Genomic DNA, 143,136 nt, shown 5'->3' on the forward strand with positions numbered 1-143,136 from the left:
TATCCTGATTTTGATGAAGTTCTTCTCTTAAGACTAAAAAAGGCTTTCTGAATGCAATTGCTTAAGTTTAGAAAGTGACGAAGCAGGAATCTTGAGTTACAGAACGGAAGCAGCAATAGCTGCCTTAGACACTTGTGTATTTGCTCCTTTAGGGAATTCTCCTTCCTCCCAGCACTTCTTGGGCTTAGTTCTGAGTAACACCTAGGTTTGAACTGTCCGCATGTACAGCAGCAAGGACTGGCAGCCACCTTTGGCAAGCTCCTCAGAAATGTACAAGAGTCAAGGAAAATTTCTGCAACTTTAGCAAACAATTAGCTTTTTAAACACAAACACAGATATTTCCAAACTCTATGTAGACTTCTTGTGTGGTGCGTGGAACTGGAGTGATAGCACACTGCAGTGGAAGGGCATTTGCTTTGCAGGCAGCTGACCAAAGATCAATCCCTGGCATCCCATATGGTCCCCCGAGCACCGCCAGGAGTAACCCCTGAGCATCACTGGGTATGACCAAAAAAGCCAAAAAACAAAACAAAAAAACCCAGTCAAAAATGGTGCACACATGGGGCCGGAACGACAGCACAGCGGGTAGGGCATTTGCCTTGCACGTGGCCGACCCTGGTTCGATCCCCAGCATCCCATATAGTCCCCTGAGCACTGCCAGGAGTAATTCCTGAGTACAAAGCCAGGAGTAACCCCTGAGCATTGCTGGGTGTGTCCCAAAAAGGAAAAAAAAAAAAGAAAAAGAATGATGCACACAAGGCAGTGATACTTTTTAATAATTTTTAAATTTTTTTAGTTTTTAAATTTTTATCAGTGGCAATTATTCCCCACCCACCCTGGTGGCAATTCAGAGTGTCACCTCCCCCTTTTGTACTTTGCAGATGGAATTTCCTGAATCTGGCCTGAATAGAAGCACTGATATGATATTCCTTTGTGCTCTTGGTTCTTCCGAGAAGAAAAGTGCTTTTCTCTTATTCAAATACAGACAATTAAACTTCTCTCTCATGGCTTTTGAGCTCATCGCGGGTTTGTTCATTTTCCAGGACACTCATCCAAAGCTGTGTCAGTTAAGATTCCAGCTGATGAGACATTAACAGCACAATGAAGTTTTCCAAACTTCATATTCAACCTTAAGGGCTCAAGCTCCGTTGTCTTTTCTCCGTTAGGAGAAAGGAGACAGAGCTGGAGATCTTCTGGGAGAGGGCCCGGAGCTAGCAATTGTTGAGTGGATCAGGAGAAAATCTACCTCCTAGCTCCAAACCTCCCTGCTACCTTCCCTGAGCTCATCTGGCCTAATGCTGTCAAGGGAAGGGCCCAAGGGTCTGGTCCGGTACTGGGTCCTGGCACTACTCCTGCTCCCACTTTCTACACTTAGTAGGGAAAGAAGAGTGGGAAGATGGCTCTTTTTTTCTTTTTGGGTCAGACTCAGCGATGCACAGGGGTTACTCCTGGCTCTGCACTCAGGAATTATGCCCGGCGGTACTGGGGGGGACCATACGGGATGCTGGGAATCAAACCCCGGTCGGCCGTGTGCAAAGCAAATGCCCTACCTGCTGTGCTATTGCTCCAGCCCAGAAGTGGGGAGAAGATGGGAGTTACAAGTGAATATACTAGGGCTGGAGATGAGGAACCTCGAGAAACCCGGCCCCACCATGGAAATCTTGATTCCTCTCGCAACTGGGAAATGACGCGATTTTGGCCCAGCATCCGTTAACAGTCAAAGAGGCTACATGCACGGGCAGCAGCGCATGAAACATCCTTTTTCTAGTGACTCCTGGAAAGAAACTGGCTTAGCTCCCGTCCTCTTCTGAACACACGCAAACGACTTAAAAATGCCATGTTTAAGATTTTTATCTCGTTTATTTTTCTTAAATAGTAATTTGCTACAATCCTGTCACAAATTAAAAAAAAAATTAACACAGTATTGACAAAGGCAGAATTCTTTAGGACAATCGAAGTCATGATGTACTTAGAATAAATTAACCTCAAATGTGTTTCTATTCAGACAGCCTGATCCTCTCCTTTGAAATGAAATGGAGACCATTGTAACTGGGGGTGAATGCACAAAAACACACATTTGTTCTCCTTTACAGAGACTCATTCTTTATATAAACTCTAGCTGTAATTTGAATCGAGTTAGGAATCCTGAGAAACACTCAGTCATGGGTGCGCGTGCACGCACACACACACACACACACACACACACATGCACACCCCACGCCAGCCTGTACACACATGCGTGCATTCACCCACCCACCCTCACACACACACACACACATACACGCACACACGCACGCGTGGAAAACCCTCGAGAAGCTGGGTTTCCCGTAGTTCAACCACTAGAGTAGATTTCTCCTAGGAAGGGTCAAAGAGTCAGAATATTTAGATGATATCCCATCTCCCCCTCAGGAAAAAAAAAATCAAAATGTTTCAAGTGTAAGAGCTTGAAGTAGCAGCAATAACATGTAGTAGACTCAGTAGTGGGTGATTCCAATCCCAGGTTTGGGCGTTCAGTCAGGGGGGGCGCAGAGGGCAAAGGAACTTGCTCTGGAGAGGGACGCACAGGTCGCCCCTGCGGGCCCCTGTTCAGTTCCTGGCAAGGCCCGCCCAGACCCACACTCCGACTCGGGTTCAGGTTCAAGCCCAGCCCTGAAGGGGGTCGCTAACGTGGGCTCGGGACACACCAGTATTTGGGACAAGATCCCCAGAAACACAAATATGGGAAGTGGCAAGGGGATGAGGCCAAGGAAGGGGAGACTGGCCCTTCGGCCGGCCGGCCCGCCACCTCGCCTTCTAGTACATTCTTTGGGGTTCCCTTAGCATTGGGGGTGGGGGGCAGGTGCGAATTGTGCCAACTCCACACAGGAGCACAGAGAGGTCGGCCTCGGGTGCTCTCCTCACAGCACATCCCAGCAACAACCCTCAGCGGCCACTCCGCCACGTCTCCAGAAGGCCAGCGACACTGCCGGTGTGCCCCTCACCCGCCCGGGGTGGGTCTGGAGGGATACGGGAACATCTAGGGAGCGAGGGGTTTGCATGGTCCCCAGGCTGAGATCCCCGCCGGAGCAGCAGACCTAAAGGAGACCGTCACGGCATGCGCTATCTACACGGTTCCTATGTACACGATGCCTCTCCGGGGAGAGTTAAAGTGCCTGAGCGCACACGCTCTCAGTCCTTTCCCGCGGCTTCCTGTCCAGGCCCCGCGCTGCTTCCAGAGAGAAGGTCTGTCCTGGGGAGCGACGCCCCCGGGAAGGAGGAACGGCGGCCCTCCCGGCTGCCTTAACTGGGATCCAGCACCTGGACTGAGCCTTCCTCGTAAACACGAAGGATCGCCTCGCACACGAACTTGTACTGGCTCTGGAAAAGAAGAGCTAGAGGTCAGGTGAGGGGCTGGAGAGACAGTACAGCGGGGAGGGCGTTTGCCTTGCATGTGGCCGGCCCAGGTTCGATTCCCAGCATCCCGTAGGGTCCCCTGAGCACCGCCAGGAATAACTCCTAGGCATGTGCCAGGTGTGACCCAAAAAGCGAAAAAAAAAAAAAAGAGGTCAGGTGAACCCGATGGTACCACAATGCTGACCCCATCCTAAGGAGACGAGCTCTTGATGTCCGCACACACCAACCCCCTTGGGGCAGGGGAGATCTGGTGCCATATGCTGGTAGAAAGGAGTGGGGACCTGCCAGCCCCCCCGCCAGCCCCCCCGACTCCCACACACTGCTAAAAGGAAAGGGTGTGCAAAGTGTCGTGGAAACCCAGCCTTCGGGGGTGGGCGTCAGGGAGAGGTGGGGGTCTCTGTGGGTGCTCGTGCTCCTGCACACACCAACGGTGGGGCCCTATTCTGAGGAGAGCAGAGCTGAGGTTCAGGGGTTGGAGGGGCTGGTCCAAACACCCGAACAATGGGGGGTGTAGGGGTGGTGCTGCTGAGGGGGGTAGGCTCAGCTTCCGTGGGCAGGAGGGAACGGAATTGTGATGTTTGTTCTAAAAATGAGAATCGGTTGCATATGAGTGTTAAGATCTGGGCCCGAGCGATAGCACAGCAGGTAGGGCGTTTGCCTTGCACTGGCTGGCCCAGGTTCGATCCCCAGCATCCCATATGGTCCACTGAGCACCGCCAGGAGTCATTCCCGAGCACAGAGCCAGAAGTAACCTCTGAGCATCGCCGGGTATGACCCAAGAAAAAAAAATATCTATGGGGAGGAAAAATAACAATTTAAGGGTGTCTTTCAGTTTTCTCTGCTCACTCCTGACAAGTTCTGTGACTTGGGGCTAGTGGCCAGGTAGGTGCCCCTCAGCATCCCCCTCTCCTGGGGCACCAGGTCACAGGGTACCGGCCCGTCCTGGTTTGACTCACTGATGTCTGCACCATCATCGCGCGCTGGTCTCGCATCCTCCGGACGATGTCCAGCGGGTACACGGGCAGGTTCCTCTCGATGAGGCACATGGCTGTCTCCATGGTCACCAGCACGCCTGTCCGCCCAATTCCAGCACTGGAGGAGAGAGGGAGCACAGTTGCGGGGTGAGCGCAAGTGACATTCCTGCCCGGCCCTCCCCTCCCCATGCCCACACTCAATGGGTCATGCACACAGATGCATGGACAGACACGCACAGACATGCGTGCAGGTCCTCAAACCCATGGCAGAGATTCTCCAACCCACAGCCAGAGCTGGGGCAGCCCGTGGGAAGCAGCCCAGCCTTCGGGGCTACCTTCCCGCCATGCCATCCCTTTCCACAGCTCCCGCTAAGGTCAGGGATGGGGACGAGGGGAAGAGGGAGAGGGGCGCTTCCTTCTCAGTCCCCAGCCATGGTCACAAGTTCACGGCCTGTAGATTTCTGACTCTTCTGATGTAGTGAGGAAAAGGCACATGACTTTGCCACGAGGGCCGAGAGCCTTGCGGAGCTCAGAGTGGGCTGATGCCTGCCTGCCTGCCCACCTGCTCCCGACCTCACCCCGCCAAGCACAGGGGGCAACCAAGATGAAGTCCAAGCAGTGGTACCTGCAGTGAACGAGGATGGGTTCACTGTCCACTCTCAGGGTCCGCATGCTTCTGACAAATTCCAGGAAGTCGGAGGAGTCGTCGGGCACGCCGTGGTCAGGCCAGGCCACGTACTGGAGGTGTATCACCTTGCGCTCCTCTCCAGTCTGGGGGGTGTGGGGGGGCAAACAGGGGGCACGGGAGTGAGCCTCAGTGGTGGGTGGGACTCTGCTGGCCGGCGGGTGCTGGGTGCCGAGGTGCTTCTGTCCTCTGTGGACACGCAGACACGCTCTGGGCCCGCCATAGGGCCCTCCTCAGCTGCCACCTCCCCGCCTCCTCAGCGCCCCCATGTCCCCCATCCTCCAGGGCCCAGCTCGGGCTGCCTCTGCCGCCTCTACCCCTACCCATGTCCTCCTGCTCTCTCCGACTGCATCTGCCTGCCCAGAGGGGTATTACTCGCTTTATTTTTTTTTTCTTTTTGGGTGTCACACCCGGCGATGGATAGGGGTTACTACTGGCCCATGCACTCAGGAATCACTCTTGGAGGTGCTCGGGGACCCTATGGGATGCTGGGAATCGAACACAGGTCGGCCATGTGCAAGGCAAATGCCCTACCCGCTATGCTATCACTCCAGCCCCGTGTTACTAGCTTTAACGGGCAAAGCGTACGTGACACCAAATGTGCAGATCGGTAGCCACCATCGCTCTTTTCTGAACAACCCGTTTCACTTCCCAACCTACAACTCTGCTTCCTCTGTGGCAGGAGGGAGGGCTGTGCCCGGCGCGGGGCTGGGGGGTGACGCTGGGGCTCCCGCACGGGCAAGCATGCTACACGCCAGCCCTGAGCATCCCCTGCCTGGCCCGAGCATGCCGTCCACACCGGCTCTCCCCTACGCCCACCACCTGCTGCTCTCCCGCGGGCACGCGGGCCAACAGGGCATATTCCAGGTTCTTCGTCCAAGGGAACCCAGGGGCGTTTCCACTCCGCTGTGTGTCAGGCTGAGCAACGCTCCACTGCCCGGACAGACTGTCTCTCGGGTCCCGGGTCAGTGAACGCAGGGGCTGCTCTCACCGAGGCAGCGAGAGAGTCTCTCCTGGCAGGGGAGAAGCCCGTGGGCACTCAAGAGAGACTCAGTTGTGGACACTGCCTAAAACGGCCCCCCAGCAAGGCACAGAGCAGGTCAGAAACACAGCACATGACCTCCTCGGCACCTCGCTATGACCACAGGGGACGTGCACCCATCCTTTGCCTGTTTTGGCCTATCTGCCAATTTCTGCTCGGATGCCTGGGCTACTCCTGAGGGTGCCCTGCGTAGCACTGTGGGCTTGAGGGTGCAGTGGCCGGTGCGGGGGAGGGGCGGGCGGAGGGTAAAGCGACACTGCTCAGCCACTCAGGAGCCACCAGCGTAATAGCTGGGGAGAGGCTGGGGACGTGTGTGACCAGGTGAGCTGTGCCTGGCCCCAGCACTTGCCTTTGAACTGTGCCCCGCTGGAAGCCACTCACTCACCCTCGCGGGCACACCCTCACCTCCGTGTTGGTGACCAGCATTTCTCGGAACACACAGGCGATGGTGCAGTCCTCGGACTGGCAGCGGATTTGAAAGCTCCCCTGCTGCAGGACGTCGGGGGGGTTGGGCCAGTACTGGTGACACTTGGTCTGGAAGGGAAGCACGTGTTGGTGGCCACCACTGATGCACGGCCACCCGTGGAGACAGCTGGGTGTAGGTCACATGCTTCTGCTTGTGCTCTGGGTCCCGCAGAGAGGGCTGTGGGGAGTGGCGGCACCCAGGCCAGGCAGATGGGCTCTGCCTCTCGTCCCCCGGGGGGAGGCAGCGGCACCTGCCGTCTTGGAGGGAGTGGGGTGGGTACTGCCCGGGCCAGGGTTGGAGTCTGAAGACAGATCAGCAGAGGCCTTGGAAGGGACCCCACTGCTGCCCACCTTCCCCTAGCTCCGCGCGGCTCTGCTCTCTGCATTCCGTTTCTTCCTGCGTCCCCTCCTCAATGCCCCACCTCAAACGGCCTGCAGGCATGGTGGGACGAGTATACGGGAGTCAGTACCAGAGAAGCCCAACCCTGCTACGCAACCTCTGACCAGCAAGGTCTGAGACGGGAGGATGAAAGCAGGGCCTACTTCCAGGATGGGGGGCCGAGATGGAGATGGTGGTGTACAGGCGTGGGGCGCTGTGGTGGCACAAGAGGCGGGAGCAGTGTCCCCCTCGAAGCTGGGGGTCCCACACCAGTGTGACTGAGGGTGATCAGAGAGGCCCGGCAATTCCATGAGACATGTCCCCGTGCCTCGGAGCCGACCCTCTTCCTCAAGGGCGGACGAGCTGCCCGGTGGCATGAAGCCACTTCACCGAGGTAGCTGGACTACTGAGTTGAGGGTCTTGGAGACATCCCCGCAGACTGGCTGATCCCACAGCCCTGCCCACCCCCTCCAGTACCCTGAGTCACTTCCACACCCATCCTCACATCTGTCTCTTGCTTTGAAGCAAGATCCAAGACCAAGATGTCCAGCCCTCCACAGCGGTGCTGGATTCTCAGTCATGAACACTTTTCCCCTCGTGGCATCAACTCAACGGGAAATCGTATTTGTTTAAAGCTAAAAAGATGACCGTGGTTTGTCTGGAGTCAGCTTTTCTATTCTTATTTTCAAATGTGAATGTTAATAACTGAAATTGAAATACACTGCTAGAAAGCAGGAGTAAAATGTGTGTGTGTGTGTGTGTGTGTGTGTGTGTGTGTGTGTGTGTGTGTGTGTATTGTGGGGGACGGGTTTCTCCCAAGCAGTACTGGGGTCACCGCAGTGGAGCTGGACGTTGAATCCGGTGCCTCTGTACGGGAAACGTACGCTCCAGCCCTTTGAACCACTACTCTGCTTCCTGCAGTTAAGAGCTGACATGCCAACCTTAACCATGAGTATTTCTGTTTGTGGCAAATCCCACCTTCACTTAAACTGCAGTATCTACCTACTTCTAACCGTTCTTCTGCAGACTAGTATTATTATTTGGGGTGTGGGGTTGTTGGGCCCTACCTGGCAGTGCTCAGCGCTTCCTCCTGGCTCTGAGCTCAGGGATCACTCCTGGAAGTGCTTGGGAGGACAACCTGGGATGCTGGGGATCGAACCCGGGTTGGCTGCAGGCAAGACAAGTGAGTGCCCTGCCTGCTATATTAGGGCTCTGGCCTCTCGCCTGAGTTTTTGGAGCCCCGGTTTCTGTGGGGAGTGGTGAGGCCTAGTATTACGCTAAGTGCCAGATGGCACTTTTCCTGCATCTTACTTCATCTTGGGTCTCAAAGCCACCCCGGAGGGAACACTGCAGCAGTCTCTGTAGGGAAGGCTGGTGAGGTCACGCCCAGGAGGAGTGGGCAGTTCTGGCAGTGCTGCCCCCGGACCAGGTGGGGGAGGGGAGGAACGGGACACTGAGCCCCAAATGATCTGTCCCTTCTAGCCCTGCGCCTCTCCACACCCAGGAAGGCCCTCCTGGCCTTCTGACCTCTCCCCTAAGCAGAAGCTGCAGGGGGCAGTGGCACCCACAGCATTTAAGTAGCTGATTCAAAAGGAATCCTTAGATGTGCTCTAGCCATGAATTTCTGAGTCAAGATTTCACAAGGCGGATCTCCAGCGGAAGGCAGACGGGAGGCAGCTCAGCGTGCGGCGAAGCCTTGCACACTGAGGGAGACGATGTGATCTGGATCACTGGGCAGAACGCACGCTTCCTGCTTGGCACGGTGTGCTGTCCACTGCTCGCCCACCGGCCGCCCTTTCTCCCCTCTCTGCAGTCTGCCATAATCAAAGGGGAGGGGGAGGGACGGGGCAATCACTGCTCCTCTGAGCTGGGCCCCCAGCACCTAACACCACCCACCTTGGGGCCAGCATCTGCTGGGGGGCGGGGGGCGGTGAGGTCAAGGGGCATTTGTTTCTGGAACTGTGATTATGGATCCTAGGGGTGGGGGGCGGGGGGGATGATGCCTTCTGTCCCCCTGCCAGCTTTCAGAAAGGGGAAGGGTGGGCTGGAGGGGTGCCAAGTTTCCTCCCTGGAGGTTTCACAGGACAGCACGGAGCTGGAGAGGCGACACCCGCAGACCCCGCCACACCAGGGCACTGCATACGTCACTGCCCATGACCAAACTGGGAATGGGGCCACGTACCCGCCCTCGCTCCGTGAGCGTTGTCAACATGATGATCAGGGACAACTTCTGATCCCAGACGACTTGCCAGAACTGAGCAGAGGTGTGAGGCAGGGGTCCCTGAGCGGCGATGTATCTGTTCACGAGGTGAGCGGCAGGGACTTCCATCTGGCGGGAGAGCGACAAGGCACCTGAGAGAGTGACTGCTGGAGAGCAACTAAGAACAATCAGTGAGGGGGGTGCGGAGTAACAGTGCAGCAGGTAAGAGGCTTGCTGTGCACACGGCCAACCCGAGTTCTCCCCCTGGCACCCTATATAGTCCCGCTGAGCCATATGCCAGGAGTGATCCTTGGGCACAGAGTCAGGAGTCCCGAGTACCACCTGGAGTAGACCCCAAATGAAAAACGAAATACTTTGGTTTCTAAAAGCCCTGCCTCAGGGTGCGGGGAGATAGCTCAGGAGAGTGTATGTCTCACGCCGCCAGTTCTGCCAACCCCAGCATTGTGGGGTGTAGCCCCAGAGGCCCCTGAAACCACCACCAGGGTGGCCCTGGTTGGACCCAGGTACTGCTGGGCTCAAGTACCCTGGTACTGCCAGGCCTGAGCATTGCACCCTGGTTCCAGCTGGTAAAGCATCTCCCAGCGTTGGTTCAGAACTTCCAGAGGGTTGTTTGGGAGTTTGTCCTCCTCTCCCCAGATATCGACTGAGAGCCTTGGGCATGAGCATTGTATGGCTTCCGGTCTCCGACGGTTGAGCTGAACAATCTCCGGGGTGAGCATGTTTTCAGCTCTCCCTCGTGTGCCTCTTCCCTTTGCTCTCCTCCCTCCCCTCCCCCCTGCCCCCCAGCCCTTGACAGGAAACAACGCTTGGGGCCTGCTGGGCTGGTGAGTGATTCTATGATCCATCCATTCTCAGGAGGGGAAGGGAAAGAGAGGGTCAAACTCAGTAGAGATAAGGGCCAGGAGGATCATGCCATGGTTAGGAAGCCAGCCTCACGTGCTGGAAGAAAAGGCAGTTGGGATGGAGAAGGAACCAAGAGGTAAATGATAATTGGAGGGACTGCCTGGGATGGGAGATGTGTGCTGAAAGTAGACCAGGGAACAAACATGGTGGCCTCTGAGTATCTGTATTGCAAATCATAATGCCCCAAATTAGAGAGAGAATAAGAAGGATTGTACCTGCCATAAAGGCAGGGAGTTGGGTGGGGTGGGTGTAGCGGGTGGCACGCTGGGAATAAATGGTGGTGGAAAATGTGCACTCGTGGAGGGAGCACTGTTTGACTGAAACATAATCATGCAAGTTTGTAACTGTATTTCACAGTGATCCAATAAAACTAGGGCGTTTGCCTTAGTACGTGGCCGACACAGCAGACCTGAGTTTGATTCTTCCAGCCCTCTCGAAGAACCCGGCAAGCTACCGAGAGCATGTCGCTCACACGGCAAAGTCTGGCAAGCTCCCCGTGACATATTCAATATGCCCAAACACAGTAACGAATCTCACAATGTTACTGGGCCCACTTGAGCACACAGTGACAGTGAAAAAAAAAAAAAAAAGAGTCAAACTCATGGCTTGCTTGATGCTTAGGTGAAGGACTTGTTCAACCCTAGCTTTATGTTACTGCTATTTTTTGTTTTATTTTCTTTCTTTTTTTTTTGGTGCTCAGGATTTAAGTCCTGGCTCTGAGCTCAGGGATCACTCCTGATAGGGATTTGGGGATCATATGGGATGCTGAGGATCAAACCTGGGTTGGCCACGTGCACCAAGGCAAACACCTACCCACCGTACCATCACTCTGGCGCCTCAACCCTGGTCTTAACTCTCCCGGTTCCTGAGAAAGACTGAACTTTTCTTGCTGTCCATATGTCACCACTGCTTTCGAGACAGCAGGAATACTAATAGAGGGGTCAGTGAGTCCCACAGACCAGGGGACATAGGACTCATATCCGTGTATTAGAGTAGTTCTTGGTATTTTGCTACAGTTTGAGAAGTTAACCTGAGAAACCTTTGATCAAGGACTGCCAGACAAATCCATTTGCTGGTGAATCCATCCAGTAAGCCAAGAGTGATTTCTTACTTTTCCACAATTTGCTCTTTACATAATTAATTATTTAAGTACTCGAGAGTAAGTAATATGCCTAATTTTGCCTTTTGGCTTGCAAAAACCCAAACGTCTATCCTCTGGCCCTGTTTAGAAAAAGTGCCGACCTCTGTCTGACATGAAAGAAGAAACTGAGGTTCAGAGACGCCCAGGAGCTGCCCGAATTGCATTTCTCAGAGTAAGAAAGACAGGCGTATTCTCCCCACAGTGCGTGCGATCTTTCCCTTTTGCTTGTAGGGTTCTATGTGCAGAGGGGTTTTATTTGACTCCGGGGGGTGATGCGCATTATCAACATGGGGGGAGTGGGGTGTGGGGACAAAGTCCCACACATATCCCTGGCCAAAGCCAAGCACCGATGCGTGAGCAGCCAAGGGCTGGAGTCAGAATAGGTTTCAGCCTCCCCTTCGCTTAACTTCCCGAAGACTTCCTAAACTACGCAATCAATCTCCCTGCACTCAAGTAAGGCAAGGCTTCCTTGTAAAGGAGAACAGTGCGCTTGCCCTGGACGAGGGCTGTGATGAGTGCAGAGGGAGCGGAGCAGAGCGCCCAGAGTCTGCCACTGAGTCCTCCCGCTGCTGCTGTCAGGGCTCCTTACAGTGATGAATGCGCTTTCTGGGGATGCAGACGCCTCCACTTACGTTCACGTAGCTTGCATTGATATAGTCTTCGTTCCCCTGCAGCAATACCCGGGTGGTGTCATCTGTGGGGGAGAGGAAAGTTTACCGATTATTCCCAGCGTTATTTTTATCGTAGCAAGTAAACAAGAGTAGCGTTCCCAGCCCCATCTGCGGCTCCAGCCTCATTAGCATAAACGCTATTCCCCAACTGTTCGGTCTGAAATGGCTGCAATAAAGACGATGGTGTTTACAGACACACTGAAAACGGTTCCAGAATTCCACACAATCTGTTTTAAAAAAGGGAGACATCTCAGCGTGTGTGTGTGTGTGTGTGTGTGTGTGTGTGTGTGTGTGTGTGTGTGTAGGGGGAGGTGTTCGTGGGGGAGCAGGGGGCAGAGAGGCGGTCACACCAAATACTCACAAGGCAGCACATCTTTATATCGATTTCTGTCCAAATTTTGAGGCAGTTTTGCACATGTGATGGCCAAACCAGGTTTCTTTCTATAGAGTTGCTAAATGACAGAGAAGGCAAAGCCATTACAAAAAAAAAAAAAAAAGAGAGAAGAAAAAAAGAGTGTGAGACATACTTCCACAGTAAAGTTTACCATCACAGCACCCAGATCGTAACATTTAAGTGCTAATGCATTATATAAGACTCCCAAGAAGAAATTTTACAATCCCAGGAGAAACGGACTAGATTCTCCAAAACTTTGTTGTTCAACAGTTGATTTTTCCCCCTTTATATTATTATTATTATTATTTTTTCCTTTTGGGCCACACCTGGCAGTAGTCAGGACTTAACTTCTGGGTGCTCAAGGACAGTGCTGAAGGACCCTATGCAGTGGCCAGGGCTGAACTTGGGTAGGTCAAGTTCAAGGCAAGCACCTCACCCACTCTACTATCTCTTGGGCCCCTTCGATATGTATTTTTTAAACATAAGGATCATTTTTGGGAAAAACATCACAGGAAGGGGTCTGAGTTACAGAGACAGAATATGGTCAAGTAAAATCTATCTTCATGATAATTATTTGATGCTTAAAAATAGACAAGAGATGGGGCTGGAGCAATAGCACAGCGGGTAGGGCGTTTGCCTTGCACGCAGCCAACATGGCCGACCCAGGTTCGATTCTCAGCATCCCATATGGTCCCCCGAGCATTGCCAGGAGTAATTCCTGAGTGCATGAGCCAGGAGTAGCCCCTGAGCATCGCCAGGTGTGACCCAAAAAGCAAAAATAAAATTAAAATTAAAAAAAAAATAGACAAGAGATTTAAAAAAAGGACTTGATTCAAAATTTAAAGGAGTCATCTAAACTAGAATAAAAAACATTTTCCTCCAAACAATGTTAAAGAACTAGGGCATTTCATCCATCATTTCAGAAGTAGATTTCTACCACAAAAACATTGATTCCAACACACAATAAGCTTTACTTGAAAGACTATTTCCCTGTTCATGCAATAATTAGGAAAAAAATTAATGAAAACAATCTTTCCATGTCTACAGTAAGTGTTAGACCCACTTGTACCTAATATGATTTTGCTAATGGCTTTGAGAGGGAGTAATAATATCCTTAGTAGGCTGGAGAGATAGGTCAAAAGGCTGGAGAACATGATTTGCAAGAAGGAAGCCCATGGCCCTCCATGGTGGCCTAAGCACCATTGGGAGCAACCTCTGAGGACTGCTGGGAATGGTCAGAAGATAAACACAAAACAAAAATATTCTTTGCAAGCCAAAGGCGGAATGAAATCCTTTGTTCAAGATCACAAGCTAAAGACTGAACTTAAATCTGCCTCTAAGGTTTGAGTTTTTGAAACCACTTGATTCAGGGATGAATGGTATTTAAGAAACAGTACATGGGGCTGGAGAGATAGTACAGCTGGTGAGACAATGCCTTGCACATGACACACCCAGTTTGATCCCCAACATCCCATACAGTTCCCTGAGCACTGCCACGTTTACTTCTCAACTACAGAGCCAGGAGCAAACCCTGACCATTGCTGGGTATGGCCCCCAAACGAACAAAAAATGTGGTATGTATTAAATGCTTACAACTTGAAGAAGATGGGGATAAGTTCACATCCAGGAAACCATCACCATCATAAAGGCTACTGACACATCAAGGCCCTCCCAGAGTCTCCATCCGCCCTTCCTTGAGTTTTCTTTTCTATGGAACCTGGCCCGCCACTGCGAGGAGGCGATGACAGTATGAGCAGTGCTTTGTATCAACTCTGAGTTTAACGACTCTCAATGCTTCTTCAAGAAGAAGCCTACTTAATTTTACAGAACACTTGAAAACTGCAACTAAGTACAAAGAAAGTTATCAGTAATCAGCATTAGTTCACCATCAGAAATGATCAATCAGCATCAAATAATAGCATTAATCAACCATCAGAAATTATCAGTGGGGGCTGGAGCGATAGCACAGCGGGTAGGGCGTTTGCCTTGCACGCAGCCAACATGGCCGACACAGGTTCGATTCCCAGCATCCCATATGGTCCCCCGCGCACCGCCAGGAGCAGTTCCTGAGTGCATGAGCCAGGAGTAACCCCTGTGCATCGCCGGGTGTGACCCAAAAAGCAAAAAAAAAAAAAAAATTATCAGTAACTTGACCCACATCCCACAGCTGCCGCCATGTAAACTCATCGGCCTAGTTCAACAAACGCAAGACTCAATCTCAGAAGGTACACCAGTTTCTCTACTAAAAAACTCTGAGCCACCCTAGGGACAGGGATGGGTTGAGTCCCCGTGCTGCCCAAGCCCATGCAGTTGCACCCACACCCCATACTGCTCCCATGCCAATGGCCCATCTCCACTGCTCCATGACTAATCTCTACAGAAATACCAAACTGACACAAATTCTAGATACACTGGTTTTCAGGCTGAGAAGTCTGGGGTCTTCTTGGAGTGGAAGCTGGTAGCACCCCCTACCTCCTGGTACTTCCAGCAGCCCCGGCGACCACACCCACATCTCACAGCCATCTGTCACATTCTACATCAGCCCAGTTCTAGAGATCTCGGAACTTGGGAGTGTGTGGCTGCATACGTGCTCTGCAACCCCTCAAAGTCGGACATTACTGACATTGTGATAGGAAGACACCAAATTCGATGGGAAAGTAAGACAGAAGCCAACTAAGCTCCTAACAAAAAAACAGAATGCGGAAGGCTCAACTAGCAACAAACGCCTTAGTGAATCCTCAGACAAGGACTTAATAAGCCCATGGAGAGATGAAACAATTTTCACAAATTTCCTTTCACTGAGGTATTTTTGGATAATCCTATTAGTCATTTCCCTGTAAAAAAAAACCAAACAAACAGCAATACAAAATAAGTGATTTTGTGCCTACTAAGGGGGCAGGCTCGGGGCTGGAGTGATAGTACAGCAGGTAAGGTGTTTGCCTTGCACGCGGCCGACCCGGGTTCGATTCCCAGCATCCCATATGGTTCCCTGAGCACCGCCAGGAGCAATTCCTGAGTGCACGAACCAGAGTAACCCCTGTGCATCACCGGGTGTGACCCAAAAAGAAAAAAAAAGGGGGGGCATGCTTGAAGGGGTGTTGGGCAAATGGGGACAGTAGTGGAGGGAAGGTCACTCTGCTAGTGGGGTTGGTGCTGGAACCCTGGATGCCTGTAACAACCACATTATGAACAACTTCGTAAACCAGAGTTTAAAAAAAAAGGAAAATTATGAGTAGTTTTATCACCATCCTTTCACCACCCTGAGATAACTTTTTGTTCTATTGTCTATAGAGCCTTTTATTCTGTGCATCCATAAACACATACATAAATTCATATAATATATACATTCCATGTTCCATATACTATGTTTTTAAAATCAAAAACTGAGATTGAACTATAGCACTTCCCATATAATGTTCTATGGACTCCAAGTGTTCTGAAAAAAAAAAAATAGTAATAGGCATTCCTGGGAAAAAGTTTTAAGGTCAAAAGGAAAGCGGGCAATACTACAAACCCATCTTATGTTCCATGAATCTCTTAAGACAAAGCCTGTGCGGCACAGGCTCGTTTAATTCTAATTAGCTAAGCCTATCTCAAGTTAATCTGGCCATAAAGAATCTCATATCTCATAAGAAGTGTGCTGGGAAACATAATCACAATTTTAAACCATTTCTTTTTATTTATGGCATCTAGTTCCCTGTGTCATTAAATATTCTCTATACACAGTTTTCACTGGCTCAATATTCTGTAGTTTTTCATAATTTTAACTTTTATTCCCATTTTTTTATTAGGCTGTTTTCAATCTTGCAAATTCCTAAGAATATAATTATGGTACCAGAATGTTTATTTAGGATTTTGAATATCTAACCAAGTTGTCCTTCAGGGAGGTATGAGATTTGGTTTATTCACCAAATTGTAGCAAATATCATTATCAACCACAATGTCCTTCAAATGTGAACACAGAGTCTGAACATTATTGTCACAAATTGTATTTCCTGGTTCATAAGTCCACATCAGTTGTTTTTCTCTTATGAGATCAATTTATTAAACTGCACAGAAATCACTAGGAGAGAATTAGGATAGAGATTTTTGCTAATAAGTGGGTTGTACCATATGCACCTCTAAGTGTTTAGAATTTCCCACCTCTCCCTGAGTTCTCCGCTCAGGTCCAAACATTTCGGTCCAAAACTACCAAGGAGAGACTGAAGAAATTCTTCAATACCTACATACTTAATGGAGTCGCTAAGCCCATCCTAAAAATTAATTCATTATTTATTGGAGGTTTTTGTTTGGTTCTGGGAAAGGGAAGATATCTGAGTCTAATTTTTCGAAATGATATTTAAGATTAACTGCATAAAGATAAAACTTAAGTAGATATTATACATAAAGCTAATTTGGAGGTAAATTTTTTTTCCAAATAAAAATGTAAATGTAATCAACTTGAACGATCTAGCAAAAAAGGCATAGATGTAACAAGAGGCTTTAATTACACTAAGTATTTTAGCAGAAATGTCCTATTGATAGAAGCATAAATAATATCTTAAAGAACTATAAAGCACTTAAATTTTTTTTAAAAATGTGCATACCATGGACCTTATCTGACAGAAATACAGAAAGATACATGTCAAAGAAATTTATCTTCAGCAAAACGTATTTTTATTAGCATAAAATTAGAAACAGCCTGAAATTCCCTACAAGGAAAGTGGGGACTTAAATTATTACCACAAAGTAATGCGGAAGTCATAAAAAGAGTAAGATTAACCAAAAATTTGGTAGGATGGCCCTTAATTAATGTCTAAGTGAAAAATGCAAGTTATGTGATCCCATTTCTATTCTTAACAGCACATACAACGCAATGACTATAACTGTATACACACATTTAGGTATGTATGTATATATATATATACATATATATATAAAATGCATTTGTGTAAGCACAGGAGCAAGCATGAAAAAGACACACTAAATTGGTATTTTAAATTATGTAACAAAGAGAAAGAAGTTAAAGAGGTTGGCAATCATATTCTACTTGGCTATTAGTTAAATAATTATATGGTAGCACTGTCCTCCTGTTGTTCATTGATTTTCTTGAGCGGGCACCAGTAACGTCTATATTGTGAGACTTGTTGTTACTGTTTTTGGCATATTGAATGCATCACGGGGAGCTTGCCAGGCTTTGCTGTGCGGGCGAGATACTCTCGACAGCTTGCTGGGCTCTCCGAGAGGGGCGGAGGAATCGAACCCGGGAAGCCCGTGTGCAAGCCTTACCCGCTGTACTATCAGTCCAGACCTATTATACGGTATGTATTTTTAAAATAAATTTGAGTAACAAGTGAGAAAACAGATATTACCAAAAAAAATTAGTTTACAAAGAGCTAGGCAAACAAATCAAAGTTAAGATTATTTTGGTCTCCAGAAAGTTGAACACTCCTGTTTGTGTCTGCCTTCTAAGGGTTAACATGGAATCGTGATGGTTTCAGCCCAAATCAAACGCTTATTAACGTTTTCTGTAAGTGTGAAGGAAGAGAGACTTTGCAACTTCCTTTAATTGACTCTTTCTTCTCCAGGCCCTGAGAAAGGTGGTACAGAGTGGACGTGATGAAAACACAGAAATGCCTTTCTGTAGAAATTCTAACTCCCTACTCACCCACACTGGGGCTTCCTCTTTGCCTTGTACCTGATCCTGCCGGAGGGCAAGGGGCACTGTTTAAGGGGACCGTGGGCCCTTTCCCTTCTTCCCATAAAGGTTGGCTAAGAGGCAATGACATCACCACTAGTGATTGGAGGAACAGTGCTACTCTTCTTACTGTTACTATTCGTGTGGGCTGGAGCAACAGCACAGCATGTAGGGCTTTTGCCTTGTATGCGGCCAACCCGGGTTCGATTCCTCCGTCCCTCTCGGAGAGCCCGGCAAGCTACCAAGAGTATCCCGCCCGCACAGCAAAGCCTGGCAAGCTACCCATGGCATATTTGATATGTCAAAAACAGTACCGGGGGTATGGTGCCGCCAGCAGGTCAATCTGTCCTGTGAGGCGAGTGCATCAGCAGCCTCATGGTGCCTTCAGACTTCCAGATACCCCAAAATTGCTGCTGTGCCTTTGGCCAGACCCCAGAAACTTGGGGCAAAGTTTACCAAGAAAGTAAACAGCCAAAAGTTAGGTATGTGGGAAACACACCCACAAACCACCTCCGGCTCAGCTATATAATTGGAGGCATGGCCTCTCTGGTTCCTGATTGAACTGCTTAATGGACATGATCCCAGAGACTCAGAAACGAATTTCAGAACCCAGTGGCTTTAGGTAGAAATGCGTCTGGTCTCTGCAGTAGGCTACCGGTGCTGGGCCAACCCAGGTGGGAATAGGTTTCGTGACTTGGCCTACTCCCCCTGGCGGCCCAGTGGCCGCCATCCGTCTGAGGCCACTGGATAGTCACATTTGGGCCCCCAGTGACGAGACACACAGGGCCTCACGGGATGGGGGTGGAGCCGGGCTTGTACTCCCCACCCCAACGAGACCCCAAGTCATCGCCCACGAATGGCCTCTCTGGCTCCTGATCAAGCTGCTTAACGGCCATGATCCCAGAGACTCAGAAACAAATCTCAAAACCCAGTGGCGTTTGGCAGAAATGCATCCGGACTCCACAATACGATACTGTCGCTGGGCCACCCCAGGGAGGAAAGGGTGTTGTCCCTCCGCCTGCTCCCTCTTGGCGACTTGGTGGCTGTCATCCTCCAGAGGCCATTGGACAGTCAGGCTTGGGCCCGCAGTGACGAAACTTGTTGGGTCTCACGGGATGGGGGGGGGAGGTGGAGCTGGACCTGTCCTCCCCACCCTAATGAGACCCCAAGTCATCGCCCACAAACGGCCTCTCTGGCTCCTCATCAAGCTGCTCAATGGCCTTGATCCCAGAGACTCAGAAACAAATCTCGAAACCCAGCGGCTTTTGTCAGAAATGTGTCCAGACCCCACAGTAGGTTACTGTCGCCGGGCCACCCCAGGGGGGAATGGGTGCTGTCCCTCCACCTGCTCCCTCTTGGCGACTTGGTGGCTGTCATCCTCCAGAGGCCATTGGACAGTCAGGCTTGGGCCCGCAGTGACGAAACTTGTTGGGTCTCACGGGATGGGGGGGGAGGTGGAGCCAGGCCTGTCTTCCCCACCCCAATGAGACCCCAAGTCATCGCCCACGAATGGCCTCTTTGGCTCCTCATCAAGCTGCTCAGAGACTCAGGAGCAGATCTCTAAACCCAGTGGCTTTTGGCAGAAATCCCTCCAGATTTAAGTGTTAAAATTTCAGAATTTCAAAACCACATGACCCTACTGCAGCCACACGACATCATATGTTATTCATAACCAGCAATAGAACACAAATTGTCTAGTGTTGCCTTTTCAGCAGATCTGAGTGTTGGGGTAAAATCTCAAATAATGGTGGGTCTGGTGTCGAAATAGTGAATGTGATCAAAGTAGAGAGAGAGTAAAGTGGAAATCATCTGCCCCACAGGCAGGGGGAGGGTGTGGGATGGGGGTATACTGGGATTTTTGGTGGTGGAGAATGGGCACTGGTGAAGGTACGGGTGTTTCATTGTATGACTGAGACTTAGACCCAAAAGCTTCGTAACTGCTCTCACGGTGATTCAATAAATAAAATAAAAAATGGAAAAAGAAAAAAAAAAGTAAGGTGGAGTTCATGCACAATTCAATCAGCTAATCAGTGGCTGAATAAATAGCAGTACTCCTACAAAAAAAAAACAGTACCAACAAGTCTCACAATGGAGACGTTACTGGTGCCCACTCGGGCAAATCAATGAATGAGAGGACAGTGCTACAGTGCTACTATTAGTGTGAGTTCTGGTGCCAGGGATCGAACCCAGAGCCTCGAGAGTGAAACATATGCTCTACAGGTGAGCCACATCCCTCCACCCCCTCTTGCAGTGCTGCTTTTTTTGCTTATTTTTTGATTTGGGGGCCATACCCAGCAATGCTTAAGAGTTACTCCGGGCTCTGCATTCAGAAGTGAGTCCTGGTGGTGCTTGGGAGATCTTATGCGATCAAACCAGGGTCAGCTGCGTGCAAAGCAAATGCCCTACCTCCAGTAGAATCACTCTGCCCCCCCCCCCCCCCCCCCGCAGTGCTACTTTAAAAACAGCAGCTCCAGATGTGGATCCAGCCTCTGGTGCCCCTGGGTATTCCTGCAGAGTCCCTTTCAAATTCATCAGCCTGGGCACTGCCTTTAAAGCAACCCCCCCCCCACACACACACACACTTGGTACGTAAAAGCTCGCGTGGCTGCAGTCATTTCCGTGCATTGCAGATCACTCCCCATACGCCACACAAATTACATCCACAATCTTTTCCTTTCAAAAAAAAATAATAAAGCTAGCTGAAAAATTATTTTTTAATGTTTACTGGAAAAAATTGTGTTCTAATTTCAAGGTGCAAACTGTGCGCTAAATGTCTCCATATGTTAATTTAAGCCACTCATTAAGCCTTTGGGTATCTCTGTCCTCCCAAATCAACTTTTATACTGATGATAAGAGCCAGTGAGTCACTTGTTTCCTCACTAATAGATGTTCCACTTAATGAGTGGAGGAGAGGCAGGAAGACTTCTGGTTTGGGCCAAGAGGAAGACTGTTGAAGTAAAGAAGCTGGGCATCCATTCTGGTCTGACCTTGGGAGTTGAACTATAGCCAGTGCTCTAACTCATCAAAGGGGGTGGGGTGTTTGCCATCAGTGTTTCTCACGTCTATCAGCCGCATGCTAGAACTCTCCAAAGGGTTCTAACGGAAGTGGGCAAGGAGGCAAAAGGGAGCCGAGAACCACCTGGTTATTGGATGAGGATGGACGCAAACAAGGGGCCTCTGTCTGTATGGGGAGCTGGTACTCAAGGCCAGGGTGAGTTAGCATTATCACCTTTTTTTTTTTTAATCTAGGGATGGCCATATCCAATGCACCAGAGCCTCCCTTTATGTAGCTCAGAGAAAGCATAAACGAAGTCATAAGGTAGTCTCAGGAAGGAAACGAACTCAGGACTGAATTGCTGAGTTCCTCAGAGGCTGTCCTGAAGGTGTAAATGGCCCCGGTATGCAGTGTGAACCCCGTGTCTACTTACTATGACTCCAGGGGGACGAACTCCGGTAGCTGAACACTTTGGAGGGTTTGACAATTTGACACAGACAATAAATACTGCCAAAACCCTGCACATAGAGCAGTCTACTTGGCAGAGTTCACGACGGGCGAACATTGAACATTGTCACACACAATGGGTCATGTGTGGGCAATGACAAGAGCTGCAACTGGACTAGATTCTCTTTCTCTCTGTCACCCTCCCACCTCTGTGTGCGTGTGTGTGTGTGTGTGTGTGTGTGTGTGTGTGTGTGCGCCTTATTTTGTTTGTACCCAATGGTATTCAGGGCTTACTCCCGGCTCTGCACTCATCACTCCTAGCAGGACTCAGGGGACCCTACGGGATGATGCTGGGGTTCAAACCAGGGTAGGCCTCATGCAAGGCAAGCACTCTACTACTCACCGTACTATCACTCTGGCCCCTAGACTAGAATTCTAAGCCACACTTTAACGCTAGCACCGTCTCTGACCCACTAAGTGACATTGGCAAGTCCCTCTGCCACCAGGTCTCATTTCCTCCACTAACAGAAACATGACCCCAATCATCTAAACTACTGCAGGAGTCAACTGGGAGCATACATGAAACACGGGGTAGTGCAACCGTGCTACAGAAACACTCATTACCATTAAGCGTGATTGTATTACAGCTGGGACCAAATGCTTTATGGAACGCATTTGTAAGAGTTTACTAGAAGCCATAGGAGGGATGGGGAAATTCCCTAGCTGTGAAAAAACAAGCTTTAAACAAGCCTGGCTAGCGACCAGCTTTCTACTGTCCCAGTTACTCTGGGGCAGGCCCTTTGTGGGGTGAAGTCTGTGGAAGGGAAAACCAGCAGGCAACAGCCTGTTTTTCCTGCCCATTGGTAACGCCCATTGTCAGGCCCAGTGGAGGGCCTAACCCGAGAACTAGACAGCCCCGACTAGAGAGTGACGCAGCCCAGGGCCCCAAACTCAGCAGAACACAAGCATTCCCTGTGCAGACACTGGCCTGAGTTGCTCCCATTCAGAAAAGGCAGGAGGAGCTGGAGCGATAGGACTGCAGGTTGGGCGTTTGCCTTGCACGCAGCCAACCCAGGTTTGATTCCCAGCATCCCATATGGTCCCCTGAGCACCGCCAAGAGTCATTCCTGAGTGCAGAGCCAGGAGTAACCCCTGTGCATCGCCGGGTGTGACCCAAAAAGTTAAAAAAAAAAAAAGGCAGCAGTAGTCATATTTCACGGTGCGCCTACCATGGGCCATGGCCCTGAGGATTGAGCGCATCGGAGCCCTCCAGCCAACCCAGCTCATGGGCAGAGGCCAGGGCTGTGGGGGCCCGAGACTGAGATCACCTGGGAAGTGGCAGAGAGCCAGAATTCCAAGTCACCTTGGCTCCAGAGCCATCCGAGAGGAAACCTCAAGGACTAGCAGCAATGTGCCGGTTCCAAGGACCAGGCGGTGGGTGAGAGAACGAACTCTGGAACCTGGCCGCTGGGGTGCACCGGGCAGTGAGGTGACCTGAGTCTCGCAGCCTCTGCCCCCTGAGGGGGACAGGGAAAGCACATGCAGAGGAGTGTGCCAGAATCCTGGGAGATGAACACTGACAGCTCTTGGCACAGGGCAAGTGTTTGCTCAAGGTCTCCCTTCGCATTCCTTTCCCATCCTGCCTGGCTTCCTGTCCATCCCTCTTCTCTGCTGGTTCTGTGATAACGGTCTTCAACCTCCGCTTCACGGGCTGGTGCCACTACCACACGTAGAAAGGTAGAAAATCCTGGGTCTACCTGCTTGCTGAAGAACACAGCACTCTAAGATCTCTTTCCCCACTGTTAAATGATAAGTGCTGAATTATGTTCCCTAATCTAGGGTCTGGCTTTACCACAGATTAGCCATTACTTGGTCTGCAATTAAGCATTCTGCAAAGGATGTTATTTTGACAAGAGGGATTTTCAAGCGCTCCCAGGCCTCTTGAGCACTGCTGGGTGTGGCCCTTTAAAAAAAATTCTAGAAGAGGGGCTGGAGCAATAGCACAGCCGGTAGGGCATTTGCCTTGCACGCGGCCAACCTGAGTTCGATTCCCAGCATCCCATATGGTCCCCCGAGCACTGCCAGGAATGATTCCTGAGTGCAGAACCAGGAGTAACCCCTGAGCATCACTGGGTGTGACCCAAAAAGCGAAAAAAAAAATCTAGAAGAGGGTTTTCCTCCTTACCATCCTAGGGAATGTGCAGATGAAACAAAGCAGGTACATACTAGAAGGCTATTCTGGAGCTCTATGCCTTCCACTTCTGTAACTGTAACTGCTAGAGAGTGTGGACGGCAGTAATGGCCAACGGTCCTGGTGTGAATCTCGCCGTCTCACTCCTCCACCCCCTTGTGAGGACCCTCCTGTTGACCCTAGAAAGGGCACCACCATTGAGGCTGGCTCAGGCCCAATCTGACAAACTCCTGGGGATGAGGGCACGAGGGCCACTCTTGAGGAACTCCACCCGAATGTATGGCGCTAACTGGACTTTTCTCTTGGAAGCGTTTCCGAAATTTAAATTTTGTGACGGCTGCTGAAGGAAACTTTTGTGTGGGACTTTCTCAGCCACAGGCTTGGTCTCTTCCAGAGAGCCACAGTGCCTCCATGTGGACAACTTGGCCTCAGTGTCCTTGCCTCACCTAGCGCACTAGTCCCCCAGGACTCAAGCTTCCCTCTGCACCCTCGGACGTCTTCTGAGCTCAGTCCTGGGCACTAACCCCACTCTAACTGACGTCACACCTCACTCCAGAGGGTCCCCATGAGACACTCACCTTTGGTTCTGCGGAATGAAACTTTGCCCTTAGTCTTTTTATTTTGGGGGTGGGGGGGGGTCACACCCAGTGATGCTCAGAGGTTACTCCTGGCTCTGCACTCAGGTATTACTCCTGGTGGTGCTCAGGGGACCATATGGGATGGAGGGAGAGGGGGGACAGATTGAACCAGGCCCTGCTCAGGCCCTGCCTTTAGTCTTTATGGGCTTTTGGAATCTGTGGTAGACCTCCCCTTCTACCCGCACCCCAATATACTACAATTAGACCATCAGCTCTGTGGGGTCAGAAGCTTCCTCTCACTGTGCTCCTGGACCCAGGACTGAGCACACGGCCAGAAGCAAATACACAATGAATACATAATGAAGGAGTCAGTGGATGGACAGATCGAGTGGAAGAAATGATTCCACAGGGCCCATCTTTCACGACTCTTTCAATACTCCTTCAGTGTGCCCCCCACCCCTGCAAAGAATCAAACTAATACCTGCTATAGATACAGATCCTGAAACTGCTTTTTAAAATTATCCTTGTTTCAAGTTCAGAGAATGCTGCAAAACATCAATGCTTCAAAACATTTTAGTGTCTAAAATATATTTTGATAATGAACATAATGTACATTTTTTCATTATTCCTATCCTTTGAGCCTGATCTTATTTCTATAGCATATGAACAGTTTTTAAAAAACAACTTTGTTACCTATTATGAAGGTTAATTGAAAGTCTAAAATTTCCCTTGGATTTTTCTGGGGTGGAGTGGGATGAATGGTAGTCACCTGTGTCGGGGTTTTTTTTTGTTTTATTGTGGATTTCTTTTTTTTGTTTTTTACTTCTACTGTTCCAGCACAACTGTCTCTAGAAGTGATTTTTTTTTTTTTTCAGTTTTTGGGCCACACTCCATGATACTCGGGGGTTACTCCTGACTCTGTACTTACGAATCACTCCTAACAGTGCTTGGGGGACCACATGGGATGCTGGGGATGAAACCTGGGTTAGCCATGTGCAAGGCAAGTGCCCCACCTGCCATATTATCGCTCCAGCCCCTAACAGTTTATTTTACTGTAATTTCCCCTAATAGCTTATTTTATAGTAATTTATAATGACTATTTTATAACATTAACAATAAAACTTGCTCACTTAAGGCTCTTAGCCTTGTATCCTGTTCTTAATATTCTCTTTTGCCTGAATCTACTGTGGTCCACGAACATTTGAAAAATGCCCTATTTTTACTTCTATGTCTTTTTTCCCTTGATAAAAGTTTTCAAATAAATAATGCATTGCTGACTTCTGCTTTTGAACATGGTCTGAAGTTCTCTAATTTATTAGAACTGCATATGCTGCCATTAATTGTGGTATAGTTTCTTTGGCCTAGTTCATGCGATCTGTGTTTTGTTATAGGAACTACTCTTCCTTCTTCTACCCTGAAATAAGTCTGAGATATAAACAGGTTCTATTTCCATCAGTGACTAGCAACAACTACCCTTCAAAAACGAAGTCTCTTATGGGCCTGAGGAAATAGCTCAAAAGGATGAAGCAGGGGCTGGAACAATAGCTCAGCTGGTAGGGCATTTGCCTTGCATGCAGCCGACCTGGGTTCAATTCCCAGCATCCCATATGGTCCCCTGAGCACCGCCAGGGGTAATTCCTGAGTGCATGAGCCAGGAGTAAACCCTATACATTACCTGGTGTGACTCCACCTCCCCCCCCCCCCAAAAAAAAAGGCTCACAGCCCCAATGACAGTCCAGGCACAACATGGTGCCTGAGCACTCCTGGGTGTGGTTCTCCCAACCCCAGAGCCATTGGGCCCCACCGCTGCTGCCCCCAGTCAGGGCACTAAAACATCAGATCCACAGAGCCAGGCCTGGTATTACTGGAAGCAGCCACAGCTGCCCTGGACACTGCGTGGATGGCTGCCCCTTACAGACACAAAACCAAGTCTCATTTTATGCTGTAAAACGTCTTGGCACACAGTGAGAGAAACAGCACAGCAGATATGGGATTTGCCTTGCACGTGGCCAACCTGGGTTGATCCCCAGCACCACATACAGTTCGAATTCCCCGAGCACTGCCAGGAGTGATGCCTAAACACAGGGCCAGGAGTCAGCCCTGAGCACCACCAGGCATGGTGCAAACACCATAACACAAAAATCTCCGATAGACCTTTGTGAGCAGTCTGAGTAATAAGCATCAGGGGCCCTCCTGGAAAAGGAAGATGAGGCAGGATCTCGGTTTCTTCCATGTTCACACAGTTCCGTGAGGGCGAGGGGGTCCCTGAGAACTGCTAGGATGACTCTCTGCTGCTAATGGCAGCACCTGGTGGGGTGAGAGGCCAGGAGACAGGCTCCTCATCAGCCCCAGGGAGCAGAATGTGCTCCCCCATCCCTCCTCCTCCTCCATGGCTGACACAGTTCTCCATGACGACCAAGTTTTTCTGGAGGAAGTAGGTGAGGCTGAGGTCAACACGGCTTTGAGTTCCTTGAGGCTGCACGGGGGACTGCTCAGCGCCCAGGTGGCTGAAGCCTCGAGGAACCGGGTGACAGGCACCCACCACCACTATCACCACCACCCCGCCCCAAGCCTGTGTGGCCCGTGCTTCAGGCCCAGGCCCTGGGGGGTCGCAGCCTGGGGGGTTTCTTACCTCAAACTGGATCAGCACCGTCCCGCTCTCCAGGCCCTTCTTCAGCTCTTCCATGGAGCCCTCCAGAGTGTCCCCACCCTCCGGACACGTGGGGAAAATGGCCTCCGGGAAAAGCTGGCTCAGCTCCTCTTCGGATTTGATGTCAGAGAGTGAGCGGACAACTGTGGTGGGGAGGGAAGAGCGCAGATGGTGACACTGGTTTGGTGGGGGGGGGGGGGGGGCACAGTCCGAGCTTCCTGCAGAAGGGCAAGCGCGAGACACCCGAACGCCGATGTCTGAAACAGCTCATTACATGATTAAGCGCACGGGAACCGTTTCCACCAGAGACACGACTGCTTGCTCAACGATTCAATACGTGCTAATTATACAGAATGACATACTAATCTTTCTGGTTAGTTCTAAATGATAGTGTTTGGTACTTGGAGGCTCTTGCCGAAGGTGAAAGGAAGGTAAAACGGGGTTTTGAAGAAATCGTGTGGGGCCGGAGCACACACCAGGGATAGTGGTATACAAGGGGTACAGTGTCACAGTGCCCACCTTGCATGCAGAGGACCAGGTTCGATCTTTGGCACCCCGATGGTCCCCAGAGCGCCACTAGGATTGGGCAGGAGTGATAATACAGCGGGTAGAGCATTTGCCATGTACGTAGAGGACTTGGGTTTGATTTCTGGCACCTCATAATGTCTCCTGAGCCCGGCCAAGAGTGCTCGCCAAGCGCAGAGACAGTAGTAACCCCCAAACACTGCTGGTTGTGACCCATACCCACATCTTTTCTCTTAGCCCTCGCTCTTTCACGGGGTTCATTTGCCCTCCCCATCGGCTCTTTCTTGGGCCCCTGCCATCAGAGGCTCTTCCCTAGGCCTTTTCTGGAACCCCGGGTCCCTGTCTCCCAGAGCTCAATCCATTTCTAGCTCAGGGCCACTTTTCGTGTGGGCTTCCCCATCACAATGCCCAGCTGACATCTCCTCCGTGTCGCAGCTCCCCGTCTTCACTCCCAATCTCCTCCACGACAGCCTCAGGAAGGAGAGGTACCCGGGATGCCTGAGTCCTGCCCCGGGTTGCACGGTCTTTCCTCTCTAGTCTCAGACTAGCTTCTTTCTGTCCACTAGCACCTCCTTCCCCAATCTCCCAAACTGTAAACCGGGGGCCTCTCAGAGTCTGGCCCTCTTGCCGAGAGGAAAGTCACCCCCTTTATCCCAGCGTCTCCGACAGCTCTCCTGCCCTCACAAGAACGTGGAAGAAGGAGAAGAACAACGTTCAGGCTTCACCAGAGTTGACTTCATCCCCACAGTTCTGAAGCGCCCATCACTGTCCCCATTGTGCCGAGGAGGAAACCGACTCTGAGGACAAGTACGCAGTCCAAAGTGACCAGCTCTGGAGGGACAGACGAGGAATTCTGTACACTTCTGTCTGATGCTTGAAGACCACAGTTCTTTTCACTGACCACCACAGCTCCGCTCGGGGGCTATTTTTGCGAATTCTGTAACTACCACGCCAGATGCTGGCTTACTTAACTCTCTGGCTCACGTAAATCAACTCGCATTTCTACTGATTCCATTTCCTGGGTTTCTTGTTTGTTTTGTTTTTTTGCAGGGTCAGGGATCGAACCCAGGACCTTACCCATGCAGGGCAAGGGCTCCACCACGGAGTTATTATTCTAAAAGCGAACTTACGACCATTTCCACGCTATAAACTAGTTGGCATTACCCCTTTCGCTCTGCCTCTAGACCTGCAATTTTCTCACCTCAGACAGGTGCAACTTCAGGCAGTGGGGTCAGTGGGGAATGGCCCAACGCTCTCCCCAGACCCCCTGAGACAGCCAGGACACTGTGCTCTTCCAGCTGCCACTCACTGGATTCCTTCGGTTCACACTCTCCTGCAACCCTGCCAATCACAGAGCAGCAGGGGATACCCACTGCCCCGCTCTGTGATTCGGTTTCCCCCTTGCCTCTCTCAGGGGGAGGGGGGCTGTGCATGCAGTCACAGCATGAGAGGTGGTAGGGACACTTATGTGAGGGGTTGGCATGGGGCGGAGCAGGAATACCCATTTCTTGCACAGCTGACCGCCTACTGTGTGCTGAGCCTGGCCCCAGGGTTCTGAATGTCCAGGAATCCGGGAAGGCCCAATAAGGCCTCAAGAAATGGAGGTTGGGGTGAGTTGGCTCTGGACTAGGAGTTTCACCGGGCAGAGGGAAAGCGGGGTGCAGGACTGTGCGGTGCTGCCGACGTCCCGCGAGGCCAGAATGGAGTTATGGGGTTCCCACCTGTCCTCAGCATGTGAAAGCTGGACAGGAATCGTTGAGGGAGTGCTGAGCTGATTTGGCAACAAGAGTAAGGGCCTCACAGCCAACCAAGGACCAGGAATCACTTGGATGCCACCAGCGCCTTGTGAGACTGGAACTACATTTACTTCCTGTGGTTCTAAGAACACACAAAGAATGTCCTACGCAGGGAGCAGGAGCAGAGGCAGAACCATCACCACCGAGGCCACTGAACAAGAAAGATCCAACAAGATCAAATGCCCCGGAGTAAAAATGCCGCCTGGCGCTTGGGAAATGGCTGCAAAAGCACGTGTCTGCAGAACCAGGTGGCTAAGAGAGGACTGTGGGCCTGGGAGGGCCAAGGTGGGTGCTGCCCACCTGGCAGAGACAGGCCAGGGAGAGCCGAACCCCGGGCAGGCAGACAGTCTGCTTTTCAAGTGAGAAGTCAGATATTCAGGTTGTTAGGTTAAATTTCTGATTTGGGGGCCACACCCAGCTATGCTCAGGGGTCACCCCCTGCAAGCTCAGGGGACTACAGGGGGTACCAGAGATTGAACCGGGGTCAGCTGCATGCAAGCCAAGCACCCTACCTGCTAAACTATATCGCTCCGGCCCTGTGAAGTTAAAATCCTCAACTTCCAAATAATGGTTTTAAGTTGAATGTTTTCATAACCTGGGACCAGAACAGTGTTGTGGCATTCGCCTAGCATGTGGAAGACCCTGGCATGATCCCCGACACCACCTATGCTCTCCGCAGACCTACCAGGAGTGCTCCCTTTGCATAGAGTTAGGAGTAAGCCTGAGTCATATGTGCAAAAGAAAAAAAATAAAATCTCATTAAAAAAATTTCAAAACAAACAAAAAAACCCAGGAACCAATTGTGCCAAGACAGCTTCCCCCTGCCCCTTCTTAGGTCCTTACCTTTCCTCCGGATCACCAGGACGAGCTCCCGCGTGTGGGACTCCCTGCTGGCCTTGATGAACATCACCACCTGGTCATGGGTGTGCTCTGAGATGTCCCGGCCATTGATTAACACGATTTGATCCCCTTCGTTCAGCTTAGGATCGCAGGTGTCTGCCTGGGAGCGGGGCAGAGGAGTTCCTTCTGTGACTCTAACACAGTCCCGAGGGGGTAGGGGGCAGGGGGCAAGGAGCTGAGGGTCCCTGTGCTCAGACGCAGGGGACTATGTCCAGGCTCACCACTCCTTCCCCAGGCATGGCTGTTGTTACACTCATACCCACTGCTCTGAGGACAGACACAGTGGCCCAGTATGGGTTGGAAAGCCACAGATCAGAAGCCTTGGCCATTTCAGAACAAGGCTAAGAAAAGGCACGTTCTTCACGGCAGCCGGCCCGACGGAGAAAGTCATCGCCCAAGAGAGGCGGCACCCATTACGGAGAGAAGGGGAGCCTGAAAGGAGACACATGCGGGCCCCTGGACTCAAAGAGGCAATGGACAGTCAGAAGCAAACCTGAAGCTTTAACAAAGTCCAGCTTATGGGCCAGAGCGATAGAACAGGCACGAGGCTGACCCAGGTTCAATCCTCAGCATCCCATATGGTTTCCTGAGCACCACCAGCAGTTAATTCCTGAGTGCGGAGTCAGGAGGAACCCCTGAGTTTGACCCCAAAACAAAGCAAACAACAAAAGACTTCAAAGTCAGACTCCTTCGGGCCAGGGCTAGTACAGGGGTTAAGGTGCTTGATCCCTGGCACCATACGTAAGGCTCCCTGAGCCCTGTTAAGAGTGATCCCTGAGAATGCCCTGCCACAGAGGCAGGGTGGGATGGGGGTGGGGGTGGGGAGTGGGAGGGATACTGGGATGCGTGGTGGTGGAGAATGGGCACTGGTGGAGGGATGGGTACTGTTATACTCATTGTATAATTGAAACCCAAGCACAAACATTTGTCAGTCTACAACTGTACCTCATGGTGTTTCACTAATAAAAAAAAACAAAGAATGATCCCTGAGTACAGAGCAGGAGTAAGCCCTGAGCACAAGTCATCAAAAGCAAACAAACAAACAAAACCCCCCAAAATAATCCCATCCAGTACCTCTTAGAAAGCACACGCATTCTTTGATGTCCTATTGCTTTAAGGAAAAAAAGGGAAAAAAGAAACACAAAAAACAATCTCCAGAGAAGGCCAAGACAGAGGGCTGGGGTGGGGGAAGGGGAAGGGCGAGGACTTGGTCCACAGGAGCAGAGGAGCAGAGCCAGGCCTGCTTTCTGCCCTGGAGCATCACTCCTACCATCCCAGGGCCCATCCCCCAGGGCGGCTGCAGATGTTGCTGCAGGAACTCGCTCCCTGGGTGGGGTGAAGGGCAAAACATACCGCTGCTGCACTGGTTTCAGGCAGGCTTTGGGCAACAGGGCTCTTGGCATCCTGAGCCTCGGGGGCATATGGGGGGAGAGGGAGAGAGGGAGAGAAGGAGAAGGAGAGGGAAAGAGGGACAGATAGAGGGAGAGGGAGAGAGAGCGAGAGGGAGAGAGGGAAGAGAGGGAGGAGAGGGAGGAGAGGGAGAGAGGGAGAGAGGAGAGAGGGGGGAGAGGGAGAGAGAGAGAAGGAGAAGGAGAGAGAAAGAGGGACAGATAGAGGGAGAGGGAGAGAGAGCGAGAGGGAGAGAGGGAGGAGAGGGAGAGAGGGAGGAGAGGGAGGGGGGAGGGAGCGCGAGGGAAAGGGGGAGAGGGAGAGGGAGGGAGAGAGGGAGAGTGGGGGGGAGAGAGAAAAAGAGAGAGAGAGAGAGAGAGAGAGAGAGAGAGGAAGACACTGGTGCTGTCAAGACAGGTTCAGGAGAAAACATGCGGTGAAGACAGTGGAACGGGTTCACTTACAGGCGACTCTGGGTTGATCCTTGATACCACGAGAGGCATCTTTTGATCCACTCCTCCCTGGAAACACATTAAATTCAAACAGACACGGAGTCATTCACTGCCACAGCAGTACCGACGGGTTGGTGGAGGGGAGGGGGGCTGTGACATCCTTGAGCCTACACACATCCTAAGACACAGCAACCTTGAACAATTTCCCACTCCAGTCCCCTGACCCCTGGGTTCTAGCAGGCTGCACAGAAGGCCGCTGGGGAGCCTCGCTCTCGTGTGGGAGAGATAGTACAGTGGGTAAGGCATCTGCCTTGCACGCAGTGACCCGGGTTCTATCCCCAGCACTACACATGGTCCCGAGCCTACCCTGAGCACAGATTAATGTGTCTCCCTACCAAAAAAATATTATATATATATATATATATATATATATATATATAAAGCTTCACGCCACTGTATCTCCAAAGCCTATCAACTTGAGACACTTGCAGAAAGCAACGCTTCTTTTAAAAAAGGCTCACAGGGACTGGAGCGATAGTACAGCGGGTAGGATGTTTGCCTTGCACATGGCCAACCCAGGTTTGATTCCCAGCATCCCATATGGTCCCCTGAGCACGGCCTGGAGTAATTCCTGAGAGCAAAGCCAGGAGTAACCCCTGTGCATCGCCGGCTGTGACCCAACAGGCAAAAATAAGATAAAATAAAACAATAAAAAAGGCTCGTAGGGTTTGGACATAGTAGAGTAAGTGAGGCCCTTGCCTTGTACATGGTGAACAGGGTTCAGTCCCTGGCAATGCACAGGGTCCCCCAAACACGGCCAGGAATGATCACTGAGCACAGCCAGGTTGGGTCACCTCCCCCCACCCCAGCACCAAAGGGCACAGAGGCTTGAGAGAAGGGCGGGTTCTGGAAATGCCTGGAAGAGATGCCATAGGGGGAGCTTCCAGTGGAGAGGAGCCCGAATGTGCCACGGGGCCCTGACCTCCACCTTGGGGAGCAGGAGGAGGGAAGGCTGGGGGAAGCCCAGACCACTGGCCCTCCCTAAGCTCTGCAGCTGAGTTGCTGAAACCCTGGGTCGCTTACCAGGACACCCAAACATGCAGGTGCCAAAAAAAAAAAAAAAAAAATCTGGCCACGGCTGATTTCTGAATGTGTGCCGACCCAAAATTAGGGGGGTGTCTGACAGAGGACTCTGCTGCCCTTGGTTCAGTCACCTCAGCCACCAAGTTGCCACGAAATATTTTGTGAGTGGATGTGTCCATGTGCCCACATAGTCCTTCTTACAGAAACAGATGGACGTGGGCCCTGGATCCACAGTGGGTGGAGTGTAGCTCTGCTCCTGCAGACGCCACAAGGTGCTGGCCCTGCTTACAGCACTGCCCCTGAATGGTTCTTGTCAGTGCCAGCTCTGCCGTGGGCTTCTCCATCTTTCTCTTTATTCGCTTCCTGGGCCTCATCTAGCAGTGCTCAGGGGCTATTCTTGATTCTGCACTTGGGGGATTTTCAGGGGACCATATGCAGTATCAGGGATCAAACCGGAACTGCTGCCAATGAGGTAACATCTTAACGCCCCCCCCCCCCCCGCCGTGTTCTCTCTCCAGCCAACCTCTCCCCGTCAGCTGTATATCCACATCTCTCTAAAATGGTCTGACCATCTCAGTATCTGTACTGAAAACCATAATGCCAAAAAGTAGAGCGAGGGTAAGAAGGAAAGTGCCTGCCATAGAGGCAGGGGGTGGGGTGCGGTGGGGGTGGCAGGAGGGTCACTGGGATCATTGGTGGTGGGAAGGTACGCTGGTGGATGGAATGGGTTTTTGACCACTGTACGACTGAAACTCAGTTGTGAAAGCTTTGTAACTGTATCTCATGGTGATTCAATGAAAATACAATTAAATAGGCTCACCCACCTCGCCCCTTCTCATGAGAACTCAACAGAGAGACAGTAAATGCAGAGCCAACGCCGGGCACTTGAAGTAGGGTCTTGCTATGGCCATGGGGCAAGACCCTCAGTTCTGAGGGCTGAATCTCGGGGTGGGGGCCCACTGGCCCAGAGCTTACTTCTGAGCTCTGAACTTCTTGATGAACCTGCCCCCACCTACCTTAAGGTTGAATCCGAACTTCCCGTCTTCATCTGGTGTGATGCGGATTAAGACTAAGCAGCTGTCTCCGTTATCATTCTGGAAAGTGACGGGAAGCGGTCAGTCGCCCTCCCCAGGAGACGGGGAACGGGTGCTGTCCAGATGCCAGAACTCAGGGCCCACGAGATGCCTCCACACGGAGGGTCTGTGCCCTCCCTCACCTTGTCGCAGTAGTACTGGCCGGAGTCCTCAGTGGAGCCCCCTTTGGTCACCCTGTGGAAGTCGTCTAAGAACTGTGGGTCGACGCCATCAGAGGAGCAAGAGCCTGGAGCATTTGAGGACGGAGACACAGAACTGGATGACTTCTGGGTTGGGCAGCTTTGCGGTGGGTGGCTCTCGGACACACTCCTTCAGCGTGGGGAAGGAGGAGATATTTTAATCGTTGGGTTCATGGGCTGTCCGAGCTCACATTACCGATTACCAGGGTTTGCCAGCCCAGGCCTGCCCCCCATCCTTAGAACCTTAGAGGAGCTTCAATGGGCAGCCCCCAAAGCACTGGCCTGCCCAATGTCTGCAGGCCAGCCCGACCCCAGCTCTGGACAAAATAGGCCCAATGTGGGCCTTGTGGGGGGAAGGGCAGGAGGGCAGGACACATCTGAGCGCTGCCGGCAATGAAGTTCCCTTCCCAGCTAAAAAGGGCAAGGGGAGCTGGAAGGGGGAGTGTGCCCAGAGACTCTGGGGCTTGGATGACGGGACCAGCCTCGGGCAGGTAAGTTCACAGGCACACCTGCTCCATCCTCTCCGCATGCGCCAGCCCTGGTCCAGAGACTCCCAGTTGAATCCCAAAATGGATTAGTGCCACACAGAGATGTCTCTGGAATCCAACCATTTACAATCGCAGCCACGTGAGCTCTCATGATATTCAAAATGAGCCATGGAAAAGAAATTATCTAGCACCTGCCCCTGGCAGGTAGGCTTGAATGGTAGTGGGAAAATTCGAGCAAAACATAACGCCCAAAGTTAGAGAGTATTGGGGAAATTGTCTGCCATAGAGGCAGGGTGAGGACTGGGATAGGGGGTGGGGCGGATACTGGGGACACTGGTGGTGGAAAATGTCCACTGGTGGAGGGACGGGTGCTCCATCATTATACGGCTGAATCTCAAACATGAAAGTTTTGTAACTCTCACAGTGATACAATAAAAAAAAAAAAGTAATGTGGAGTTCATGCCCAATTCGATCAGCTTAATCAACGGCTGACCAAATAGCAGTACTCCTACATTTTTTTTTTTGTTTTGGTTATGTGTGTCCTCCTAGAGCTAATGGAAACAGATTCCCAAAGGGGAACTTTATTTTGGTAAAGAAAATTTCTGAAGGGGCTCCGAGTCATTCTTTTCTGGAAAGACAGCAGTCAGACGAGTAAACTTAGGACAAGACAACTCTGGACTATTCCTTCCTTATAACCCGATCCAGCTTCCATGGTGTGGTTAAAACAACAAGCAAACAAACAAACAAAAAAATCAACAGTGTGAGCAGTGCAGCAACTAGCCCAGGTCCAGTTTTGATAATGGAATAAATATTTTTTTTTTTGTGGGAGAGGCTTGAGCCATAAGTGGCGGCAGTGCTCTGAGCTTCGTCCGTCCTGGCTCTGAGCTTAGGGGTCACTCCTGGCAGTGCCAGGATTGGCCATGTGCCAGGCAAGCATCTTAAGCCCCGTCCTAGCTCTCTGGCCCTGGGATTAATACTTTATCAGCACCAACATCACTGAGTGTGGGGCCTCGCCTCCCCAGAGCCCACCGTTTCCTCAGCAGGGCCCACTGTTTTTCCTTAACAAAATTTGACACAAGCGTCTCATTCATTTCCAAGCCAAGCCAGGCATGTTCTGAAGACCAGACTCCCGCTCTCACCAATGGGGGGAATCCCACCCTACCCCTCAGACACCCACACTCAATTTCCTCTGGAGGCAGAGGCCTGCCAAAGACACTTTAGGAAGCCGCAGCATGGGGGGTTTGCCTCACATCCACCCCTCACTGCCTCATTCTCACCTCACAGCGCCAAGGGGAGGCGAGAGGAGGAGAGGAGGCAAATCCTGGCAGCCGAGAGAGCCGCCGCCTGTACCGCCTCTCACGAAACCTGGTCTCAGGTCCCCTCCAGGGGCCTCTGCAGGAAAACAGTGCTCCCGCTTCCGCAGGGGTTCCAATGGCCTTACTTAAAATACAGAATCTGTGTCATGTTCACACAGCATGAGTCAGAGTCTCAATTTATTCGAATAAAAGAACTAAGCGACAGATTGGCTGAGAAAACTAATTTACAATGCAAGAGAAGAGTCTGGCCTTAACAGTTTTCAAATTGCTGACTGGAGGACAGGGTTATGGAGAGGAAGGCGCTTGAGAGAGTAGGTGTTTCTGATTCATTCATTTCTTCATCTGTTGGTTCTTCGGGGCTGCAGGCTGTGGGGGTCAGGGACTACTCCTGCTTCTGTACTTAGGACTGACGCTGTGCTTGGGGGACCACACAGGGCCAGCCACACGCAAGCCACACGCCTTGCCTCCTGCACTGTCTCTCCGCTCCCAAGAGAAGATATTTTAGAATTGAACTTGTATGTTAGTGTTACATTTTCAGAGGGAGATGAAGAGAATTTAATTTAATGAAAAGAAGATAAAATATCCGCCTTAGGATGTGTGTGTGTGTGTGTGTGTGTGCGCGCGCGCGCTAATCCAAGGCAAGGGTAAACAGGGGTCAGGAGGACAGGTCAGTGGTTGGAAGCTTGCCACAAGAGTGGGTGGGTGGGTGGGTGAAGGGGAACAGGTAAAGGGGTACACCTGATAACCTTTCATTATCTATATTGGAAACCTTAAGGCCCAAAAGGAATAAGGGGTTGGGTGGGGGGAGGGGGAGAGAGAGAGAGAGAGACAGAGACAGAGACAGAGAGACAGAGAGAGACAGACAGAGAGAGACAGAGACAGAGACAGAGAGAAGAAAAAGTACCTGACATAGTGGCAGGCGGTGGGATGGGACGGGGGCAGGGAGGGAAACAGGAACCAATGGTGGTGCGAAAAGTACACAGGTGAAGGACGGGTGTTGGAACATTATATGACTCAAATCTAATTATGAACGACTTTGTAAATGTGTATCTCGTGATTCAATTAAATAATAAATGGGGAAACAGATAAATACATAGATAAAATATCTGCCTTCAGGCCACCCCATGGAGGCTAGTTTTGCGGCTGTAAAATCTGCAAGCGTGCCCCTCATTGATAGTGAGGGGCAGTGCTTGGTAGGGCTGTTCACGACAAAGCCAAATGGGCCTAGGAGTCATTCTTCCCAACACGAGGAGTGGACCTGAACCTTAAATACAAAGAAATCGCAAATATCACATGCACCTTGAATGTCCTGAAGACTGCAGAGGGCAGACGTGACAGAAAGGATAGAGGACGTGCCAATGAAAACCGGAAGCGCAAGGTGACCACAGCGGAAAGAATGGATGAATTCTGGGATTATTGTAATCTAGTGCATATCCACTGTGTTCACTTAATTTCTAGCCATTGCATTTGTGGATTGCATTCTACTGGGTTTGAAATGGTTTTCCTTTTTCCAATATACACATAAAATGTAACCAGTTATCGGGGCTGGAAAGATAGTACAGTGGGTAAGATGGTTGCCTTGCCTGCAGTCAACCCGGGTTTATTCCTTGGACCCACATATAGAACTCTGAGCCCAGTCAAGAGCAATCCCTGAGCACTGTTGGCTGTGGCCCCCAAGCAAGCAAAAAAGTAACACCCTACCTAAAACGCTGCCCGGATTATTGAAAAACAATATATCCAAAGCCATTGGGTCTCCCAATCCTGCATCTTCTAGGAAAACAGAGGTAGCATTTAGATAGTAATTGGTTAGATGTTTGATTTTTCTTATTTGATCAACTGCTCCCTGGAGGAGGCAGCAACAGTCCTCTCGGCGTGGGAGATGGACAGACAGGTGGGGAGGCCAGGAAGAGAAGGGAAGTGGCAGCACATGAGGAGTAGGACACGTGCAGGGAGGCAGAGAGCGAGGGGGTTCCCACTCCTTGGTGATGGGTACCCGGTGCCTCGCAGGTGAGGAGGGGAGGGAGGCCCAGGTTTGCAGGAGAGCAAGACAAAAATGTGAGCTGAATAAAGCGGATGGCAGAGGAGGGACCACCAACAAGAGCGGAAGGAGGCACCTACCAGCGCCAGCATGTGTGTGTGTGTGGGAGGTGTAGGGGGACTCGGCAGCAGGCCTGGAACTGGCATCTGGGGACCAGCCAGGACTGGCCCCCACCCGAGTTCCCTGGGGAGAAACAGGCGGGGACAGGGCGGTTCTCTGGCAGAAAGAAGCTTTGGAATTGTTCGTGCACCAGATACAGGAAACAAATCCAGAAATGAACGCGCTTCTCCAAAGGAAAACAATGCTACGTTAAAAAAGAAAAAAGCCAAACTGCCTGTGAGCAGCAGAAGACTCATCACGTCAAACAGAAATGCAGCATGAAAAGACCGCACTTTGGGGGAGCTGTAGAGATGGGAGGGTGATGAAGCGCTTGCTGTGCATGAGGCCGACCCTGGTTCCATCCCCAGCATCACTGGAGCACCTCTAGGGCAAGGAGTGATCCCTGAGCACAGAGCTAGGAGTTGCCCCAGGAACCGCTAAGGTGTGGCTCAAATCTATTTCACCCCCCCATATACACGTTTCTAAATCCCAGATGTCCCCTCACCCAAACATTCCATCTGGTCCATGAGCCTTTCACAGTCCTTACCTCCTGGGGGAGTAGTGAGGTGTTTGCTGTGCCCTGAATGCTATGAGGGGATGCTGAGTCCCACGTGGCTTTCAAGCTCCTAGGCCTCCTGCTTTTCCTGCCCCCGTGCACTTAACACAGGGCCAGGCACAGAGCACATGCTCAGCTAACACGCTGAATAAATACCAACTGGAAAAAACTACAACTGCCTGGACGAGGTAGCTATGATTAGCTAAAATGAGAGCACAGATTTCACTCAGTAAATTCCAGGAACCCTGAAATCTAAGTGGCCAGAACAGGTGGGCTAAGGAATTCTCAGCATGTGCAAGATGAGAGCTCCTGAGAAGGGAATGTTCTACGTGACTCCGCATTTCCAGAACGCTTTCCACGGCGGCCCCTGGACACTCTTCACAGCGGCCCCTGGATACTCTCCACAGCAGTCCCTGTCCTGGGGCCATGGTCAAAGCTGGAGTATGGAGGGGCCAGCAGGAGAGCAGCTCGCCCAGCATGCAAAGTCTCTTCTGAGTAAGAATCCCCAAGAAAGTTTTCACCAGAACCCTTACACAAGGTCACTGGTGTACAGAAAGAAGAACAGTTTTTATGCTGTGGAGCCATTCTCCATGGGACATTCACCTCTGTCACTAGCGTCAAGAGCTCCGGAGGTTAACTCAAAGAGAAACTGTCCAAGAGGGCAGACAATGAAGAAATGTGGTTCTCGGAACGCTCAGCTGCTTCACGAGTGGATGCAAGGGTAGGAATGCTCTCCCTGGCTGCCCCCTGGGGTCCCCAGAAACCTTGATGGCCAGGAAGCACTTGCTAAATTTCCATGAAATCAATGCACAAATTCTGACAAGTTCTGTCTCTTTGACAGATGCCTGGTGCAATACCTAACATCTTCATGGATAAGAGGCAGCCCAAACCCCAAGTAAACATCTGTCTGATTTCCGGCATGTAAGAGATACTGCGTGCCTCTGAGGCAGCCCATATGGCAACACGGATGAAGCCGAGTGGGCATTACATTGTGGAAGCTGGGGCGCTGCTTAAACTATCCTTGATCAAGGAACTTACCTCAGCTCATCTAGCTGGTCCTTGGTCTGTCTGTTCAACCGTCAGTCCACGCAAGCATGCACACATCCATCCAGTTAGCCATCCTACCCATCCACCTGCCCATCATCCATTTACTTATCCGTCCATCCACCATCCATCCACCCCAGTAGTCACGATGGGCCAGGCTCTCTGCAGGAGTTTGGGAGACGAGATGAACAAGTTTCTATCCTTGCCTTCCAAGAGCTGTCGACTTTAAAAGACATAAAGTGAAAAGTAGCCCCCTACAGCATCAGGCTGCAATGCAGATGCTCGGTCTGTTTCACAGAGGTGGCCCTCCAGTGTGGATCTGAAATATGGACCTGACAGTTCAAACACAGGGTTGGCAGGAGGTGGGGGAGAGACGAAAGGGCACGCTAGGTAAAACTCAGCTAACGTCAAACACCAAAGCTGCAGCCTAGGTAGAGACCTGAAAGTGTGAAAAAGCATAGACAGGACCTTAAAGGTTGGAGGGAGCCCAGGGTGCCACCTTATTGGTGGCACCAATCCGCAAAGGGCGATGGGCACTTGGTGAGTGGTGACTAAGAGGGTGGAGAGTGGCTGGAAAAACTGGCTTCATCCGATTCAAAGGATAACAGGAAGGGTGGCCAGGAATAACTGGACATGGACATCACTTGTGCTGTTCCAGGAGCCGAAGGCTACGGGAGCTGAGATTTTTCTGCACCATCTGGACAACCAAACTGTCTATCAAAACAGGCCACAGTGCCGCAGGGAAGCTCTGGCGCTCGCTGGCTGAGCCGGTCGCCCAGGGAATTTCTGCACTGCCAACAAGGCTAGATAAAGGTGATTCCTGAGATCTCTCCCGATGTATGAAAGCTTGGTTATGTACCGTGGGGTTGAGCAGGGCCTCGCAAAGTGACACTCATGGGACTCAGGAACTCTCCTGGTGATATTTAACCAATTGGGCTGGGTGGTTCAATGCTCTGTCCCAGTGATACAGCCCTGCTGGGGACCACCAGGGCCACCCCAGTGGAACTTGGGGGCCACAGAAATACACCTTATGTAGCATTCAGGGGAGAGGAATACGTGAAGCTTGCTATTTCAATCACTTCAAAGTATAGAGTTCAATAGCACTGCATGCAATTCCCGTAAGATGCACAGATAATGCAAATAAAAAGATGTAGCAGCAGCCCTGAGACCTAGGCCCAAGGCCAGCTCCAAAAAATTCGAAGAGGCAGCACCCCTTATCTCACCACCCCCACTTTCTCATCTGGAGACCCATCACAATACAGCAACCAAGTTTTCCAAATATAACCCCGACAGGCTCAACTAAGATTGCCTCCCGCAGGCGTCTGCTCTGCAGAGCCCGTTCTGCTTTGGGGGAGCTTCTCCTCCTTTTATTTTCTGGGGTGGGGAGTGAGTTTTTGTTTTTGTTTTTGTTTCGCCACCTCAGGAGCGGGGAAAGGAACACAGAAAGGCTCTTGGAACCTTGGGAGTCGCACAAAGGGTTTGGCCTCCCGGGCATAAAGCAAACTGCCAGGGACTCACAACTATAATCATAAACTTTGCTGTACGGCTCTAAATATGGCACTGACAGTGCGCGTGACTCATCCCCGGAGAGAATGTTCGAGGCGCCCAGGCCCCGGCACTCAGGGCTGAGCCCAAGTCTACGCCTTCTATTGCTTCCTTTCTCTTTCTCCTTCTTTAAATGGGTACCGAAGATTACACTTAATTCTAAAAGAAGCCATGCTCGGCTGCTGTCTATGATCTTATTCATCTCATTTCTCTGACAGAATACCTCTTTTTTGCCTCTTAACACAAATCTGCTGTGTAAAACATGTCAAACATTTCTTAAACATTTTGCAAATATGCACTGAAATAACCACTATGGGAGGTGGTTTTTTTTTTTTCTTCCCTTTTCCCTTCTTCCCTCCAAAGTGCAGAACGACCTTCCTTTCTCGTCTCGGCACTGGTCAGCCCAGGGAAGCCAGGGACCACCGATGGGAGCAGGGGACTTCACACCAGCAGGAGGGGTTTCCCTCCAAGCACGGTCTGCCCCGCGGGCACAGCACACTGCTGCTAGCCGGACTTGGGAAATGGCAGTTGCGGGCTCACTTTGGCAGAGCTGGGCATTGGCCGGGAGGACGTGCCTTGGAATCATCAGTATTCGTTCCTTTGAACATTTATAGCTGCAAACCAGAGTGCCCCAGGATGATCCCTCTTCCAAGGTCTTGCAGAAGCGTTACGGAAAAAAAAAAATCCAACTCCCTGAGTAGAGGGAAGCTGGAACAGAAATGACTTAGCAAACACAGGGCTCTGCTGAAGGGAATTTTCAATTTTGTTTCCTGTGCCCGAGCTAGTGGGTGAGCAGTTCTGGCGCTGGTTGGTGCAGGCTGAGGTGAAAGCAGGTCACTGTAAGAAGGGCTGGTGTTTGACATGTCATGGGGCTTCTCAGGCGCCCCCCCCCCACCCCCGAACTTCCTTCTACAGAAGTGGCAGGTGCTGATGAAAGTGGATGATGTGCCCAGGCAGCCTTGAGGCCGCTGCAGGTAAAGACCTCGCTGACTGGCTTCTAGGTCCCCTCCATGCAGTGGAAAGCGTGTGTGGGTCTCAGGAATAAATGTGGCCCCTAAGCATCCATCCATCCCATCCATCCATCCATCCATCCATCCATCCATCCACCCGCCCCCAGGCCCACAGGGGAGTGCCTGAGCACAGGTGGTACATGCCACAGCTGGGATCCCAGACCTGCGCACTCGCTCACATTCCACTGGAAAAATGCCCTTTCAGGGTGCAGACACTGGAGCGAGCAGGGCCGGGGTGCTACCCCGCTTAGAACCAGCAATAAAGGCAGCGACTACCGCAGCGACTTCCTGTGCTGAAGGAAATGCCTGGTATCCCCGCTGTCTGACACAGTGGCCACTACACCCAAGTGCCTCTGGAGCACTTGAAATGAGGCTTGTGGGACTGTATACCCGGATTCGTATGGAGTTAATTAAAATCTGAACCAGTGGCTGGTGGCTACTGTCCTGCGCAGTGAGCACCCAGATCAGAGCCCCCGAAACTTATTCGGTTTATTGCCCCCTTTATGGAAAACAAACTCAGCATCTTCACCCCTGATCTACCTTCCTTAGCAAACAGAGAGCATCTGCCCGCTCCACCAACACCACTACCAAGTACACCCTAAGTCACTGCTATCTCTCCTCCTTTTCTTTTTTCCTTTTGGATCACACCCAGAGATGCACAGGGGTAACTCCTGGCTCTGCACTCAAGAATTACTCCTCCCGGTGCTCAGGGGACCATATGGGATGCCGGGAATCGAACCCAGGTCATCCACGTGCAAGGCAAATGCCCTCCCCGCTGTACTATCACTCCAGCCCCCACTACTGTCTCCTCTTTTTGGGAGTATGGGCACAATCGCCTACTTTCAGAAACACTGGTCTAGGTAAAGCACCATCTGGCACCACTGCAAACCCGACAGGGAAAGTCAACACTAAAGCATGTGACCGGGATAGCCCAGAGACCACAGTCAGGTCCTTCATTCTCCTTTCGCCAAAGTGATGGAGCCTCTGCACGCACACAGATGGGTCCGCAGCCTGCCCGCCTGCGGTCCTGCTTCCTCTTTCTAGGTTTGCAAAGCCCATGCCAAACAGAGGAATTCAGACTGTTCCGACCTCCGTGTGCGGGACTGCAGCTGGAGCCAGAGATCGTGAGCATTTCAACAAGACCATCATAAAGCTCAGGTCACACGGAAAGAGTAAGCAGAGGGATTATTTAATTGGAGGTGTTAAAGAGTCCAGACAAGTTAGACTCTGCGCTGCAGCCGCCCACAGGAAGTGGGAAGGGAGATTTGCAATTCACCTGTGCCTAGAACACAACTCAGCGAGCACAAGCCTCTTCACCACGAGGGCGAAGGCATTCAGATTAACTGATGTATCTTCCTGCTAATTCCTTTGCTATCATGGAATACCACATGGCGGTCATGTGGTCCTCTGTTTTGGGCAAAATGTGGGACTTACCCGAATTAGACACCCAATGATTAGGATTTCCTCATTTCTTTTTTATTCTTTTTAAATCATCTGCCCCGTTGTTTATTGCACGTATTTACAGCAGCTGAAATATGGAAGCAACTGAATTGCCTATTGATAGGTGACTGGATAAAGAATTTATGGTACAGTTTTAATAATGGCTACTGTTCAACTATAAAAATGTGACTGTTTACATTCAGAACAAAATGGAAAGTGGCTAAAGGTAATTATATAAAACAAAATATAAGGGGGAAAAGTATTGAATGATTTACTTATCTATGCATATATGAACTTAAAATAGATTAACAAGACAAAACGAAAAAAGACAAACTAGAAGCCACTGACAATAGAGCCCAGGTTATCTGAGAAAGGGGTGGTGGAAGAGAGATATAGGTAAGGGGATATAAGAGAACAACATGAACAATATTTTTACAAATTCTATGGGCTGGAGCGATAGCACAGCGGTAGGGCGTTTGCCTTGCATGCGGCCGACACGGCCGACTCGAGTTTGATTCCTCTGACCCTCTCGGAGAGCCCGGTAAGCTACCTGTGACATATTCGATATGTCAAACACAGTAACAAGTCTCACAGTGTTACTGGGCCCGCTCAAGCAAATCGAAGAACAACGGGAGGATAGTGACAGTGACTGTCTCTATATAATTCTTAAGAAGAACTGCTTCATGTAAACACATGAATTAGAGACTATTTCTTGTTTTTGTTGTAATAGTCAGGGTGAGATGATTATAATAGTGTTAGTGTTTATGGTTTTGGTGTACAAAATTATTCCACCTCCACCATCACCCAAGCACCCAAGACCCTTCATCCTTGTCCTTCTATCACTTTCAGGCCTCTTCTTCCTCTCCCTGTCACCCATTGCTTGGTCGAGACTTATTTTTTTCCTCTTTTTTTTGCATGGATTTTCTCATTTCTTTAGGGACAGTTAGTATCAATTCGATGCCTTAGTAATACAGTTGCTCTGTTGCCATCATGCTTTGCTTTAACATGTTCTTTTTATGGATTTTTAACCTGATTCATCTATTTCTAGATTTGGTTTCACTATTTTGAAGCTCATCCTAGTTGCTATATGATGTTCCCAAATAGCTATGACTCAAACATTCTCCAATTTAAAAAAACAAAATTGGTTTGAGATCATTTACCCTAAAATATGATGGAACTACTACTTTATTAAAGAGACAAAAATAAGACCCATTAATAAGACAAGGAAAGAAAAGCAGGGATTGGATCAGAAATCCGGGGAAAAGGAACTTAATGCAATTAAGCATCATATGTAGGTCTGAGCTTCCTGGTAATCAAATCAAAAAGGGTAACAGTGAAGCAGATACACCTTATGAAATAATAAGAGAACATAACCCAGCATTTCAGATGAGACCTTCCCCCCTCCCCTGCCCCCCCACTGGCCTTGTGACACGAAGGGAGCTAGTCGCATTGAAAGAAGGCAGGCAGGCACCCGAGACAGATTCTGACAATTAACACATCTCTTTCAGGAACCCAAAGCCACTTCAATTCACAGCCTGGACGAGACACCCTTCAAGAGCAGATCTAAGCCTGGAGAATAAGCAGAAGCTCTGGGCACAGGTTGTCTTCCTTGAGGGGAAAGAGGGGGAGCCTGAGCTGTTCTCTCCCCAGCAGAGAGCCGGCTGTCCACTCCAGCCCTGACCAACTACCCCACCACCATGGAGCAAATTTCCCCTCCCACCACCCCCCCCCCCCATCCCAGCCCATTGGGCAGCTCCAAAGAAATCAGCAAACATCTTACTCTCGGTGTGGGCTTCGGGTCTGGGAGACGTCAGAGTCGCTGTCCTTGGGGGACAGAGAGCTCTTGTATGTGTAAAACACATCTTCTGTTTCAGTGATATAAGTCATTTCGCTGGCAAGGTTGTCGGCAGAGGAGTGCCGGGGCTTTCGGATCTCGTGCCGGAGCCTTGGACTGCGCCTGGAGAAAGGTTCAGAGGAAGGAACTGAAAGCAAATTCCCCTGAAAAATGTCACGGGCTGGAGAAATGATCTTCCTGGAACCGAACCATTTTACTTGTCTCTTATTTATAAATAAATGCTAAGTCCAGTCCTAGTGGAGACAACACTTGCATGCATTCTGAAGTCAAATGATACCAATAAATATGCAGAATCTAAAAACATCATTTCCATGGATCTTTCTCTAGCGCTATATCCCTGGGTCTCTTGAGTAATTGTCCAATTCAGTCGGTCAGCAAAAATTTAAGTCTTAAAGGCAGCTTGGGTGTCCTAATTCAATCACTACCTAGCTCTCCGCCCCTGCCACTCCATTTCAAACTCCCACTATGTCAAATTCATGTGCTCTCTGTTCAGTACATGGTCACAGCTGGTGTTACTGCACCATATTCAACCTGCTATGAAATATTAGCTGCTGGATGAATTTAAGGTTTTGAATGAAAACCAGCAATGCGTTTTAATAGCTCGTGTAAGTCTGTGTCAAATTTCTGTTTTATATTGTTCAATAAATTCTAAAGACAGTTAAAAAAATGTCACAGGCTCTCAGGAACCTAACTGCATCCTGCCTGACCTTTCGAAGGATGCCCTGGCTGGGGGCCGCTGGTGAGGCCGAGCTGGTTCACCGCCCCCCGCCTCCCCCACCCAGAGACCCAGAAATCACTTGGGATCATAGCAATTCCCCACCCCCGCAGCTTCAACTCCACAACGAGGTGGCCGAGATGGATTTATACCCTTTGGGAAGGCGAAGGGTGCTGATTTCTAAGAGTCATTCTTCCAGGAGCCTGTGAGCTCTCAAGACATAAACAGGCCATAGTGACAACAGATTTGCTTTTCTTTCCTGATTAGTCCGAATGGTAATAAACACCCGGTTTCAAAGCCATCCTGATTATGGATGTACTTATTTTCCCCTGATGAGTCCTGACTGGTATAAATACACGGTTTCGAGTCCAAGATGTATCTCGTGGCCATATTCAACCCAATTTCACTGCGTGGCTTCTCTGTAAATCGGCACTTGCTCCGAGAAGCAAGGCTTGCCTTTCCAGAGTACAGACCTGAAGAGGCCTGAGCTGGCCAGGAGCACGGCCCTGCTGCTCCCCTGGCGGCAGCTGGGTGACCCAGGGCAGGGCACAGCCCTTCTCCAGTCTCAACTGTGTCTTCTTGCTCCTGAGAAATGACTCAGATGAGGCAATGTCTCAGGGGGCCCTGGTGAGGGACTCCAGGCCCCGAGCTCTGGTCCCCTGGCCCCCGCTCTTCCATCATCCCTTCCTCTGGGAGACAGGTCCTCCTTGAGACAGACCATGCCCATACTCTTCACAGCACCCGCCCCCGGGTAATCAATACCACAATGTCCACAGTAGCATCAGAGAGGCTCGTGACTCCTCAGGAGGGCACCTATAAATAACAGGCAGAGTTGTGGGGCATGGGGCGGGGGGGAGGAGGGGTGGCTCTGAACCCACAGTTCTGGATCCTGTCCTGGGTTTTGGCACGGCTGCCCAGGAGACTTTCAGACAAATTAAGATGCTGCTTTACAGTGCAAATTTACCACTGCGGGATAAGGTGCCCACGTTGGGTACCAAAGTACTTCCCCGACTTCCATCATCACCCCCTTCCCAGAGCATGTGCCCCCAGAGGCGGACCCCACACAGCCACTGCTTGTTTCAGTACTTTTTAACTTGTATACATCACTGTCACTGTCCTCCCATTGTTCATCGATTTGCTCGAGCGGGCCCAGTAACAACGTGAGACTTGTTGTTGCTGTGTTTGGCATATCGAATATGCCACGGGTAGCTTGCCAGGCTTTGCCGTGTGGGCGAGGAGATACTCTCGGTAGCTTGCCGGGCTCTCTGAGAGGGGCGGAGGAATCGAACTCAGGTTGTCCGGGTTAGCCACGTGCAAGGCAAACACCCTACCCACTGTGCTATCTATGTGTATATATGTACAATATATCCATGTTACATGTATATATATGTACTATATATATATATATATAGTATTTTGGGTGGCCTATATATATATAGTATTTTGGCCGCGTGACATCTTATCAGGACATCTTTTATGACATCTTATTATCTCATTTCTACTTTGGACAAACTTGCAGGCTATCAAATGTAGCCTGCCCACAGGGCAGAGTCTGGCAAACTCCCCATGGCGTACCAAATATGCCAAATACCAGTAACAATGATGGGTCTCATTCTCCTAAAGAGCCTTGAATATAATCTCAGGGCAAGGATGAAGGAGACGTTACTGGGGTCTGCTCGAGGCAATCGACGAATTTTGGGTGGCATACCTGGTGACTGTGGAGGACCATACGTGGTGCCATACGAGGGATGGAACTGGGGTGGGTTGCCTGCAAGACAAGTGTCTTCCCTCCCGTACTACGTCTTTTTGGGGGGTTTGCGCTTTGACTTTAAAGTCACGCCCAGCAGTGCTCAGGGCTCGCTCCTGGTTCTGCATGCAACAGATCACTCCCGGCAGGCTTCAGGGGAGCACATGTGGTGCCAGGGATAAAACCTGACTCGCCCTCATGTAAGGCAAGAACCTTACCCATGTATTTTCTCTCTGGCCCCTGTACACCCTCTCCTCCCCTCCCCTTCCTCCCTCCCTTCCTCCCTCCTTCCCTCCCTCTCCACCTGATGGTGTTCAGGGCTTAAGACTCTGTGCTCAGGGAATCCCTCCTGTAGTGCCAGAGACTAAACCTCGCTGGGCCACATGCAAGGCAAGCACCCTGCCCTCTGCAGTTTCACTCCAGCCCTTTGCACCATCAGTTTTTAGAGTGGCCTTGGCTAGTCGTTCTCCTGCAGGGAATTTCCATGTCTACCGACTCCCGGGTGAGGCACAGACAGTCAGCTTTTTCCAGCAGGGGCCTGGGGATGAGGTTTCCTGCTTCTTTCCCCTCCTGCTGATGGACAGTAGCTGCTTTGCATTTACAAGAAGAAGCCCATGTCTTTGGGGGAACACTGTAATAAAATAGTAATTCCATCTCTTTTTTAATAGTCTGTAAAGCACTTGCACGGTTTATTGCCTCTGTGGTGACTTTTACGACCCTTAACAGAGGAGATTGAGACCTGAGGGAAGGGAATCGTTAATGAACAGAAGGGTCAAAATCGGAGTCCAGGCTTTCAGCTATGAACCCCGTGCCCTTGTCACTCTGCCAAAGAGCCGTCTCCCTCCCTGAAAGGAGAGTCAATCTATCATCTTGAAGTTGGCAGCGAAGGCTACTTCCCTGTGTGCACTGGCCACTATTACCGAGTCACATTTCCTCACATGGGTCATATCACCACCTGTTTCAGGTTTTCCCCAAGCTCATTTTGTCTGATATTAATGGGAAACATGAGATTAAATAGAGTCAAACACGCTTCTTTTTTAATTTGGGGGGTGGTCCACACCCAATGGTGCTCAGGGATCACTCCCGCCTGTTGGTGCTCAGGGGTGCTGAGGACTCAAGCCGGGTTGGCTGCCAGCCAAAGTAAGCATCTTAACCTCTGTACTGTATCTCAGGCCCACAGAACATGCTTCTTCATCAAAGGAATTTTGGAAGTATTCGTATCCCACTGGGCACTTAAATTCCAAGCAGGTCCCTACAATAGGATGCAGCTCCCAATTTTATTTAGAGCAAATAACTTCTTTATAAAGCTTACCACACACCATGAAAAACAGTGACCTAGGGGTCAGAGCTCTAGTACAGAGGGTAAGGTGTTTGCCTTGAAAGCAGCTGACCCGGGTTCAATCCCTGGCGTCTCATATGGCCCCCCTGAGGACCACCAGGGGTCCACTTCTGAGTGCAGAGCCAGGAGTAAACCCTGAGCATCGCCAGATGTGACCCAAAAAGAAAAATCAAAAACAAACAAACAAACAAAAAACCCTTAAAACAGCTACCTAGATTCATGTCTTTCATGAAAATGGGTTCTCCAATAGGCTCACTTGCAAGAGCGATATATATAAATATCAAAGCTGGTGATAGGCCATCTATATTTAGAAACTGATTGAGTTTCTTTATTTCTTTTTCTTTTTTTCTTTTTGGGTCACACCAGCGATGCTCAGGGGTTATTCCTGGCCCTGTATGCAAAAATTACTCCTGCCAGTGCTTGGGGAACCATATGGGATGCTGGGGTTTGAACCCGGGTCAGCCGCGTGCAAGGCAAACGCCCTACCCGTTGTCCTATCCCTCCAGCCCCATGGGTTTCTTTACTTTTAAAGAAGAGATAATGTTTACTGATAGATTGGCAGGGACGGCAAGAGGCAACATACCAGTTGGGAGTAATAGGAGGAGAGCGAGAGGGCAGACTCTTGGTTTCTAGCTGCTCCACAGATAAAGATCTCCGCATGGCTGGGTTCCACACCATTCCTCCAATCACCTTTTTGCAATACTGGTTATTTACAGACCTGAAAAACCAGATGCAAGTTCAGTTTCTGCACTGACACACGGGTGAAAGACATGACAGGATCTGCGAACTGTCCCCACAAGCTCCCTCCCTGAGGGGCACAGACTGACTTTTTTTTTCAGTGGCACCTGCCAGGGTCATGAGGAGGAGAGAGACTGGTCACACACAAGTGCTACCTATGGACTGGGCTTCTTCAAATATTATGTCTTCTGGTAAAAATACCGCAGGGCAACAAAGCGGCTTCCTGGATAGAGTCAAACCTGACCAGATGAAAAGGCGTTCCAGGATCACACAACAAGACAGCTCAAGTCAATTCAAGGAATTCTTGCCTTATTCTCACTGGCCTGAGTACAAGTCTGAACTGCCCGTCCAGGTTCGTGACAACCCCCCCCACTGGCAGGAGCTGCCACTATAAACCACTTAGCGAGGACCCATGGAGACCCCGCATTTCATGAAGGAACAGATGTGAGCACTGGGCCTTGTTCTTCAAATGTGCCTCCATCTCAAAGGCTCTTTTCTCCCTCACACCCCCTTCCCCCTGCCAGGCCCGGCTCCCCGCCCTTGATTAATCACCGGCATTTCTTACAGCAGACCTTGGTAGGTAAAGAAGCAGGTCTGGGACACACGCATGGTCCTATTACAGCGAAGGTCTAGCCTGCCCTGATTATTACAAAATCAGAACAATGAGAAGATTCGCAGTGGAAGGTTATTCTTGAATTCTGTTTCCTCTACCCAAAGAACTGAAATGCTGGCTGCCTAGATCCCTTGGAGAATGGAGTCTGGAGCTATCTCCCATCGGGGATCACCCTTTCAGAAGTCCTGACATGTCTAAACGTTGAAGTATGGTTTTGTGTCTTATTAAAATAGTCCATACATTTCCTTGCAGCCTCAAACCAACAAACGAATCAAAGCAAAGTTCAACAGCAACAACAAACCCAGAGAACAGACGCTAATACCACCCTCCCACAAGAGTAGAGAAGTGGACTATTTTTTCAGTCAGACATGCTGCTGTCACTGATCAAAAACGCCGAACGCAGGATCACCTGCTCGCTGCCTCAGACACCCAAGGCCTCCTGAGAGCACAGCCTCAGAAGCGGGGCAGCAAGCTGGATGATTCAAAGGCTTAATGGAGCATTTCCCCAAAGTATGTGTCACAGGCTATAAATAGGAAGTCCTGGGAGGGAAGGAGGAGGAGAAATTCGATTGTCCCATAAGCTTGGAAAATACCCAGGCAAGTTTTCTTTTTGGCGGACTTAAATTCAATGGATCCAAGGTAGACGTAGCTCTAGAGGTCGGGAAAATCACAAAGCAACGCTATGCCTCAGTTTCCTCATCTATAAAATGGAGTTAATAAGGGCTGAGATTTGCAGTTTGCTGGAGCGAGTATTGGTAGCATAGGACTGCAGATCTCTGACCCCTCCCCCCATACCCAAATATCCCAAGTGGCCCCCAGGGCTACCATAAAGGCAGCTGCCAATCCCTGCCTGCATGGATGGAGCCAGCTTGTGACTGTTCTTCAGTCTCTGGGTAAGAAACCTCCCCACCCCCCAGCCGACAGCCCACCTGAACAGGCCCTGCACACACGCACACACACACACACACACACACACACACACACACACACACACACACACAGAGGATGAGGGGTCTAGGCGAGTGATGCTGCTCATTACCCACCAGACCCCAGACATGTGAGCGAGGTCATGTTGGCCCCTCAGCCCAGTTCAGCGTGCCACTGACCCTCGCTGAAACCCCGGTCTCTACTTCCGCCCAACGGCAGAAGGATCGTCTGACCAAACCCTTCCCAGATTCCTGCATCAGAGTGGTTGTAGTCAATTTACTCAGCCATAATGGAGCTGGGGTGCTGCCCTCCCCCCCTCACTCCCCCACCCCCACTTCGGGCTGCGCTTCCCAGGTGAAGAAGCGAAAGCTCAAGGATGCACGTAGGATGTGAACCCAGGCTGCCCGGCAACAGAGCCCACCCTTTTGTCTGTGTGTGAACTGGGTGTGTGAAAATGTGTGTGCTGGGGATGGAACCGGGGAGTTATACACCATGACAAGCATGTATATATGTGTGTGTGTGTGCATGTGTGTGCACGCACACACATACACACACACGCATCTATGTGGGAGATGGATCCCAGGCCTGTGACAATCCCAGCACCTGAAGATCACGTGCTTGCTTGCTTACTCATTTGGCCACCTCTCAGCCAGCCCAGGGGACTAGGCCCAAGAGAAGTAAATACATTCCAGTAAGCTTGTTCCGACTTGGTTAGGCCTCGAGTATTAAATGTCTACAAATAATAAACTGCACGAACAAAGTACAAAACCTGTAAATACATTTGCTCTTGGGTCCTCAGACCTGAGAGGATAGTCCCATAAATACTATTACTGATGCTAATAGAAATCTGCTAATTTTGTTGTGTTTTGTTGGGGGGGTGGGCACACCTGGCAGTGCTCAGGGCTTACTTCTGATCTGAGCTCAGGGATCACTTGTGACACGCTCGGGGGTACCCTATGAGTTGCCGGGGACTACACCTGGGTTTACTGCGTGCAGGGCAAATGCCTTACCTGCTATATGATTGCTCCGGCCCACAACATGCTACCTCATTCAAACTAACATCAGTTCCACCTATCAAACGATGGCACAGCAAGGAGCCATCTCAATGACAATCGCACAAAAACAGTGGGTTTTGGTTCAGTTCGGTTTGGTTTTCAGTGCCAAGGACTGAGCCCAGGTCCTCACACAAGCAAGGGAAGTGCTCTACCACTGAGCCATACCCTCAGCCCCAAAACAATTTTTCAGAGTAATAAACACTGATCTGGAAATGCTAAGAATGAGTTGATAATTTTAGCTACACCTCATACTTAAAAGGTGGTCTTAGAACCAACAAATACACAAAAATACAAACTGCATGGCTTATTCGGGGGATGAGATGCTATCTAAGTTGAAAGCAACTTGTAGATTAATTTCTTCTGTTTCACCAAATATTTTGAGTATCATTGCTGTGGATCAAAGTATCCATTGTAAGGAAGGTTGAAAGAATTAAATGGAGTTAAGCGTGTGTAAGAACACAATACACGAACAACAATGATCAGCTAAGATGTGCAGTTGTAGTAGTATTTCATGACTATTCTTTGTAGCAGGGCCCAAAGTCACTGGACTCTAGAATCACAATTTCTATTCACGCGTTATTCAGGACCATCTTGGGGAAATCACCGTTGAGAGGATGGGGGTTTGTCTCGGTGATAACAGGCCCTGGAAGCTCCTATGTCAGTCCGCTCCAGAAGCCCCGGGTCACTGCCATGGTCATCCCTCCTAGGGCACAGTGTGGGAGCACCTACAGTGCTAGCTGCTCAGAGCCCTGAGGTCTGCTCATCGAGGAGGCAGAAGGAACAGCAGGAATCAGAGGCTCTCTTCTGGGGTGCGTGTGTACGGGGGGCGGGGGAAATGGGGGATGAACAACAGGCTGCCCACAGAGGGACCTTCTGCCATGGTTCTAAGACCCACCTGTCACGCCGGCTCCAACACGTCTACATCTCAGAGTGGCGTGGACACGGGATGAGATATACTCACTTTTTGGGGTTCCTGGAGCCCAGAGTCCAGTACTGAGACAGAACATTCTTTTCCTGAGGTAGAAGCTTCTTGGCCTGAAAGAACGTGTGGTGCTCCACACAGGATTTCCACAGGTTTTTGCAAGACCGGTAGTTTAGCATGTTGAAGGCCACGATATGGTCCCTGGATTCAGTCTGGGGGAGGAAATGAGAGAGTCACCCTGCACCGACAGAGGCCAGTGGAGTCACACAGGCATACTCAGTACACTCGGTGGGGCTGACATCAGGGAAGATGCAACAGCACACAAAGTGCCGCCTTCAGAAGTTCTACTGGTGGGCCAGAGTGATAGTACAGCAGGTAGGCAATCGCCTGGAATGTGGCTGACTTGGGTTCAATCCCCGGAATCCCATATCGTCTCCCAAACACTACCAGGAGTGATTCCTGAGCACAGAGCCAGAGCATCACGGGCTGTGACCCCAAACAAAACAAACCAAAAAAAGCTTTATTGGTGGGGCGGGAGAGATAGTATGGGGCGAAGGCTCTTGCTTCGTATGTGACCTTGGCACATGTGGCCAATAGAGCACTGCAGGAGTGATTTGTCAGCACAGAGCTAGAAGTGGCGTCTGTGCACTGCTGAGTGGGACCCGGAGGCAAACATAAAAACAAAAATCCTAAGGCCACAAGTCAGTCAAACAGTCACACTGCAAGGCAAGATCCCCCCGCCCCCCCCCCGGTTTTGGGTCACACATGGTGGTGTTACTCCTGGCTAAGTGCTTGGGGTGACCCCAGCAAACCACTGGGTGCTTTGGATGCATGAAAAGTCCATTCCAGGCCTAGTGGCAGGGTCCCAGCCCCAGGGAGGACTTGTTAATTAATAAGGTAAAGGTAAGGTAAAGGCCCTCCCGTTGATCGTCGATTTGCTCGAGCGGGCCCAGTAACGTCTCCATTGGAGACTTTGTTGTTACTGTGTTTGGCATATCGAATACTCTCGGTAGCTTGCCGGGCTCTCCGAGAGGGGCGGAGGAATCGAACTCGGGTTGGCCATGTTGGCCACTTGTAAGGCGAACGCCCTACCCGCTGTGCTAATACCTAAAGATAATTAATAACTAAAGATGATCACAGGGATGGAGAGAGAGCTCGTAAGGCTGTGCACACACTTTGTATGCCAGAAGCCTGGGCCAAACCCCACACTGCATGATTCCTGGCTCCCCCCAACCTCAGCTCCCCCCAAAATTACCAGATTTTTTTTTTGGCTTTTCGGGTCACACCCGGCAATGCACAGGAGTTGCTCATGGTTCACGTACTCAGGTATTACTCCTGGCAGTGCTCGGGGGACCATATGGGATGCTGGGAATCGAACCTGGGTCAGCTGGTGCAAGGCGAACGCCCTACCTGCTGTGCTATCGCTCCAGCCCCCAGAATCTATTTTTGATCATCTTCTATGGTCCTTTTGTAAACTTTCATTTCCAATCTGCTTGCGTTTCTAGGTTGGATATATTTGGAGCGGCTGGAGAAGGGCAGTTCACTGATATATTCCTTTGAAAATTTGGCCCACAGGGAACCTCTCTCACCCAAAGTGAAATCATCTCTCATCTATCAAATAAAAGAAATTCTACAGCCCTTTGGGTTGCTCTGGGAGCGTTCCACAAAATACAGATGAATTCAGAGTTCATCTATAATAATCATTTCTATGATTTCCTTCACCGGCACCTGACTCGGGCTTCAGCTCTGCGTGAAGGTCAGATCACCATCTCCCGTGGCTCTCTGCTTGGCCCCCCTCCCCTCTGCATGGGCAGGCGCCGCTGGAGGCAGGCATGGGGTCGGAGAGGGTCTCAGGGGATCGAGACTCTGATCCCTGTGTGTACTGAGCTCTCGAGTTCTCACTTCTAAGGTTTTGTGGCGATGTGGATCTCTCCTAAATACAGATCATCTTTGAAAGATACGGGAAATGGGCACGGGGAAATAAGGGGGGGTAGGGGGGTAGGAGGCTGCCAGTCCAGGCAATGTGGGGTCACAGACCGAGCAGGCATCTCGGTTTCATCATGAGACGTTCCAATTGTCAAAGAAGTTCACCCTTCTCATTGTGGGGTCTCACTCTCTACTCCTGAGTCAGGAGTAGCACCACCATGTGTGGTCCAAAACCTAGGGGTGGGGGTGGGGAAATCTTGCCTTGCAGTATGACTGTTCTACAGATTTATGGCCTTAGGCTTTTAGTTTTTATGTTTGCCTCTGGGTCCATCTCACTCTCTCTTTAGAAAACCGTGGGCTCCTCTCAGGACAACACACACACACACACACGCACACGCACACACACACACACATGGCCCTCACATGTGTCACCCCGTGGCGGGCTCCGCCGCTGGGTGCTTGGCTCAGTGGTTTCGTTTCAGTCTCAAGGTTCCCTGAGAAGGGACCATTACTGCTGCACTTATGCAAACAAGGTAACTTGGAATCGGCACGTTCAAGTAACCTGCCAGGCTGGAAAGTCGAAGCGAACCGGAGCCCTTTTTGTCTCTGACTCCCTGTCTTCTCCAAGCAGCCAGGCAGGGGAAGCTCCAGAGACAAGAGCCAACCCCTCCGGCTCCTGCCCACCGTCCATCCGCCCGGCTCTGGATTGCTTCTTGCACCTGCAGCAACTCGCCATTGCCCGCCCAAGAACTCAAAGCCACAGGCACCCCGAAAGAACGCGCGGAGCACCCGGAGTTCAAACTCACCTGCTTCTGTCGCTGGTGGATGAAGAATTTTTTCCTTTTGAAAGAGATTTTTAGAATGTTCACCCTGCAAAAAGGGAGGAGAAAAAAAGGCATATGATGAGGGAAGGGGTGGGGGGGTCTCACCAGGGGTCCTCTACTCCATGACCATCCCAGCCAGGGGTCTCGGCTTTCTAGACTTTACTTCCACGGAGAACTGAGGGCGGCTCCATCGTCTCAGCCGGACACCAAGTAGTTGGCTGAAGCAGAGGCTCACAGCAGAGCTGCCGGACTGTGATGCGGCTTTTAAGTAACAAGAACCATGGGCAGTGTGCTCCCTTTGCCGTCAGCTGCTTTTGTGACACGGCAGCTCTCTGGGGGCTGGTGTGTACCAGGGAAGGCAGGTGAGGGCAGTGTGGAGCAGCCAAACAGGATGGAGAGCACAGCCAGACCAGAAGCTGTGCCCCAGTGCCCGGCAAAGACCTTCCCTACCATTTGCAGGATAATAGAATAACAGCCATCACTGATGGGACACGCCAGGTCTCCCCCTGAAAGCTCTCCACAGGTCCCGAGAGCTAAGCCTGTCATCAGTTCTGAAAAGTAGCGACCATAGCGGATCTTTGGAAGAGGAAATGGAGGCCCAGAGACAGCACTCAACAGCTCCAGGTTACGGGGCCCGAGAAGAGAGGCCAGCGAGTAAGGCGCTGATCTTGCACGTGGCTGACCCAGGTTCGATCCCCGGCATCCACCTGCCCGAAGTGATCCCTGAGAGCAGAGGCAGGAGGAAGCCTGAAGCGCTGCCGAATGAGACCCCCCCAAACAAAATAAACAATGAGCTCAACTAGAAAACAGGGTTTATTTCCCCCTCAGTTTAAGGGTTCTGTTAAGAGGAATTCTAAAGTTTTACCTCAGCTCAATAAGAACTGAGCTGTGACCAGGTAAAAGTGTGTGCCCTGGACTCACTCAGCGGTGGGGAACAGTTTTTGATATTTGTTAGACTATCTTCTGATCCAATAGAGACTTTCAAATGTGTTGTTCTATGTATTTATTTGAGGAATATATGAAATACTAAAAGTCAAATATCTTTTGAATTATTCTGAGCTCTGAATAATAACTTTATGATAAAATATATTCAATAAGATTCCAGTAAACCTTAAAGAAAAAAGAATGAGCTCAAGATTATTCAACTAGAAGTGTCCAGAGCCACTTGTACTCATTTTGGGGAGGGGGGGAAGGAAAGGGCCACACCCAGCTATACTCAGGGGCTGCTTCTAGCTGGATGCTCCAGGGTCATTCCTGGTTTGGTGCTCAGGGCACCAGGAGGCCGTGTGGGGGATCGAACTCAGACACTCCAGCCCTGTGAACTATCTTCTTAACTCCTGGGATTAGCTTGTCAAGCCTCCACTAAAATCCTAGCAGTGGGGAGAGCACTGCTTTGCAGAGCTGTCTTGAGAAGAAGCACGTCTCCTGGGCTGCTTGTGGTTTTTAGACCAGAGATAAACATTTGATTAGAGTTCAGTGAATAACAAATGGACAGAAAATGCAGTTCCTGCCCAGAGGAAGTTCTCTGAACCCTGGCCAGTGTGCTGCCTGGGAATGTGATGCTGGGATGCCTCCACTCCTAGCCCCCTGACTCGGGCCATTCTTGTCCCCAAGTTGACAGAGGATCACACACCATGGGGGCGGGGGGAGGGGTGACTGGAGATGAGGGGAGGAAGGACAAGAATGTTGAAGAAGAGGAAAATGCGAAAGAAAACCAAACTCAAATTTTCCCGAGTTATGAATCTGAATAAAATGTGGCAGTCAGAGGTGAAGACATGGGGGGGGGGTGCATATTTTGTTCCTTCTTTAGAAACAAAAGTCTAAAATTAGAGACACCATTAGTTCTGTGCAGTGTATTTTCAAAGCATGATTCAGAAAATAATTGGAACTGGTTTGCACTTACCAAGGATAGAAACTTGTGCATATATATTTCCGGTATACCGCAATGCCCGTAGCAGCAATTCCGACCATCAGATCTAAGCCGTGCAGATCCTACGAAGAGGAATCGCCCAGAGGCACAGTGTGTTACGGGCATGTCCAGGGTCTTCCCTAACTAAGACACCCACACTGTCATAAAGTGCAGCATGCATCAGCTTCAACGGGAAAACGCTACTGAAAACACGCAAAGAAAGAACTAAGTATTCAGCACCAAACTCCTCCAAGGCGAATGCACGTGGCCCAACAATGTCTCGTGACACCTCTCAGATTAGGGGTCACCACGCATGTCCACTCCATCCACAGGAAGAGTGAAAGAGCCAAACTCCAGTTTACACCCCAACAGTCAGGACGAGATGCCATATTCAAACCGGAAGAGAACTCGCCCTCTGCACAGCTTTAAACATATTTCAGCTCTCATGGGGAAAGGTGACGGCTATTAGGATGAAGTGTCAACCTGCTGACTCTGCATCCAATGATTAAATGAAAACAGCTCAGAATTCGATACATTCAGCACTCGCGGAGAGCCGAGGTGGTAGGCAGTATTGTAAACTGCAAAGATGCAGTTGAAAGAGAGAACGGTTATAAGCTGCTGTAAATCCAGTTGGGAACAGGTTAACATAAATAAATCAAAAATTTTAATTAAAACAGTTCCCTTCCTTGAGTCATCTAGACTCCTATTCACCCAATCAGATACTCATAATTAGGAAGACAAGGCAGGGGCTGACTCAGTTACCTGAGTGTGAACCTGAGATTGCCACTTAATTAGCTGTGTTATTTTGAGGTTGCTGAACCTTTTCAGGCATTGGGGATTCTAGAAGTTACCTCCACAGATTTTGATCATGCTGCGATTAAAAAGAATGTGAAACAGGGCTTGGCATGCAGTGTAAGTTTCATTCCCTATCGCCTCTCTAATGATGGTGGGTCATATCACTTAAAAACAGAGAAGACAACAGGGGGTGTTAGAGGCAATGGCCCAAGAGGACAATGCCGACAGAAAGGAAAGCCCAGAGCCTTCACTCTGGGAAATCACATGCTTGGAAGCCAACCCAGATTTGCATGGCGAGAACCAGGTTGGTATTTAAACATGACCCCTGTGATCCCAGAGGGAAGTAAGTATTAAGCAGGTGGGACAGAGCGATGTAGTATCACGTTGTTAAGAGCTAAAAGAGTTTGGGTTGATGTCCCATGGCCAGAGGTAACCTAACTCCCTCCAGCACCTTGAAGGTGTCAGGCAGGCAGCTAATTATCTGACCTCCGGACCCCCAGGGGAGCAGAAAGACTTATTTCGCTCAGGCCCAAGGGGAGTGGAAAGAGCAGAGATCATCAACCTGGGCACGTATCAAGTCCCCTTCACCACAGATGAACTTTCTCACCACAACAGACGAAATTCTAGCTGCAAATAGATTCTGAAGCTGATCTGCGAGAGGATCTGGTATCTTTCCCCTCCTTGACTGCCTGTCATAACTTGCTCACAACACAGTTGAAGGTAACAGAGGGAGACAAGATAAACATGTTTCTATGGGTTGCAAAAATACAGCCGTGCAGTGCAGTGCAGTGATAGGGGATGATGACTGGTTTCATACCAGCTGCTGTCATCTTTACGTGGGGATTTGTGGTCTCCCAGGAAAGCGTCTGAAACAACGGTGAGTGCACAGCTGGCCTTTAACCCAAGGATCTTTGCTTCCTGTTGGGGGTGGGCCAGCTGTGGGCAGAAAACGCTCAGGTGTCACCACTTAGAGGTCAGAGGCCAGTCTCACAGATTGGGGTCATGCCCTGCAGCCATAATTCTGTATGGTGTGACCTTTCCCAAACTTTTATATGATCAGTTTGTCTATCTGTACAATGGGATGTAATAATAATAAAAAAAAAAAAGAACAAACAAAAAAAAGCATTACTCCAGGAAATAATTTTTTTAAAAAAAAAGCCACTGCATTTGGCACACAGAAATTGTTGGGAGCATGTCGAATATTAGTCTGCTTCATTTTTAAAGTTATAGCCCATTTAAGCTATTTACGGCTTGCTCTGGCTACCTGAAAGGAAAATGCACCTCTATTTGGGATGATTTGGTGGGGTCTTTGTGGAGGGCCTGGGAACACTGAAAAATTTTTTACTAATTGCCATAGAAATTCATGGTGATAGCGTTCTACTTTTAGGTACCAGGGGAAATCTTTACTGATTCTCACAAGCATACCATCATACTTATCTAATCACACTGAACATCCAGTTCTAATTTGAGCAGCACTGAGATTAAGCGGAAGAAACTTTGGCTTATTAAAGCAACACTTTTAAAAAGGCCTATATTGCCTCCTTAACCACGATATGAAAAGCTCTTACAAAATTACTTGGTTGTGGTGCACTCAGCTCCATTCTGGAGCTGACTGCATCCCGCCTCTGGGAGCATAATCTTCCTTTGTCTTTTGGGTTTTTATCTGTCTGTCTATCTCTCTTTCGCTCCCCCCTCCCTCCTTCCCACTCTTCCTCTTTTTCCTTATCTCTCCCTCTCTCTCTCTCTCCCTCCCTCCTCTCTCCTCATCCCACGTTCTCCTGAGAATTAGTATCCTCCCTCAAGAAAACTACTGTGCTGCCCTAAAAAAATATACGTATTATTCTTTTCGTTTCTAATCCCCTGACTGTCCCCTGCGCCTCTGCCCCCCACACCTAGGAAATTACCAACTCAAATGGATGAGTCGCAATCAGGTAACCAGTAAAAATGAATCTAACTTCATTAGCCTTCCAAGTACCAGGGGGAAAAATAAAGGGGAGTGGCGGTCTGATTAGGCTGGAAAAGATGCAACTTTGCCCAAGAGGTTTCCAGACTTTGTGCAATCAAGGTCGCCATTCGGAAGGCCTAGGGGCCAGGATACGTACCCGGCCTCCATGCAGTTCCACGCCGTAGAAGTCGAGGGTCCGTGCGATGTTGATGTAGCACGATTCGGCTTCTGACTGCTTCAGTCCGCTGCGGAGCAGAAGAGAGGCCGTGCTCACCAACAGTCAGAGGACGGCCATCCTAACTTTCTAAACTAATAAAAATCTAGCAGCACTCCTCTAAGGCGGATAGCTGCCTTGGGTTATTCCTCTCGGCCTACCCCTTACTCGGCTACACCCCGTGCACCGAGTTCAGACTCATTTCTTCAGGAACTGCCCTTCGCAGACTCGACACTCAGCCCCCAGAGACTGTCATCTTTCAGAATTCCCGCCTGACTTACTCCGCGTTGCTTAATTCCGAGGTGCTCTTTGGCCTCTCTGCCCTTATCCGCCCGCTCAGCGGCTGCCTGCAGCTCCTCCCCAACGTCACTGTCCTATTTTCGGATGCTGGCTTCGGCCTGGGCAACCAATCTGGGAGAGAGGTTCGGCGGTGCCCTTTGAGAAGGGACACTGGTTGCTTGGCCTTTGTTTTTATGGCCTTCCCAAGAATGTGAGGCCCCTTGAGAAACGGTCTTTTCGGCTGCGAGGGGGGCCGAGGGGGGCCTTATTTGACCTGGGCCGAACACAGCTGCCACTGCAGTTTGGAGTAGCACGAGGTGAGGGAAGCAGAGGCCAGTGCTGGCTTGCTGAGCCAAGCTGAGTCTTGGCCCCACGTGGCTAGAGAGGGGTGGCACACCCCTTTCCTTCCAGCAGGACCGTCTCTGAACCCCCTGGAGGCAGCCTGCCAGCACAGGCACCTACTCACCAGTACCTAAAGCAATGGCCTGCTTTGCCAAGCATGGCCCACTGCTCAGAGGTCTCCCTAGCAGAGCTCGTCTGTGGGCAGTCAGAGTTGAAGTGGGAATGATGCTCGGGAAAGAACTGATTTCCATGGAGAACTCGGCAAATCACCCTGAGATCCATTGACTGGATCTCACAGAAATGCTAGGTGTGCCAAATATTTATCTACGAGCCTAGCGGCTCCAAGACTCATGAAGCCCCCAATAGCTTGAGGAGTCCTGAACAAAAGGAAGAAGAGACAACACCCAACAGCACAGGACAGGAGGTCTGATCAGGGAATCTGGGGTCCCAAAGGCAGCCCCGCTCCCTGCCCCCGGCCACACACACACACCCTTCAAAAGTAGCCCTCCTCCCTGCCCCCAGACACACACACACACACACACACACACACACACACACACACACACACTTCCTCTCACCTGTGCTGTTCATGGAGCAGTTCTACCTTCTTTAAAAAGTCATCATTCTGATCTGGTATAAACTGACTCTCGGCAAGATAGCCCGGAAGATGGGTAGAAGAATTATAATCTCCAAACTGACCTATGGAGACAGAAGGCGAGAGGGGAAGGCTCTTCAATGGTCTGTATTCACAAACGCCTCTCGCGTCATGAGGAGTAACAGACAATGGAGACATGCAGAGAAGTTCGGCCACCACATGAACTTGAGCTGCAAGTCTGCGTTGATGACCTGCTTCCCCCTATCCCCTGTGACAAATGAAGGGCTCGGGCCAGGGGCTCACTCCGCCTCAGACCACCTGAGAAGGAGATGCAGGTGCTACTGAAATCTGAGCCTTGGTCTCCCCTTGGACCTGTGACAAGACTGCTGTCAGCCCAGGAGTTTGCACTCCGATTCCCGGAAAACGAGCAGAGCCTCCAAGGAGCAACACCAAGGTTTTCTGGGCCTGCTGTCAGAGTGCTGCATCAAGCTGAGCATAGGCCCGATGGCGCAAGCAGCTCTCAGTACTGCCAAGGGGATTATACCACTGGGTTAGTACGCTCTGAACTATGGGGGAGCAGGGGGTGGTCTGACCACTGTGTCCTCACTTGCTGAAGAGCCTAAGAGGGGCTGAAGCAATAGCACGGGGGGTGGGGGGGAGGGCATTTGCCTTGCACGTGCCGAATCCGGGTTTGATTCCCAGCATCCCATAGGGTCCCCCGAGCACCGCCAGGAGTAATCCCTGAGAACAGAGCCAGGAGTATCCCCTGTGCATCGCTGGGCGTGACCCAAAAAGGAAAAAAAAAGCCTAAGAAAGGGGAGGGGCATGGCCTCAGGGGCCTGGGGTAAGGGGTGTGGACAAAGGGGGAGCACAGAGGGGGTACAGGATATGGGTCCTGGTAAGCCTGGTGGAAGAAGTCTAATGAAGCACAAAGTATTCTCAGGGGCGTCAGAAGATAGAAAGGCAAACGCTGGAGCAGCCAAAGAAATCACTTTGGGGCCCTCAAGCTACAGAGGGATTCTCAGACACACACATCCCGATCCAGGAGCCAATGCTTCCTTAAAATCCCCGATTTAAGATGTCCACAGACACAGCTCCCTCACCTGGCCTGGTGCTTCTCAAACAGGGGAGTGTGTGTGTGTGTGTGGGGGGGGTATCAAAATAGCCCCCTGGCACTCCTGGCAATATATTCCAAGGGGATCACAGGTGAAACTCAGGTTAACAGGGTGGGAAGGGGATAAGTCATAGTATAAAATTGGGGTGGGAGGGGCTGGTAGGATGGGGTGGGGGTGGAGGCACAGGAAGGAAATCAGGCCAGAAGGGGGTTGAGAACGCTGGCCAAACCCATGCCACATGGGGTGTGATCAGCATTCCTGAGTGCATGTGTCCCAGCCTGCAAGTGTCGGTGCCAACGGCAGACCTCAACGGCTGGTCTCTAGTCTGTGGAGACTGGGAAAGGGCTCTGGGAGCGTGACCCTGGATTTAGCTCGTGGGGCCTAGACACAGCTGCTTCCCTTTATCTAAGGCTCAGTGTCTGTCTACACACAGAGAATAAGAGTGAGGGGCTGGAAAGGTTGCACAGCGGGGAGGGCGTTCGCCTTGCATGCGGCCAACCCAGGTTTGATTCCCAGCATCCCATATGGTCCCCCGAGCACCGCCAGGAGTAATTCCTGAGTGCAGAGCCAGGAGTAACCCCTGAGCATCACCAGGTGTGATTCAAAAAGCAGAAAAAGAGGACAGCAGCTTATAGCTCCAGTGGACAATGAATCTACTGCCCCCCATTTTCTTAACTAACAAACGTATTACACCTGTTTCTTTAAACTATCGACTGTGGGGGCTGGAGAGAGAGTACAGCAGGCAAGGTGCTTGCCCTGCACACACCTGACCTGGGTTCGATCCCCCAGCACCCCAAGCAGTTCCCCGCACCCTTCTAGAAGTGATCCCTGATCTCCAGAGTCAGAAGTAAGTCTGCTGCAAAGTCCAAACACAGGGGAAAAAAAAAATTTAACTCTAGTCTTGTCAAAAATCTTTATAATTTCTTCGTTCCTGCAACTGAGCATTCATCTCAGGAAGCTCCTGAAGATGCTTCTGAATCCCTGAGTCTCACTTCAGCAGAGGGTTGCAAATCGAAAGGCTCCTTTGTTGTCAAGGAAGGAGGTGGGTTGGCGAAAATGCATCGGTATTATTCCTCACGAGGTTGAAAAGTCAGATGCCAGGGCTTACCCCGCTTTACATGACGTGGCCATGCACACTGCTTGGTAACGAAGGATCTTTCCATCCTTCCCCTGGTTGGGGTCTCAGGTGGGTGAGGCCTGAGCACAGAGGGGAGGGAACTTGTTTCGCAAGGCGGCTGGTCCGGGTTCAAACCTGGGCACCCCATACGGTCCTCCAGCCCTTGCCAGGTGTGATCCCTGAGCATAGCGCCAGGAGTAAGCCCTGAGTACTGATGGTTGTGGCCAAACGAAACAAGCAAAATAAAATAAAGTGAGTCCGACTCACGTTAAGTGTCGAGCACCCAGGCCCAACACACTGGAGATGCACAGGGATGGGGATGCTTGCAGTGGGCTGCTGAAGAGGTCCTGGAAGGGTTTGATTTTGGAAGGGCAGAGAATAAAAGGCCAAGAAACCTACGTGTACAGTCTCGGTGGGGGCTAGACAGCCAGAAGTAGCTAAACTATGGGCCAAATTATCATGGTTGTTCAAAGTAAGCACCAGTGCTGCATAGAGACAGGTGAGTTTGCACGTGGGTGTCTAATGATGCTTTTATAGAATGTAATAATTGAGATAACGGGCACATGGGGCCCCCGCAAGAAAAGCCTGAGAAAATTTCAGAAGCATTCTGTCTGTACTTATACTCAGGGAAAGAAACTATGTTTAGAGAGAAGGGACTTACCTCCACCCCAGAGTCATTTTTCAGAGTTAAGACTGTTCCCAGGTAAGCTCTGCTAGCCTCTGGTCTATAGGCTACTATTGGCCTTTCGCTAACAACAGTTATCATGTCCCCAGAGGAACAAATGACTTCCTGAGTCATAAGGTGGAATCCTATTAAATTTTAAATCAACTGGGGCTAGAGCAATAGTACAGCAGGTAGGGCATTTGCCTTGCATATGGCCTATCCAGGTTTGATCATCCCGGCATCCCATATAGTCCTCTGAGCACACCAGGAGTGATTCCTGAGCACAGAGCCAGGAGCAAGCCCTTAGCACCACCCAGTGTGACTCCCTAGCAAACAAATGTAAATCCATTGACTTGTTTCACTCAGGTGAGCCTTTCGGCCTTGGTCATCCACTGAATTAACCAACAATGCCAAAGCCTGAACCTTTCTCCTAAAGTCATCATCAAGGATGTTTCTTTAGTCAAGTCACAGAAAAATGTTTGGCTTTTAACATTTGTGCTTTTCCACTGAAATGATATTTCGTTGGTGGGCTCTGTTGCGTGTGGTCTTCCTCCTATATTCACATCTCAGAGCCCAGGGAGGTTTCACTGATTTCACACATCATCCCCGGGATTCATGAGAACTCAGTGACAGGCAGTGCTTCCAGCCCCATGAAACAAATAAGGGGGCTGATGCTCAACGGGCAGTTCAGTTGGTAAACGGAGCCCAGACTCACCACCGTTCAGACCCTGGCTATTACCACCTGTTTGCAGGTGAGCTGCACATGCAAACGGGAACTAGCGTAGAGAACAGGAAGGACGTGTGCTTGATGGAACGTACCTGGTCTTGTTAAGATTCCTGTTTTCTCCCAACTAATACTTCCTATTCTGTGGGAGTGTCTGTATTCAGTGTACGGAGAGGCGTGCTCTTCTGGTGCGAGAGACTTTTACACACTTCTTCTAACTTCATCCCAATCAAGGAAGCTCTTGTTCTCTCTAGGCATTGTCCTTCTCCTGAGCAGGGGGAAGGATCTCTTTGTGCTCACCCATCATTTTTTCGGGGGGGGGGGGGGGGGGGTCACACCCAGCAATGCTCAGGGGTTATTCCTGGCTTTGCACTCAGGAATTACTCCTGGTGGTGCTTGGGGACCATATGGGATGCTGGGGATCGAACCTGGGTCGGCCATGTGCAAGGCAAACTTTTCCCCTACCCGCTGTACTATCGCTCCGGCCCCTCACCCACCGTTTTGCAGGCAAGTCCCCTCAGGGAGAGAGACTATCTGTGTATTCCAGGGCAAGTGCAAAAGCTGTGTGTGGAAGAGGCTCAACAAACATTACGGAACGACCATATTTCCAGAAGCTACATACATTCTCTCCCCTCCTGGAGAGCCCGGCAAGCTACCGGTGACATATTCAATATGCCAAACACTGTAACAACAAGTCTCACAATTTGTTGTGAGACATTACTGGTGCCTGTTCGAGCAAATCGATGAACAACGGGAGGACAGTAACTGTGATGTACATTCTCTGGGCGTTGCAAGCCCTTGACAGGCCATCAGCAACCTTGCCACCATGAAGTCTTTGCAGACACTTTTCACTATGAATCACTTTCCTTTTGACTAGTGAGAAAATGTGCTTTTGGTTTACTAGTAATCAGTAGACTTTATTATCACACTTGAGTCACCTCTCAGGACAGTTTATTTCTGTTTGTTGTGGGTGGGCACGAACAAAAGTCGCTCATGGCTTACCCGTGGCTCTGCGCTCAGGCATCACTCCTGGTGGGCTCAAGGGACCATATGTGGAACCAGGGATAGAACGCAGGTTGGTTATGTGCAAGTAAGTGACCCACCTGCTGTCTCCAGCCTCTTGGGACAGTTTAGAAAACTGCATCAGATAAAGATTCAGCAACTTCATAGCCAAGAATATAGAAGTGCATGCACAAAAGCATGTGATAGGGAAAGGAGAATATATAGCACAGCGGGTAGGGCGTTCGCCTTACAAGCGGCCAACATGGCCGACCCGAGTTCGATTCCTCCGCCCCTCTCGGAGAGCCCAGCAAGCTACCGAGAGTATTCGATATGCCAGACACAGTAACAACCAAGTCTCCAATGGAGACGTTACTGGGCCCGCTCGAGCAAATCGACGATCAACGGGAGGGCCTTTACCTTACCTTAAAGTTGGATGAATAAAACCTTTATACTTTAAACTCCCTGCCTGAATCCACAGTTTTAATGCAAGTCACATGAATCGCAACCACTGATTTGCATATTTGTAGATGAAAACAACTTCCATTACACCCAAACTATTGCTACTTTAACAGAGAGGGCCTGACCTCTGAAGTGTAAAATTTTTAAATTTGGTTCTTAAATTTTACTCTACAACAGGCCTACTATTTACAATGGGAAGCTCTGTGGATAGTTTGCTTCTGGTGAGACATAAGAATAACGTAACTGCGGCTGAAGCGATAGTACAGTAGGAAGGGCATTTGCCTCGCATGTGGCCAACCCAGGTTCGATTCCCAGCATCCCATCTGATCCCCACCCCAAGCACAGTCAGGAGTAATTCCTGAGCGCAGAGCCAGGAGTAACCCCTGTGCATCGCTGGGTGTGACCCAGAAAGCATATTTAAAAAAAAAAAAAAGACTTCCAAAAAAATAGCGTAACTGTGGCTGGAGCAACAGCACAGTGGGTAGGGCGTTTGCCTTACATGCAGCTGACCTGAGTTCGATTCCCAGCATCCCATATGGTCCCCCAAGCACCACTAGGAGTAATTTCTGAGTGCAGAGCCAGGACTAACCCCTGAGCATCTCCGGGTATGACCCAATTAAAAAAAAAAAAAGAAAGAAAAAGAATAGCATTAGGCCAACAAGGAGCAGCATTCTGAGTGCTTCACTTACGGGAACTTGTTTCATCTTTACTCTAGTCCAGTGACGTAGGCGTTCTTTATCCCCAGTGGACAGATGGAGAAGCTGGGGCCTAGTGATACTCAAAGGCATGTGGGTGGAAAAACCAGGCCCAGGAGACGTGTCCCCCATTAGCTCCAGAGCCACGATCCAACGATCAAATTTCTAGTTACAGATACGGAACACCACCACAGCCATTACACAAACCAAGCAGCCATACCGCCGGTCATCACCATCACCATCGTCGCCTCTCTTTTGTGGGGGACAAAACTGAGGTGAGATCGAATGAGGTGAGATCACACAAGGAGGCATCCTCTGACAGGGAGGTGAGAGCCCGGAGGGAAGCCAGGGTTTGGATGGCACCTGCGGGGCTCTCACAGCTCTGCCCTTCCTGCGGCTCCCACGCCTTAAGCCTGCAGCTCTACCCGCACACGGGGCTTGCTCCGCCAGGCAGCAGCGCTCGGTTACCTCAGCAGATCAGCCTGGAACAGAGAGAGTGCAAAAGACTCGAAGGCTGGGCTGGAGCAATAGTACAGTGGGGAGGGCATTTACCTTGCACGTGGCTGACCCGGGTTCGATGCCCGGCATCCCATATGGTCCCCTGAGCACGCCAGGAGTAACCCATAAGCATTGCCGGGTGTGACCAAAATAATAATAATAATAGGTAAAGGCCCTCCCGTTGATCATCGATTTGCTCGAGCGGGCCCAGTAACGTCTCCATTGGAGACTTTGTTGTTACTGTGTCTGGCATATTGAATAATAATAATAATTAAAACAAAACCTATTTTAAAAAAAACGACTCGGAGGCGGCACGATTTCCCAGCAGGCTGGGGCATGGCCACCTCTGTTTCAGGTGGAGAGAGGGAACTTTCCCAGCTCCCAGGGGCCCAGGGCGGCTGCTGTCTCTCTGGAGTTTTCCACGTGAGGAGCAGTGCTGGGCTCTGTGGGGAGACTAACCCGAGGTGCCTTGTGTGCAGAGTATCAGGATGCTCTCATCCACTCCCAGGTGGCAGGTGGCTGGGGAGGCTGCAGCGCCAGCCACCGTGCTGGGTGGGGGGAACAAGCAGGCCTACTCAGAAATGTCTGACAACTCTCCCTTGCTCTGTTGTGTCTTCAGAGAGCAGAGAAGGGAAGGGAAGAAGTTGAGCCAACACACCTCCTGCAGAACCTGGCCACCTTTTTCACCTTTAACTCCCTACGAAGCAGTCAGTTCAGAGAAGACCCGAACTCAGCCGGTAGAATGAGGCACGATGGCTGGGGGCTTATAGGATGACAACGGGGCCTGCATCAGTCCCAAGGGACCAGGGGGCTCCGCAGGAATTCTGTGCTGATGTGCTGCACTGGTGCCACGTGGCAAACCGAGTGCCAGGTGGTACTGAGCCTTCCATCTGGCCATGCACCTTTTCACTGCGCAAACCCGCCACCTACCCAGTGCCCTCTGTGGAATATGAACTCAGTCAGGTGTGCAGATGGAGCAGGTAGATTCCTACTCCAGTTTGAACAAGTCCGTTTGGATTCTCTATCCAGTACAGCGATATGGCAGTCACTAACCGCCCCCTATGGCTAGGCTGTGCCACTTAAGTGTGACTCCTCGTCCATATTAAGATGTGCTAATGTGAGACTAACACCCAAGGACGACGGTACAGACAAGGGCCAGGAGGCTCGCTCCACAGTTGGAAGCTTGCCTCATGAACTGGGGGAGAAGGCAGCTGGGATAGAGAAGGGATTACTAAGTCAAGGATGGTCGGAGGGATTGCTCAGGATGGGAGATGTGTGCTGAAAATAGATAAAGGACCAAACACAATGTCCTCTCAGTATCTGTGCTGCAAATCACGATGCCCAGAAGTAGAGAGAGAGAGTAAGTAAAGGAAGGAGCCTGCCACAGAGGCAGGGAGTGGGATGGGGTGGGGGCAGCGGGAGGGATATTGGGGATATTGATGGTGGAAAATGAGCACTGGAGGAGGGATGGGTGTTCAATCATTATATCACTGAAACTCTGTCATGAAAGCTTTGTAGCTGTATCTCATGGTGATTCAATTAAAACAGGGGTGGAAGAAAGATGTGCTGCATGTGCAAAATCTGGACTGCTCTTCAAGCTATGAAAAAGAGAAAACAAACCAAAAAAATAGGGAAAGTGTGCAGTGGTTAAGGGACTTGCCTTGCCTCCCGCTGATCCTGGTTCGAATCCCACACAGGGATCCCTGAGTGTCCCGGGCTGTGAGTCGGGAAGAGCTTCCGAGCATCACTAGATACGAGCCCAAGCTCACCAAGCAAAAAGGTAAAACACCTTGAATACTTTTTTACGTTGATTATATATTAAAACGACACTTTATAACCTCTACGTTAAATAAATTACAGTAAGCCTAATCCTATCTGTTCTGTTTACTTTTTAAGATGGCAGATAGAAGACTTAAATTACTACCTGCTGCCTCACACTATATTCCCAGTGAAAAGTTACCCTGCAGACCACAACATCGCCCGGGAGATCTAAATGCCTACGGTCCCAGCAGCATCTCAGAATGACACTGTGTCACTGGCCGGGAAACTTCTGGTAGACTCCTTAACCTAACTAGGTGACAGTTTTCACATCGGGGAGAGGTGACTGGTAGAAATATTTGTTTCACTGGGGTTTGCCATGGAGATTAAAGTCCAATCTTCCCGAGTGAAAGCTCTGAAAAGTGTCGTGTGAGATGGGGGTCCTCTACATATGGGCTCCCCTGGGCGAAAACCCCACAACCACCCTGCTTGCCCTGAACCACTGCCTTTACCACTGAGTGGCAGGAGAGTAAAGGCAAGGTGATGTGACACTGCAGACAAGAGACTTCCTGGAGAAAGGAAGGCACGAGGTGAGGAGGAACGGCAGGCAGCGGGCTGAACACATGGGTCTGAACCTGTCCACATGCACCAGGCTCCCTTTGTCACTTACACTGTACTTCGTAGGAGGCGAGAACCACCGCACTGTTAAGAGGACAGGTCAACCTATTGGGAGAAACAGAGGTTAGAAGAACACAAGAACCGGCAACCCTCTGCCATACCCACAGATCAGGAAATGGGTGTCTTTTACTTCCTGGCTGAGACATCCTGAATCTAAAAATACTGATAGTCCCCATCTCAATGAGTCAAGTAAGATAAGTGTAAAGCAAAGATTCCCCGCCCCCGCCAAAATGTGACCCCCCTCCCTTTTTTTTTTTTTTTTGGTCACACCCGGCAATGCACAGGGGTCACTCCTGGCTCTGCACTCAGGAATTACACCTGGCAGTGCGCAGGGGACCATATGGGAGACTGGGGATCAAATCTGTGTTGGCCGCGTGCAGGGCAAATGCCCTACCCGATTGTGCTATCGCTCCAGCCCCTATTTTTAAAATTTTAGTTCAAAGGCATTTTGGGGGCTGGAAGCAACAGTGCAGTGTGTAAGGTGACTGCACTGAATGTGCCCCACCCATAGTCAATTCCCAGCACCCCAAAGGGCCCCTGGAGCCCACCAGGAGTGAGCCCGGAGCACAACCGGTGTGGCCCCAAAACTAAAATCAATAAATGAGAGGCATATATACCATAGATATAGGCACAAATGTCAGAAAGCTAAAAGGTCTCGTATTGGCCAGAGTTTTGGCTGGTCAAGCACAGTTGGGTTTATGTCTCTCTGACAAGAGCCTGGACAGTCAGGCCAGCGAGCAGCCTGTCCCTACATTTCTTTCTGGTAAAGACACGAAACTTTGCATCTCTCCATAAACCCCTGACTTCTGTTCATTCTGATTCCTGAGTACCCACTTTTTGGATGGGGACATTTTAAAGAGCAGCCAGAATTTTAAAACTCCCGTAACCTTCACATTGCTCAGCTGAATTAGAACAACTGGCTGGAGAGAGCAGAGTGGGCAGCGTGTCTGAACACAGCTGGCCCAGGCTCCATCCGAGGCACCCCAACTGGTCCCCCAAAGCGGGAGTGATTCCGGAGTGCAGAGCCAGGAGCAAGCCCAGAGCCCTGCTGGGTACTGCCCCAAAGCCAAGGGGGATAAAAATGAATGAAGATTCCCAACTGTGTTTCCTAGTCCGAAGTTTCCAACGGATAGGGCATCTTGCAAATTTCTGCCCCGATCTCTCCCCATACAACCCAAAACCCCATGGATGCGAGCTGGTTCTCTGGCTCCCTCCTGCCTGCTGTCCTCCCAAACTCCCACTTCTGTCAAAAGCCACATCACTTCCCTTTCTCCAACCAACTCTAGGTCCCAGGGCCTGCCTGAGGGCTCGGCTGGCTGGCCTGGAGCAAGACTCCCTGGCAGGGGATGCCACGCTGGCTGCATTGGAGGGAGAGGCTCACAGGGTGGGGCAGCCGCGGCTCTAACAGTCCTGTCAGCAGTCCCGTGGGAAGTGGAGAAAAGGCAGTTTCCATGGCAGCCCGTGAAGTTCCCCAAACGTGACTCAGCCTCACCTCTGACTCATGTGGCTAGCCGCCTGGGGGCTCCCTTTCCTGGCCACAGGGCTCTGGGCTGGTCCTGACGTTGCCAACGCAGGATGCTTTCCCACTGGGGACCCCTCCTCCCGCCCCCATTCTCCCCCAACAAGTTCCTTCTAGGTCTGTTCTCCATCTTGAGCTCTGCATTGACCTGCTCATCGGCAGACTGAGAGATCTCCGACAGAAGAACATCGTCAGCCATGCTCTCTGCTACCAAACTGACCACATCAATTCAATGTCAGGCAGAGTCCTGGCAGGACGCGGTGCAAGAAAATGAATTTCAGGGAGATGGACGGGGTTCTGCCTCAAGGGCAACGCCACAGTCCCACAGTCCCATAAATAAGAGAAAGAAAAAGAGAGAGAGAGAGAGAAAGAGAGAGAGAAAGAGAGAGAGAGAGAGAGAGAAGAAAAGAAAGAGTCCAAAGGAAGGAAGGAAGGAAGGAAGGAAGGAAGGAAGGAAGGCGAAAGAAAGAAAGAAAGAAAGAAAGAAAGAAAGAAAGAAAGAAAGAAAGAGCCCGAACAGAGTTCTGAGAGCTGACACTCAGCTCTAGGCCCGGCTACAATTGCACAGCTTTGGGTCTCCATCTGCGAGAAAAGTGCAGGGTCCTCAGCAGGGAAATACCACCTCTGCATCTGTACCGCCTGCCCACCCCTGCCATTCAAACAAGGCAGGCCCGTCCCACACCCAGGTGGCGCAGGAACCTGGGTCGCAGGGACAAAGGACCTGATGCCACCCTGAGATAGAGCAGGGAACCCCACTCCCCAGGATGTATCGGGGGGCCCCGCTCATAGACTTGATGAGAGAGACCAAGGTCTCTACCATGAGAGGGATAAACAGATCCCTAGGATTCACAGAGAACCTCCAAGGGGATGGGGAGCAGAGACAGCACTCGGGTGAAGGCACCTGCCTTGGCACGCAGCCGGCCGGTTTCAGTCCCCGACGCCCCACATGGTCTCCTGAGCACTTCCAAGAGTGGCCCCTAAGTACTGGTGGGCATGGCCCCCCAAAAACCAAAATACAAGTCCCACAAGGGGCATGTGGATTGGAGAAGGGTGAAAAAAAGGGGGTTTTCCAAGAGTTGCTTCATTCCAACCCGTAGAGCCCCGGCCTTTGGCCAAGAGGGACTGGCACATCATCTGTGGGAAAGCAAATTCGCAGGGGGAGAAAGACCCTGCACTTCCACTGTGGCTGAGGGGAGCCTGGGCCCCAGGCAGGACCAGGAGGAGCTCGAGCTCAAGTGCCCATGAGCTGGGGCACAGCCCCGGAAAGGCCAGGCGCCAGTCGCTGTGCTGGAGAAGCGATTCCACCTCCCTTCCGTGGGAAGCTGAACACAAGTCCCCTAAATCCGCCACCATCAGCCGGTTGCTCCCTTCTTCCAAGGGTGTCTGGTTCCTCCTCCCACTGTACATCCACACCTTACACCCCTCTTCAATGTCCGCCTGGGTACCTGCCAGATGCCTCCAAGGGGTGCCCCTCTACTCTTCCATCTAGACTAGAGGTCCCCAAAGTAGGCAACACAGCGTGGCCGGTGGGATGGGGGGGGGGGGGGCGGGATCGGGGTTGCTAGTATGTCCCTAGGCCACAGGAGTTCGGACCACTCTGATCCAGAGCGAAGCCCCTCTACTGCTTCAAGGTTCCCCTTCTTCAACCCTCGGAGGTGCCGTATTCGCCTTCTGCTTGGAGGTTCTTCAGCCGCGCTCCCGCACTTGCTCTCCTTCCGATGCGGGTCCGAGTAGCCTCTCGTGAAGAGAATCCCCTCCCCCGCTACGTGCTGCTGAAAACCCCGGAACGTGATTTCCTGCACTGGTGTTGGTGTATAGAGGTGGGCGTGGGAGGTATGGGGTCTCACCACCCAGCGAGACCCTCTCACTTCCCTCCAGTCCCACACCTGACTCATTGGCAGCTACCCGCCAACAACTGACGCAAGCCACCAGCCTCTCCTCCGGACACCTGGCCCCTGATGGCAGGCCGGGAGCTCTGACCTCACCTCTCTCCCCAACAGGCTGTCTCAGGGCAGGAACTCAAGGCTTCCCACGATGAACTCAACAAGACGGGGACAAAGAGGGGTGAGAGGAAGCAGGGAGGTCTCCCGCCTGCTGACGGCTGCACTCTCTTCCAAAACCCAAGAGAAGACAAAGCATGTGGAGGAAGAAGGCAGCTTAGCCCTGGGGTCCCTCCTGGCTGGCTCAAGCTACACCAAAACGGTTCAGCTGCAGGGATGGTTCCATTACGCACAAAGTGCTGAATCACGGGGAGGTGCTCACACCTCTAAGCAAAACGTTTCTCAGGAGGAAAAAAAAATGAATCACTACTGAGTACCCCCAAAGTGACCCTGAATTCTGCCTGATGTCTTCCTCCAGAAGGTTTTTGTTCATTCAAGGCCCTTCCCTCCCTTGTAAAGGTCTCAGGTCTTTACCAGAAAGAGAGCTATTTCTTGTCTTTTGAAATAAAAATGAAAATGACCTTGCATTAGTCTTGCTCCCGAGCCCGAGCCCAGATGTCCCAAAGCATCATGGCACACAGACCGCTGCTCTCCAGACCCAGTCTGGGCTTATGTCTGATGCTACTACCAGAAACCTACAGCTGCCCCCATACAGAACCTGCAGCTGTGCTCCTCTGCCAATGGACAGGAAAAGAAGAATGAAAATGTTTCATTACCTTCCTTCACAAATATCCATCTTCAGTTGTAAGAAATACAAATGCCTAGGGAACAATCGCTTTTGTTAATTCAGAACACTCACATCAAAAGAAGCAAAAACAGTATTTTTGATGAGTCAAAGACAAGACCTGTACATTTTAAAGACAACAGCAACAACAAAATTTCATAAAAGCACTTTTTTTTTCTTTCCAGTTTTCCTGGTCTCAAGTATCAGGCATGATTTTGCACAAAGCACAGTGGCCCTTTCGAGCACAGTGGCGCCCGGGGCTGCCTTAAGTCTTGAGTGACGGGGATGATTTCCGGGCAGCCTCGTGCCCACAGGGGGTTGGGGTGGAAGCGTCTGCCCGCGCCCCTCCGCCCGCTGCCTGCCCCAGCTGGGGCCTTCCCCCGTCACGCTCGGGTGCATCTGCGGCACCAGGATCCACGGGCCTCCAACACCGGCACCCCCGCACGCTGACAGGCCGCTGTTCTGAACACGGCATCCACACACCCACATTCCCTCTGCGGGAAGCTGCGAGGAGGAGGCGGCGGGACTGTGAAGCTTCCTCCTGGGCTGGGCTGCAGACACCCAGCTGGGTTTTTTGTTTGGTTTTGTTTTTTTTTTTCCCTCCCTCTGTCCCCGGAGCTGTGGGCACCTGAGCGAAAGTCTAAAATCATCAGTCAACGCTAAGCCTCCAGGACCTCCGTCCCTAAACTCCCAGCTATGCAACTTCAAACCCTGGATTCGGACTTGGGGACAGAGCTTAGCAAGCCACTACAGGCCACCCTGGCCCTGTGTGGGGTGTGGCCCCGGGCAGGTTATATTTAGGGAGGCGGCCTCCATGTGACACTTGGCGGCTAGCTCCCGCTCCTTTTTAAAACCCGGATTCAAGCGGGATAGACATTCCAACGTCTGGCCAAGATGATAAAAGGGAAACTTCTTGAAATACAATACACAACAGAGCAGAAATGTTCTGGGGCAGAGGAGAGAGAGTTCTGGCCATTTCAACAAAGCAGCTTCAAAGGTATAAATACATTTAAAGGCCAAAAAAAGTCTGGAGATATGAACATATCAAATGGCTTTACGGCCTCCTGTCTGTTGCAGAGTTCTGGGCTGTGTGGTGCTTCCTAACTGAGCACCTCATTTCAGCCTCTTAATAGGTAGGACCACTCTCTGCTTTTACGCAAAGGAGGTAATTCGTGTCCAGCTATGTTACGTGGTGACACTTATACCTTACTTGAACCTTTTTTTTTTTCACGTCATAAAAAAAAAGAATGTAACTAGCCTACAAATTTTTTAGGCAACAAACGACTAAAAAGCTTGGAATCAGTTTCCAAGTTCTGCTCTTACCACTCTCACTATGATTATGCCCAAGGACCCACGAGGCACCGAACGCCAGCCTTGAGACAGGGGACGTGCATTTGCTGACTCACGTCTATTCTGTGCTGGCATCTCTATCTTTCCCACCTTGGGGAACTATAATCGGCCTTTTCAAGCTTGTTTCTATGTTTATCTAAGCTGACATTCAACCAGAATTAAGTGTCCTCTCCCACGATGCTACCGAGAGAAAGAAGAGAAGGGAGAGAATTTCAGATAATCCAATGGGTAAGCTGGGCTTTCACTGATGAGCCCGGCTAATCAGCAAATCTTCCTAGGGATATAAACGAGAAGCTGAACTGGAGAGCGCCGTTCATCAAGTGCTCCTCTGTCAGATCTTCAAGCTTCTGAGTCACTCTCTGTGCCATCGTGCACGAAGAGGTCAGACGGATGCCACGAAACCCAAGGCTTCGGAGACCTCCGAGGAATCTTGAGGGAGCCTACTTTTCAGCCTGCCCATAAATTAGCCTGTGCACAACGATATTAGTTTATCAGGCTCAGCGGGTGTGCGGGTTTAAAATAACGTAGACCCTGACTTAACAAGAAGATTAATGGAAAGTCTTTGAGAAGAGCCGGCAGCAGGAGAACCTCAGAAACTTGAAAGAAGCCCCACGGCTGTCCTCAAGGTCAGCGGGAAAACAAAAACAAAACAATGTCGCCTGGATCTTTAGAAAATAAAACAGGAAACAACAAACATGACAGGACTATTCTGCTCCTTTGATGCTTGAGAGTTGAATTTCTTTACAAGGGAACTTACTCTTGGAAAGGCTACAGAACTAGGGCTTACTAAGATATTATGTGTCAGGAATACAGGCTTAAGTTAAAAAAACAACAAAAGTTCATCTGAGGGCCGATGGACAGGGGCTATCACACTTGCCTTGCACATGGCCGACCCTGGCCGTGTCCCTGCCTGAGCACCACCAGGACTGTGATCCCTGAGCACAAAACCAGGAATAATAAGCACTGCCAGGTATGGCCCCCAAAAATCAGAACAAAAAAATTCATATTAACAGAGGAATAATCCTGGGTCTAGTACTAAAAAAAAATATCTGAGACAAAAATTTGTAAATCTACAACTGTACCTCATGGTGTTTCACTAATAAAAATTTTTTAAAAATATCTGGGAGGGCGAGGGTGCTGGATGTTTGCCTTTCACCTATCTGGTCCAGAATCAATGCTCAGCATTGTATGTGGTTTCCCAGCACCAAAGGCCATTCCTGAACACAGAGCCAGGGGTAAGCTCTGAGCACCGCTAGGTGTGACCCAAAAACCAAATTCCAAAAATAAATAAATAAAGAGGCGGGGGATGGGAGGGTCAGAGCTGGGAGCCCAGCCAAGTCAGAGTGCAGCGATTAAGGCATTTGTCTTGCATGCAGCCAACCCTAGTTCAAGCCCCAGCACCCCATATGGTCCCCTGAGCACTGCCAAGAGCAATCCATGAGCACAGAGATCAGAGTAACTGATCTAAGCCTGAAACTCCAAAATTTAAAAAAATAAAAAACAACACAATAAAGCAAATTAAGTAGAACAGAAAATCTGAATTAAAAAAGAAAGTAAAGGAAAGAAAATCCAGATGTTCTGCACTATTGCTTCTTAAAAAAAGAATGACTCTGGTCATTACTTCTGGCTCTGCATTCAGAGATCACTCCTGGTAAGCTCAGGGAGATCATATGGGGTGCTGTGGATCAAACTCAGGGTTAGCCATCTGCAAGGGGAGCATCCTACCTGTTGTATGATTGCTCCAGCCCCAAGCAAAACACATTTTTGTACTCAACTCATACATATAAATATATATGTATATATAAAATCAAAAGGGTGAACATACATAAGACATATATATATATATTCCATCATATTCTCTTACTTTTTATTTTATGTTTTGACTGTTTCTATTTTGATTTTTTTATTTTTGGATCATACCCAGCAGTGCTCGGGAGGACTCCGGGCAGGGTTCAGGAGTCCACCTGTGGTTCCACAGCTCTAACTGAGAGCAGCAGCACCCAAGGCGAGTGCTTCCAAAGTGTCCCTTGATCAGAAGTTGGTGCATGGTAACAGGCCTGGGGAAGCCCTGCAGGGTCCTTTGAGCATATCCTCAGGGGACACATCCCCACCGTGTGCTGCGCTCCAGGACTGTCCGCTGGGCTGAGCTTGCCTGCATGGCCAGTTGTCCAGCCCCAAGTGCCCTTGTGAGCCAGCTGAGGGCCCATGCACAAGGCCTAGGCCAGACATCTCTCAGACAGATCTCAAACCCAACCCTCACAGCAAATGCGGCCCAAATCCCTGGTGTCTGCGAGTGGAGAGCGAAGGAGTAGGCAAAGGTGGCAAAGGACCATCACACAGACTCCTTTTTGACCTTTTAACATATTTTTTTAAAAAGGTCAATGGGGAATGCCCTGCCACAGAGGCAGGGTGGGATGGGGGGGTGGGGGGTGGGAGGGATACTGGGATATGTGGTGGTGGGAAATGGGCACTGGTGGAAGGATGGGTATTTGATCACTGTATAACTGAAACCCAAGCACAAAAATTTGTAAGTCTACAACTGTACCTCATGGTGTCTCACTAATAAAAATTAAAAATAAAAATAAATTAAAAAAATAAAAATAAAGAAAAAAGAAAAAAAAGGTCAACATGAGGTCACGTGTTCATCATCTCTTTATAATGGGCAAACAAGCTAGTCCTATCAGACTGAGTCCATGCCTGCCCCTTGGCACCTGCCTCAGGGAGTCCACGAGAGCAGGGGATCCTCAGAAATGTGCCCTGCTTCCTTCTCGAAGAAAGTTCTTTCCTCCATTAAGAAAAATGAACTTAATATCACTAAAGCACTGAACAAAAGGGCTCAGAATTGCCGTGGGGGAGGGGAAGGGTCTGCTCAGGCTTCCTATGCCCTCGGTCCCCTTGAAAACACTGCTCCCCACTGGGCAACCCACGGGCCCCAAGGGACAATCAAGTTCTGGTATAGGCTGGGGGTGGGGAGGGCGGGGGGTCTTTCCCTCATCTGGTTCCCAGGTTGCTCTGTGACTGCTAATTCACAGAGACAGAAGCCGGGCCGGCTCGCTCTCCCCAGAGCTCCTACATTTTCTGAGTCTGGAGACAAGCATGGGGCATCTAGTCCCTTCTGTAGAACCCAGGCATCATTCCACCTCAAGATGAACTGAGGGCTGGAGCGATAGTACAGTGGGTAGGACATTTGCCTTGCATGCAGCCGACCCAGGTTCGGTCCCTGGCATCCCACATGGTGCCCCCAGCAACACCAGGAGTAATTCTGAGTGCAGAGCCAGGAGTCATCCCTGAGCATTGCTAGGTGTGACCCCCCCCTCCAAAAAAAAAAATTCAAGATGGACTGACTTCACAGATCTCTCTGTTTTGGCAGCAAATGACTTTGTTCTCTTCAAGCATGGGGCAGCTTCAAAAGGCAGAGGTGATGGGGGGGGGGGGGCGGCGGGGGGGAGCACGTAGAGAGGAGTGTGCTGAGACCGACTCCTTTTGGGGAGGTGAGAGGAGGAGCCCCCAAGACCGAAAGCTTATTAGCCAAAGATAACTTCAACCTGCGTGCCTGTCTCCCCGGCCCCCACTGCCCGCCCCTCCCCATCTTCACTCGGATAATAATGATTGGTATAATTCTACTCAAGTCAACATTCTGGCCACAGTGATCAAACAGAAGAGTACATTTTTAGTGATTACTCATTTTCATATACTAAGTTAAAAAACTTAAAAAAAAAAGAAGAATTGTATTACCTGGTTTGTTCTTGCTGCAGTTTGTTGGGATCAGGTATAAAAAATCTTACTCGAAAATGCAGAGTACAGGGGAAACCTCCTACAACATTTTTCAAAAACAAATAGAATTTTCCCTTTAAAAAAAGGCACACGTATGTAAAACCGCCACTCTCCCCGAAGTGACGCATTTTTTCACCAGACCACAGCCGTTTTCAACAATAAAGAGGACCAGCCTCCAAACAGAAGCACAAGTAAACTGTTCAGAAGTTCCCACGTTTACAGGAAAATCATTCTGTACCATTAGTGTAGAAGTTAGACCTCTCTTCCCGAGGACTAACTTGGGCCTGTGTTCAAACAACGCATCCCATTTTCTATATTTGGAACCTGAGAAGTCTTTAAACAAGAAATAATCTCTCTCCCACCACACACAGATTTCATACTTTTTTGAACATTGGCATGAACAGCCTGCACTTGAGTACCTTACAACTAGGCAGATCGGAGGCCTCAGGGACACAGACCAACAGGCTTATGGACGTTTAAGTCATCTGCCTCAGGTCACACAGCATTTTCCATCAGTGGACGGAAAAAATCAGAATCCCAGCACTGAAGCTGCTGATTCTGCTTTGCCGTATTTCAAAAAGTTCTTTTAACGCTGGCAGCTAGTTCACGCTTCTAATGCAAAGTGAATCCCCCAAGTGATTAATTAATACTTGCCCATACTGTATCATCAACAGTCTCAGATGCAGCTTCGCACATGACCACCCGGAATAATTCCCCTTGCCCGCACATGGCAAAGGACAAGAGCAGGTGGTGCCAATGAGATCGGAAGGCAGTGTCGACCTTCTATCGCTCTGTCTCTGTACACACCCACTGGGACCCTGGAAATGCTCAGTGTGCTATCCACACCCTTCTGTGCTCCCCTCCCTCCCGCGACCACCACCCCCAGCCCAGTCCCTCCTGCCTCCTCCCTCCTCTCTCCTCGAGCCTTCTTTCTTTGCTTTGTCTCTGGCTTGTGTCAAACATTTGGATGGTGTGCGGGCACCTTTGTGGTAGGTACCTCTATACAAAGGTCTGGGGGCCAAAGGGTGGCGCTGTAACTCTGGGTACATCGGGACCAGCTCAGCTTCCTGCCCTGAATCTGATGTGTCCCTTTTGTGTCCTGGCCTTCTCTCAGCACGTAGAGCATCCTTTCTGGTGCTCAGTGCCTGGGACTATCTGTCTGGAGGTCCACGGCGCCGTGTCTGTCTGGGTTCCTTGAGGGCAGATTCCTAGAGGGCAGCCCAGTGTCCTGCCCAAGTCTGCACTTGACATGTTGGTTTGGTGAGTGAGTTGGCGCCTGGTCCCAAATGGGAAGCAGGAAGGGAAGTACCCTGAGATTGGCCCCGCAGCTCCTGTGGACACTTCTGAGGCCCAAGGACATGCTCACAGGAGGTGAAGGTCCAGGGCCCTAGCTTCGGGTGGGGACAAGGCCAGAACTCTTTGTCTCCATGCCTTTCTACCCGGGGCCACACTGGGGGCATGTGGGATCATGCATTTTTATCAATCCCCCTGCCTTCACCCCTCAACCATTTAATGGCCACCCCATGGAAGGAGAGGGGGGCTGAAAGGGATGCAGAAGGGACATGACAAGCGTCTTTGCTTCAAGGAGTTTGCAGTGCAGAGAGAAGATGAAGGAAGTCTCCAGCAGGGCTGGAAGCAGACAGGGTATCTGGAAAGCAGGGTGGAAGGAAGCGCAGCATCAGAGAGGAGAGAGGAGGTCCGAGAGGCCTTGCAGGATGGCCAGCCAGGGCAGCAGGGCGGGGGGAGGGCAAAGTGTTCCTGAGAGAGAGAGGCAGGCGTCAGAGAGAAGAGCATCAGCCATCAGCTTTGTCTGGGGCTCAAGGAACAGAAAGGTTGGAGGACCAGGTTGAGAACAGCTCTGAGCAGAGGCGGGTGTGGCCCAAGAAGTCCACCTAGCCCCGGATTCCCTTCCTGGTTGGTGAGCTGGTGGGGGGCATGGCCTCTCTGTGCCTCAGTTTCCCTCGGATGGCACTGTGCTGTGTGTGTATGTGTGTGGGGTGTGTGTGTGTGTGTGTGTGTGTGTATGTGTGTGTGTATACCCCCAAGGACAGTGGCTGGCTCTTAGCCACCTCCTTTCCTCTTTCCCTGCTCTGGAAGCATCGCTGCTTGCTCTGAAATCAGACAGAGAGGCACTGGCCCCCTCTCACTGCCCCAAGCAGCCCATTCAGGCACCCCACGTTACAGACACACTGGTGGCCCGAGAGAACAGGGCCAAGCCACAGAAATCCCCCATGGTCACTGGAACAAGAAGGTCACACCCACCTTTCAGCTGTTTCCTGATGGGTTTGCTTGATTCCAGCCATCTCTGTTGGGTGAGAAAACACAAGATATTAAACCAACCACACGGGTGCCCAGTGTGTCTTCAGGGGACGCCACTTACAGGAGATTCGACTGGGTCATCTCCGTGCTGCAAACCGAAATACTCCTTTTCGGACACACCCACGTGGTTGTGCGCCAGATCCAGGAGAACTTGACCTGTATCTTGCTTCTAGATTAAAAAAAGAAAGAAAAAGAAAAGGAGGTCACGTTTTCAAGAAATTTAGAACTGGGTTTAAATGTCTTGACTATTGGTGATACACAGTTAAAAACATTCAGACAGGGGGCGGAGAGATAGGAAGGATAGGACTGTGGGTGTGGCACTAGCCTGGCACGTGGCTGACCCATGTCCAATTACTGGCTACCACAGTTGGTCCATTGAGCCCCACCAGGAGTGATCTATGAGGGCAGAGCCAGGAGTAAAACCTGAACACAGCCGGTGTGTGCCTTAACCCCATTTAAGTATGTGCCTTAACCAGGTCTGGAGTAATGGTATAGCAGGTAGGGCATTTGCCTTGCACTCGGTCAACCTGGGTTCTATCCCTGGCATCCCATCTGGTCCCCAAACACTGCAAGGAATAATTCCTGAGTGCAGAATCAGGAATAACCCTGAGTATTGCCAGTTGTGACCCCAAAAGAGGTGGGGGAAAGGACATGTGAGATAGTAGATTATGTAGTTGTCTAATAATTAAAAAAGGAAAAAAGTTATGTGCCTTAACCACTATACTATATCTTTGGCCCCTGTAACCCATGAAAAGAATTCCTTCTAGGACAGAGGAGCACTGGTGCAGGTTCTGCATGCAGAAGACCAGAGTTTGATTCTCCCATACCATGGGCCCTAAGCACCACCAAGAGTGACCCCAGAGCACTGCCAGGTATAAGTTAATAAGTCATGGGCTTTTTCCCCGTTGGAGAAGTCCATGTTCTCTCTTTCTCTCCTCTCACACTTCTCTAAGTCAATTCTTTAAATCAACGCTATTTTACTTCATTAAAAAAAAAAGTCACACTGTAGATGTGAGAAGGTGAGCATTGAAAAAAAAAAAGACAAAAAGATGATTGAAGACACTATGAGTTTCAGTTTACGTTCTAAGTTCTGAGCTGTCTTCCTTCCCCGTAGCTGAGATTCCCAGGCATTAATGTCAGCACTCAGCATCCTGGTGAAGCCCCTTCCCTCACCCTGCCGATCAGGGGCTGATAAATGCTCAGGAAGCCAGGGATACAAGAAAGGAACCCCGGGTGGGATCTGTGACACCTGCCCAGGATTGGGGCTGGTGACTGCTGCTTCCCTCCAAGCCCTGGACACTCAGTGCAGGCACAAAGCAAAGGCCTTCCTAGCAGAGGGCCAGGCTCAGGAAGGCAGACCCAGGGCAGGGCTGGGGAACAGCGGGGCGCCTTTGGGAAACCGAAGACTTGACCAGGTCCTTTGAAGCAAATCCTTTAACTGGAGAACAATAGGAGTCAGAAATATACCCAGTACAAAGTAAGCAGAGGTGGTTGCCTTTTGTTGGAGTGCCGGAGAGTGGGCAACACGGCTGAAAAATAGGTCACCTAGACAAGGACAAGGAGAGACAGATTTCGCTGTCCAGGAACTCCCAGCCCGTGCTTTCTTGGGCACTGCCTCTAGGTATTTGCTGGGAGGCACAGGGACAGGGGATCCTGGGCACACCCACCCTTCTCCTGCTCCCGGGAGAACAGAAAGAGAAATTCAAGAAAGAGAACAGGAAACAACATTTGCAGAGGTGCGAGAAACTTATCTGGTTTTTAGGTTGTACAGAAAATTATGGAAAAGGGTTAGGTAAGTCTATGTTTCAATGTCAAAGTACTTATTCTGAAGCCAAATTTTCTTGTGATGGCAACAGAGTAAGAGTCTACGATGGCAAGAATTCAAGAAACAAAATAATCGTCTAAAAGTTGATGGAGAAACGGAAAAAGATAAAATGACAACTATCAAAAAAAGAAGCAACCATACTAGCTGTGATGGCACCAGGAAGACAGATGAAGTCGGTTTTATGCCAAGTGAAGAACGGCAAACAAGAAGAAGACCAATACCGTGTGATCTCACTTAAACATTAATTCTAAAACATTGACCTCATGGAGCCTGAGCAGATGGTGGTGGCCAGCGTCGGGGTGTGGCACATGGCAAAAGATGTGGCAAGATAGCCAGGAGATGAACCGGGTTTGGATCTCAGGGGTAGCATGTTGATGAGAACTAATGTCACATAAACCTGAAAGTCACTGTTAGCATAATTTAAGTACTCTCAAAAAAAGTGACTTCACATCTCCAGGAGGGATGTGCTGGTCCACATAGCCCCAAATCCCAGCTAACCCTCCTGCCGTCTCGGAGAACCATTCTCTCCCCCACCCCACCGGTGCTGACATGATTCCGACATAGGATCCTGTGTTTAATCTTTATCAGTTACTATGACCTGCCAAACACATTGACAAGGAGCCAGACAGGAGAGTAGGTGCGCTGTTGGGTGTATGTGTGTGTGTGTGTGGGGGGGGGGCCCTAGCTGTTCTCCGGAACCCGGGATCCACTCCCTGTGACACTGGGCTTGGGCCACGTGGGCCTGGCAATGCAATGCAGCGTGGAGCAGCAGAGTGCGGAGGGCCACACCGTGCAGGGAACAGAAGCCAGGGCGTGAGTGTCCCAGGCACATGGTCGACTTCTTCTCGGCATTGTCTCCTCGATCTCTCATGTGCACCCTCCCCCAAGGCCAGGGATTGCAACCCAGGCATTGAACCCACACGCCAGGCACTGCTCTTTCACTGAGCCTCATCCCCCGGGGCGGGGGGGGGGGGCGCCAAAGGAAGGCCTGGGAGACTGGGCAGCTCAGCCTGTCAGCCCGGGTACGGCGGCCCGAAGGCCTGACTCAGATCCGTGGGAGGTCGGCGCCCGCCTGTCCCCACCACGCCGGAGTGAGTGCGTGAGTCAGCCAGGCTCTCCTCTGTACAGCTCCCCGGGCTCTCAAGAGGAATTAAAAGTCCCGGAGAGTAAGAGCCACAAGGAGCATGTAACCAGCCTCCTGGCTCCACCCCGCCCCGCAAGAGGTCATCTTGGCTATGCCAACTCAAGGGAGACACTCTTTTCACCAGGCTGCTCCCAGAGTGGTGGACGCCCAGGACAGCCCCCTACCCCCACCCCACTGATACCTGCTTCCGGTCCCATGATGGGCCGCCCCCCGCCCCAACCCCGGTCTTAAAAATCTGTTCCCACCGTGGTACAAACCATCCCCCACGAGCGGAACACTAGAACCCGAGGGAGAGTCTCGGCGGCCACAGGCCCTCCCGCTCCCAGCTCAGTGCGAGTGAAGCTGCAGAAGGCTGCTGGGCGCCTGTCAACAAGGGAGGATTGAGCTGAAATCGATCGACCACAGGCCAGGCCGCTGCTAAGGTTTCCTGGGATTATCACTCTGCCTCGCTGCTCCCCCCGTGGCTACTCCCGGGGCTCATCTGGCTTTCGTAAAAGAGGTTCCTTCTCTAGCCCGTTTTGGCGGAGACTGGGGAAAAAGGGACCTTCATCGCCCATGGTGGGACTGTCGACAGGGTCCAGGCTTCTGGCTAGACAATATGGAGGTGCCTCAAAAAAATAAGAATTTAGAGTGGGGTGCCAGCCTTCGCTCGAGCATCCAGGAAGGCCCCCTCTCCCACCCCAGGGGTCGCCCTAGCGGCAACCCTTGCCGCCTTCTAGCGAGAACTGAGTTGCAGAGGGTGCCCGGGTGGGAGGAGACCTTGGTGACGGCGTGGCTGCGATGGCCCATAGGAGGGGGCAAGAAGCCCCCTTTGCAGCAGCGCCTGTGCCCCTTGAGCATCAACGTTCCCGTGACCAGGGGCGGCCCGGCGGGGAGCTGGGGGTGTATCGAGGGGCCAGGTTCGGAGGAGAAGGAGGTCACTGTTGGCCGGCGGGTTTCCAGGGAGCCTGGGCTTCACCAGAGCAGCGCCTTCCCCAGAGCTGGGGGTTGGTCGGGGACGCCGGGGAGACCTCACCCAGGAGTGGGGAATCCAGGGGACGGCAGGAGGGTCCTTCCGGCAGTGAGGCATCCGGGAGTAACATCACTGGGTATCAGTTCCGCGCCCAGGAGTCAGACTCCTCTTCCTCCCCGCCCGGAACCGCACCTGGGGTTTGGCCAGAAGCCCAAAGCCACTCACTCAGTCACTGAGCACCTGGACCAAGGCGGATGGTCTGCACCCCGAGTCAGCCTGATGGCCAGAGTAATGACTACACGGTAAAGAAATAGGGCCAAAGCCATCACCTGAGGTTGCAGTTATTCATGTCTTAATAGAAGCTCATGGACTTGTACCGGATGTTCTAGGAAGGGTTTGGGGTATTGAAAATGGACGTTCCTGGGGTGGGAGGGATGAGGTGCCTGCCTCGCATCTTGCTGATACGGCCTGGAGCACTGCCCAGGATCCCCCAGCACCAACATGATCGTTCCTGGACATGGAACCTGGGGTCGCTCCTGAGCATTGCGGGGTGTGTCCAAGAGAAAGAGAACTGGGCTTCCCCTTGTCACCCCCATCTCAGAGACATTTCACAAGTGAAGTGAACAGGGCCAAGTTGATTGTGTTAAAATACCAATTGCTGGGGCTGGAGCGACAGCACAGCGGGTTGGACGTTTGCCTTGCATGCGGCCGACCCGGGTTCGATTCCCAGCATCCCACGTGGTTCCCCGAGCAGCGCCAAGAGTAATTCCTGAGTGCAAAGCCAGGAGTAACCCCTGTGCATTGCCAGATGTGACCCAAAAAGGAAAAAAAAATCAATTGCTTTGGGAGACTCACTAGTTCAAAATAATACTGTCAGCATGTTGTAATTCTTTCAGAATAGCAGGTGTGAAGTTTTTGTATTTATGCATTTAAAATAAAATATTCTTTTAAATACTACACTTGATCTCAGCCAAAAGGCCGAGAAGCGAGCTGGAGCGATAGCATAGCGGGTAAGGCGTTTGCCTTGCATGCAGCCAACATGGCCGACCAGAGTTCGATTCCTCCACCCCTCTCGGAGAGCCCAGCAAGCTACCGAGAGTATTCGATATGCCAGACACAGTAACAACAAAGTCTCCAATGGAGACGTTACTGGGCCCGCTCGAGCAAATCGATGATCAACGGGAGGGCCTTTACTTTACTTTACTATTCTTTTAAATACCTAGAATGGAAAAAAAAAAAAACTAAGAATTTAGTTTCCCTGTGGCCTGGCAATTCTGCTCCTAGGAATATACACCAAGGGGCCCGAAAGCACAAATCAGAAAAGACATCTGTACTCCTATGTACACTGCAGTCCAAATATGCAAACAACCCCAATGCCCGTGAACCGATGACCGGATAAAGGAACTACGGCACATCTATGCAATGGAATACTATGCAGCCTTACACAGAGACAAAAACATGCAATTTGACGCACCGTGGATAAATCTGAAGAGTATCATGTTGAGTGAAACGAGAGGAACGGACTCAGAATAACCACTCTCATAGGTGGGATATAAAGAAATCTCATAGGGGAATATCAAACGGCCATAGAAACGAAGAGTAGGAGAATTGGTCTTCCGCAGGAAGCTTGGCGCTGGGGGGTTGGAGTCGGGGATGAGTTAGGGAAGGGAACACTAGGACACTGTGGGACGGGGAAAGTGCCTGCCACAGAGGCAGGTGCGGGGGCTGGAAAGGAAACTGGCCGTATTGGTGGAGGGTGGCAGGCACTGCACATGGTCCCCTGAGCACTGCCAGGGGACACTCGTGAGCACAGAACCAGGAATAGCCGCTGGGCACTGCTGGGTGAACCTCCTCCCCACACATAAAAAATAAAAATCAAATAAAAGGAACAAAGAAGCAGGACAAATTCCGAGAGAATGAAAGTAACTGCTTTCCTCTTCCTTTCTGTCAGTTTGGGGGTCGTACCTGGCAGTATTCAGGGTTTTTTTCCTGACAGGGCTGGGAGGGCCAGAAGGGGTGCTGGGGACTGAACCTGTGCTAGCTGTGTGAAGGGACGCACCTTACTTGACGTGTCATTCTGCGGTAATCACGGGGAGGGGGGCAGGGGGAAGGTGGAGGGCCGGCTTTTACAGGGACTCCTAGTTCAATCTCAACAGAGAAAACGGTATGAGAGCTCTCATTTTCGTCTGTTCTCTTCATTGGAATACACCCCAGAATTGAAAAACTATTCCTGAGGGCCGTGGATTCAGAAAAGGAAAAATAAAAAAAAAAAAAATAGAATAGAACTTCATGTGCAGAACTTACGTTAACTTTAAAGGTCTGTACCAGGCCATCTAAGAAGCGAATACTGCAGACAACTTCGGATCGGGTTTTCTCCTTGGGCAACTCTAAGGCACGTATGTTATTAATTCTTCCACCCAACGCACGTAGCCGGGAGGTCATAACGATCGCTGGGTGACCTGGAACGCAAGATACACCTGTTAGCTGGGGGGGGGAGAGAGGCAGCTCACCGGGCACAGGGCGTCCTCCATGCCCCCACCCAGGCCCACGCCTGGCCAGGAGCTCCACAGAGACTCAGATCCCGGCCCCGGATAAGGTTTCTGTCTACATTCTGACTTCTAAGAAGCTCCAACCAGAACATGTTGCTCAATGATATTCGTAGGGTCACAAGGCATATGTTTGCCTCTGTCTCCGCGGTCCAAATCATCTAATTGTATGAGTTTAAAACTAATGATTTATGGCATATGTGTGTGTGTGTGTGTGTGTGTGTGTGTATGGGCTGGAGCGATAGCACAGCGGTAGGGCGTTTGCCTTGCATGCAGCCAACATGGCCCACCCGAGTTCGATTCCTCCGCCCCTCTCGGAGAGCCCGGCAAGCTACCAAGAGTATCTCACCCGTAGGGCAAATCCTGGCAAGCTACCCGTGGCGTATTCGATATGCCAGACACAGTAACAACAAAGTCTCCAATGGAGACGTTACTGGGCCCGCTCGAGCAAATCGATGAACAACGGGAGGACAGTGACAGTGACAGCGTGTATATATGTATGTGTGTGTGTATTTGACCCTAAGGCTTAACACAAGTGTCTAAAATAATTTAAAGCATCAAGTATCACTAATGAGCTGGAGCAATAGCACAGCGGGTAGGGCGTTTGCCTTGCACACAGCCAACCCGGGTTTGATTCCTCCGCCCTTCTCAGAGAGCCCGGCAAGCTATGGAGAGTATCTCACCCGCATGGCAAAGCCTGGCAAGCTCCCCGTGACGCAGTCGATATGCCAAAACAGTAACAACAAGTCTCACAATTTGTTGTGAGATATTACTGGTGCCCGCTCGAGCAAATCGATGAACAACGGGAGGACAGTGCTAAGTGCTAATAAAATGATTTACAATCGAACCCTCCTATGGGGCTGCAGAGATAGTGCAGTGGGGAGGGTGCTTGCCTTGCACGTGGCCAGTAAGTACTGAGTCGATTCCTACACCATGGACCCCTGAGCCCCGCCAGGAGTGATCCCTCAGTGCAGAGCCAGGAGTAAGCCCTGAGCTCTGCCAGGTGTACCCCCCCTCCAAAAACAAACAAGAAAACCTCAAATTTTCTATCTCTATTTTAATATACTATATTTAAAAAAGATTAGAGGGAGCTGGAGCGGTAGCACAGTGGGTAGGGCTTTTGCCTTGCACGTAGCAGAGCCGGGTTCGATTCCCAGCATCCCATATGGTCCCCCAAGCACCAGCAGGAGTAATTCCTGAGAGCAAAGCCAGGAGTAACCCCTGTGCATCGCCAGGTGTGACCCAAAAAGCAATAAATAAATAAATCTAGAAAGGAAAGCCTGAGGTGTCTGTCACATATTCACTTACAAAGAACACACTGTGAAGAGGAGGGAGAGATGGCTCAAAGGGCCAGAACAGGAGCAGGCACTCTGCTTGTGGGAGCCCTGGGTTGGAATCCCAGTACTGGAAGGTCCTCTGAGCCTTCCCAAGTATCAAGCTCCTAGCACAGAGCCAAGAGTAGCCCCCTGGGGCCCCAATCCATCACCTCCCTCCCTGCCAAAAATTAAAAAAAATAATAAATTAAATTAAAACCGAGAACAACTGACAGCGATAGGGCTCAGCCGTGGAATCTATGCCTTGCATGCATGAGGCCCTGGGTTTGATCCTCAGCACTAAGAGAACTAAAAAAAAAAAAAAATGCACGTGAGGATGCCAAGGAAGGAGAGGAGTGGGGAGAGGGGAATGAGGAAGTGGACAGGCACCAACTAAAGGGTACTGATCTTGGACACTTTGTTGATACTGGGGTGAGGTAACTATGTACATCGAAACCGAAAGAGTCAATACTAGGGCTGCAGCGAAAGTATACAACTGCCTTGCACGTGGCCAACCTGGGTTCAATCCCCGGCATTCTGCACAGTCCCCGGAACACAGCCAAGAGTAACAGATCTTGAGTGCAGATCGAGAGGAAGCCCTGATTAATGACCCCCAGGTGAGATGCAACAATCTTCACGCACTTTCCTCTAAGGAAGCCTTTTTTAGATCATATTCAGCAGATTATTCATCACAAGCAATACAAAATAATTTATTTAGGATCTGCTTTTGGCGCAGGCTTGGGTGATGGTGGGAAAAATCTCAAATAATGGTGGTGGGAAGGTGGAATGATGGTGGGACTGGTATTGGAATTCTGAATGTAATTAATTACTGTGAACAACTTTAAAAAAATAAAAGGAAAGGGGGGAAGGAAAAAAGTAAGCCTTGAGAACACCAGGTATGGCCCCCAAACTGAACAAAACAAGAAAGTCAACAGCAGTTTCAATATGGGGCCCAAACTACAATGATACTTCGGTTTGGGCTTTTTAAGCAGGCCCTGAGGACAGCCGGGTACGGGGGGGGGGGGGGGGGGGGGGGGGGCCAGGATCGAACTGCGAGAGCTTTGGGTGTGCAAAACAAGCCCCTTGCCCACAGAGCAATAGCTCTTCAGCCCCTTTGATTTTTTAAGACTGATTTGCCAATTCTCTGCACCTGCTGTTCCTTTGTTGAGCGGGCAAAGGTTCACTCCTCCTGCCCACGTCGACCTGAGCAGTGCCGAGGGCCAGGCTTCCCGGGCCTCCCTCCCTGTTCCTCCCTCCCTGCCCCGTGTGTCTCTGGCTGGTCTCAGCACACTGTCACATCAGCGCTGGAGACCTGCTTCTCCCACAGAAGTGCCATCGCTGCATGAGAGAGAGAGAGGCCCCAGTCCGCAGACACGGCGGCATTCACGAGGGAAAATCAGGATGAGACGGGAAAGAAAGACGAGATCTACAGACGGCAGAAATAAAGCCATGCAACCTCCATCCACCATGGGCTGGGAGAAGGCGGGGCAGGGGGATGGGGTCCCCGGTCACGGTCACGAGGCAGCGCGTGGGGCTCTCCTCTGGCCCTTTCCAGCCGCTGGGCAGTGACCTCCACACACCTAGTGACTGGGTGCATACTAAGTAACTGCAGATACTAAGTTACTGCAGATACTAAGTAACAGTTACTAAGTAACTGCAGCATTTCCATTTAATAATACTAGATTTTAAAGTAGATACATGACATAGGCTGAGAAATAATGTCGTTTTTTTCCTGCATTACTAGTTTGCAAACACTTGGTCCAGTGCAGAGCTCATACCTTGCATGTGGAAAACTCTGGGAGTGGATCCCTAGTAAAACACGCACACACGTACGCACGCACCGGCAAACACATTTGAAAAATCCCTGCTGTAGGGCCAGAGGCAGTCCGGGGGTTAAGGCATTTGCCTTGCACACAGCTGACCTCAGTCCAATCCCTGACAGTACTACTAGGAGTCATCACTGAGTACTGAGTCAGGAACAGCCCCTGAGCACTGCAGGGTGTGGCCCTCAAACTCAAGACAAATCAAAACAAAAAGGGCTGCAGAGATAGCACAGGGCTGATCTGATTTGGATCCCTGAGCACAGAGTCAGGAGTCAGCCCTGAGCACAGAGCCAGGAGTCAGCAGTCAGCCCTGAGCACCGCAGATATTAGCCCCACCCCACTCATCCCCTAAAAGAAGCCCACTCCCACCCACACTCCCACCCATGCCGCTCCCCCTGTAACAAGCACTTAGGCAGTCTGGAGAGCTTGCCAAAGGGTGATCCCTGAGCACCGAGCCAGAGCTCAATAAGCCGCCTGGAGTGCCGCCTGGAACAGCCCCCACACCAAACCAACCAAGGAGATCTGGGCGTGTTCGGAGGGTCTGCTCTTTCTCACAGGTGCTGCCCAGGCTGCTGCCCTAAGAACCAAACAGGTGACTGGAATAGCAGCAGCAAACATCAAGGCAGGACCTGAAGCTCAGATGCGGGAAACAGAAGCCCGGGAGGTGGGCTGGAGAGACAGTACGATGGGTGAGGCACTAGCCTTGCTACGATGGGTGAAGCACTAGCCTTGCATGTTGCCGACCCAGGTGTGATCCCTGGCATCCCATATGGTCCCCCCCCAAGCAACACCAGGAGTGATCCCTGCATGCAGACTCAGGAGAAAGCTCTAAGCACCTCCAGAGGCGCAGAACAAAAAACAAACTCAACAGAAGCAAGGGAGGGCCATGGGCTGTGCGGAGGAGAACAGAGAGAGGAATGGGGAGTGGGGAGCTGAGACACGAGGAGGAGGGGCGTGCAGTGGGGCTGTACCCAGGCCCCCTTCCGAGGGCAGGGTCTCCACTCTCCCATAGCCAGGGCACCTCAAATACAAACGGAAAACAAAACAAAACAAAACAAAACCTCCCGGGACCGCCGAGGAAGGAAACACATTCAGCCTCTTTGGAGATGCCACCCACCCCAACACCTCCACCTTGCCCTTTGCAAAGAAAATGCCATCAGAAGCCGAGATGCATTTTCTGAGTAATACCAAGACTTATCAGCAGACAACAAATGTGTTCTGGAGTGCTTTCACCACGTTCCCTTGCAAATGTCAGACTCATTGTTTTGGCCTCAGCTAAGAACTTCAGGTGGGTTCCAGTTCTCGTTAAAGACACAATAGAACCTTCGCCGGGGCGGTTCTTAGCAAGAGGTTTGGCGTCACCTACGGAGCGTTTGAAAAATAAGCCTCTCCAGGCCCACCGAAAGGAGATGACTCAGCACCCGGGGCGCGGTCAGAATGCCCATTCCCTTCGGCAAGGCCTGGGCGAGAGGGGCCCAGGAGGGCCCCGAGATGGCTCGGTGGGCTGAGGGCACACTTTATGCCGGGTGCTCCGCTACCATCCCTGGCACTGTGTGCTCACCTCAGCACTGCCAGGTGTGACACCCCTGAACCAAAAGTAAAGTGGGGGGTACAAAAGAAACGGAGGAGGTACAAAATTCATGTGGAGCTAGAGGACTGAGAGCCACCGGACACTGTGCCCCGGGCTGGCACCGGTGTCCAGGATGAGCCCCGCCTGAGCACCTGGGTGGGGTGCTCAGTTGGACCCAGTTAGCCGAACCCAGTTAGCGATGTGACTCTGGCTCATGTGCTCCCTGGTCTAACCATGCTGACCAGGCCAACCAGCTACCCAGGGAGCTCAGGTTTTCCTCCTATGAATCTATTACAGAAAGGACTGGAGACCTCACAGCGTCTCAGAACAGGACAGCATTGTACAGTGGGTGAAGCACTCGCCGTGCACACAGCCCTCGGGCAGAACTGATCCCTGAGCATCACCAGGAGTGACTCCCAAACCAAACCAGCCAAAAAAACAAACAAACAAAGAAATCCCACAACAACAATATCCATGAAAGTAGCATCGATGTTCTTCCCTCAACTGCTCCTCTGGCAAACCTTGATTAGGGTGAGCCTGATGCTGAACGAAGACATCACTGAGCTCTGTGGTGTTTGCAGATTGTCTTGACGTTATATCTTAAACAATCTAGTTTAGGACAATGGATGCTGACTAACTGTGTGTGTTTCCTGTGCCACAGCAATAGGGGAACTCAGGGTTTTCGATGGCTTCCTTTATAAGTCTCTTAATTCTAAACAAAGCCACAACCCAGCCAGGAACACGCCGGCCTCTCCACCCGCAGATGATTACTGGGCCACTGACGGGTTATAAGACCGAAGCCCTGCTTGCTTTCTGCAAACCTTTCTCACTCCCTTATGGCTTCAGAATCTGTTCTGCACCAAAATAAGAGGTTTTACTGCAACTGTAGCGATTATAGACTACACTTGCAAAATGTATCAGAGAGGCAATTTGGAAGGGGGGGGGGGGATGTCACACAAACTGTGAACAGTAGGGGTAGGTTAGCCCTGGTAAAACGCCAGCACAAGGTGGGACCCACTCTGGAACCCAGTGAAAAGGCACCATAGGACGATGGGAATCTACTGACAGATTCTGGATTTTGCAGGCAATACAGGTTTCAGATACCTCCCAGATAAAGGAATGCTCCCCTTTTCAAAACGTTATTTCACTGTGCAAAGACAGTGGTACGATACCACGTGTGTGCTGTTCTTGGCTAAGAGGTCAGAAGCAGGAGGGGACTGCCCCAAAGTGTCAGGTCTGGCGCACACAACAATCTCCTTCTATGACCCCTGCATGTCCCTTGTCTGCCTCGGATCATGAGACGGGTAAGGAGTGATGTTCCGTTTCCAAAGTGACTACTCGCTGCTCTGGAAACTCGTTTCTTACATAAGCCACCAGTTCCCTAATAGAGGGGGGGAAGGAGCACATTCTTCACCTGCGGGGCTGGAGAGAGCTCAGAGCTGGAGCACAGACTCTGCCTGCAGGAGGTCTGGGCTGAATCCCCAGCACCACCAACCGTCCCCCAAGCACTACCAGGGGTGGTCCCTGAGCACCACCGCGTAAGGTTTCAAAGTCCACAAAATTTTAAAAAATTAGTTAAAAATCCACTCAACTCTTTGTTGTGATAAGGTGATTTCATGCCTTTTGTTTTTAAAAATAAAGAATTTAGATCTCTAGATCAGGAGAAGGAAGGAAGCAAGAAAGGAAGGAAGTAAGGGAGGGAGGAAAGACGAGGGAGGAAAGGAGAGGAGGAAGGCGGGGAGGACAGAAAGAGGGGGGGAGCCCAATTTATAAACAATTTGTGAGTGAATAAAAATCAATGAAACATACATACAGGTGACTCACGGGAATAGTCATCAAGCTGACCTGGGCCAATACTGCCACCTAGTGGCCTGCAGAGGAAGAACCTTCACCTGCTTTCCTTTCTTAAGGGCAAGGAAGCCCTCTGCTCTCTCCTTCCCGTTTGGTTAACAGTTCCATATTTTACTTTTTTTTAAAAAAAAATCTCGCAATACACGGAGCTGGAGTGATAGCACAGCGGGTAGGGCGTTTGCCTTGCACACGGCTGACCTGGGTTCGATCCCTGGTGTCCCATATGGTCCCCCAAGCACCGCCAGGAGTAATTCCTGAGTGCAGAGCCAGGAAGTAACCCCTGAGCATCACTGGGTGTGACCCAAAAAGAAAAAAAAAATCTCGCAATACATAAAAATACCTGTCGCTTCAGGGTAGGCCAACTGCTCAAATAGCCAGAGCACATGCTCTGCGGGTAGGCGGCCCAGGTTCAATGACCAGGAGAATACAGTCCCTGAGAATCCCTGAGCACTGGGGCTGGAGTGATAGCACAGCGGGTAGGGCGTTTGCCTTGCACCTGGTCAACCTGGTGCATCGATTCCCAGCATCCCATATGGTCCCCTAAGCACCGCCAGGAGTGATTCCTGAGTGCAGAGCTGGGAGTAACCCCTGAGCATTGCCAGGTGTGACCCAAAGAGAAAAAAAAAATTTCCTGAGCACTGAGCCACGAGCAGCACCCCCAAGCACTACCAGTTGCAGCCCGACAATCAAAAATCAAACCAAAAATATGTAGTGAATGAACTCAGGAAAGCTCTCTTCCCTAAAAAAAAAAGTTGCTTTAGGGTAACCCTTGAGCTCCACCAAGTGGACCCAAAATACAAAATAATCTTTATTTGTGGGGGGTTCACACCCGAGGATGCACAGGGGTTACTCCTGGCTCTGCTCTCAGGAATTACTCCTGGCAGTGCTCGGGGGACCATATGGGAGGCTGACATTCGAACCCGAGTCAGCCGCGTGCAAGGCAAACACCCTTTCCACTGTACTATCGCTCCAGCCCTACGAAATAATCTTTACATTTAAATTTAGGGGGCAGCCCTGGGGTTCCCATCCCTTGTGTGAGGTTGTGTGGCTGAGGAGCCTCAGCTGTCAACACTCACCCACACTTGGCTGTGACAGTGCACGGCCGGGCTGCCAGGCTCTCACCCTCTACATGGGGCCCGCTACGCACCGGACCTGAAGCTGTGCCCCCTCCATGCCCACCAGGCAGGCACTCCCCCTGGCTCTCCCAAAGCCTCGCCCCTGGGTGTCTACTGATGTGCTGATTTGCTGATTTTGCTTCCGGTGAGCCCTCACAGATGCCTGCTCAGATGGGAAGGGAATCCTGCGCACAGATCCGCAATAAATACTCTGTACTATCTAGACGGATGACTCCGGAAATTAACGGCGCTTCTCCTTAGTACCAATATATCACCTATTTAAGATACAGATTTTGTGGAGCTCTCGCTTACTCCTCTCTGTCACAGAAGGTGGGCTGTGAATCAGGGCGGAGTGAAGCGGGGGCAGGGGGAACGGAGTCCTTAAAAAATCGCGGACGTCTTTGCAGCTTTGACACACCGGACAGTAAAATAAACCACACTTCCCAGCCGCGCTGGGTGCCTCGCACAGGGCAGCCCCCAGTTCTGGTCTGTTTTGGGGCCAGGATTAAAGGGACCTGAAATGCCTAGAGTGAAAACTTTTTACCTCAGAGATCCTACAGGGGTAAGGTGTTTGCCTGACCTGTAGCAGACTCTGGTTCGATCCCCAGCATCCCAGATGGTCCCCCAAGCCCTGCCAGGAGTGATCCCTGAGCACAGAGCCAGGAGGAAGCCCTGAGCACAGCCATATTTGGCACCCAAAACCAACAGCATCTTAAAGGACAAACATCTAGATGAGGAGTTACCATGCACCAAGCACTAGACAAAGGCCGCAACTGTAAGGATGCTTAACAGGGGCTGGAGAGATACCACAGTGAGTAGGGCATTTGTTTCCCTAGCATGCTGTCACCCAGGTTCCATCGGTGGCACCCCAGATGGTCCAGGGGCTGGCCTGGTTGATCCCTGGGCACAGAGCCAAGAGGAAGCCCTTAGCATCACTGGGTATGTGCCCCCCAAACCCAACAACAACAACAAAATGCTCAATAAGTTCCTATGAAGCGATTAAAGTATGATTTAGGAGCAAGAATGAGGTGTGCTTGGAGATGCTGGGGATCAAGCTGGGGTCAACCACCTGCCAGGCAAGAATCTGGAATCTGGACTCTATATATCTGGAGCGATAGCACAGCGGGTAGGGCGTCTGCCTTGCACGCAGCCAACATGGCCGACCCGAGTTCGATTCCTCCGCCCCTCTCGGAGAGCCCGGCAAGCTACCGAGAGTATTCGATATGCCAGACACAGTAACAACAAAGTCTCCAATGGAGACGTTCCTGGGCCCGCTCGAGCAAATCGACGATCAACGGGAGGGCCTTTACTTACTTTACTTTACTCTTTCTAGTCTGAAAGTGAGACTTTTGCCCCCCACCCCCACCCACCCCCACGCCCCCACCAAGTCCAGGCAAAATTTTAGACTGCTTCATCATCTTGAAAACTTGCTAACATACAGATCTGGGAGCATTACACAGAGATTATGATCTAGTGAGATACTGGGAAACTGCAATGTTAGGTGGGGAGGGCTCCATCCCTGCTCGGGAGGCCCGGGGGAGGCCATCCAGCGATTCTTGGCCAACTGGGCCAGGGGTCAATGCCAAGGCCCAAGGAGGTGGCACTGCTCAGGCCCTGCCGTGCTGGGGATTACCACCATCTTCCTGACATGGCTGGGGGCCTCCAGAGCCACACCCGGCAATGCTCGGGGGTCCCTGTGAACCCAAGTCGGACACATGCCCAGGGTGCACCCTAATCGCGGTATTCTCTCTTGGCCATGCAAGAAACTGCACTTTAAAACTTCATGTTCGAACTTACAGAAAAGTTGCACCCCCCGCTTTTGTCAACTCCAGTTGGCCCGCATTCAACTGTGAACATTTTGCCACTTAATCTCCTCTCTCTCCCACACCCGCTCTTCCTCCAATCCCAAAACACACGCTTTATGCCCTTTTTTTTTTTTGCCCACTGGGGACTTGAGAAAAAAAAAGTTGTTAAGTTATGCTCCTTTCTTTGCCGCTAAATATTTTTGCAAGTCTTCCCCTTATCACCTCCACGATGCAGTTACTACACGAAGGAAGTTTAATAGGAACGGAAGTATTTAACATACAGTTAGCATTATAGTGTTATTAGAACTCAGTCCTCTACTAACTTCCTCTCTGGTTGGGGAGTTCCCTTTCCTTTCCCTTTTACTTTCCAATAAAACCTTTCTGTTTCCAAGAAAAATAAAATTTAAAACTTTACGAGCTGCTCTGAGTGTCCTGGCGTGTGTGTGCGTTCAAATGCGGGCTAGAGGTGGACATTTGGGGGATCTCATTCCTGCAAAGCAAGCTCTCTACTTCTCAGCCTTTTGGCCTTGATTTCTCTCCTCTTGCGTCAGGATGCAAACTTGCTTGTCCCTGTCACAGGTCCATTCTCAGTAAGTGGCCCCCCACTGAAAACTCAAACAGAGTTCTGATTTGCTCCTTTCAATGTGGACCCCCAGGTCCTCAGCCAGAGGTGGGGTGAGGTGGTACCTACGTGGGCTCCTTCTGTTCTTACTTGATGGCACCTCCCCAGTTCCAAAGGGTGAGACAGCCCCGCGGTACAGAACAAACGCTCTTTGGAAACTGTGGTGGGGGCCACGCCCAGCCGTGCCAGGGATGGGAGGCCAGGGCGGGTGGCTCTTATCCACCACTAGAGCCGCCTCCCTGGCCCTAGGAGGCCGTTCTTCAGACACAGAGGGAACCAATTCTGCCAGGTCTGTCTCAGGACCCAGCCTCACACTGTTGTCGTAACCAAGAAGCAGCCGCAGGAAAACAACTGTTCAGAAAGGGCTCTGGCGAGTCACGGGATGTAACCAGATGTCTCGACTTGTTCCCTGAAGATCAGCTCCTCTCTGGAACCTGAATCTTCACAAGCCACGAAAAGACAAGTTACAGGAAAGACCCCGGTGCCTTCCAGAGTGCAGCTCTCAGAAGAGGGGTGAGCTGCCCGCCACCCACCACCGGCCCCAGCTGCTGTCAGGAGCAGCAGCGAGGCCGGGTGTTTGTTCAGTGAGGCTTGGCGAATGTTCCGGTGGAACTCAGTCCAGCTCATTCAAACTGGGGAGTTTTAGCTTTCCTTTGCAAAAGCCCCACGCTGCCTCACAAAACACTTTCAGGGCCGGAGAGATAGTAAAGCAGGTAGGGCATTTGCCTTACACGCTGCCAACCTGGATTCAATCCCCAGCATCCCATATGGTCCAGCCATATGGTCCCCCGCCAAGCACCGCCGAAGTGCAGAGCCAGAAGTCACTCCTGGGCATCGCTGGGTGTGACCCAAGAAGCCTGAGTGCCGAGCCAGAAGTAACCCCTGAGCATCACTGGGTGTGACCTAAAAAGCCAAAAATAAAAACAAAAATAGCACTCCCAGGGATAACACTCTGTTCATTTTATTTTTTTATTTTTCAGGGTGCTGGGACCAACAATCACCAGCGGCCTAACTGCCGAAACGCTTCCAAAATCTCTTGATGTTGATCCTGCATGGGAGAAAGTCCTCTGTGTGCCACTCACAGCAGAAGTGCCCCCCCCCTTTTTTTTTAAGTTCCTTTTCTGTGCAGCTAATGACAAAATTTCCCTACGCCTGACATCTGCAAGCATCTTCCCTCCTGGCTCTCATTTTCATGGGCTCACCCGCCTGACCTTCTGCCAGTTTCCCCTCACTGACTTGACTTTCCTAAATTTCCCAAGCACAACACGGCAAAATACAAATTTATACTAACTTATTTTAAAAGCTGGCTGTGAAGCTTCTACTATTACTGCTTACTAAAGTTAAGAAAACATGCAGTCACAAGGGGAGAGACATTTTCAATAGCTGATTCACCAGGAAGGACAACAAGCTTGTTTGCCCTGTTACCTGCACAACAAGAAAATTTTTAAATGACCTCTTCAAAATTTAAAAGCCCGCTAATGAATAGAAGAATCATTCCAGCTGGCAGGAGACTTATTCATTGATTTTTTTGTCCCAGGACCATACCTGGAGGTACTCAGGGGCTACTCCTGGCTCTGGGCTCAGGGATCATTCTGGGCGGGGCTCAGGGGGCTACATGGAGTACCGGAAGTCAAACCTAGAGGAGCCATATGCAAGCCAAGTGCTTTACCCACTGTACTACCTTTTGGGCCCACACAGGACTTTTAATTTAGACATGCAGTAGAATAAGGAATGTATAAGGAATTACTCCTGGCAGTGCTCGGGGGAACCACATGGGACACTGGGAATCGAACCTGGGTCGGCCACGTGCAAGGCAAACACCCTACCCGCTATGCTATCGCTCCAGCCCCCAGACTACTTTTTTTTTTTAAAGGGTGAGGGTGAGCGCAAGGGCTACAGCAAGGGCAGAGGGGCAGCTCGATGCATGCCCTGACATGAGCAAGACTGTGGATCAACTTGTACCATAAGGTCCAAGAACGTAAAGCTGGGAAGAGCCCCCGAGTTCAGCTGCCTATGGCCAAAAACCAAAGTTGCCTCCTACGACGCACTGATGAAAGATGTGGGAAGCTGGCCCTCCGCAGAAAGATGTTTAAGTCTCAAGCCTCCCATCCGAGAAGGTGGATGGGAAATGGGTGCGGGGCAGACCGGGGTGCTTCGGTGGTTGGACAGGAGTGATACAGCTGCATATCCAAACCAGAGTCAACCCCGCTGAAGACATGAGATCCAAACTACAACAACCAAATGCGAAAACACGCCTGTCAAGGCTGCGGGGTAGAACTTGGGACACTGATGACAGGAAGGGGACATGGGCAGGGCGGGGGGGAAACTGGTGCCTAGTCCATTATATGTCCAGAACTCAACTACAAATACCTTTGCAAATCATGATGATTCAATAAAGTTAAAAATTATAATAAGGGGACTGGAGCGATAGTACAGAGGCGGGGAGGGCACTTGCCTTGCACACAGCTCACTGGGGTTCGATTCCCCGGAATCCCATATCATCCCCCAGCACCGTCAGGAGTCATTCCTGAGTTCAGAGTCAGGAGGAACCCCTGAGCATCACCGGATGTGACCCAAGAAGCAAAAAGTAAAATAGAATAAAATAAAAATTATCATTAAAAAAAAAAAACACAAGACTTACATCCTCCAGGATGGGAGAAAACACTCAAGCCGCTCCCTTGGGAGGGTCCTCTGGCATTATGCGACCTGACTCCCACAGGGACACCGACAGAGAAGGGGCAAAGCTCTGGTCCTGCCAAAGCGAGAGTTTGTGGAAGAACCCCTGGGCCTTGCCTCGGAGGATTAGTTGTATTCAAACTGAGACCCGTTGTCATGCGTGCCCTTGGTCACAGACAACTTCAAAATGCCAAATAGTTTTCTTATTATGGAGTCGGGGTTTATTTATAGGCGCGACACCATGACACTCGCAAAACTAACAAAATAAAAAAGTCATACTTGATACCGAGAGGTACCGGGGCCATCGTGGTAAGCTCCCTGAAGGGCACCTGAAGAGCACCAGGGCCGCGGCCCCAAGCCGAGTGGTGAGCGCCGTAATGTTGCTATAAGGGGAAGCCGGGGGTGCTCGTGGAGCAGCACGGGGTTCTCAGGCGGATCACCTGAGTGGGGATGAGAACTTCCACCCCCAAGTCAGCTCCTGGGCCGTCTGGAGGCACCTGAGACTTATTAATGGATCAAAAAGCCTTTTCTATAGACGGAACATGATTGCCACTCAGTGCCTCTCTTGCAAACCTCAGCACCCAAAAGGAAAGAGAGAATAAAAGGGAATGCCCTGCCACAAAGGCAGGGTGGGATGGGGGAGATGGGGGGTAGGAGGGATACTGGGATCCGTGGTGGTGGAGAATGGGCACTGGTAGAGGGATCGGTACTCGATCATTGCATAACTGAAACCAAGCACAAAAATCTGTAAGTCTACAACTGTATCTCATGGTGTTTCACTAATAAAAATTAAAAAAATAAACAAAAACCTTTTCTGGCCCCCTTTGCCTTGAAGCAGCATAGGGGCTGAGGGGAGGGTACAAACCCCAAACACACAGGTCCTCATCCAAGCCCCTCTACCCCTCTGCCCTGCAACCACCCTCCTAACCGGCTCTGCATCATTTTTTTCCAGGATATTTGTAGTCTGGGGTTGGGTGGTCAATTTCTCAGTCTCTAAGAAAAGGTGATCAGTTATCTGATGCTGAAAGACACCCCCCTATGCCTCAAATCTCCCAGGCCAGCCCTCCTGGAGTGCTTTCTCAGAGAGGTGTGGAGGGGGAGGGTTGCTTCATGCAGCAGGATCTGGGGGCTGTAGCAGAGCACGGGCCGTGCTAATGAACGGTGAAAGGGGGCAGGTACACGTTAACTATGAGGGACCGCAAGAGCGAAGCCAGGAGCAAATGGTGAGCGCCTGCGTGCCCATCTCAGGAGGGGACCGGACTACAGCTGGCTGCAGGAAATGACTTCTAGGATCAGACAGACAAGCAGTGGCCAAAGCTTCCGAGGGGGCCAGGCGTCACAGACCCATCCGTCTGGATTAGAATGACAGCGAGCCTTTGTGATTGCTCCTGCCCAGAGTTCCGGACCATTTACTCATTCAATATTCATGCACTCTGCCCCAGGGAGGGCTGGGGAGGGCAGAGGGGTCTGGGGTTTCCTAGTCCATGGGAAGAGGGAGAACCCCAGGATGGGGCAGTTCCAGCTGGGGGCAGGGGAGGGTCCCGCCAGGTTTCGTATCTTTGGGGCAAGAGGACACAGGCTGGCAGGTGGAAGCCAGGCAAGGACCAGGACGATTTGGGCGAGGGGGGCCTGGAACCAGTGGGAATAACTGCCTGAGGAACAACCCAAGGGTAAGATTAGGGTGTTCAAGAGCCCCAGGGGCCATGCCACAGGGAAGAGGAATGAAGGGCGGACAGCTACTGCAGGAAGGGAGAGTCGGGATGTGGCCTGGAACCCGGATGAGCCATTGGTTTGCTGCATCCCAAGTCCCCAAACTTATCAAAGGCTTCATCCTCTGCTCTCCAAGATAACGTGCGCATGGACCAGCACCTCGCAGGGCCCAACCAAGTAACAGCCCAACTTCGTATCACTGATTTGTTTCCTGAGACCCCCAGCTTCAAAAGGTGGTAGGAGAGTGAGCTCTGGAGACGATCAAACAAGAGAAGTTGGACAAGACCCCCGCGGGGGGGGGGGGGGGGAGACTGTACAGCCGGAAGGGTACTACTAACCTTGCGTGTGGCTGACCTGGCTTCATTCCCGGCATCCCATAAGGCCCCCCAAGTCCTGTTACGAGTACGGAACCCTGAGTGCTGAACCAGGAGTAAAGCCCTGAGCATCACCAGGTGTGCCCCCCACAGTGAGTTCATATAGCAGACAAAATGAGTTCAATGCACGGCAGCATTGTTCGAAGTAGCAGGGGTGCCGGAGTTATAGTAGGGAGGAGAAGGCGAACATTTGCCCTGCACGCAGCCAACCCGAGTTCAATCCCCGGCATCCCCTATGGTCCCCCAAGCACTGCCAGGAGTAATTCCTGAGTGCAGAGCCAGGAGGAACCCTTGAGCATCACTGAGTGTGACCCAGAAAGGGAAAAAAAAAAGGGCAAAGTAGCAGAGGAAAGCCAGCCCAGGGGAGGCACTTGCCTTACACTTGGCTGCAACGACCACAACCATGGGCTGCATCTCTGATACCACACGCGGTCTCCTGAGCACCGCCAGGGGTCACTCCTGAGCAGAGAGCCAGGAATAACCCCTGAGCACTGCCAGGTGTGGCCCCCAAACAAAACTAAACCAACAAAGCAAAAAAAAAAAAAAAATCATAGGAGTTTGTAATACATCTCATCTCAAGAGCAAAGAGCACTAAAGGGTTAACTACTTCATTTCTGGAAGAAAATCAAACAGGCCACAAACCATGAGAGAGGAGATGAAGACTAAGAAGCGGGGTGTCGGGGGTGGGCAGGAAGAAAGGGGGACGGTAACATTCAAAGTAACACTCAAAATACAGACAATGGAATATGGTGGGCTTTGAGCTCTTTCCATCTAAAATTCAGCTAACAAGCACCGCTCTTTCGTCCTCCCCAGTTGTTCCACTAGTCTCCAAGCAGAAAGAGAAAACAGGATGGAATAAATTTACTCTACAGGGACATGAATCAAGTTGCATAAACTTGACCAAAACACTGTGCTAATATTTGCCCCTGCGGCTCAGACACACCCACGCGGGTGTCGGGCCAGGATATTTCTACCTCAGCTTCCAGCCCCCACCCCTCTACAGCCAAAAGCAGCAAAAGCCCTCGGAAAAGAAAACAGCTAAAGTCACTTTGAAAGCTTTGAGATGTGCTAATCGCAGCGCATCCCAGCCAGGAGGCTGGAATCTCACAGCCCCGCCAGCCCTGGCTGGCTCAGGAGTCGACCTGGCCAGCGCGGCCGGCCGGGCCAGAGAAACCCAATCCTCACCTCCACATCCCGCAGCACCGTGCTTTTATCTCAAGGAAACGCAGAAAAAATAGCCTCCAGGGCCCCCAGCACCACCTTCTCGTTACTAATCAGTCAAGTGACCTGAAACACAAGCCTCCCTTTTTTTTTTCTCAGCTCTATTTCCCAGCTACCTTCTCCCCATTGGCTTTAAGCCACACCGCGATCTGAAGTTAGGTAGAGTAACCCAACATCTAGAAACCAAGATTCAAAACAAAACCATTTTTTTTTGTCAGTCTACTTGATTTTCCAGGGCTTTGTGACTTGGTTATGGTGAGCTTGGAAAATTAATGGAAGCACTGCATAGAAAGAGATGCATAACCTGAATGTCTATTGGGACCACACCACTAGTGGACCCCAAATGCATTCAAGGACTTGGAGACACAAGACCCATTAAAGGAGCATGAAAACCTTTGAGATACAAAATTCCAGGCTCTAAGCAAGGAGGGCATATCCAATACTCTCGGTAGCTTGCTGGGCTCTCCGAGAGGGGCGGAGGAATCGAACTCGAGTCAGCTATGTTGGCTGCTTGTAAGGCGAATGCCCTAGCACTGTGCTACACAGTAACAACAAAGTCTCCAATGGAGACGTTACTGGGCTCGCTCGAGCAAATCGACGATCAACGGGAGGGCCTTTACCTTTACCTTTACCTTAAGCAAGGAGGGACCCCGCCCACAGGGGGGGGGAGAATCCACCCTACTTCCGGGAACAGAGGTCCCACTGAGACTATCAAAAGACCCCCAACAGCTCCAAACTCTCCCTCCCTCCCAATCACACCTTAGCAGCTGGGAGAAACCCGATGTAAACTCAACTCCCCACCCTGGGGAAGTGGCCAGCATCTCTGGCCAATGTGTGGACTTTCTGGACTTGAGGCTGCCCGAGCTCCATCTTGGGGACTCACCGCAGCTCTATCTGACCTGTGAGCTCGGCTCTCTCTTCCGAACAAGTTCTTTCTCCCCTCTCCCCTCGTTTCTCCAGTAGACTTACCTTAGCTCACTCACTACCCAGCCCCTTTCTGAAACTCTTCTCCGCAAGGGAAAGCAATGTTCCAAGAAACCCCGGGTAAAAGTCTGGTCTGATTTTCCTTTCCCGCACAGAGAAATAACCTCACTTCGGCCTGAGTGTCATAGCATCCCTCAAAACTAGGCGGCAGAGGTCATTTCCCACGGTGGGAGGAATACTTGTGATTCAGGGGCAGCGTGACGACTGCCTGGCGACGCCTGCAAGCTGTGAGGTATATGCGGTACCCAAAGCAGACATTCAGCAGCCCGAAACTTCCCCTGACTGAGGTGGGTGAAGAGGAAGGTGCTATAATGCACCCCCTCTCAAGGTTGCCACCTCTCTCTCCCTCACCCCACTTAAGTCACCTACATCAAAAGAGAAAATGTATTAACTCAAAATTTAAAAAAAGAATAAGAGATCTCAAGCATGTCCAACTGTTCATCAGAGTGACCGCCTTTAGGTACTACGGGTGGGGAGAAAGCATCTCACCATGGCTGGGCCTTAAACAGGCTGAGAGTTAGGAACAAGGACATACACATATACACACAGCACACACGCAGGCAGTCAAGATTAAGAGCAAAGGACAGGACGTGATGGCTGAAATAACTTTGAGGAAGAGACAGGACGGGCAGAAAGCTGGGCATGGGCTCTCCTGTAAGTAGGATCCTTGGGGAAAGTGAAAGTGTCCTCTCTTAATATATGGGGGGTGGCAGCAGGGAACTAATTTGGTATAAACTCAGGAGTGGCCCCTGGCAGTGCCCAGGAGGCCATATGAGGATCTGGGGTTCTAACTAGGTTTAAGGCAAGAGCCTTAATCCCTGCAGTATCTCATCTCTGACTCTGACTCTCTTTTAATATCCTCTTAACTAGGCTGTGTGGGTAAGCTTTCTGCATTGGGTTTAAGGCATGCAAGGTTAGATTTAAAAAAAAAAAGAAAAGGGTTGAGAAACAGCAGGAAGTCGGAGAGGGTTATCTTTTGCACATCCTGGGCCCATTTTCCTGCCATTCCATGCTGGGAATTTTCCTGGAGGCAGGGGAGGGGATCGACATTCCCCTTTGAACCTCTGCCTCCCTATTTCCCTGCAGTTCCTATATCAGCGCATCAGTAAGACTATTAAATGTGCATCTACGGGTGTTTCCTCACCTGTGCACAAAGCCCAGCTGCAGTGAGCTCCTCTGATGGCTCTCCAGCTTCCTTCCGGGAGTACTGCCCTGTCACCGCCTGTCCCCATCCCTATCTCATGGCCAGGCTTCTCATCCTGACAAGAAACCAAGGGCCTATGGGGCATCAAGCTTGCAGATACTTTGACACCAATGCTGGAGTCGCTGTTCAGCCTGCCCAATCGTTAGCGAGTCCCCAACAGGGCACAGAGATGGGTGACGCGGGCTCTGAACCTTGCCCCAGCCAGGCACCTCCCAGTGGCACTCTGGTCCCAAAGCAGCCCACGGGGCACCTGGGGCCACTCGGGGAAGGTGAGTCTTGGGTGAGTCATGGGGGTGTGGGGGTGGAGAGGGCCCTACTTTGTGACTACTGATTCTAAAGGTCTTCTACTTGCAGCGACTCCTCAGAACATTCCCCACAGCTCAGTGTTGGTGGATTTCCTCTTAGGGAGGAAATGGCTCAGAAAATCTCCCCCACCCCCCCCCCCCGCCACCCCCCTCCCTTTCCTCCACACCCCTTATTAATTCTGCAAGAACAGAAACCTGAGGCATGACTTGGGTACTTATTACCACACTCCCTCCCATTCTAAGGAGACAATTGATTTAAACCGGTGTTAAAAGAAACCATGCGGGCTCCCCCAGCATCACCACCAAGCAGTGAGGGACACAGTTATGAGACTGGTCCTCTTGCTTCTGCAAAAGGTGTGAGCGCTGGACCGCCTGCCCAGTCTAGAAAGAAGACGCTTGGGCAGGTAAGAGGGGGCCACCTGTTTTCTGAGGCCAGCCAGGGCCCTTCTCTCCTTCCAGGGAGCTCTGGGCTGGGCCGGCCGGGCCCCTGCCCCACCCTCCTCCACATGGGTCTCTGGGGATCTCGGCAGTCGGAATGGAGGTGCATGTGCTGCTGCTTCTGGAAGGCGGGGCTTGGCCATGAACTTCTGTGCCCTCAGCCGCTTACCTGCTGGTCTCTCCTGGACACACCTGCAGGCTGGAAGCCAGGGATCAACAGGGCAGCTGGGCGGACTGGGGGCCCTGGGGAATCCCTTAGTACCGCAGAGTAGGTCTAATGTGTCTCCCGGAGACTCTCACAGCATCTAAGCCCTTGTGGCTCTTACAACAGGCCTGAGGAGGTACCCGGGCTGCACAGGCTGCACAGAACCTACCTCCAAAGCCTTAAGAAACACGCTCTGACCGCCTGCAGGGCCTGCGAGGGCAGCTGGGCAGTGCAGCTAGGTGAAATCATGGATGTCCTCCTCTGGAGGGGGTGAGAGGTTTGTATTGCGGGGGAGGGGCGAGGTTTGTTCCCACAGAGCAGTGCCCCAGGCTCTAGACTTGGGGTTTGCGCTTGGTGGTGCTCAGGGGAGCTGTATGTGGTGACACCAGGGTTCACACCCCGGCAGTCCGCAACTAAGACAAGTGCTTAGCCCCTGTACTCTCTCCAGCCCTCTGCATTTATTTAAGCCATCATGTCCAAAAATCCCACTCCTCCTGGGCATTTGCACTGCACACCGCTGACCCGGGTTCAATCCCCAGCACCCTATAGGGGCTCCCGAGTCCCACTGGAAGTAAGATGTAAGCACAGCCGGGTATGGCCCCCAAACCAAAAATAAATAAGTTTTTAAAAATCATCTTGAGGGTGGAGGGGCGGAGAGAGAGAGCAGGCAACAAGGTGCTTTCCTTGCATGCAACTGACTTGGTTTGAATCCTCAGCACCACATGTGGTCCCCCCAGCATCACCAGGATCACAGAACAGTCCTGAGCACAGAGCCTGGTATAGGCCCTGAGCACCGCCAGGTGTGGCCCACGAAACAAAAAAGATGATCACTTTTGAGGCCAGGAAGTTGGCTCAATGGACTAGAATACATGCAGTTTATGCTAGAGCTCCAGGTTCAAATCCTGACACCACCCAGCAGAGCAGGTCCCATAAGGTGTGCCACCCCCCCCCCCAAAAAAAAAACAACACAAAGTAACAATCATCACTTTTCTGGAAGCCTAGCAGCTGGGACCCTGCCAGCCTGAGCTCAGTTATGAGCTCAGCTATGAACAGAAACGGAAGATGGTTTAGCAACATAAGCATTGGTGGGCACACTGGAGCCCCCAGCTCTTCCCATCACTCCGGAAAGACCTCCCACTGTGACTGCAAGCTAACAGGCAACAAAGTCAAGGGACAGCTGAAATGTATTCAGTATGTATCAACAGCGCCTTCCTCCAGCCCAAATGTATTCATTATGTATCAACAAATGCATCCGCCTGCCTCCCGAAGGTGAAATTAACATTGCTGATGATCTAATGGCTGAGTGACCCCAGGGTCCCTGGCCTGGGAGGTCCTGGGTTCCTCTGGAGTCTCCAAGTCCCTCATGGCAGAGATGAGGTATCATGTAGGGGACGCTGAAGGCTGCGACCTCCCAAAGCCTGGGCTTCCGTTACCAGGGCTCAACCCCACCCAGCACTGGCCTCCGTGATCACCCACCACAGATAGGCAACAGAAATGAGATTAGTCCCAATGGCTGCAAATGCCAGGAGAACCACAGGTAGGTGCCTGCATTATACACGCCTGACCAGGGGGGTCCTGGGCATCCCATATGATTCCCTGAGCTCAACCATGCATGATCCCTCTGCACATGAGCACAGAGCCAGGAGTAAACCCTGAGCATGGCTGGAGTGCTCTTGACAAGGAAGCCCCAGGACCTGCAGACGGGCCAGGGGCAGGTGTAGAGCACACGCTCCCGTGTGCCACTGTCCACGGAGTTGCTGGCAATGTCCGCTCTGCAGACCTGGCCAGAGAAAAGGGGAATCTCCAGCTCCACCAATGCCTGGGGCATTCGGGCTGTGCCCTTATGAGAACGAGCGTGACCCAGCCATGCTGTGATGGAACAACCACATTTCTAGAAACCAGCAGTCCAGGTACAAGATGGGGAAGTTCCATTGACAAAGGCTTTTCTCCCAGAGACACGTACTACCTCGAAAACTACAATTAAAATGCTATGAGAGAGGGAGAGGGGGAGAGGGAGAGGGGGAGAGAGAGAGGAAGAAAGGGAGAGGGGGAGAGGGAGGGGGAGGGAGGGAGAGAGAGAGAGAGAGAGAGAGAGAGAGAGAGAGAGAGAGAGAGAGAGAGAACTCAGTGAGCTGAACACTTGCTTTGCTGGAACATATGCTTTGTGGGCAGGTGGCAGGGCGGGGTTGGATCCCTGGCACCACGTGACCCCCCCAAGCATCACTGAGTCGTGGTACTGAAAGCCAATAAAGAAAAGCTAATCTTCAATTCTAGAAAACTTTAGAAGGCGAGTAAAACCCAATAACAAAATGTCCAGGAAGACTACATAAAGCCGTGGGAAGAAAAGAAATACTGAGTGGAAAATCCCACTCCCACCCATGGCGGCACCGTCACGGGTACGTGACCTCCCATCCCCACCCTACCCCTCTGCCACTCAACGCAGGGCTGCAGACATAAGCACCCCCTGCCCCAAACCTCTCGATGTGCCCCCCACCACCATAAAGTCTCAGGCACTGCAGGAGCCCCAAACCAAAGCCCAGGCTCACCAAACGCTGGTGCTTACGGACTCTGGGTCCTGCTTTGGAACCCCACCAGCCACCTTTCCATCCCTCAGGGCTGCAAATCCTAGCAGCGATGGGGGAGGGGGGAGCTGAGTGAGGAGGGGGAGGGATCCTCCCTAGTGTGCCTTTAGCCCAGCCCATGTGGGCATATTAAACCCAACTGAGGCCTGGGCACTTTTCAGACAGACAATTCAAACCCCCCAACACTTACCCCCAAGTCCCTCCTAGGGCTCCTTCTTCCCGGGCTGAGTCCAGCCCCGACCCCCCCGCCACCCTCCCCCACCCCCATCCTGCCTGAGCCCTTGTGCCCACAGAGCGGGGCAGGAAGCAGTAGCCCTGGGCACCCCACCCTCTCTGCGCACACCCCACTCTTGCCTGCGCATCTCCGGCTGCAGCTCACAGCTGGGCCTGGGCCAGACGCCAACCCCAGCTCTCAGCACGTGAGGCTCCGCTCTGCAGCCATCAGACTCCCCCCCTCCGCCCCCCACCCCGACCGACCCCTCCTCATGCCCGGGCCAGCTGTCCTCCACCTTACAGGGGCACCATGTGTGCCCCCTACCCCGTCCACCACTCCCTCCCCTAAGCCCAGCAGCTGCACCTGGGGTCTATCCCAGGGGTCTATCCCGACTCACACAGGATCCCGGCAGGCCATGGTGACTGGGCAGCCAGGGGGAGAAGCGTCCCCGAACCCTCCGTGCCCTCAGCGTGGAGAAGAACAAGAATGCAAAGAGGCTCGGTGCAGGCTACAGAGGGCAAGGGGCTGGCAGGAGATGGCATTAGGTGCCCCCTGGCAGGGAAGGCAGTGAAGGAGGTGAGGAAGTGCATCTGGGGGGGGAGGTGGGCAAAAGAACACACCCCTCCAGGGACAGGCAGCAGAGCACACCCTTAGCAGGCAGCAGATTGACCCACTGGGAGTTGCTGATGAAAAGGGCCCCATCCTGGGCCCTGGAGACGGCTCGGGCCACAGGAGCACTGGAGGTTTCGGCCACAGCCCCAGGTGGCAGCCCGGGTACCCTGAGCACTGAGCCCGGAGCACAAATCCCGGGCACCACTGGGTGAGGCCCAAACGACAAAACCAGAGACTGCTGCCACAAAACCTCACTGCCTCGTGCAAGGCTCACCCGCATTCCGAGCCCCAGCACTGCGTATGGCCTCCCAGAGCACCACTCTTGGGTGTGGCCCCAAAACCAAACAGGCCAGCGCCCTCCCTGACACCTCTCCTCTGCCCTAGCTCCCTCAAACGCTGTCCCCCATTCCCACTCTGCCCCCATCCCCACTGGGGCGGGTTTCTCCAACCCCAGCTCATGCCCAGTCACAGCTAGACACCCCCAGCCCCAGCCCAGTTCCCAGGCGCTTACAAAGGCATGACAAAGAGTCAGGAAGCTGGAGCGACAGCACAGCGGGTAGGGTGTTTGCCTTGCACGTGGCCGACCCGGTTCAATCCCTGGCATCCCATATGGTCCCCTGAGCACCGCCAGGAGTAATTCCTGAGTGCACAGCTAGGAGCATTGCTGGGTATGACCCAAAAAGGAAAAAAAAAAAGTCAGGAAGCTGGCTTCCGTCCCTGCCTAAGAGCACTACCAGAGGAGTCCTCCCCCCTGTGGACTGGCAGTGCCTTGCCGGGGCCACCCCTCCAAGCCCTATCCTCCTGCTGTACATGGTCCGTTTCCACAGGGAACCCTCTGCAAAGGGTTTTAGCTCCCCCTTCAGCCAGCATCCTAAGGAAGACCACCTGGGTTCTGAGTGAGAGTCTCAGAGTACCCCTCCCGCCCCAATCTGTATCCCTCAAAGGAAAACTAGTCTCACTCTTACCCCCTACCCCCAGTTACCAGTTCCCTTGGACTGGGTGGTAATGCCTCAGAAACTGAAGCTTTGGGGAGAGCCAGAACAGTGGATAAGGCGCTTGTCTTAGTTAATCCGATAGTTAATCTCTGGCACTGCATACGGTCCCCCAAGCACCATCAGTAGTGATCCGTGAGCACAGAGACAGGAGTAAACCCTGAACACCGCTGGGTGTGGCCTAAAAATAAGCTATGAAAGACTAAAGTTTCAGAGTCCTCAGAAATGTCTTTCCGGGGCTGGAGCAATAGCACAGCGGGTAGGGTGTTAGCCTTTCACGGGGCTGACCTGGGTTTGGTTCCCAGCATCCCATATGGTCCCCGGAGCACCGCCAGGAGTAATTCCTGAGTGCAAAGCCAGGAGTAACCCCAGTGCATCGCCGGGTGTGACCCCAAAAAGAAAAAAAAAAGGTCTTTCCTGAAAGAAGCAATCCCTGCAGGAACAGTCTGCTTCTGACTGATCAGACCGGTAACTGGTCCTGCCCAAAACGGATGGCGCTGGCAGTCTGACACACAGGACCCGGAGAGATGGCTCAATGGGCTAAGTGCATGCTTCACAAAATCAATCCTGCCACGGTGTGGTCCCCTGAGCACTGCCAGGAAGGACTCCCAAGAACAGAGTCAGGAGTAGCCCCTGATTCTCAAGGAGTGTGGTCTCCAAAACAAACAAGCCCCCCAAATTTAAAGTACCATGCACATACACACACAGTGTTTTACACACACACACACACACACACACACACACACACACAGTGTTTTAAAATCTTGCATTATTTACAGATTGGAAATATGTTGGTCAGAGTTGACTGGGAAAACATATGTCTTGAGAGTCCGGCCACTGAGCAGATGGTCTGTGGCCCACAGTCTCAACACCAGCTGGAAGCCGGCTAGCCAGGCAGCCCAGAGGCAGCAGGCAGGGGTGCAGCAAACCCGCCCAGCCCTGGGGCATTGGAATCTGCACTGCACACTGCAGCAGAGGCTGGGGAGGGGAGTTTAGGGAATCTGATTGGCAGGATTGTGAGTAACAACAGGGGAAGGCCACAGGGAGCCGAGTTACTGGAAACCCACAGAGAACCAAGGCCCCTCTGTGCTTACCATGGGGATATTTTCAGGCCACAGCAACATGGAGGAGCACGAGACATGAGGGGGCCTCTGGGGGCCCCAAGCCAAAACAGAGGTCAATGGGAGAACCCCTCAGATAGCCTGGCTTGGGCGGGAGGAGCACTTTCTGGGGTGTGGTGGATAGAATCTGGCCCATGCAGTTATTAGCGGCATGAGTGGAGGGTGACCTGGGGTCACTGAATGAAAGATTCTATGTCACAGTGATGGTGTGCCAAAGCAGACAGGGCTGAGGAGGCCACCACCAGAGGAGAGATCTGCGGACACGTCCAGGAGATGTTCAGATGTGATGGACTCAGGAACCAAACTGCCCTTCCAGTGGGGTCCTATTGGGATGGTACCACAGCACCGCGATACTCCACGTCACTGAACAGCACACAATCAGGACAGGGCCAGGGAGGCCATGGGAAAGTAAAGTAAGTACATACCTTGCACACACAAGTCTAGGCTGGATCACTGATAACACCAAAGAAAAGAGCTATCATGTGAGGATGAAACAGGAGGTCAGAAGTTACTCGAGGCTTTGGGAGGATTATTGGGGGGGTGGCCACACCCAGGTTTCTGGCTCTGTCCTAAGGGACCATTCCTGGCGGTGGGGTGGGGGAGGGGAGGGGACACATATGTGGTGCCAGTGATGGAACCCAGACTGGCCACGTGCAAGGCAAGCGCCCTCCCGCTGTACTCTCCCTCCGGCCCCAGATGAACAGTTTCAGCTCTCCGCGGAAAGGCCAGCCTGAGACAAAGCCTGAGAGAGAAGGAGAAAGCAAAAAGTCAGAAAAGGAAAGAGGGGGTAGAGGTCTGGGACTGACCCCTTCCCCAATCATGGCACTGAGTATCTCAGGGGCCATTGGAAGGACAACAGACAGCAGAGCTGGAGAGAGGAGAGTCAAGGTCAGGGACAGAGGGGGGATGGAGGGAAGCAGGGAAGGTCGGCAGGGGCGGCCACAGGGTACGGTGCATGTTTGCTCAAAACTCCTAGGCCTGGATGACCCCCCTCCCTCCCGGCCCCTGCCTCCGTTAGGGTCTCCAAGCCTTACTGAGCAAAGCCAGGGAACGGAGAGGAAGACTCTGCTGAGTGTGCCTGGAGACTCCCGAGGTGGGGCCCTGTAGCCTTGGGTGGTGATTTGTTTTGTTTCTGGTTTTGATTTTGGTGCCAGGGCCTCACCCATGCATGTGGCCTGTGTTCTGGGAGCTACAGCGCCAGGCCCACAGCCTGTGATTAAACAGTGATTAAACAGAGGATTCAAGTGCTCAGGTCTGAGCAACATAAGGACAGAACATAGAAATTCTGAAGGGATCAGAAAGGAGAGCAGGTACGTAGATCATCTTTATATAAAAGAAAGAAAGGGAAGGAAGGGAGAGAGGGAGGAAGGGAAGGAGGGAGGGAGGGAGGGAGGGAGAGAGGGAAGGAGGGAGAAGAGGAGGAAGGGTCTAGTAAACCTCTGCATGAAAGAGCCAGAAATGCCAAAATGGGCTGGAGAGATAGTACAACAGGGAGGGCACTTGCCTTGCATTCGCACAACCTGCGTTACATCTCAGCACCCTATAAGGTCCTCTGATGTAAGGTCCTCTGAGCGCTGCCAGGAGTGATCCCTGAGCTCAGAGCTAAGAGTAAGCCCTGAGCACTGCAGGGTGGTCACCCAAAAAAAGGCAATGCACTGTAGCACTGTCCTCCCGTTGTTCATCGATTTGCTACAGCGGGCCCAGTAACATCTCCATCGTGAGACTTGTTATTACTGTGTTTGGCATATCAGATACGTCACGGGGAGTTACCCCCCCCCCCGCCATAAAAAAAAAAGGAGAGAGAAAGAAAGAAAAAGAAATGTCAAACTGTCTCACTGCCAATACAACCTATTTCCATAATTAGAGAAATGTCAAAGAATACTAACACATAGTCAAAATCAACAGCCCATCTGACAAACAGCCTGGGATGAGGTCTGGAAAACACACCTACAATCCAGAGTTTGAAAACTAAGGTGTGGGGATGCGGACTCAGCCAATGTGACCTGCAGCAAGCCGACGGCACCCCATTCAGGGCTCAATTTCCCCTTTATAAAAATGAGGGACCTGGTACGCTCTGGGCACTGCCAGGTGGGTCCAGAACTTCCCCTCAATCCCCCCCCCCAAAAGACAGACCTTGAAAAAGCTTTGGTTGTGGTGACTGTTTTGGTTTGGGGGGCCCGCTCTTGGCTTTAAGCTTAGGGGACACTCCCAACAGGCCTGGGACCAGCCCCCTTGCATGCAAAGTCTGTGCCCAGCCCTACATCGCCCCAGCCCTGGAGAAACAGCTTTTCTGAAAGTACATCCAGGCTGACACTGCGTGATTCTTTCTGTTGTGTGGAAAGTGAGTGCACACTAAATGCTTTCACACAGTCATGTGTTCAGGAGTGTGGTGTGTGTGTGTGTGTGTGTGTGTGTGTGTGTGTGTGTGTGTGTAGGGGGTACAGCCTTAGTGAAACATAAGATCCCAGTTCCCCCATAGAGCGTTCCCATGCCCGGTGGGTGCCAGTCTCCCTGCACCCCTCTCTGCTCCCCGCAGCTGTTGGGCAGAGTCTGGCCACACTGCCCTGTGCCGGGCGGACCCCTGAAGTGCACAACTCAGGGACTTGTGGGACCATCAACCCAGAAATCGTCTCCACAGCCACACATTCCCGTCTCACGCTACTTTTTAACCCAGAAAGGAGGGACTCTTGGGTTGGTTTGGTTTTTTCCCTAGACAGAAAACGAACCAAAGAGCCAGCCTAGGGACTGGGGCTGGAGACGCAGACAGTGGAGAGAGGACAGCAGCAGGCGAGGCGCTTGCCTTGCACACAGCTGACCCAACTGGATCCCCAGCACCTCGTAGGATCACCCTGAGTGATCCGTAAGCACTGAGCCAGGAGGAAGCCTTGAGCACATTCAGGTGTGGCAAACAAAACAAAACAAACACACAAAAACCAAGAACCAAAACCAAGAACCAGGGCTGGAGCAATAGCACAGCTGGTAGGGCGTTTGCCTTGCACGCAGCCGACCCGGGTTCGATTCCCAGCATCCCAGGTGGTCCCCTGAGCACCGCCAGGAGTAATTCCTGAGTGCATGAGCCAGGAATAACCCCAGTGCATCGCCGGGTGTGACCCAAAAAGAAAAAAAAAAAACAAGAACCAGACAATCTATAGACCCCACTCCCCACCCTTGGACTTCTAGGTGCCAAACCTGGCTTCCTGCACCCTACAGAGATCTATCAGAGATCTATTCCCAGCCCCCCGCCCCCACCTCCTGGCTGGTGTCTTGCCCAGCGCCTCCACAGCCCAGTTCCTCCACCTGCTGCTCCTCTGCCTTCCCTCTCATGCTTGTGCCCAGATACACAATGCCCGTGCCGGCGTGCTCAATGCCACCCGCTTTTCTTCTTCTCTCAGATGCCGAGGACTTGGCTCGGATCCCCAAACTCTGAGAAAGGGATGTGGGTGTCCGTGCAGGAAGCACAGGTGGGAGAAAAGCAGATTAGGCCACTCTGGACTCCGGCCCCACCCCTCTCACACACCTGGGCGCTTGGATTCCTTTAGAATTGGATCAGCAGGAAGTGCGGCTGGCTCGTGCCCCCCCTTGAGTCACACCCTCTAGGTCCCCGCGGCAGGAGAAAGCAGGGTTTAGGTGAGGGCTGGAACAAGCCTGGTATGGCAAAACACAAGGCCGGGGCGGGCGGGGGGGCCTCGGGAGTCACGTTCATCCAGTGCCAGGGACCCCTGAAGCTCGAGAGGTCAGGAGGCAGGGGTGAGCACTGTTGTTATCCAGGTGACGGATTCCCAGAATCAGAGGAATTTCCAGGCTGATTCCCCATACAGGCCACAGAACTCAGTCACGCTGGATTTACTTATGGCAGTCCCTGTGGACGCAGTTGATTAGTGCAAGATATAACAATTTACATATAATTTAAAAGCCTCTCCCAAAATATATACAGAAATTTTTTTCTGTGCCTGAGATTGAACTCAGAGTTCTCATACATACATACACACACACACACACACACACACACACCAAAGCATATATTTTATCACAGGGCCACATCCCTAGCTCTAGATGCCTTTTTTTTTTTTTAAAGTTGAGTCACCATGAGATACAGTTACAAAGCTTTCATGTTTGAGTTTCAGTTATACAATGATCAAACACCCATCCCTCCACCAGTGCCCATTTTCTATTACCAATGTCCCCAGTATCCCCCCCACCCCCACCCCCCACCAACCCGGAACATCCCACTCCTCCCCCTGCCTCTGTGGCGGACAATTTTCCCCATACTCACTCTCTACTTTTTTGGTTTTAGATGCCATTATTAATAACATCCTATAACTCTATTTTTTTTTTTTTGGTTTTGGGCCACACTCCATGCAGTGCTCAGGGGACCATCTGGGATGCCAGGGATTGAACCCGGGTCAGCTGCATGCAAGACCAAAAGCCCTACCCACTGTTTTATCACTCCGGCCCCCTGTATCTCATTTTATTCTCAAAATGTTCTGCTTTGGATACGAATATCTCCTCACCTTGCTCTTCTTGGCATCCTAGGCCGTCGCAAGTGAATGCTGCACCTGGAGAAGGCTGCTCACTGCCCAGCCCTCCATCAAATGTTCCCTTTGCCACCCCAGCATCACCACCAAGCTGTCGCCTGGCATCTGTCTGGTCCTTTGGGGAGAGCAGGCCCCCTTTCCCTGAAGAAATCCTCTCTTTTTATGGTGGGCAGAGATGTGCTTTAAGAAGGGTAAATTCCAGGGGACTGGAGCAATAGCACAGCGGGTAGGGCATTTGCCTTGCACACAGCCAACCCGGGTTCGATTCCCAGCATCCAATATGGTCCCACGAGCACTGCCAGGAATAATTCCTGAGTGCATGAGCCAGGAGTAACCTGGTGCATCGCCAGGTGTGGCCCAAAAAGCCCCCCCCCCAAAAAAAAGAAGGGTAAATTCCAGGGGCCAGACTGACAGACTGAGAGCACTGCAGGTAGAGCACTTGCCTTGGACACCACTGACCCACGTTTGATCGCCAGCATTCCGTAAGGTCCCCTGAGCCTGGCTAGGAGTAATTCCTGAGTGCAGAGGGGGCAGGTGTAAATTCTAAACCCATACACAGCACTCCCGCAACAGGGTAAAATTCTCAGTCGAGAAAGTTAAGGCAAGGGGTGGGTGTGAGGGGAGGAATCCCGCTCCTCCGTTTCAGTCACACTGTCTCTCAGTACAGGCAATGGGGAGACCACAGCGAGGTGACAGAGTCAGACTCCCGGCAACAGAGACAGCACACATTCGATGCGCGGGAGTGAGGGCTTTGCATGCAGGAGGCCCGAGTCTGGTCACTAGCACGGCATGGTCCCCAGGACACAGCCAGGTGTGACTCCAGAGCACCGAACAGGGTACAGCCCCCAGCAGAATAAGGCGCCCAGATCAAAACCAAACAAAAAGCAGGCCCCAATGCTGGGGCAGTCTACAGAACAACAGTCCTCCCCTCTCCCCAAATGACAAAGTCACAAAGGACAAATTAACATTAAAGACATGCCCGCCTCCCAGAGAGAGTGGGTACGACTTGTCTTGCATATGGCGGATCCAGGTTCCCGGGTTCCATCCCCGGCGTCCCATATGGTTCCCCACAAGCACCACCACGAGTGAGTAATTCCACAGTGCAGAGCCAGGGGTAACCGCTGAGCATCGCCAGGGGTGGCCCCCAAACAAAACCAAACAAAAAGACATGCCTGGCTCCAAGGAGACTGAATATCCAGGAGCAGCAAGAGCTTGGAGCAAGGTTTTCTTTGCTACCGAGGGCACTGTGGAGATGGCTGGCAAAGCAAACCCGGCGGCAGGTTCCTAGTGCAGGCTCAAGGATCTATCAGGATTGAGTTCTCATTTCTAAAATTCATGACACAAAAGCCATTATCGGGACGTGAGGGGGGTTCAGGAGATCAGGGCAGCCAACCTGGGTTCAATTCCTGCTACCTGATATGGTTCCCTGAGCCCACCAGGAGCGATTCCTGAGTGCAAAGCCCGGAGGAACCCCAGAGCACTGTGCGTGCGATGTGGCCCCCAAACCAAATAATAAATAAAGAACATGATACACCTGTGTCACAAAATGTCCATCACTTTTAGGAAATAAACTAAAGTGTTTGGGGACCAAGGAAGACTATAAGTGATGAGCCTGAAATAGAGAGAGAGAGAGAGAAAGAGAGAGAGAGAAATGTCACGGTAACCCTTGGGAAATCTGGGTGAGGGGGACATGGGAATTCTTGGTTCTATTCCTGCAGCTTTCCAATTAAGTCTGATTTAGGTCAAAATTTAAAAGGTTGAAACAGAAAAATAAGGCTCAGAGGCAGTTTTTAAAAAAAGATATGTCCTCAGCCCTGCAGGGGTAGCTGCAGAAGTACTTACTAATACAAATAATTACACAGCTCACACCCGGGGTGTGGACTGTGGAAGAGCAGCCACTCCTGAGATCTGCCGGGGTGTGGGGGGGGAGGGAGGACAGAACAGACGAACGACACAGCATCTCTGCACACCCCAGGAAGACTCTGCTGGGGAGCAAAGGAGAAGGACTCAGAGCTCACAGTCTCCAGGAGGCAAGGTCAAAGCGGGGGGACCAACGCCTATTCTGGGGGCTTGTGGGACAGCGCCAACACGCCTTTCTTGGAATCTGAGAGTGGCGGGGTGTGCAGACCCTGTAGGTTGTGAAGCGGAGCCCAGGCTGGAGGTAGGGGCCGCGAGGAGTCCCAGCCGCCTCCACCCAGGACAGTGTTCCCTCAGACTTCCAACAGTAACCACGTGGTACCACAAGGCCTGGCCTCTGCTCTGCAGCCCATCAGTGGCTAGGGGCAGGGAGTGGACCTGGACCTTTCACCAAGAACCTTGGCCTAATGGGGCCAGGGCGGTAGTACAGCAGGGAGGACATCTGCCTCATACACATCCAGCTCGGGTTCGATCCCCGGCATCCCAGATGGTCCCTTGAGCATCATCAGGAGTGATTCTGAGTGCAGAAGTAGAGATCCAGGAGTAACCCCTGAGCAACGTGAGGTGTGACCCCCCCCAAAAAAACCACAAAAAAACCCACCTTGGTTTGAGATCCTCACCCAAGGGAAGTGGAGGTCAGGGGCTGAAGTCACAATGGAGTCCCTTGCCACCCAACAGCCATCCAGCATGGCCCCTTCACAGCCCTGCCTCTGGGGATTCCCCTAGTTTTCATCCAGAGAGTCCGGACCTGGCACTGCCACCACTCACCCACACTACTTGGAGCAGGCAGGGCAGAAGGCCCAACCACAAAGGGAGGGACTGCCCAAGGCACCTCAGATGGAGCGGGTGTGCCCTCTTCACTCACTCCAGATGAAACCCCTGATGGCCACGAGCTTCCAGAAGCAAAACCCAGGTACCTGGGTTTAAGGTCTAAGACGCCAGGCCACATGGCAGCAGTAGAGACGGGATGGGCCTTTCCCACTCGGGGTCCCAGCTGTCAGGCCAAGATCTGCCTCCGGGCAGCATCTCAGCGCATCAGTGGCCTTAATCCAGAGACTCCCAAATGAATCGCAAAATGGATTCGCTCCCTACAAAGATGTCTCTCTGGACCCCCAACCATTTACATTTTCAGAATTCCAAAAGCACGTGCGACCTCTCATGATATTCATAATTAAGCAACAGAAAATAAATGATCTAGCATCTGCCCCTGGCAGGCAGGCAGGCTTGAATGGTGGTAGGAAAATTCAAAATAATGGTGGTGGGATTGGTGTTGAAATACTGAATGTAATCAATTCATGTGAACAAACTTAATGAAAATAAAATTTTTAGAAAGTAAAGGGAGGGACTGGAGGCCCCTGTCTGTGTCAAGGGCATCCCGAGTCAGGGGTAACACAAACTCTTCTAGACACTTCATCGCAAAGAAAAAGATGTTCATTAGCCTTGTGTTACCCAGGGACCAACTTTGCTGACTGTTCAGGGGAAGCCGAGTACCACTCCGCTCACCCCCGCACTCCCTGGGCCTCAGGTCTCTCACCCCACCTTAACACGGGGCTGGCAGGATTAGGACAGTCCTGGGGCCAGCAGGCACCATTTAATTCCCTTGGGGCCTCCAAAAAACTGGGGACAGAAAAGCCACTCCACCCGACACACTGTTTAAATGGTTACTAAACACCTGCGTATACGGATGGTAAATCGTGGACCTGAATTTTCCAGAACTATTCCAACTTCAAATCCTGTGTTAACTTTCCATATAAACCATCGAAACGGCTCAAAAATTCCACTGGCTCAGTATCCAAACAACACTTCCCAGGCCTCCACTTGCATGAAGCAGAAGCACAAACACTGTTGTTGCTCAGATGACAGATCCCAATCTCTGGCACAGAAAGTATGGCATGGGCTGGAGAGATAGCACAGTGAGTGAGTGGGCAAGGCACTTTGATACTGGAGCATAGAGCCCTGAGCATAGTAGGAGGGAGGGAGGGAAGGAAGGAATGAAGGGTGGGAGGGAGAGAGGAAGGGAGGGAAGGAGAGGGGGGGAGGAAGGAATGAAGGGAGGGAAGGAGAGAGAGAGGGAGGGGAGGGGGAAGGAAGGAATGAAAGGAGGGAAGGAGAGAGGGAGGGAGGGGAGGGGGAAGGGAAAGGGAAGGAAGGAAGGGAGGAAGGAAGGGAGGGAGGGAGGGAGGGAGGGAGGGAGGGAGGGAGGAAGGGAGGGATGGTGGGCGGGCTAACAGCTGGAAAGCAAGCCAGAGAGACAGTAACAGGGATTTGGACATTTGCCTTTCATGTAACCAACCCCAGTTTGATTCCTGGCACTGCCTATGGTCCCTGGCTATAAGTGGGGGGAATACCAGGAGTGATCCCTGAGCACAGAGCCGTGAGTAAGCCCTGAGCAATGCTGAGTATGATCCAAACTCCCCCCTCCCCAATTTGTTTATTTTTAAGTTGGGCTCAGTGCCTAACACCCAGCTAGCGCCTGTGTCGGTGTTCAATATGCAGATGGCATTCTGCCCTCAGTGACAAGCAGCAGCACAGTGCTTATCCAGACGACACAGAAGAGGGGGCAGTGAGCCCCCCCGGGGCGAGTGAGCCCAGAGCCTGTAAGCGAGGTCTGGAGTCAGCGGCCAGCTGCATCAGGCAACACTGCAGGAAGCAGGCGATGGGGACAGAGTCCCACTCCTCACACACGGGATCTTCTTGGTTTTTTGCTTTTGCATCTGGCGGGGTAGGGAGGCCACACCTGGCAGTGCTCAGGGTCAACTCCTGGCTCTGTGCTCAGGGGTCATTCCTAGCAGGGTTCAGGCGATCATTTGGGGTGCCGGGGATCGAACCCAGGACAGCTGTGTGCAGGGCAAGCACCCTGCCTGCTGTACTACTGCTCTGGCCCCCTTCTGCTCTTCTTGCTGTTCCAAACGCCATCTCTCCCTATCTTCACGGCTGAACTCAAAGGCCAGCCACTTTTTAAAGCGTTCTCTGATGCCCATGAGAAACGGCTGCCTCCATGGATAGCTCGTGCATCTAATTTTTATCTTTTTTGTGTGGTTTTGGGCCACAACCAAAGGTGTTCAGGGGATACTCTTTGCTCAGTGCTCGAGGGTTGCTCCCAGGTGTGCTCGGGGGCCACAAGACACCAGGAGTCAAACCCAGGCCCGCTGCATGTAGAGTATGTGCACTGTCCCACTGAGTACTACTTCCAGCCAAGTTTGTTCACCTTTCTTTTGGCGGCGGAGGGGGAGGGGGTGGTGTTGTTTTTGGGTCACACCAGCTGTGTTCTAGGCTTATTCCTGGCTTTGCGCTCAGAGATCCCTCCTGGCAGGCTGAGGGACCATATTGGGGGGGTGGGGGGGAGGGCAGGGATCGAACCTGAGTCAGCCGCCCCCTACACGCTGTACCTATCACTCTGACCCCTAGTTTTTTCACCTTTCTAAAGTTATTCAACAGAACCAGGGACATAGTAGAGGGGTTCAGGCTCTTGCCTTACACATGGCAGACCCTGGGTTGACCCTGAAGCCATGTGGTCCAGCAATCACAGCCAGAAGTAGCCTGAGTCACCACTAGGTGTGGCCCACCACACACACACACACACACACACACACACACACACACACACACACAGAGTAAATACAACAGTTATTAGAGACAGACAAAAATCTGTGCACACTCATGGGTCTTCTAATTCCACCATGAAACCTTCCAAAACAGAGTTTCAGCTTTTATCTCTATAGCCCCAGGCACTGCACATATTAGAGGCTCAACAAACGTCTGGGCTTCAGTTAAATCTAAGCTCCCAGCCTTAACCTGGAGGCAGGAGGTGACTCCAGCCAGAAGCACAGGCAGGAGCAAGATCACTAGATCTTGGAACCCAGGAGCAGATCAGATTTCAGCCAGGGGCCTCCCAAGCACTCCCCTCAAGCAGATGAAAAGGGACGCAGGTGAAGGTCAGGGCCCTCAAGCCGGCCAGGCACCCGGCCGCAGACCTGAACCATGCCAATACAGACTGGTCCCCTTCCATCTCTAGTGGTGCTGGTAAGAAAAGGCCAGGCTGTGCCACCCGCTCCGGGAAAATGCCGAGTGCCTGAGGCATTCCACCCCTCCACCAGACCCTGGGAAGGACTGAAGACAACTGGTTTTCCAGGAACTCACTGTCCCATGGAAGATGAACACTGGGATGACGGTCAGCGGGCACCTTCCTAGGTAGAGAGGGAAGACCCATGAATCCCAGATGCCCTCCTATCCTGCCACAAACCCAGAGGGCTTTGTGGGTCCCTCCGATCCCCAGGCCTGGTGGGATACACCCAGCCTGGAACGGGAGGCAGCAGGTCCTAGCTATGTCCCTCCTGTCCCCACACCACCATGTCAAGCTCACTTCCCTTATCTGTAGGAGGGGATGACTTTGAGATTAAACAACGCAGGTGACTTCAAGTTCACAGGTAGCCAGCAAGGTTTAGGTCTCCCTCCACTGAGATCAATGAAATCCCAACAACCTCTTCCAGGGACCAAGACTGGTCCAGACTGCTGACGCCTGCCAGGCCACGTGCAAGGCTATCAGAGTACTTTCTCTGTGAGAAACCGTGGAAAGCAGGGGTCAAAGTCTGGACTGGTAGGAAGCAGGGTGGTAAGCCTGAGTTGGTCTCTGTGTCACCCTGGGTCCCTTCTCCTGCCCAGCGCTGTCCCTGCTGGCCGGCCCTGGTCTGGCTGGAAGCGTTCCCCTAGCTGGGCTGTTCCCTCAGGCGCCCTGGTTTCCTGAAGTTTCTCCTCAGACTCCCTCTACCCAGCCCCGGATCTGCCTAGGCTGGGCAGCTCAATAAATGCTTGGTGAACGGAATGCCCTCAGTAACTTCGGCCTCTTACACTCCCTCCCCACCTACCCACCCACCCCCGCTAATGTCTAATTTGCATGCAGGAGACCCGGTTAGGAGACAGCAAATCACCCGAGACAACTCGGGATCAATACAGGGTATTAGGCATGTTTTATTCTACTCTAATCCGCTGCAAATTGGTATTCCATTAACCGTATGTGGGATTTATGGGAGTTCACTATCAACTAGAATATTTAACTAGAACAACCTACTCTCTGGCCGATAATAGCTTATTGTTGTTAATTTTCAACCAGTCAATCTGAGAAAAGGCCTCCAGCCTGCAATCTACTTTACACTGTGCCTTAATCATCAGGAGAGGCATCTGTTCGCAAGTGCTGCTGGATGCAGAACACGAGAGCCTGCCCTAGCCATCACACCCCAGCGACACCACAGACTGCGCAGCAGACTGTTCATCTGTGAAATGGGAAGAACACCGGCCCACGTGGGGACGGGTACAGATTTCCAGGCGTTGCTGCACCCGGATGAGCTCTGCAGTTCACCAGGCTTTACAGAGGGTTGGGGGTGGGGAGGCGGGGGAGGAGAGACGGGGGCGTGGTACCGTGGGCTGGGAAAAAACACAGCCTGGTACCCAAACCAGCCCAAAGGCATCAAGGCCTTTAAAATACTGGACCCAGATGAAGAACCCGGGTGCTGCAGGATTCCAAGCTCAGAGCAGGGTTAGGATCCCCAGAAGGAGAGGCTGCCGGGCTGATTCCAGAAGCAACGGCTTGGTAAGAACTTGAGAACAGACCCCCAGAGAAGCAATGCTTTTTTTTTTTTCCCTCATGAAAAAGTCCAATCAATTCCAACTTGTGTAAAGAATTCCAGACCAAGGCATTTACAGAAAAAAAGAAAAAAAAAACCACCAACGTATAACCTCATCCCAAAGTGAGTGCTCTCCCCACTCTCTTCCAGCCAAGGAAGAAGCCTGGTGTCCATCCTCAGGCGTCCAACGTGCTCCTGCTCTCTCTCACCCCACCCCGGCCCCGCCCCTCGGTCCCCAAATAAACTTCACTGTTTTGGTTATTGCCTAAAGTTCTTTTCTGTGAATGAAGGTGAAACATTCCTGGGCAGAAGTAAGAATGGACCTTCCCCTCCTACAAAGAGTAACACTGTGCTCCAGCCTGAGTTCCCCAGCTCTGTGAGAGAAGCAGGTATAAGAGTGAAAGGGAACGTCAGGCACAGCTGTATCGCTGTCTCCTGGGATGGAGATGCTACGCTGTGTGGATGCTCGCGGTAGATTTTACCAGCCAGTCCTAAACTCTCCCAGGCATTTCCCAAGTCACCAGAGAGGGTCTGTCGCCCTCAAATTTTCTCAAGGCTACCACGTTACTTCTCCCCACTTCGCTTCAGTCACTATAACACTTGAGATGGTCAAGAGGCAGGTGACCTGCAACAAAAGCTTTGGTTATTATACTGAAAACCACTTCAATAGTCTAATGACTAACGACTGAACACAGGAAGGCTTTAAAAGAGGAGAGGGAACAGGAGTAATTTTGCTTCCCAAGTGACACTTCCAATCAGTTCAACTGAGAAAGGGGGGTGGTATGTCATCCATTGGGTAGAGACCAGCAATGCTGCTCAATATTCTACAATGCTGAAGACAAGCCCCACACACAACACATGATCACAAGGCTTCCAAAGTTAAAGGTGTCGGTTAAGAAAGCTTGCCCCGCTCTGGTACTGCATGATTCCCTATGCACCCCCAGAAGTAGATCACCAACACTGGCAGGTGTGGCCCCAACACCCCCCCGCCCCACCCCCCAAAAAGCAGAAAAGAAACCCTGACCTTAGTAATAACTAGTCATTGGATGGGGCTGGAGGTGCCTCTTTAGAACAGATCTTTTCCCAATCAGGTTTTACTTCCTCACATCATCTGCTTAAATATTTGCAAGATGGATCAGCTTGCAAAACAGCTCTTTTCTAAGTAAAGTCGAACTCCCAACTTCTGGAGTTCCTGAATGTATAACAGCGTTTTCTCTAAAGAAGATGCTCTCCGAGAATAATCAGATGAAATTTGTTTTTCCAAAGCCCCTGACTTTCGCAGTCCTCCTGGGCACAAAGACAGGGTCTTTCGCTGTCACCAGGCCCCAAAGATGCTTCCGCAATTCTAATTTCCTGATGAAATGGGAGCCACGAGGGTCTCTAAACGAATTAAATTCGCATCACGCCAACTGCTCGCCTGCTTCGTGCCGGGCATGATGCCAAACTCCTCCACATAATTTATCCCACTTAATCCACCCAACAACCCAGCGAGGTGGGCATTATTACCGGCTGTTTGCAGGGGAGGAAATTGAGGATCAGACAGGTTAAACGAGTCGCCCAAGGTCACCAGCTGGCCAAGGGGGGTGGGGGGGGGTGGGGGGAGTGCCCGGCTTGGAACAGAGGTCTCCAGTTTCCAAGTCACAAGCTCTTTGCACCACCTCGGAAAACCCAGGTGTCAACTTGTCTCAACTTCCCATAAATTTTTTAAGGCAACGACAACAACTTCTCCGTCCAACTTTAGGTGGCCGAAGTTAGAAATTTCCTGGGGGTGGAGGGTGGAGGGTGGGGGGTGGGGGTGCCGGCTGGAGAATCTCGCACCGACCCATTCCCACCCCCACCCCCCTCGCCGCAGGTACCAGGTACATCGGCCCGTGCGGCCCGCGGGCGCAGGGAGCGTTGGGAGGCGCTGGAGTTGGTGCCAGGCCCAGGAAATGCCAACTCCGAAAGCCGAGAGGCCGATTCGCTCCGGACAGCGAGAAGGTCTGTCCGCAGGCGCCGTGGTGCGCCCCTTCGGGCCCCGGGCCGGGGTGGCGGCGGCGGTGGCGCCGGACCCTCCGGAGTGGGTGGCGATCGCGGGGGGGCTCGGCGGGGCGCGTCTGCCCAGCCCGGGTCGCGGCGCACGCCCACGCCTGGCCGCGTCCCCGTGCCCCGGCCCGGCCAGGTGAGCGCGGCCCGGGGCGGCGCCACCCCGCGCCCCGACGTGGCCGCCGGGACCCCGCGTCCGTCCGTCCGTCCGTCCGCCCGCGCGCGCGCTGCTCGGAGCGCCGGGGAGGGGGGACGCGTGGGGGCGGGGCGGCGCCCAGCGCGCCCCGGGCCCGCCACCCCCACCCCCGCGCCCGGGTGCCCCCGCCGGCGCGCGCCCCGCCCGCCCGGGTGGCGCCGGCCCGTACCTGCAGCAGCATCCGGGGGCGCGGGGCGCCCAGGTGGGTCGCGCGTGCGGGCGGCGCGGAAGCTCGTTCGCGGCGCGACCTGGCCGCCGTCTGAGCATGCCCAGTGCCGCCCGCGGGCGGCTCCCGCCGGCCGGGCTGGCCGGGGGCGGGGGCCTGGGCCGCCGTGAGGGGCATCCCCCCCCACACACACACACACACCTCCCACCCCTCCCTCCCGGGCTGGCGCTCCTGGGCCCGCAGGGCTGGGGGGAGGGGGCTGCTCCGCGCCCAGCTCCGCGCACCCTGCAGGTTGCTCGCGCGCATGCACGCGGGCGTCCGTGCCCATCTGCTGGGGGGGCCCGACTCTGCGGCCGGGACCCCCTCCCCGGGGCAACTCCGTGCCTAAAAAAAGGCCAAATCGGTCCCGCTCAAGGAATCCTTCGAGTAACAAGGCCCACGGGGCCACAGAAGGAGCTGGAGGGGGCGGGGGGGGTGGGGTTCTGCTGACTCCCAGTCCAGTGCTCTTTCCCGTTCACTTTAGTAAGCCTCCTGGTTTCTACTTTCTGCCGCAGAGAGACGGGGGCGGGGGCGGGGGCGGGGGCGGGGGGTCCCTACCTGATCTGCGCTTCTGCTTGCCTCCTTCCACCTCTGCCTGCCTGCCCGCTGCCCATCGGCCCCTTTCTGTCCACGCCACACGCAGAACTTGACCGCCTCTGCGCATTTGCATACGGCCTTCCCTCGGGGAGTGGGGCTGCGTTGCCCAGCTTGACACCTGGTGGGTACCTGGTCGCCGCACGCATGTCCCCCTCTCCCAGAGACCCCCACCCCCGCACGGACCACCTTTCTAACTCTTCTGGCTACTTTTCCAGGGCCTCGCTGAATTGTCATCACAATTGCATTCAACACATCATCATTGATTACCAATGCTGGTTTTTCTCGTGTACCTGGATCTTTTTTTTTTTTTTAAATTCCTGTCTGCTGGAGGAGTTTGGGAGAAGGGAGGCAGGCAACCACAGACAAGAAGCCAAAAATAAACTCTTAACGGTCTAGTAGGTGAGAGGTTTTGTGGAATAGCAACAGGGTAACCAGATCTGGGAGGGGGAGAGGGGGAGGGGGTGCAGTTTTCAATCTGAGAGTCAGATCGCGAGTCCTTGACAGGTGACACCGAGGTGACATTGTAACCACGGAGATCGACTGTTTAGGGCCTTCCTGGCGGGGCGGAGAGCGCGGTGCCAAGACCCTGGCGAGCAGGGATGCTTTAAGCCCGGGCACGGCCACGCCGGGCACACACGGGAGACGAGGTCGGTCACTGACACTGTGTCTGCTTTTTGCTCACTTTCCTTTAGAGAGAATTGAGAGAGATTCCCGGGATTTCAGTCCTGGGCCGTGTAGCCCTGCCTGACCTCCCTGCAGCGTCCGCAGCTCCTCCAAGCACCGCCCGGCTGCACAGTCCGGGGCTCAAACAAAACTATTTGTTGAATGAATCATGTGCAGGAAGAGATGGAGAGAGAGAGAGAGAGAGAGAAGGAGGAGAGGAGACCGCCCGGAACCGGCCAAGCCCAGGTCCGGGGCGGGGGGTGCGCAGGGGGAAGTCCGTGGCCCAAGGGCCAGTCGGCCGCCTGGGCAGCGCCTGGAGGTACCTCGCTAGGGTCCCAATCCGTCCCCCGATCGAGCCGCTCGTCCCCGAGGAGCGCCGGAGCGTCGCGTCGGGGGATTCCGCCCCAGCCCGGGAGTCCCGGGGACAGGACCCGCCCCAGGCCCCGCGCCCCGCCCCGGCCTCCGGTAGCCCAGAAAACCTGGAGGCCCGGCGGCCGCCCTGCACCGCGGGGACGGGCGGGCAGCGCACTGGGCATGCTCGGAGCCCCAGGGCTCGCAGGGAGGGGCCTCCTGGCTGGGCGGACGGTGCCCCCTGGGCAGAGCCCCGCTGGACACCCCCGTGCGTCTCCCACCCCTCTGGATCCGCGCCCCTCTGCCTCCCCGTCGCCAGGTGGGAGGAAGGGAAATGGGTGGAAGTTCGGGAAAGGTGTTCTTCGATTGCTGTGTGCGCTCTGGGTTTCCAGCCCTATATGCCTCTCTCTGTGCCTCGACAGCTGATGGATGCTTCACCTCTGTCCCGGCTGCGCGTGGAGATGGAAGGACAGATCGGAGGTGCAGGTGTAGGCGGTCGAGATTTATTTTCTTGGGCCGAGGAGACAGCGCAAAGGTCTGGAGCGCACGCCAGAACCCCGGGGTCAGTCTCTCGCAAAGCATTCCTCACCCAATGGAGATGGAGAGGAAGCAAAGCCAAAAAGGATGCCCTTTTTTTTTCTTTTAATTCACCTCCTTTCATTTAGGTTTCCCGGATGCTGAGATAAGCAAGCAGAGGTTTACAGCGGTGAATTTTGTCTCAGTGTGCCACTCCGAACCCACCCTGCAGTCATTAGTTTAAACACTGTTTCCAAATCTGAGCTAAAGAATACTCACGCACCTAAAAAAAGACATAAGTGCTCTTCTAATCTTGAGTTTCAAATCACTATAATGGAAAAGGAAAGAAAACATTATCGCCCAAATGGGGAACAATGTACAGAAATAGAAGCATGAGGCCGGGATGATAGTGCCAGGACAGCCCTCCTACTTTCATACTTTGCAGTTAGGCGGCCTGAGTTTGATCCCAGAAATACCTGATGCTTTTTTTTTTTCCTTTTTGTTTCACACAAATAAAAGGAAACTTAATTGTAGTATCCCTAGTGAACATAGATCTCAGTGAAACAGAGAATCCTAATGAAAAGGAGAATCTCAACAAAATCTTAGCAAGTTGAATTCAGCAATGCATTTAAAGGGTCATACATCATAACCAAGGATCCAAGGATAGTTCAACATACTCAAATCAATTACTATAGTAAGACACATCAACAAAAGAAACAGTGAATAGCACCTGATCCTTTAAGCACCTCAGAGTAAGCCCCTGGTATAGCTGGCTGTGCGTGGCCCCCCAAAAAACCAAAATAGAATGATGAATTATAGTATATTTGTCAAAGTTACTGCTATTTTACAATAAATTATAAATTATAATACAATAGGTGAAACAATAGGTGAGTGCAGTGTTATGTGGAAGAAAACCTGAAAGCACAAATAGACTATAAAGATTATACATTTGCCGACAGAAGAAGAAAATAGGGAGAAAAATCAGACATTGAGCAATGTCGATTGTTTGGTTTTTTTTATTCTTTTTTTATGAGCCTGGATTTTCTTTTCAGGTTTACTAATGCCATGTCATTCATTGTGTTTGCGATGATACAAACCTCGAAGTTCACATTTAAAATTATTAACTTTTAGGGCCAGAGAGATAACAACCTGCTGACCAGGGTTCAATCTAGACACAGTACATGGTTTCACCGGAAATGTCTCTGAGCACAGAGCCAGGAGTAAGCTCTGAGCACTATTGGGTGTGCCGTTCGCCAAAAAAAGTAAATGAATAAAAAAACTCTGGCAGAGCTTGGGGAACCAAATGTGGTGCCAGTAATTGAACCCCTATGGGCCACATATAGGGCAAGCACCTTACTTGCTGTACTATCTCTCCAGTCCAAATTCTTGACTTTTGTGTAAGTGAAGTATTACTATTTTTAAGTAAAAGTCTGCTCAGCACCTTATATATCTTTGTCTTTAAGCAAAGCTCTACAGAGTTAGTACTTTTAGCTCAATTTTATGGAGTTGGAAGTAATTCAGGAGCTGGTCGTATTGATAAGAGCCAGGGAGAGTCAGGGGACTTAGCAATAGTCCTGAAGGTAGGGTATTTGCCTTGCAAATGACCCACCCACCCAGGTTCGATCCCTGGCATCCCATATGGTTCCCCAAGCACTGCCAGGAGTAATTTTTGAGTACAGAGCCAGGGGTAACCCCTGACCATCACTGGGTGATAACTTACCATGTGTCCGTCATTAGAGAAAACATGTGTCTTTTCATGTTGTGTCTTTTGCCTCCTTTTCCCTTTCCTTTTTGATGTGCGTGTAGGTGCCAAGTTATTTTTAAATGTTCCGGTCTCTAGTTTCTGTTTCATTCTCAGAGCCAAAATGTTAAAGTCCATCTTTTTAAGCTCTTGCACCTGGAGTGATACCCTGTTATTATCAGCAATGACAGTTGATTTTATACCCTAAGTTCCCAAGCCTTATGCAAATGAGGCTTTTGATGGACATTTTGTCATAGTTTATGGTTGAACCCAGGCAAATTCAAAAGCAAATTAGGACAGTCAGGAATAAGGTTGTGCCAAGTCGGATCAAAAGGCCAGTCTAGAGAGAGTAAACTCTGACAAATTACTGTCAGGACTATAACAAAATGGAGACCAGAGAGATAGTTCAGGATATTTGATACCTGCTCATCCTGCATGCAGCTGACCTAGGTTCTATCCCAGATCCCTGGAACCCCATATGGTCGCCCAAGGATTGCCAGGAGTGGTTCCTGAGCACAGAACCAGGAGTAAGCCCTGAGCACTGGTAGGTGTGACCCCCAAACAAATAGAAAATCATAACATAATAGACCTACATGGAAGGGACATCGCTATGATGAAAAGATCCAGAGCTGATAAAGTCCTAACATTTGCCAAGAAAAAGCTAGGACCCTAAGGGAAGTCCTTTGACTGGTGAGAAGCTCTCCCTGAGAATAGTGCTGGTAGCCTGTACCTGGCCCCGAAATCCAGAAACCGCTAAACAACTACACATACAGAAAGTCAAAAAGTAATTTCATTAGAGAGGGACATATGCCACAAAGCAAGTCTGCGTTCCGGGTAATGAATCTGATTCATACAAGTGAAGAGAAAGAGACCAGAGATCAGCAGCTGAGCACAGTTATTAGCAGCATTCCCAGAAGCTACCGTTTGTGCAGAAAACCTGGTGCCAGGCATTGCACATAAGCAATTGGCTACAGGCATTTGTAGGAAGAGTTTCCTGGAAGAAGTACTGGGGATTGTCATTTACATGCCGACTCTGACTCCGGAAGTCTGGACACCATGTGAGTGGTCCAGTGATTTACAGGGTAGGCTCCCAACTGAGACGCCAATGCTCATCAATTATTTGTGCTGTTAATGCAAGCTCAGAAAGGGCCCAAGAGTTCCCCAATACGTGGGCAAGTGGTACACTCATAAGGGCAAGTGGAAAGACGACAGTGGAAAAATTGCATACCTGCTCTGACTTTAGCTGTGAATTACAGGAATTACGGAGCCATATGAAATTTTCCTTTTGTACGTCAACAACGGTTGATCAGCATCTTCCTCTAGTTCAGGTTAGTGCATACACATAGAAATAAAGACTAGAAAGATCCGCACCAAAATATTCATGGTGACTATGTCTGATTATTGTATGAATGGGGAAAGTAAAAGAATCCAGACACTATCCTTTTGTTGCTGTTTTTGTTTTGATTTGTTTGGGGACCACTTTCAGCAGTGCTGAAGCACCATGTGATGCCAGAAATCCCCTGGGCTTCCACCTGTGAAGCAAGCAAGACATCTCCCTGGTCCCCCAAGTTGTCTCTATTTCTTTGTATTTCTTCACAGATTTTTAACCCCTTTGGAGGGACTTTGAGATTCTTTTGGGTATGAGGCTACACCCCTTGGTGCTCAGAATTGATTCCTTGCTCTGTGCTCAGGAATCACTCCTGGTAGGTTCAGGAGATCACATAGGGTTCTAGAGATCAAACTTGGGTCTGCCACACGTAAGGCAAGAACTTTATCTTCTGTGCTATCTCTCTGGCCCCTTGAAGTCTTTTTTATCTTATTTTTTTGACTTTTGGGGTCACACCCACTGATGCTCAGGGATTCCTCCTGACTGCACTCAGAAATTGCTCCTGGCAATGCTTGGGGGACCTATGGGGATCAACCTGGGTTGGCCACGCACAAGGTAAATGCCCTATACACTGCACTATTGTGCTGGCCCCTTGAAGTCCTTTTTCAAAACTATTTAAAAATTTTTGTTTTAAGCACCATGGATTTTATTTTAAGCATTATTGATGATAAGGTTTCTTGCATACAATGTTCTTCTCCAACCCTCTTCACCATAGTAAGTTCTGAAGACCACTTCTCAGGTTCTGTTGCCTTTGGAGATTTATTATTCCCTGACTGTTTCTTTATATCCTGCAGAGGCCATTCTGTATCTGTCCCTCTCCTGAGTAACTACATGCAGCCAGTTCCTTAAATGTCATTTCACAGCAAGTGTGTCTCCTTTAATTGCCAAGAAAAAAAGAAAAGAAAAGAAAAGAAACGTTTAAAAGGTGACTAGATTAGGCTGAAGAGAGGACATAGAACAGATAAGGTCACTTGCCTTACGTGCTGTCAGCCAGAATTCAATCCCTGGCACACTTATGGTTCCCTGAGCCCCACCAGGAGTGATCCCTGAGTGCAGAGCCAGGAGTAAGACCTGAGCATAGGTGAGTGTAACCCAAAAAATCAGAGAGAGAGAGAGAGAGAGACAGACTTTGAAGTCTAATGTAATCATAGAAAGGAAATGAGTTTTCGTTGCCAATGATCACTACTAAAAGAGAAGAGGCATTTGAATGGAAAAAAAGGATGAAAAAATGTAGCATTAGGATGGAAGTGGAGACCGGGTGGCTCTTCATTCATTTTCACTCTTTAAGTATTTAGTACCAACTACTGTGTGACAAGCACTGCTCTCTGTTCGAGGGAGCCGGCAGTAAACAAAACAAACAGCAGTGTGCTCTCCTGAGCATTTTAATAGTGGAAGCCGGACCAAGAACATCAAACATCATAAATAAGCCAATGCCACTGTATTTGAAGAGAACCAGGCAAGGGTGGAAGGGAAGTGATAGAGGTGGGGTGAGTGCTTAAGCTGGATTAAGGATTTTAATCACTTAGGCAAACACTTAAGCAAAATCTTGATGGAGAGAAGGTTGTTATTTATGCAGATAGTTGAGGCAGTGTCTTCTAGGAAGAAGGAATTACCAACACAAGGTCCTTAAAAGCAAGGGGGGAGTGGGGATGGAAGAGACTGAGGGTTGGGGGGAAGAATGGAGAGAGTGGCGGGGGATGAAATCAGAGATACCAAGGGCTTAAAGCCCTTGAGTTTTCTAGTCATCAGCTCCAGGAAGGAATCAACCTTTCTGTGGGAGTTAGGCACAAGTGAAGTCTAGATGGTGGCTGCCAAAAGTGTTTGTCAACACAGTGTTGATCCTAGAGATCAGGAAGTGGAAAAGGACCTTATAAGGTCTTAGAAATCCTGGGGTCGGCCCCAGCACGTGACAGGACAGACTCCTCTGCTTCTTTTCACCTGTACATCTTGCCTGTATTGTATGAAGTATGAGTGATGTTATAAATATCCAAATGGCCCTGGCAGCAAAAAAAAAAGGTGGCTCACTTCATGTCTTAATAGTAAACACAGATTTGAACGAGGATCTGAAATCAGAGAACAGCCTTCTGTGATAAGGGGGTGTGCCAAAACCCAGTGGTATGCAGGAGCTACTCGGGGTTCATTACCTGGTTACTTGATGGACCATGTGATGCTGGGAATCAAACCCAGACCTCCCTTGTGCAAAACTGGTGCTCCAACCCTTTGAGTTCTCTCCCTAGCCCTCTACACTCTTACTACTACAGAAATGGAAAGATAAAGTTAAGCAATTATTGCTGAGAATTTTCAGACAACACTGAAATTTGGGTCTGGGAGACCTGGGAGATGGTTCAAAAGGTTTGAGAACACATTTTGCCTGCTGGAGTCCCGGGTTCAATGTTTGAGCTGGGAGGAGCCCTTCCTGCACCAGCAGATGTGATCCCCACGCAAACAAAAGAATACTTGTATGAACCATCTGGAATACATACAACGGAGTCAGAAAAACAAGCTTCTGGTACAGCACTGTAGATTTGTAACAGGACCTAAAGGACCACAATAGACTCATGGGCCATCATGTAGATTTGTTGTTACATGAAAAAATGGAAATGTAGATCAAGGAGCTTTGAGATCCTGCTTTAAAGTGGAAGCATAGAGGGTGTCCCATCAACATAAGGCTGTCACTTTAGAAGTAAAGAGAAACAGAGAGAGGGCAGAGTGGAAGTTGGCTCTCAGAACTGAGGCTAACAAGGAATTTAAGCAAAAGCCTTCCCTGAAAGGGCTGGTGTCATCTTACAAAACCCCAAGAGAATGGGTTTGTCCAGTCTCCTAAGCACACCTGCCAGGCTCCATAAAGGAGAGAGTGGGAGGGAGAGAAACGCCTAGAGACTAGAGATTAGCCCCAGCGAAGTCATAGCTTTAAAAAAAGGAAAAGAAAAACAGGAGGAGGGCAGTGAAGAGAGTGTGCAGTGGGTAGGGCTCTTGCCTTGCACATGGCGGGCCCAGGTTAATCCCTGACACCATGTATGGTCCCGCAAGGACCATGAGGAGTGATCCCTGAGTACTGGGTCAGAACTAATCCTGAGTACAGACATTGTGCTGCACCCCTCACTCCCCGCCCATCTCCACAATAAATAAATACAAATTTTCAAAAAAAGGAAAAATGAGCCAGAGAGCCACCCGGCATAAGAACACGCTTTGCAAGAGCTCAGATCAAGAGTAAGCCCATAGGACCAGAGTGGTAGTACAGTGGGAAAGATGTTTGTTTTGCACACAGCCGGCCGGGGTTCAATCCTCAGCATCCCATATGGACCCCCAAACACTGCCAGAAGTAATTCCTGAGTGCAGAGCCGGGAATGACCCCTGAGCATCTCTGGGTGTGTTCCAAAAAGGAAAAAAGAAAAGAAAAGGAGTAAGCCCTGAGCACCACTGGGTGTTACTTCCAAACAAACAAAATTTGAAAAGTATGCTCTTTCTAGAAAAAAATAATATATGCTTGATTTTTTTTGGGGGGGGGGCGGGTCACACCTGACATTACTTAGGGTTTTTTTCCAAGCTGTGTCCTTAGTGTCATTCTCTGAGGTGTTCAGGGAACCATGAGGTGCTGGGGATTGAACATGGACCTTCCTTGTGCAAAGCACGAGTGCCAACTCTTTGAGCTATCTCTTCACTTTTGTGTTGCAACACCTAGCAGTGTTCAGAGCTGACTCCTGGTTCTATCTATGCTCAAGGATCACTCCCAGCTGTGCTCAGGGGGCTGGAGTGATAGCACAGCGGTAGGGCGTTTGCCTTGCTCTCAGCCAACGTGGCCGATCCGAGTTCGATTCCTCCGCCCCTCTCGGAGAGCCCGGCAAGCTACCGAGAGTATCTCGCCCGCACAGCCGAGCCTGGCAAGCTCCCCATGACGTATTCGATATGCCAGACACAGTAACAACAAAGTCTCCAATGGAGATGTTACTGGGCCCGCTCGAGCAAATCGACCATGTGGTACAGAGGATCAAACTTGGCCTCCTGCATTCGAAACTTGTTCTCAGCCCATTAGAGATATCTCTAAGGCTATAGAGATAGTGCAGGCATTACGGCATTTGTCTTACATGTGGCACACCTCAGTTCAATCCCTGGCATCATGTATGATCTCCAGAACCCCAGCAGGAGTGATCCCTGAGAGCAGAGTGAGAAGTAAGCCTTGAACACCTTGAAAATACTTACTTGAAAATACCTCCCACTAATTTTGTTTTGTTTTATAGATTTGCTACCCTAGATTTTGTGGGTGAAGGATAAAGCCCAGACTTCCTCTCAAGTCAAGACATAAATCGTGATCAGGGTGCATCAGTGTAAAACCTTCTGGAAAAAATCGAGACAAACAAAAAAACCATCCTTTGGTCCAAAATTTTTACACCGATCAGAAATGTTTGTGGCTGTGCAATGGAACAGGAGTATAAAAGCTTTGGATGAGGATAAAAGAGAAAGACAAGTAGTTTCAGTGACCTTGAGATCAAATATGACGCTTTCCTGACGCTGTTGGTAATTAAATAGCCAGAGAAGCCAGGTGAGGGCCAGAGAGATAGTACAGCATGTAGCATGCTTGCCTTGCATATGGTTGACCTGCTTTGACCTAACACCCCATCTATGACCCCTGAGCACAGAGCCAGGAGTACGCTCTGAGCACCGCCAGGTGTGCCTTCAACCCTCAAAAAAAAAAAAAAAGCAAAAAACTTAACAGAGAAGCCAAATGAGCAGATGAGGCCCTTCAACTTGAAGTTGAAGGAGTTTGCCTAGACGCCAGGTCCATGAATCATGTGAAACAGGCTCCTGCCTGGCTGATCACTCAATCCCTAAGATGCTGGAAACATGATCTGAACCCAGGAGAAGCCTCTGCTCCCAACCCCTGGTGACATTTCAAGTACAAGGGACAGCATTCAGCCCGGCCCGGGCTCTGGTGACCTTCTAGCGTTGCATGGGTGATTCGACACAGGATTTCCTCAACTGCGTGCTGGCGTCCTGCTGGGGTGTCTCTCTCACTTTTTCCATGGGACACACGCTCACCACATGGCTGCACAAACAGACTGTCCGGCCAGAAGACTGTAAACATGAATCACATGTGAGTCTGGGTTCGGCCACATGCCGGGTACAGGCTGAAGAGACCAGTGCCGTTTCCTGCACGTAGCCTCCAGGCCTCCACAGATGATCTTTTCTTTCTCCCCCGTTTCTGGGTGAAGTTACCCAATCATACCCCAGAGAACATTATCCTCTTCCCATTTCTTTACTGTGATGGGCTTCTCTGAGTTTGGAGAGAGAAATTCTCTGTGTGCCTTAATGTCACCCCTGGCCAAGCACCAACACAATTCCCCCACCATACATTCCCTTGAAAGCCCTCGGCAAGTGTCCAAACAAACCATTCTCCCATCTCTACTAGCTGAAATCCTCTCCCTCTCTTAGGGTTCATCTCAAAAGCAACCTCTCCCCAGATTATCTTAAGTGGCTCTGAGCCCCCTACTGCTGCCTGTACCCTCATGGCATTTGGCCCATTCTTTTCTCATCTAATTGACACGCATTTCATGGCGTTTGGTTGTCAATGTCATTGTCACTGTCCTCCCGCTGTTCATCGATTTGCCTCGAGCGGGCCCAGTAACGTCTCCATCATGAGACTTTGCTGTTACAGTGTTTGGCATATCGAATACGCCACGGGTAGCTTGCCAGGCTTTGCCGTACGGGCGAGATACTCTTGGTAGCTTGCCGGGCTCTCCGAGAGGGGCAGAGGAATCGAACTCAGGTCAGGCCATGTTGGCTGCATGCAAGGCAAATGCCCTACCGCTGTGCTATCGCTCTAGCCCAACATTTGGTTGGTCTTTTTTTTTTTAATTTATTTAATTTTATCTGTATAAAGTAGTTCACAATATTTGATTATCAGACACCAATCCCACCACCATATTTTGGATGTTTCCATTCTGAACCCCAACCCCTGTCCCCAAAGCAGAGACAAAATAGTTTATTTTGTATTGTTATGAATAATCCGCTAAAACTGATCCAAAAAAGGTTTCTTAGAGGAAAGTATATGAAGATTGTTGTATTTCACCCAGGAGCCATTAAGCCCTTCTATAAGAGATTACTAACGTGTTGTTAAAGATTTGAGCCTTGTGTGCCTATCAATAGATAGATAGATAGATAGATAGATCTGTAAAAATATATTTCCCCCTAAGATTGGTTGCCTTCTCCTTCAAACCCCATTAAATGTGGTGAGCTACTCTTGGAATCTTGGTGGTGTAAAGTATGAGATATCGCATGTCCGGGAATAGGTTCATTCAAGGGTGAGGCTCAGCCAGAGCATGTGGAGGCGGCCATGGGCACGATGGTGGTTGAATTCTGGAGGTTTTCAGCTGCCAGGGCTGGGGCCCTTGGGGAGGGGCCTCAGCCACCCCCCTGTGGGTTGTCCAGAGTAAAACCGCTTCAGTCTAGTTTTTTCTCGTCTGATTGATACGCACTTATTAAGGCGTGTCCCCCTTTGGGGAAGTGCTTGGAAAATTCCTTGAAAGGAGTTAAATATCTTCTTGATACCAGCTATGTTGTGAGTTTCTGACAGAATATGTGTCGACACCCTGCAGAGATACTACTTGCTTTGTTCACAGTGAGTAAGAAAGCCCTATTATATCTGAAGCCCTTCCAGAATTCCTTCTGGAATTTTGCTGGTGAGCTCAGCCAATAGAACGATAGGTAAAAGAGAGAGATATGGGAGAGGTGATTATTTGTGCTTGGATTTCACGACATACTTTCCATTTCTCTGTGAAACAATTAGAGGAGCTCAGACATGTGCCCTGCCTCTCCACACCTAGACATCATTGAGCTGTGGTGGCAGGTCTACAGGGCAGAGACACACCCCTTTATTGCCTCCCTGCTTTGCTGAGTGAGCCTGTTCCAAGCCAGCCGTGGGGGCCCGTGACCTCTAGATTTGGACAGAATGATAGGGTGTGACTGGTGAGTAAGCTTCATCATCAATGGGCTGAGGAGATGGCTCAAAGGGCTGAAGTGCAGGCCTTACCTGTGGAGCCCTGGGTTTGATCTGGCACCATATAGTTCCTCAGTCTCTGTTGGGAGTAATCCCCATGTAACATCAGATTTTACCAAAAATAAATAAATAAATAAATAAATAAGAAACAAAGAAAGAAAAGGAAACTTTAGAATTTCCAGGAGGTTAAAGGAGAGTTAAAATTTTCTTTCTTGGGGCTGGAGCAATAGCACAGGGGTAGGGCGGTTGCCTTGCATGTGGCTGATCCGGGTTCGGTTCGATTCCCAGTATCCCGTATGGTCCCCTGAGCACCGCCAGGGGTAATTCCTGAGTGCAGAGCCAGGAGGAACCCCTGTGCATCACCGGGTGTGACCCAAAAAGCAATAAATAAATAAAGTTTTCTTTCTTTGTGACTCATGGTTTTGATATCATTGTAATCTAGAATCATGTACACATGGAGCTGTCCCCAAATTGTGCCTGTGATGATATTTTATACTGCAGGGCAAGTACTCTGAGAAGCTTTTTATCTGTTAGCTTATTTGGGGGAGGGGGTATGGCCCAGGGTGCTTATTCATGGCTCTGTGCTCAGCTGTAACTCCAGGTGGTCTGGTGGTAATCAGGGGATCATATCCAGTGCTGGGAATCAAACCTGGGTCAATTGTGTGCAAGGCAAGTGTCCTGCCTCCTGTATTCCAGCCTCCCTTATCTCTTTTAGGCTTGTACAAACTGAGTGATCAGGTTTCTCTGATTTCACAGGCAGGCCCAGGGGCCTCTCTTTCTGCATTTGGATTTCACCAGATTCACACTCAACACATTATATACAATTGAGTAAGTCTATTACCCCAACTGTGAACTCTCACGTTGTTTATTCTTACTCTGGGAATCAGACAGAATCAGGTCCTTCCTAAGAGGATGATGAGTGAGAAAATTAGTTGAAACGAGATGGCTTTATGGCTCTGCCTCCATCAGGCCATGCCACTTGACCTAATAAGGCTATTGTATTATTTTCCATTCCACTTGGTTCAGTGGCATAAAATAAAATATACGTAATATGAGTACATATTTCAATTGTCAAAGCACAGGAGGGAACAATTTCCCAACAGTGTTATCTAGTTTCGTCTCGAGTTCCCTGGGTTGAGGTCAGTCTTTGTAGTTTATGTTGGGTTCCTGACCCAAACACAGATTGTGCCAGTGACCAAAAAAAAAAAATCCATTTTCCATGGTTTGGATAAAGAGATGACCGTGGGAACATGTCTCTAGTTCTGGGGAAGTCACTGAAAAGCCAACTCAGGCTGGCTGTCCCATGCATCCACCCGGAAATGGGGAGAGACAAGGACTGTCAAGCCACAGGAAATGGAACCATTCTGCAAAGCCAGCCTTGGCACTGCAGCAGTGGAAACTCTCCCTCCAATCCAGGAGGAAAAATATCTCTTCCATTACTTATTAAGAAACATTGAAGTCATCTTGAAAACTTTATTACAGAGGGGAAAAAATATGGACTCGATCCATTCAGAGGAAAGAATCCAGATGCAGATACAAACTAAGGGTCAGAATTGATCTTTTTTGGTTTCTTTTAGTTTTTTATTTTGGGGTCGCACCCAGCTGTGCTCAGGGCTTACTCTTGGTTCTGTGCTCAGGGATCACTCCTGGTGCGGCTCAGGATAATCATATGCGTTGCCAGGGATAGAACTGGGGTTGGCTGCATGCAAGAAAAGCTTCTTGCCCACCATACTCTATCTCCACTTCCTTGGGGTCTAGGGAGGTGTCCATCTTCCATGGTGATCCTGGGATATGCTCTGCATTGCTTCAAGTCAGGAGCAAGCTGCCCATGGCTAGCATTCACTTTGCAGAACCAAAATGCCTGAGACATTTTCTTTTGGGGGATCGAGGAGGGAGGGGTGGGTTGGAGGAAAGAATTTGGGGTCACGCTTGGTGGTGCTCTGGGGCTGAGAGCGTGGTATTTGCTCCTAGATGTGCCCAGGAGACCATGCCAAGCCAAGGACCAAGTCCAAACTTCCCACATGCAAAGCATGTGCTCAGCCATCTGAGTCATGTCCACAGTCCCTAAAATACCTGAGTCTCTCTGGGATCATTATGTATCCGACACACCCTCAACCTCTGTGCTGAGAGCGTGTCTATCAGCTAGCAGACCTTAGGAGATGTTCATAAGCAAATGAACATGCGGATCCTGGGAAGATGTGTTTATTATAGATTCCAAGGGCTGGCCATAGTACAGGGGCTTAGACACCTGCCTTGCATGTGGCTGGCTCCTGGTTTGATCCCTTGCTCTGTATAGTGTCCCCCTGAGCAACATCAGTAACCACCTCTGAGTACTGGTGAGAGCAGAC

The 143,136-nt window shown here is 51.1% G+C and overlaps 1 protein-coding gene, 2 non-coding genes and 1 pseudogene across 3 annotated transcripts; all 4 read right to left on the reverse strand.

Annotated features, from left to right (window-relative positions):
• Positions 1-2,355: 2,355 nt before the first annotated feature.
• On the reverse strand, positions 2,356-89,213 carry PTPN3 (protein tyrosine phosphatase non-receptor type 3). Its single transcript, XM_056117018.1, has 25 exons — positions 89,062-89,213; positions 82,898-83,005; positions 82,780-82,822; positions 80,479-80,557; positions 75,386-75,430; positions 71,203-71,255; positions 62,484-62,604; positions 61,228-61,315; positions 58,325-58,413; positions 56,404-56,467; positions 53,711-53,883; positions 50,000-50,134; positions 45,541-45,717; positions 34,168-34,354; positions 33,968-34,045; positions 31,881-31,937; positions 29,971-30,127; positions 26,789-26,949; positions 12,236-12,326; positions 11,836-11,897; positions 9,121-9,267; positions 6,500-6,628; positions 4,993-5,138; positions 4,350-4,485; positions 2,356-3,357 (listed from the first exon to the last, which is right to left on the reverse strand). The coding sequence occupies exons 1-25, from the start codon at positions 89,197-89,199 to the stop codon at positions 3,280-3,282; spliced, it is 2,742 nt and encodes a 913-aa protein (XP_055972993.1). The 5' UTR covers positions 89,200-89,213; the 3' UTR covers positions 2,356-3,279.
• On the reverse strand, positions 50,698-50,832 carry LOC130026716 (small nucleolar RNA SNORA72). Its single transcript, XR_008792912.1, has one exon. It is a non-coding gene; the product is annotated as a small nucleolar RNA SNORA72 (small nucleolar RNA).
• On the reverse strand, positions 87,665-87,747 carry LOC130026675 (uncharacterized; annotated as a pseudogene).
• An 11,166-nt stretch (positions 89,214-100,379) lies between the features above and the next one.
• Positions 100,380-100,508, reverse strand: LOC130026737 (U11 spliceosomal RNA). The gene has a single exon (XR_008792925.1). It is a non-coding gene; the product is annotated as a U11 spliceosomal RNA (small nuclear RNA).
• Positions 100,509-143,136: the final 42,628 nt, after the last annotated feature.

This window comes from Sorex fumeus, unplaced genomic scaffold, assembly GCF_029834395.1.
Source record: "Sorex fumeus unplaced genomic scaffold, SorFum_2.1 ptg000034l, whole genome shotgun sequence".
Lineage (NCBI taxonomy): Eukaryota > Metazoa > Chordata > Mammalia > Eulipotyphla > Soricidae > Sorex > Sorex fumeus.

What these genes read in the sequence shown, in the direction of transcription:
- PTPN3 (XM_056117018.1), bottom strand. Translation starts at nt 89,199, where the DNA reads ATGACCTCCCGGCTACGTGCGTTGGGTGGAAGAATTAATAACATACGT. An exon ending in GGATCAACCCAGAGTCGCCT is followed by an intron (nt 30,128 to 31,880) that starts GTAAGTGAACCC and finishes CCCCGCTCCCAG; the next exon opens with GCAGACACCTGCGATCCTAA. An exon ending in ATATAAAGATGTGCTGCCTT is followed by an intron (nt 11,898 to 12,235) that starts GTGAGTATTTGG and finishes TCTCCCCCACAG; the next exon opens with ATGACACCACCCGGGTATTG.